The sequence below is a fragment of the Amblyomma maculatum genome, chromosome 1 (genome assembly GCF_055883805.1).
Source record: "Amblyomma maculatum isolate TAMU_Amacu chromosome 1, ASM5588380v1, whole genome shotgun sequence".
NCBI lineage: Eukaryota > Metazoa > Arthropoda > Arachnida > Ixodida > Ixodidae > Amblyomma > Amblyomma maculatum.
The window spans coordinates 167354286-167498464 of record NC_139344.1 but is presented as its reverse complement, the minus strand read 5'-3'; the positions used below and the strand labels follow the sequence as shown (position 1 = coordinate 167498464).

The window sequence follows — 144179 nt, the reverse complement described above, 5'->3', positions numbered from 1 at the left end:
CAAAAATAAATTAAAAATAAAAATTACAAAAAAATGTTTAAGCAGTGCTAATATGAGCTTTTGCATTCTCCCAATGCAGTTTCTGCTGTGCTCTGATTTTTGAAATTTTCTGAGTTGTGTTTGCTAATCTTAATAGGTTGTTAACCACACGCTTTCCAGATTGTTTTTGTACTTGTCTTTTCTTTTGTGTGAGCAGCATCTTATAATGAATTTGTGTCAATTTGTTCCAGCTGTTGTTTTTGTACTTGTCTTTTCTTTTGTGTGAGCAGCATCTTATAATGAATTTGTGTCAACTTGTTCCAGCTGTATGATAAACTGATTCAGCAAGCAAAAGAGGAGCTGGAGAAGGAGCTTGACGTGGCTCAGCATGAAAAGGCAGCATTTGTGAAACCGCAGATCAAGAAGCCCCGTGCTGCAGAACAGCGCAAGCATAGACTTGTACATCCCACTGTGCATCTTGGTGCTTCTGAGAGTGCACCGCAGTCAGCCTTGGCAAGTTACCAATACTTTTGAAGAATACTTGGCTTGCTGCAAACAATGTAATATGTTTCCGCATTATGTATAGGGTGTAAAGTAGACCGCACTAATCAGAATTTAAATATGAGGTCCTAGCAATGCACCTGCATCAACATTGTGTAGCTTAACACACAAGGTCTTTGCAGTAAGATGTTGTGATAATGCACCAAGAATAGATAAAGAATTGGAAATTAGCAATATTTTGATGTGCTTAGCATTACACATCAGTGATAGGGAAAAAGCATTTTTAGCCTACTGGGGCATAACAATATCTGGCTGATACTGTTTTGCATGTCTAGTGTACAGTATATTGCGTTTTTTTATCGTGAACACTTTAAAAAAAATTGCCCGCTTCAACCGCTGGCTTGTTCGCGGTGAAACTGTGCGCAGAGCTTGCGTACATCGGTAACTTTTGTATCATGGCAAGTTTTACAATGATACTTACTCGGTTGAGCCTTGAATGATACAAAACCGTAATAACCTACGTAGAAATCGGCGCACCAAAACCTGCAAAAGCCATCTTCTCGCTGGAGAGCTTTGGTGGCGCCATCTATTCACTGCAGTTGAAAACGTCACGACAAGGCGCCGATGGGGGCATTGCAAGGTATGCGGGCCGCTTGAATACGCCGTTGTGTCATTTGCAAATAAAATTGCTGCACTAGCATAGGAAATAAGCGAGGAAACTCAAAGAATTAGCGATGTTGTCCTCAGCTGCTCAGGACTGCGCGATTTCTTCCACTAAAGCAGACTAATCAGCTGAATTCGATACAATCACCTGACAAAGAAAAAGACTTGAAACAATGCCTTTTCTATTGATAACACCGCATTAAATCGGATGTATCTAATATCTCTTCGCTAAGTTGGATGCAGTGTTCAAAACACTTCAGTTGAAGCAGACGAAACGCTTGAAACGGCATATTCAAATGGCCCGCGTACCTTGCAACGCCCCCATCGGCGCCTTTTCATGACGCTTTCAACTGCAGTAAAGAGATGGCGCCACCAACGCTCTCCAGCGAGAAGATGGCTTTTGCAGGTTTTGGTGTGTGGATTACTGCGTAGGTGATAACCTGCCACTCTAAAACTTGCCACGATACAAAAGTTATCATTATATGCAAGCTCTGTGCGCAGTTTCACCGCAGATGAGCCAGCAATTGAAGCGGGAAAATTTTTTAAAGTGTTCATGATAAAAACGCAAAATACTGTACATTTACCATGCAGGAGACATAACTGATGACTGAGACATAACTGAGACATAACTCGGCGGCCGCTTTTCGATGGAGGCGAAAAGCAAAAGCGCCCGTGTGCTGTGCGATGTCAGTGCACGTTAAAGAACCCCAGGTGGTCGAAATTTCCGGAGTCCTCCACTACGGTGTCTCTCATAGCCTGAGTTGCTTTGGGACGTTAAACCCCACAAACCAACCAACCAACCATAACTGATGATGATAATGCTAATTATGGTTTCTTTACAGCCTATATACCCTGTTGTAAATTTTTTTCTTGCACTTGTATGCTGGACATGTGGTGGAATGATCGTCCCTGATATGTGTACCTTAGCCGCACAAAATGTGGGCCAAGGCTTTAGGAAGAACCAATGCCTTTTGTTCGCTGTAGCCCTGCACAACTCCAGAAGAAAAGCAGTCTTTGGCAATTCAGTTAATGTGTGGTAAACTTCCTTTCATTTACCACACGCTCTGTTGTCCTGCTAGCAGTTATTATCCCCTTGAACCTGTTGGCGTTGACCAATCAATGAACCGGCATTGGCTGGGGCGGGGCCTTTTGAGGGGCAAAAGCTCCTTTATTTTTTTTATTTGTATCTAATTATAGCAACATCGTAAACGGCTAAGCTTCCGAAGTGCACAGAAGTATATGTCTTCTTGATTTTTTTAATTGGCTAGATTGACTTGTATCATGCTAAAGACGGGCAAAAGTTTCAATTAAAAAGTTGTTGAGCATCCAAAGAAAATGCAAGTGGCACAAGTTGACTGAATTTGCTATATAACCTGGTGTAGCGACTGTACATCAACTAGATAAAGCGACTATAATAGAGTAGAATCTCTGTGATATGAATCTCGAATATCACGAGGTTATGAAAAAATTAATATCAATCTAAAGTTTTGTATCATCAGAATGAACAAAAATCAGTGTGCAGAGTCATGGGAAAGCTATTCACACAGATATTTTTACAGCTGAGAAGATTTATTTACGGCCACATGGCCACAGCTCGCCACTCATGGTGCGTACAGTGTGACAGACAATCACAGCATCGGCGATGTGTGGGTTGTGCACTGCCGCAGACTTCTCACGGCGCGTACAGACCGACAGGAGATTGTGATGTTGGCAATGTGTGGGTTGCGCGCTGCCACAAACTGCTTCCTGTGCGTATCACGCAACTAGCGCTTGTGGAATCAGTGATGTACTGGCCATGCACCCCTGCTGTGTGCCCTGCCGCCAACTGTTCACGGCGGGTACTGTCGCTGACAGTCATAATGTCGGCTGTTTGTGGGTCACATGCTTATGCAGACTTCTCGCAGTGCATACAATGCGACAGGCAATCATGACGTCAGCGATCCTTGCTGGCACAATATTGTGATGACTCGAGTTACTTAAAATGGTCCTGGGTCCACACTGGGCATGAGGAGATGGAGGCACAGACTCGGGATAGAGTAAACATATTTAATTAGAACAACTGGCTTAGTTTTGTTTATGGCTCGCCGTCACTGGGCTGCATCGGCATGGTGCAGCACGGGCTCTGAAGAAGGGCTGGAATGCCGAATGCTGTGGCGCGTCGTCACTGGGCTGCGTCACTGCGTCGGCGTGGTACTGCACGGGCTCCGAAGAAGGGCTGGCTGTTCGCCACGGCCAGGTGGTGCAATGCCAAGGGCTGCTGCTGCTTCCTTAGTTTCCAGCTGGCGGGTGGGATGAGCTGCCAGGCGTGGAGGCAGGATGACTGGGGCCGAACTTGAACGGCGGCTAGGCCCTGGGCTTCCAGGTCTTGGCGCAGCCTCAGTCTTCTGCCCCGTTTGTCTTCTGTTCAACCGTCTCGTCCGCTGCCTGCAATCGCTCTCCCCCGCTCTCCTGTTCGCCTCCTCTTTTAAAGGGACACTAAAGAGAAAATTGAAGTGGGCTTGCATCGATAGAATGCCAATTCCTGATTACAAAAAATCCACTCTTACTGAAAACAGAGCTGTTATAAGGTAGTAAAGAGGAAGAACAGAAATACATGTATCGCCGCCACAGCCGAAACGCGCAACTACAAATCACGTGACGCGCTAGGGATCACGGAGGCTGACAAATGCGAATTACGTTGCCCATTTGAATGCGGTCGTAGGTTTTGTCTCGAATATAATAACACGCTTTTATCATACGTAAACGACGGCGAAAAGACAACGTAAACGTTGCAAGGCAAATACAAAAATATACTTGGAGGCGCCACAGGCACCCACTTCAGTTTTGGTTATGTTTCGGCTCAGGCATTTTGTGCGCACTCGGATAGTTTGCTTGGACCTGCAGCGCCTGAATTATGAGCTTGGAGCAGCAGATGTGCCTTGATGGTTCCCATTTGAGCATTCGGAGGCACGAGCGAGCGAAATCCGCTGCCGCCGACACGCTTCTTCGTTCACACTTCTGCGCCAACATATCGCCGCCGTCGCCGCTTCGACTGCGACCTGACCGCTTGACTGCAGCTGCGTAAGCCACGAAAGCATACATATGCTAAGTACCGAAGGAAACACGCATTATCATTCAATTGTTCACTAAATCATGGCACATCTGACCAACACACTGCATCAACAAGACCTTCAACATGCTATTTGCAGGCGTCATAAAGAAAAGGGGCGTACTTGCCGCTCATACCAAAGAGAGCGTCGATCATATTGCGCTCGTCGCCCGGTGAAAAAAAAGGGCCTCGGGTAAAAAGTAAAAACTAAAAATAACGAAGCACCAGAAATACATTACAAAAGGTAAAAAAAAAATCGATTTGTAGGAAAAAAGAAACCGCCAGTAGCGGTAAGATTCGAACTCGCTACTGCTTGTTCCGTATTATCGGCGCTAACCGCTCGACTACGCCACTTTTTTTTTTTCTTTATTACCAATTTTTTAAGCACATAGCATACACTCTGAATACACAACAACAAAGCAAAACAAAAGGAATGCTAAAAGCACTAGGCACGCTCTGCCTAAAGTGCTAGATTTACTGGACCAGCTGGCTTCAGTAAAGCCCGACTACGCCGCGCCACAGGAACCTTGGAAATATTTCTGGTTTTTATGTCATGGCCCCATTTACAATAAAGTGTTTCTGCTGCCGGTCTAAAAATTACAACTTCTTGACCATCAGCGCATGCTGCCTGCTCTCACATCTTGCAGTTAATGTTCTGGATGCCTATGCGCACTATATTGTGCACTGGATCCATTTTAACATGTGGAATTTCACAGCACTGGCAAATTTAGTGGCGCCGGCACTTCGGTCATGCTCTGCTACCGTGGACGTAATTTTCGCTGAACATGGAGCTGTAGCACAAACCTTGAAGGAAAAATGTGCGACGAAGCTTCAAAACTGACAAGCGCAGCAGTGAGGACTCTGTTTTGCTGGTAACTAAATCTTATTTGTATGTCTGGAAGCGTTGCAATGACCGAGGGCTCGGTTTGTTTATACACAGTGCAAGAAGGAGCGCAAAAGCTTGAGAAACATGTAAAGTATTGTGCATTACAAGCGCTCTGTTTTTTTTTCTTCCTTTATGGGCCCATCGCTTGGTAAATATCTCTCTTCATCGTTTTATTTATTTTGGCTGTGGCCGTCATTGCGAGTACGCTGTTGCCATGTTGGCCCTTGAGGGATGCGACATGGTAGAAGAACAAATGGTAGCGTAACTCCCATAGAAGCCTGCGTGTCGACTCTGAGCGAGGCTTTGGTTTCACGGCGCCCCCTGCGAACTGTGAGGCAAAACAAACACGTGACGTTGCTTGTGATGTCACAGTGACATACTTTTGGCGGGGAATTTGATTGTCTTTTTACTTATGAACGAAAAACAAGGCCAACAACGACGGAGGCAGAATGATGCTCGGTTAAGGCAGAAAAATGGACACCGTAACTGTTCAGCCAACTTTACTTGACATGGATTTCTACTGTCAAGTTTTACGTTAACTGAAATGTTACGGCATCGTTCTGCCTCCGTCGTCGTTAGCCTAGTCTTTCGTCGCGCGTCATGTAAGCGCATTCTGTGGCTTATTTCTTCGGGCACGTTTGTGAACAAGGGCCTTCAAGTGAATTCGGCAAGCACATGGATAGAATCACATGGCTTGAGGCATTTCACTAAGGGCATAAATGAGTGAAGCTGTGCTGCATTGAAAGCCAGGCTTTATTAATTCACGATTACTTACATAGACGCTTCACGACAATGAAATCTGTAAGTGTAGGAAAGCGACCACCGCTCATTCGTCACGGTCTTCATGAAATCCTCGTGATAACAAAATGATCTGAGCGTAGATCTCCAAACGAGACGCGGTGAGATTATAAAAGGGTAAAAGATCTTGCTAACAAACAAAGTACATATCAGTGTCAAAGAACAAAAAACAAACGAACGGAATAACGCTAGCGCTTGCCTGTAAGAGCTTAGGCAAGCAATTCAAATTGGGATTGCTAGTATTTAGAAGTTAATGCATCTGAGAAGTGAAAATATCTACGATATAGCTTCGCTCCAATAAATCTCGCCCTGTTCACGATTCCATTATTTTACTCTCGTTTCATTTGCCATTGAGAGGAGCCAATGTGAGGTTACAAATTTACAACTTAAGCATTTAACATGTTCATGAGAAAGATCCCATTGACAATAGGAACATCACTGTAATAACAGCTAAAGCACGTTCAGCGAACGTTGGTGCGGTAATACGACGCAGTAAGCAAAACACGCAGCAAAGGGAGCGGAACGGAAGGCTTTGAGCAATGCGACACGCGTCTTGGGGGCAATAAAATCTCACCTTCACCGTTCAATTAAAACATGCAGCGATACGCCGCTCATGCAGACGTGTATCCGTAAAACAAGCCACCACTTTTGCGACGTGCCTGGGAGGCCGAGCCGAGCCGCCGAGCTGTGACGCAGCATTGTCCCATCGTCCGGAAATGCGCACATGCAGCGGCAATCAGTTTCTCATCTAGCACACAGTCTTCGCCTTGCTGTAAAGCTGTACCACAACCAGCAGAATGAAATACTGACTGTTTGGTACAGATAACCCACTCTGTACGCAGCACGCAACGATGAACGTTGAACCGGGGCCGATGACGCACCCATTCCGCGGATGAAAAAAGCTTTGGTCTGAGCCATTTCTGAGCTTTGGGCAACTACGCAGCTGATAATAAATGGCCGAGAGAGGCCATTAGTAACAAGTTAAAATATTACTATAAATGTAACACGTTTTTTCGTACGCAAGAAACAAAACTGCATTCATTCCTGAGCGCGGATATTATGTTTACTTTCTAGTTCCTTGGAGTTCTGGCAGATCTTATTTTCTGTGCACTAGTAATTTGCCTCACAGTTCGCAGGAGCCCTCATCATCGAGTTGATGCCGCTGGCAGTAGGCAGCTGCATGCGTTTTCTTCCAAGTTGCGCGACCAGTTGTACATAGATCTTGGATGCGACCCTGCGGGCCGCGCTGGCTCGCTAGCTATCACGGAGTCTCCGCTTAAGTCATAGTGTGCGTCACTCAACTCCGACTACGTAGTCGGAGGGCACAGTTTGAATTCGACCGGCGGGAACAAGAAAAAACCTCAACTTCTTATCGCAATATCTCAGCAATTATTCGATTTTTTGCTGCCGGATACGCGGCGACAGTGTCACCAATTGTAGTTTATTAGATTTTCGTACCATCTTTGGATGTCTTTAGTGTCCCTTTAAGCCCTTGCGCTCCATTGTTGTGCCTCCTTTTCACAGATTGACCGGTTTTCGCGGCTGCCGGCTGCCATTGTTAGCTCCCCCGCAGCTTTCGCCCTTTCGCAGCTCCGTCCCAAGGGAGTAGTCGATGGCTGTCCATACATAGGCAGATTTTCATGTCACGATACCAAATATGGGCATGCCTAGAGTTTGGCCACTCGACACTGGCATGGCGCGGTCAGTAGTGTCCATGAATCACTGACTGGCATCCGCAGCCTCATGCACGCGCATGAGCCTTGGCAGTGTTACTGGTTGTTACGGAGTCGATGATGTGCAGGCAGTGCGTAGTGCTCAAAGTAGTGGTTTGCACATCCAGATGACTTGTAGTGGCACTGAAGAATGTTCAGCACCTCCGAGACTCTGCACTTTGTAACCAATACATTCTGGCCAGGGAATTTTATGAATTCATATCTCGAAATTCTTATCATCGAGATTCTACCATGTTTTATAATAAAAGTTTAAAAGCAGCAATAGAATGTTTTCTTCACATCGGGAAAGAAGTGCATAAATCTATGGAAGAGGATGTGATTATGGCCACTTGCATGTGCTAATAGCAGTTTTGGATGCTTGAGCTTGGGTGCATCATGTCGGTGACCATTGAAAGAGTACTGCTCAGCATGGAATGCTTAGAAACACTCTCTTGCCACAGGTTAAAATAGTTGTCATGATATGTTCATAGTCAGCAAAACTTTCAAAATAAGCCTTTTGCAAAAATTTGACCTTTTTTTTTCTTTCTGAAATTACTCTGCACATTCAGGGACATTGTTTTGTGTTTCTAGGTGTAAAAGTTAAATTACTGACACTACCTAATCAGCAAAATTGGCTTAGCTTGAAGAGTAATTCTTTTTGCTCTAGGTACTTGGCAGCCATTCTTGTTTTTTTTTTTTTCTGTTTTTATGTCTGCATTTTGCAACTTCTTTCTTTCTTTCAAACCTTTGGCTAACATAACTGAAGCAGCCTTTGTATCTGTGTGCTTGCCTCTGTTCACAGATTTGTTGGTTTATTAATGTCGGTTGCTCTTTGATAGCATATAGAGTGAATGATTTCTGGTGGGAAGGGCTTAACAGACTAAGCAATGATTCCTTTTACTGCACTCTTGAAGTACTGTGTGGGCTCACAAGCTGTAGACGTTCATTCCATTGCAGCTGAATTTGTAGTGTTTAACCGTATGAGTGTTGAAAATGTTCGAAAAAAGTCTACCCCCAGTGTCAAATTTTTTTATTCCTGATTTTAAATGAAATTGTGAAAGGCCAGATAAATAGGCAAAAAATATATAGGGAAAGTATTAGTCATAGCATCAATGAAACTAACTAAATGGGAGAGCAATGACACCCCGTGAGTGTCGATATAGACAATTTATAGACAATAGTATAGACAATTTTTGTACATTCTAGAGGATGGCAGCACCTCCCAGTAAGTGTGTGTCTTCTGAAGGGTGCGAAGCAGCACAGTACGCATACGGCAAAAACCCGCAGGACGTAATTTGGCCGCAGTACCCGTATGGCAAAAACACATGAAGGGTTAAAAATAATGTTGTGCTTCACCCATGTATACCAGAACCTTGGTAATTTGAAGAAAAGAACCAATATTTTTTTTATATCAGATATTTACTCCACTTCAGATTCCAAAGCATTCATTTATTGCTAGAATTATTTTTCTAACTGCTGACTTTTGAGCTGTTGTACTATCAGGATTGGAAGCGCTGCTCCATTTGCTCCATTCTGCTCCAAAATGCAATATTGCTCCAAAACTGCTCCAAACTGGCTGTTTTGATGTTCTGCCATCAAATTTAGCAGAGCATGGGAACAATGTCTTTGCACCAGAGGCAAAGATATAATGCATCTTGCTCTGGGCCTAATACAAATGAAAGGGAAGGAAGCATGGGGCATAATAAATATTTGTTCGCAAGTAAATTTAGTATGAGCCACTGGCGATTGGAGATAATTGCGAAAAAAAAAAAAATGCACTGCGCATGTGACGTAGCACCTCCTCTCAGCCTTTTGATTCGCCGGTGGAGAGAGAAGCGAGAGCAGCAAGCGAAGCAGATAGGCTCAAACTACTGTGAGCCGTTCGGAAGGAAACTTGTCCATCCGGAAAAACCGCACAAGTTATTCTAATAGTTTTGCTCTATGAACAAGCAGGCACTCATCGAGCCTCTTTATCAGCAACAAGCTTGTTGGGCCTACGGCAGACACAATCATACTTGAATTGCTATGGGTTTGTACTCCAAAGATGTCACTCACTAGGAAGCTTCTCAAGAGCGTTGGAAAGTCATACAGGGCCTATTGCCAAGATTTTAAAGATGAGCCCCAGCATTGTTCAAGCAAAGAATGATAGAACTATTGGCAGGTGGTAGTGAAGTAAAAATTCTTAAAGATGAAAAGGCTACCCTTCAGTGCCATCTATATTTCCTGAAGGCACTACTGACCACTGCACAAAAATTTATCACACAGCCATAGGATCAAAAAGGATATGCACAAGATAGAGAGCAGAAATGTCATGACCATTAATCTGAGCTCCAAATTGTCAGAATAGGCCAACTAGGTGTTCAGTTATGAAGTGCACAAGCAAGCGTTTCATTTGCTGCTACTAGTCTGTTCCAAGTTGTTGGCCGCTTGTCTTGTCAGAAATGAGTGGGAAGTTGGAGAGGCATTGAACTTGCATAAAAAGGAATCAGATTGGAGAGTTCATATTTTTCTGTCAGAAAAAGAAAACTACAATTACTACAATTATCAGAGGCATTTGACCTTATAAACCTGCTCTAAAACACAATTCAAATGCTCCAAAACTCGTTTTATTGCTCCAAAGCTGCTCCAAAATATCTTTACTACTGCTCCCAAAGCTGCTCTAAAATGCTTGAGCCTGCTTCCACCACTGTTCTATGTAAGATACTAGGCAACTGCATGATTATGTATGGTAAAGTTCCAAACATTCGACATCCACTTCAAAATCACATTTCACATCACGCACAGTGGCTCTCTTATTGCAGTGTGCAAGAATCTTGTTTTCGTGACGAATTGCAATGTAGTTGGGTTGAATCTGAAAATGACATCTAAAGAGGCATGAGTGGTGGACCTTTCTAACACACAGGACTCAATACACACCATGCAACTCTTGCACAGCAAAAGTTTAGGACCTCTTGAACCTATGCTAGTGAGTGCAAGTTTTCAGACAATGATTTTTTGCTATCCGAATTAAATGATGCATTTTCCTTGAGTGTGTTCTCTGGTTTATTGTAAATAGTATTTCAATTTCTTGCAATGCCCCGTTTTTTTTTTTTCTTTTTTGTTTTTTTTTTTTTTTTAATAGGTGCTGCAGAAAAAAGACCAAAAACCGTGTCCAGAATCTCCAGTGGCTGCATTGAGTGCATCTCCAAAAAAATATGGTAAATGTGATTATCTATATTTAGAGAGCAGTGTTATATGACTTGGCAGTCTCTGAGAGCTTTCATAGTTTCTTTGTTCTCGCTTTTCTTTCTCTACTGTCTTAGAATCTGACTTTGGGACAGAGGAAGAGCACACCAATGAAGGCACATCATTTGCCTCATCTAGTGCTGAGGATTTGACGCCGCAATCAGCCACTCCATCTGCCAGTCATAAGAATACTGAGAAGTCAAGCTCAAGGGCATCTGCATCGTCCACTAGTTCTGACATTGTGGAAGAGCTGAGCAGAAAAGAAGTTGTGGAACCTTCTTGTACTGAAAGCACCGACGTTCCGAAACCAGGGGTGCCCACTTTGTCTGACTGTCCCAGAAGTGCAGAACAGTCATGCTTAAAAGTGGTTGATGCCAAGTTTAACCTTGAAGGCTCTCAGCTCATTAATACAGAAGCCCCTGATGCAGTAACATCCCAAGATAACACTTCTGACTTAGCTGGGATTGTTAGTGAACCTGCTTCTGATGTAACTGCTGGTGCTGCTGCTTTAGCAAAGAGCACCACTGATCGTTCACCTGATGCTACCATAGAGAATGCAGCATCTAGTGGGGAGGACGTCAGTGAGCACATCATTGTAGCAGCATCAGAATATGACTCACTTGAAGAAAGTGCAAAAGGGAAAGCAAACACCTGTGAACAGCCTGTAGAGGAGCCTTGTATACCTACCAGTGACAGGTCTGAATGCCAAAATGACACAACCTCTGATGGTATACTTTCTTCACTTGGTGACATTGAGGCATCTTTGGGTCATGAAGCAAGAGAACTGTCTAATCGAAGCCCAGACAAGGGGCTTCCTGTTGATGAGGTGCAAGTACTGGCGAAGGTCTGTAGTGACAGAGAGTCAGGTCCTACAGAAAATCTGGATGAGGCATCTGTGCTCAAGGGAGCTTCAAGTCCAGCAGGCAGCAGATCTACTGACAGCTCAGGATGCTCATCCAGCTTGGAAGATGAATCAGCAGCCGCAGAGGAGGTAGCTGAGTACACTGAGGAAATTGTGCATAGAGTAGTCATAACCGCAGGCCGATCTTGCGAAGAAAAAACTGAGGAGCGCAGAGTTAATGAGGCAGTTGACAGCATACTTCGTTACCTTCTGGAAGACACCATTCGGAGCCTGGTCAGCGGTAAGGGTTCTAGTGTGCAGCATGTGGAAAAAGTCATGACAGGTCAAGAAGCAACATCTACTGAGCCTGCCAGAATACTACAAAATGAATGTGCGCCTCCTGCCGATGTGGTGTCTTGTAACGAGCACTTAACTGTGCCCTTAAAGGAAGCTGTTACAACTGCTGCAGACAGCAGCACAAAGAATGAACTTCTTGTTGAGGTCTGTAGTAATGGAACATCACCAGCTGATGTTACCCAAATCGAGAGACCTGAGGCAGCGGAATTTTTAAATTCCAGCGATCGGGCCTGGGACGCTGAGCAGATTAATGCAATTGCTGACAAGTTGGTTTCAGAAGCAGTCGATTCGGTGTTGGCCATTGCAAAAGAGGAAAGACTGCTCACTGCAGTGTCTGTTGAGAGTGACAGTCAAATGTCCAACGTAAGCCAAAAGGTGAATGCGATCCTCGCAAGCATTGAAGAAACAAGGAATAACCGTGAATTTCAAAGGCCACAAGATTTGATGGTGCTCTCAACAGATCTGGACGATGAGGAGTTTTCCTGGAAGGATGCTACAGCAGCTCCAGTTCTTGCGCTGACTGAGGATGCGCCTTCAGAGGCAGGTGCTAAGGTGAGTGTTCGTGCTGTACGCATCAGGCAATGTTCCACTTTCTTTAGACTTAGTTTCTTTGAATTTTTCTTCTGAAAATGTTATTTCTGGATTATTGTTTGTTTTATTTTTGTAAATATAAATATAGCAAGCACCAGTTGCATATTATAGTACTAGTTATAGTTTATTTTAGGATCATTAAATATGAAAGGCATGAGAGTACAAGGTGCTGTTTGCCCAAAAATTTGTAGGGGGTAGTGCCCCGAGTTTTTTCAAATCTGATGCTTGCATTTGAGGATTGAAACCTTCAGCCTTTGCATATGAGTGCGATCACTGCCACCATTTTTCTAGCTTCAAATATAAGTCACAGAGCTGATCAACTTGTAATATAAGCTATTTATTCTTTTTGCTTGGAAGGCTCCAGGAGTTGCCTAATGTGAAATTGCTGTTATCGTCATAATCATTTGTCATCCTTGAAGGCCCCCTGTCTGGATATTACATTGTGAGGGGGGATACAAAAGATATACTACAGAAACAAAAGGTCGGCATAAAAGCGGCAAGATAAACACATAGTGGAGCAAAGAAATGTGCCATTCGGGAGCAGGATTTACCCACATTGGCTAGTTCCTAACACCATCATGCTCGTGGATGAGTATTCTGACAGCACAGCAAATACACAAGGGTGAATGACAAAAGGGTCAGTATGGGAAGGCCAGAATTAATATAAACATGAAACGGAGCAAAGAGCATGTCAGTCAAGAAGGTGGTTTAGCAATGTTGCCTTAAATCTAGATGCGTTACGCTCATTAGCAATTGGCACAGACAGCAAGTTCTGTTCTTTAGTCATGATTGGGAAGAATGACTTAATAAAAGTGTTAGTTGTTATTGAACCTTAAAATAATTTGTTCGACACTGTTGAATCAAGCAGATGGCATTATGCACAAATTGAAGTAGTTATAAAAGAGCCATGTACAGTAAAACCTCGTTGATGTGTTCTAGAAAAAATGCGGGGAAAATGCATGATGATGAATGCGGGAAAACGCATGATCTGAACTGCATGATTTTTTAAAAATTTGTAACTGCTGTATCAAAGGCATTTAGAATTGAGGCTTTCACTGCATAAAAGTGTAGATTAGCATTTATAGACAAAATATGCACTGCTATTTTTTTAGCTTTCGCAGAATTCAGTCCGTATTTATGTTGTCCTGAGCAGGGAATAGGTTGAGTAACAAATCTAGTTCATAGATGTCAATGACGAGCTGGGAGCACTTCCTTGGGTGTTTCCGGGTGCCTTGTGCCCTTACACCAGTGACTTGCGGGGAAGCCATTGTGATGGCTTACATTCATAGCGTTTTTGCTCATGCGTGTGTCCCGCATACTCGATCAGTTTGTATGTAAGCGCTTCTCAGATGGTTCACTCCTATGCCCCTAAGGCACCACAAAGAAGCCACCGTGTTTCTCCTCAGGCAATCATGTTTCCGTGGGAACTGTCGCCTCGTATGTTGACTCGTTGGCATTTTCGATGCTTTGTCCCTTTGCACCTAGGCACTGCAGGAAAGCAACTGTGGCTGATTAGCACTGCTGATCACTTTTTCATGTCGTGAGTGCATCTTTAGCACATGTCCGGTTGATCGCAAAACGTCGCAAACTTATACGACCACAATTTGTGTAAATTTCTTTTGTAGTAACCAGGAAATAGTGTTTTCCAGGAACATATCACTAGGAGAAAAATAGTGTAACTCTATGGGAGATGCGTTACTGCCCACTATTTTGAGCGTATGAAACGGGAACGTATCAGTGAGGTTCTACTGTATATAGTGGAAATTGATGTATATAGCTTATGAAAATAAAACACGGGCACAACACTTTGCGTCTAACAGCTAAGACGATTTGAGTGATGATTTTATTGAGCTTGTACTGCAATGGTAGTCTTTATGTTGATTATATGAAGCATGGTGGATGGTTCTGAATGGATTCAGGCATGTTAAGTAGGACTGATGACAACTGATCCCGGATTCACATTTGAACTTACCGTAAACAAGTTTCATATGCCAGTTTTCTCATGTTGGAAGGGAACTTTGAATGTATGTGAAAAATGGCCTTCATTTTTGTCTGCCCAAGTTACCGAATATTAAAGAGTTGAGTTGCAGTGATTCCATGAAACTTGCATAAAACTGCACTATAAGTATTATGTTTTATCACCCTGAGTGTCCGTCAGTTTTGATTTTAACATCTTTCCGATGGGTAGCCTTATTACTGTGGGTATTTATATGTTGTTTAAATGCATTCATCGGCAAAGATGTGGATGTATTATCAGAGGGAAGGTCATTAATAAAAATTATGTGGTACACCAGAAGTTACGCAAGTTGTTTGAAAGGAAGGCTGTCAATTACAGTAAACCGAGAGTGCGACGGGAGGAAGGGGTGAATCTAGTCCAAAACAAGTGTACGGGGATGAAGGTTTGAAAATTAGGACACGATATGTTGATGAGGGTTGATGAGACATCGATGTAATTTTGGTCAAATGCTTTAGAAAAATCCAGATAGATCGCATCGGTTTGGAGCAAAAAATCAAGTTTCAGGTGAAGGTCCATGGTGAACTGAAACAATTGTGACAGAATAATAATAACAGAAGCCATGCTAATTTTTGAAGGAGGAGGAGGTAGAATTCAGATGGGATGCGATATGCGAATATATAATGTGTTCAAGGAATTTACAGGGAACGCAGGTTAATGAAATACGTCGATAATTGGACGGATTTGTACAATTGCCCGCCTTGAACACGGGGACCACTTTGTATATTTTTCATTCGTTAGATATTGAATCATTATCAAGGAATTGATCACAGATCGCTCTTCAGACATGACAAGATATGTTTTTTATAGCCTTTGTTGTCTGAGCAGTAATTTTATCTGGTCCTGTGTCACTGGAAATGTTTAGTTTGTCTATCAGAGCAGAGATGCCTTCACTCATAATGCTGGCAAGAACAATCTCTGGGAAGGTAAAGCTTTGTAAGCTTGGTGTATTCAAGGCAGGCTAATGTGTGAAAACTGGAAATATCTTTGAGTTGTTATTTAAGACTCCATAGTGATCATTGGGAAAAACCTTTTCTTTTTTTTTGGGGGGGGGGGGGGGGAGGGGGGGGGCACACCTTAGATGTTTGTATTCCTCGAAGCATGCAAATTTTTCTTGAAAGCTAATGTACTAACTTTAGCTTTACGGTAAAGCTTTTTTTTTTTTCCAAGAAAATTTCCTCAAGGAGTTCAAGCGCCAGGGTTTGTTTGAATCACTGCTAGTGCATGTCGGTGGAATGTACGTTTCAGACAGCTCTAAAATTGCCTTCTTGAAAATTGGCCAGTTTTGTCCGAGCGTCCTATTATAGGCAGATTGCTGACAGTCATGCAGAAAGAACTCAAGCCCCAAGGTAATATGGCTCACGTCTTCTTTTTTGTAATCGCAAATATGCCTAGTAGAGTGCTGCCATGTGTAGAGAGAAGTGAACGGCTGAATACAATAATGTTGGGGTCACTGAAGCTGTCTATGCATGATAGTGACTATAGATGAGCTCTGGGTTGGTCGTAGAGACCAAATAAAGTGTCACTGTCGTGGGTAAGAATTTTCACTGCTTCGCTGAAGTTGAAAATCATGGCAGTGTTAAGGAAATCTTTGGCAAGAGAATGTGCAAAAGTTTTCTCAGACGATGTCTGGGAAATAAGACTCCACTGAGGATGAAATTGGCACGAGAAAAAATAAGCATAAAGATAGAGCAGAACGGAGCATAATTCAGCAGTAAAAGAACTGTCGCTTGCAGTTATTATAGTTTTGGTTGTGGAAAAGGTGAGTTTGACACAAAGAACTTCATGGCAGGGATGGACAATAAGGAGGGAAGAATTCGGGCTGCGTTTAATAAACACTAGAACACCACCATCCCTGTATGAAGCCCTATCAAGTCTGCAGACGGTAAACAGCATGTTATCAAGAAGCTGTTTCAGATATTATTTGAGAGCCACAGTTTTGTGAAAATAGCAATTTCAGTGCTCTTATCCTAGAGAAAAGCTTTCTCTGTTGGTGTGCAAATCACACAGTGCACCATTCAGTTTCGATCTATGCACCCTGGACTCAAAGAAATGAAATATTTCCAAAGTTATGTTCTCCAAGAATTTATGATTGAAGCAGTACATTTTATTGCCGAGATGTTCATTCAGTTGTGATAGGTCCTAAAAATGTCTTTTCAATGCCTTCTGTTTCAATAGGTAGTTTTTGTGATAGGGCAAGCTTATCATGTGCTGTACAGGTTCTGAACATGGAATAAAAGCTGGGGAAAAGTTGAGAGCACTAGCCTAAAAAAAAATATCTTGTTAGCTCCTTATGGTGTGTTGTAGAAACAACTCCTTACTAAGCATTAACCACGTTTTTCAGGAGTGTTGTATACACGCATGATAAAAGCTGCCATGCATCTCATGCATTTGTATATGCCTTTAATCCTCGTAGTGTTTGTTTTTTGATCTTCTGTTCCTGTTACATGTGATAAGGCGCACCTATTCATGTTTCATGCAGTTAAATATTACTGCAGTTTCTCGCGTCAGCAGTGGTCATTTAGAGCTCAAGTGTGTTCTACCTAATTGCTTTGATCCCAAGCTTGATAATGCACCCAAGTTTGATAATGCACTTATACTTGCATTGAAATGGACCATTCAAGTGGAGCTTATATTCAAAGAACTGGGAAAGACTGTGCTTGCATCTTTTTTTTTTTTTTTCTTCTTTCCTGTTTTGACTTCAGTATGCCAGTAAAGCTTGAATATTGCAAAGTTTCAGTTCTCAAAACTTTGTGAAAAGAAGTCAACTGCTCCCAAATTTGTTTCTTTTATTGTTGTCCCTGTAGCTTTCTCGATGAGCAGCTTGTCTCCCTTCTCGAAATATTTCTCTGACATTGTTTTTTCCAGGAACTGTGTTCACGTGCAGTCCAGGCTGAAGACTTTTTATCAACGACTACTGAGCAGGACTGGTTTGACGATGACTTTGGACTTGGTTCTGATGAAAGTGCCTTGGCCTACCAACGGCGCATTCCCAACAAGCCACCTCCTCCGTACAGTCCACCCAAGGGCGGCTTCATGTCCAGGTTGTTTCCTGAGGCTCCCTGGAAAGTTCCAAACACGGAGGCTGAAGTCTTAGCCTTGGTACGGAAGGCAGCTAACACCGTTTACAGTGCCGTTAGACAAGGAAGAAATCTTTCCGAGCTGGCATTTGACCAAGAGCATGTGGATGAGACGGCTCCTGCTAAGAAAACATCCGTTGTTGACGAAGACAGCCATCATGCCTACTGTGAATTCGTGTTTGATTTGGTGAGGGAAACAGCACAGGAGCTTTTCTGGTGAGTGGCATTGTTTTCTATCAACATATTGCCGCGAACCAGTCTCCCTGCATTTACTGCACACAAGGCATCATATTGAGCACTATATATTGCTTAAAAAGAAAAGAAACTGTTCTGAAGTCGGAAAGAACTCCAGAACAAAGCAGCCTCTCATAGGAGGGCCTCCAACCAGTAGTGTTGGCTGGCCTTTTGTCAAGATGTTGCTTTCAAACGCCTTGCCACTGCTGGCCATCTGCAATGCGCCACGCTAGAAGGTGCGAGGTAGTTGACCGCGATGTTGTGACAGTGAGTCAACACTATTACTAACAGTGCCTCCTTGAAGATGTGTTTCCAGCTTCATTCTTCAGTTGTATCCAACTATAATAATAGTGCTGCTTAACTAGCTGCCACATTTTATGATTTTGTACACTGTCGGGGCTCTATTATAAATGCAGAAACAGCAGCATCTTTCAAAGCATCTTCCAAACAGGAGAGAAATTGAAGTCTACCTACATTGGTGCATTACCTTATTTTAATGATAAAGATGCTACCATGATTTTCCATACAGTAAGATTAAGTTAAGTTGGCCATCAAAGGAACAGTAAAAATGTTCAAATTATTGTAAAGTTTGAACTATCGAAAAAGTGTTTGAATCGCATTAATTTTATCCAAGTGAATGCCCGGAATGTGGCTGTCTGTGCATGAGACAAAAAGTAAGTGATGACTACGATATTTTGCGGTTTCTTCAAGTGCATTGCTTTGCGCACACTGTCGGCAAATCGCAAGTGCCTCCATGGCTTTTTTCGCAGTGCGACGCAGTAGCAGTGGTGCTTCTTGACAAACGACCCCGTCGCATATTGAGACTGGGTATGCGCCGAAGCATCCTAAGAACACAATGGGTCAAGATACTCGCACGGAGAAAACATGGGGATTCAAGAGAGAAGTACATGTATGCGTTAGAACGGCATGAAGTGTAAGCAGTGTCCAAAACGTTACAACTGGCTGATGCGCGCACCCTATGGCAGCAGCGGGATGGCGTGAGAAGCGAAATGAAACTATTTTGCTGGGTTACATTTCAGCAATGGAAAACTTCCAATCCTCATCGCGCCAACCATAGTGCATGTGTCTGAGGGGCACTGGCATAACTATTTTATGCAATTCTTGTTCAAAAAGGTCTGTTTGAACAATCGCTGGCTACATGGGTCGTACCTCGATGTGACCCCCCTCCCTTTCTTTGAATTCACCAGTGTGAGCCCACCCATGTCCGAATTAGCGGGCATCCAACACCCTAGACTTACAGGGGCGTCTGCCAGGTCCGCGCTTATAGTGCGAGTAATCCAAGTTCTTCAATTAACGGGGCTCGGATTAACAAGATGTTACTGTACAGTACAAGCTGGTCAATTAAAACTTCCAAGAGACCAGAGAGAACGTTCGGAACACTCAAAAAATAAATTATTGAATGTCCTCCAAGAAACTCAGAAACTGCTTGCATGGTGGTGAATTTATTTGATAAAAGTCTGAGCGATAGTTGCTTGATTTTGAGATCGGAGCAGCACAGCAATGACTGTTTACTTCCATCAATGCTTAATTTTGTACATGCTATTGGGGGCATTGAAAGGGAAATCCTCCAATATCGTGAGCACCTGCTGCATCCTTTGCTGTGCAAAGCAGCAAAGAGCTTCACTGCTATCGTATAACACCCATTATAAACAGCACCTTTGCGTTTTTGTGTAAGAGGAGATTTCACTGCACAAACAGCAACGGCATTTAACAAGTGTGCAGTCCACTGCACAGCAAAGTCAGAAGGTGAGCCTCACCACCTCTCCAAATTAATAAAGTGCTACCAAAGTCATCTGAATTAGTTTTATGCCATAGAACTGTATATAGTTTGACTGGACTGGGCGAGGTGTTTCAAGTTATCCAGCATTCTGAGTTAACAATGGCCAAAATAATAAGACTTTATTGTCATTTTTGTTAAAAATGTTCCTGCTAAATGTTGGCAGGATTGTGCAGCGAGGATGACTCTTTATTTATTACTTGTGAAGTGAGTTGACGCTTCCTTTCCCTTTCTATTAATCTTCTGGTGGAATCCTTTTCTTCCACAAGGAAGCAGGATCTTCAACTTACGTCCCCAGGCGTATCATCCCCCACGTTAGTGCTGCTACAACCTTTGCTTATTCCAAGATTAGTATGTGTTGATAAGTCAGGGGATTTCGTCAAACACTGTTTGCAGTGTTTAAAAATTGGCATTGAGTTAAAAGTATTTTTTTTTTCTTTGCATAGGATAGTAATAGCCATGATGTCTTGCTGAGTAAATTGGAAGGAATAGCTAAGCATGATGAATGACCTAGACAAGAAAACTGGATTGGTGCAGTCTAAAAAATTATTAAACAGAAATCTGCAGTAATGGTAGACAGTCCTGGAAGGGAATTACAGTTTATGATAGCAAAGTGCCAGGAGTGGTAAAGGGATATTTCGATATCGGGCAGGGACCTTAAACTCTCATTTGAATGCAGGGCACATTGAGAAAATGCAATTCCTCACAGGCCATGAGCCGGAAATAAAAAAAAAACACACAATAAAAACAGCTAAGAGTTTTAAACAAAAAAGGAAAATATAAACGGATTACATAAAATAAATGTCAGCAAAAAGGTCTTGTTCCCAGACCACACTCGCATTTGAAGGCAGCTGCCATCTGTCCAAACTCAACATTAATCAGAGAGACAAAGCCTCTTTTCATTTTTACAAAGAGCACGCACCTTCTTGGGACGAGGTCATTTAATCGAGTTTAGTTGGAAAACTAGTCTGGTGGTTAAAGCCAACTTGTGAGGCTGGCACATGCTTTGGAAAAAAAGGCAGAAATTTTTGAAGCCACCAGGCTGCAACGCAGCTCTGTGGGTGTGTGTGGCATCGCGTGTTTGAAACCTTGATATAGGGCTAGTAGTCAGCAGATCCAGGCCACGAACGTGAAATATCTATAGGAATATGAAGGGTGGGGTGAATTTGAAGGCACTCTTGGATCATGAATGGCAGTTGTTTATCAGTATTCCTGAAGAGAAAAGTATTTATCAACATTATCCTATTTGTACTCATATATGAGGTAGAAACATGGAGGCCAACGAAAAGGGTTCAATTTAATTTGAGGATGACCAGAGCAAGCTATAGGAACGAAAACAACCGGTGTAACATTTAGAGACAGGAAGCAAGCAGAGCATGTCAGGGAACAAACATAAAGACATTCGAAGGAGAATCCAGAAGAATAAATGGGCATGAGCGTGACATTTAAAAGATTACCGATGGTCATTAAGGGCATTGACTAGGTTCCAAGAAAATCCAAATGTAACGCAGGGGGCAGCAGAAAGACAGGTGGGCGGATGAAATTAAGTTTGTAGCGGTAATGTGGCCGCAGTTGGCGCAGGACAGGGTTATAAATGGAGAAGTGCAGGAGAGGCCTTTGTCTTGCGGTGGGCGTAGTTGGGCTGATGATGATGATGATGGTATTAATAGCCATAACACTTTTAGATTTAGTGGTTCTTACAGTATTTTAGAGCAAGGAGTTTTGGCCCTGCACAACTGGTGCACTGAAATGGCATCGCTGAGGAGGGCACACTATTACACACACAATTGTTCACCATCCAGCGATGCATATGCCACATGCTCTTTTTTTTTTGCAGCACTTGTAGTAATTGGGGAAAGAGTATGTGACATATACATTGCTGAGTTGGTAGTATATGCTTGCAGGCATGGCTACGTATGCTCTTGAACTTTGCGGATTTGTTGTGGCTGATGTGCAGGGAAATTTCCTTTCCAACATCTGATGAAATTTCTATATTTAAAATTCTAAAAAATGATTAGGTCATTACTATTGGTGAGCATTTCAGCTAAAGAAAGGTTACTTTTAAATGTTATTACAATAACATTTAAATGTTTTAAATGTGTTAATAGCTTTTAGGGAAACACTCTGTATGCTTTTCATCTTGCTTTTCAAGATTGCGACTGTGCTAGACAGAAGTGAGCATTGACATTTCTCATAGTGAAGCATGGTCTGAATTTTGTTTTTTTTTCACCAGGTCAACTGCTTGCTTTGTTAGATAATACTAGTCAGGGTGTCTAGCGAACAGGAAAACTGGGAATTGTCAGGGAAATTTTATGCACCGGGAAAAATCAGTGAAATGTCAGGGTAACCATCAAAAATTTAGTCAAGTCAGGGAAAATGTCACAATATATTCTGCAGTGCATTTTTATTTTAAGCTGGCACACAGCAAATATGTTTTCTTTTTTTGCTGTGGCCACGCCGCAAGGCGAGGCGCGATATATTACTTTAACGCCAACGCATGGCTTAGCTGCCACAATAGAAGAACCAATACGCACTTATGGTAAGCACTCAATAAAATGCGCAGAAGCGCTGCATGAGAGTAGTATGTGACAAAAGGCAGGAATAACCACGTCTGCAGCGGCCAGCACGAAAGCGATCGGTAAGCTGTGCTATAGCTGGCTGCCACGTGTATGCGCGTAGCCATGTTGGATTAGATTGGTTTGGCTCTTTGCAGGGTGGGCAGCTAGCATGCTCTGAGGCTGGCATCGGTGCGCTTTTAATTTTCAGTAAACTTTTGATGTTCCTTTTTACTACTGTAAATTGCAGAATATGAATTTAAACAGCTTCGTGCTGGCAATTATCTGTCTATGCTCGTTATCATCAGCAGCTACATTTTTGAGCCTCTTCACTGCCGATGCAGCAGGCGTGCGTGCTGCTGGGAAGTATGCGACCCACTCAAGGCGGTCACCGCATGTACTGTGGTGCCTCACTAAAGCGATCGTTTTAAGCTGTAACTACTACAACGCTCCATATAGAACATATCAGCCAGTCATGCTTTCTTCATGTCCATGCCACTTCATTATATATTGTGATACAACTGCAGGTCATGCTCATGCTGGGAACGAATGCGCACACACCGCACGAAGCAATAACATTCAGTTTCCATGGTTGACAGTGGTAGTGATAAGAGCAAGTTGGAATTCACGGGGAAAAAAACTAGCGGAATGAGAGTCTTTGTAAATGCACCGACTCTCTGGCGGCGTCTGAGCAACCTGCGACAGATGGCGCTCGCGCTGCATTGTCAGTCCAATTGCATTCTTTTTGTAAGCTACCGCGAAGAAGACAATGAGCAGTCCCTTTTTGCAACTGCTTGAAATGGCAACGATGAACAGAGAGCCAAGCTAGTCCGTCTGAATGACTCAGCTTCACCTTGCTTTCATGGCCGTGCAAAACCGATTGTTTGCGATAAATATGCCTGCTCTTGTCTATATCATGTCAAAACGAGCCTTTGGCCGAAAAAAAAAAAACAATCTCCACAGTATTGCTGGTGTCAAATTTGGTCCAAAAAGTTGAACTTTTGGACACCGCAGAGTATGAAATATTGGATGTGAAAATGTACACGTTCCTTTGGGAGTTCCTGAATAGTAAGTCAAAGCATTAGTAAATACAGTTCAACTTCATTCCTAAGTAAAATTTTGGGAATATAGTAGTTTCAATGCTAAGGCATTATATTATTTTCGTCCGTACTTTTGGAAACCGTATTAATTAGGTTGTGCTTATATTTTCGCGCACAATGCCACAAACCAAGTGCAGCTGCATTGCCTTATTCACCCACTTCTTTATGGTACTTCCATCTCAGTAAGCATGCAAAGCTTCATCATGGACTTGCCTGTCCTGGTGGCTCAGTGGCTCTAGCATTCACTTGCTTGACCCCTAGGTTGTGAGTTTAATCCCAATCATGAGGGCCACATTTAAATGGAGGCAAAATTTAAAAAGGCGCCCATGTGCTATGCAATGCCAGTGGGTCAAAATAAGTCATAGCCCATATACCAAATCTGGATGTTAAACCCCACAATTGAAAAAATAATTGCAAACTTATTATGTGTGTACACAAGAAAAGAAAAACAGCCAGTCAGCACTTGGTTTATCACTCTGAGGTTACTGTGAAAGGTCAAAGCTAACAGGGTGGCACTTCTATTTTCAGCACTGAAGCGACAGACATGCCTCCACCACCATGGCAACGAAGTGTGCGTCTTAGAAGAAAGCAGCCTTTGCCCTCCACACTTGAATCATTTGTGCAAATTGTCGAGCACAAAGTAATGTCTGTGCCTGGACTCCATGAAAATTCAGAACTTGCGTTCCGGAATTTCGATAACCGAGGACTGAGTTTTGTGGACATTTTTCTACACTCAGAAGCCCGGAGTGAGGAGCCTGAGTGGGTGGACTACAGCCGTGAAGAGGTAGTTGTGAAAGACCAGGTTGCTTCTGCTATTTTTGAGCTCTTAGTGGATGACACCCTTGAAGTTTTGAAGTCACTGTGGCCACTGAGGTGGCACACATCATAAGTCACATACTGTATTATTTCTTGCACATATATTTTTTTCAAAACTAGCATAGTATTGTAGTAAACAATGTTGTTTCAAAGGCAGTTTCCGAAGTTATTTTCTGGTGGCTTGTGAACAAGACCCTGGAATCCTGACTGATTGTGGCAGGCCGTAGAAGGTGATTTTAGCGTTTTTGTTGAATATCAAACTAACCAAGGGAAAAATAAAAGATGTTTGCCAGTCACAGAAACTGCCATTTATTCCTTGGGTAACAGATCTGCAGCTGGCAAAAATAAAGGCTAGTGAGTGCACTAGGTAGGATGAAATAAAAACAGGAAGGATAGTAAGAAAGGATAGCAGAGAGAACTTACTGTTTGCAGCTGCATAAAAGGATCACATTCATTCTAAAACGTGCACAGAAAGATAGAACTGGAAGCAACGTGCACATTGGTGCCCGGTCATACTTTCAATTTGGACATGGCGATTCATTGCAGGGAGGTCATTCATTAGGATTCGTGATGACTTGTCTGGTAAATGACATTTCATGGGGGTTTCATTTTTTACCTTTATGGTTGATGATTTGTCATCATTTTGGAGTGATGAGATAAAAGTGCTTGGGTACGTTGAAACTGTTCACTGCTAGTCAACTTTTGCAAAAAAGGTATGCTGTAACATGGCTGAATTTGACAGGAGGTGCATTCACCTTAGAACCTATTCATAAGCACCTTTGTACAGTGTTGGTATGCCTAATGACTGATGATCCAAAATGTGCTCAACTTTATGCCAACAAACGATGATGCTGTGCTAATTTTTCTAAGGATATTAGCATTGCCTTGACCTGATGCTCAGTTTTCTGGAGTAAACGTTTTGGAAACAAAGGTCTTGACCCCCATAGAGTTTCTTACTCTTATCTAGAGAGAAAGCTGGTGCCGCCACCTATGGGAGTTTGCATAAAGCGTGCATAGTGCCACCATTGGCACTTTAAGCATCATGAGGTGGAGAGCTACTGGGTGCTGAACTACAACTTTTGGCCAAATAATGCAAAAATAGACATTCTACAATAAGTTATATCTCAACATTCAATATTGCGACTATAAATTGCAAAAAGCAAGTGAAACTGGACGTAAGTGCAAAATTTGTTCAAAATAAGCGATGGCTCTATCTCCTATTGGCTAAGAATTGAGCAGCACGGAAACCAATATTTCACACCTAATAGGCACACCTAAAAAAAAAAAAAAAATATGTATGGTTTGTCAATCGCTTTAAGTAGTCTTTTTTTTTTTTTTTTTTTTTAATGGCATTTCCGAAAGCAAACCTTTTATTGGCGTCGCCTGGTTTTGCATCTTCACTACTACTGCTTTTGCGCTCTATGTTCGCACCTCAAGATGTTGATGATGATGGTATTATTGGCAGATATTTCTCAGTGTAGGCTAGTTTAGCAATCATTTCTTTGTTTTAAGCAAATCTAGCATCATTTCCCATGCAAATTAGGCACTTTTCACAGCAAAATATATTTCACATAATTAGTTGTTGCATATTGCCATTTCCTTGCAGAGTAATGTTGCTACCAATCAATATGTAAATATGTATTTTTTTCCTGAATTGTTTGTGCCATGTAAATCTTACAAACACCAAATGGTTCTGCAATTGTTATTTGGTTTCATAAATCTTGGACCCTGCCATGATGGTGCTGCAGTGGTTTGGGTGTTCCGACTGTTGCACCTAAGGAGCGGTATCGAGTCCCGGCCGTGGTGGCCGCTTTTTGATGGAGGTGAAAAACAAGGCACCCGAGTGCTGTGCAATGTCAGTGCACGCCAAAGAACCCCAGATGGTCGAAATTTCCGAAGCCCTCCCTCATAGCCGGTGTTGCTTTGGGACGTTAGACCTCATAAACCAAACCGTAAATCTTGGTGATATAAGATCCCACACTCATTTCGCCTCAGCTATACTACATCAAAGACGCCGTCGCCATTTAAAACAAGCGGAAGGCTGAAAGATGAGGAAGCTGCAATGCAGTACTGTTGGTGGCCATCCACTAAATCGTTTTTAACCGCCCCTGCAGGCTGTCGTTCATATATGATCAATGGTTTTTGACGCACCACCTAACGCAAATTTGTGTGTGTTGAAACACATAGCCCAATCTAAGCAGATAGTATGACAACTGTAGTTTTGCCTTCCGTGTGGTGGTAGTTCTTTTTTTTTTCCGTTAGGTGGCGACATAGAAAAAATAATCATTGAAGTAATAATTATTCATAGCGGGATTGCTTGAAATGTCAACAAAAATGACGTCAAGCACGATTTAGGAAGTACTATGAATTCGTTACCGTTTGCATGATTCCGTGATTTATATGGTCGAATTTTTTTATTTTTTTTTTAACAGCAGCAGCAAAGAGTCTGAAGACAACTTCACAAGCTCTGACTTAAACTCTGATGATGAATCAAATATTGGCCTGGAATTTCAACCAGTGGCCTAAGGAAAATGTAGCGTCAATTTCAGCTCATTCTTGAGCAGTTACATCTGCTCACTTTGCATTCGTGCTGTTTTATTACCATTAACTAGTGCTTTAGCAACAAGGAAATTTTCAGCATGTGGGACACCTCTTCAGAACTTGCAGAAGTTCTTCAGAACTGCAGAGCTCGTTCAGTCACAGCGAGTGGGGTTTGAGCATCTAGATTCAGAGAACAGTTCTTAGCGCAGATTGTCAATTCTGAGGGCAGACTCCACCTCTTCACAACATGCCACAAAAACTGTAAGCTGTGCTATGAGTGGATGAAGCCCTGAGCTGGAAAAGAATTTTCTTTTAGCAATTTTTAGCAGTGCTATGAAAATGGCACGCCTTCAGTATGAACTTCAGCACAAGTGCGTTTCCACGTAAGATCGAACAAAGCATGGTCAGGCGACCTTTTATATTAAAAATTATATATGCCTGATGACTGTAAGGAAGACATCTGCAATTTGTTTTGCTGCCAAGAATTTTTTCGAGGCACGGGGAATTAATAACGAAGAGAAATAGCTTCTTTGCTGTTTTGGCCAACTTTGGTTATGAATTGCACAAAATACATTAATGTTATGTAGCTGAACATTTTCTGACTAAATATGTGCATGTTTTTATTTCTATTCAGTTAATTTTCACTTTTCTGGGTAGTCTAGATGTTTTTATAAGATTTCTCACAATAGACTTCTTGCAAAAATCGTGAAGTAGGCTTTCCCACGCTGTTTCCTGCCCCAAACATGGCGTCACTCCGCCAGAAAAATGGCGATAGAGAGCTAAAATTGCATGTTTCTGCTACATAGATTCATATAGTGGTGATAGGGGGATTATGTGAATATGTTCTGATGGATAAATCATACGAATTATGGCCATCAAAACGTTACTGCTCTGCCATTAGTGGGGAACGCAGCATAGAGATTAAGCAGACAACATTTATGAAAGGGGTCTATCGGCCCAGGAAACGAAATTTTACCTAGTCTCTAGACCTTTATCTCAAAAAAGGTTTATGGTAGAGCTGCAGTAATTCCACACTGTTTTCAGCATGCTTCTCAAACTGCCAAATCTCATATTGACATAGCATTTCAACACAGAGATTGTGCCAATTTCAAGAAAATGGCGAACAAAGAAAATTTCTGAGGACACAGAGGTTGTTTAATGTACCTCTCACCAGAGGTATGCCCATGAATCTTTGCTCACAATGCTGTTGCCAAATTTTGGGGGGAATGGGGCTTTCTTACTCTAAAAATTAGTTTTCATAACTAAAATAAGATGTGGGTTCCTGAAATAAGTAAATGTGGTGAATACTTACATTTGATTGCAATATGACCATGTGTGGCTATTGTGAGAGCGATGCCAATCACAGAGCAGTACTTAAGTTTTTCACACTTTTCGTCAGTTTCATTGTGAAACCAACAAATCGTACATCAAAGGAGATCTGTGTGTTTACTTGCTACAATTGGCTAGAATTTTTAACTAGTTAGCACAAGACTAAGTTCAATGTGCTGTGACTGCAGGAAAATTGGGGGACACTTTAGTTTTACTTTTAAGGGTGCGACAGAATAGTGTTAGCGGTTCCCGTTTGTGGATCCTCTTGTAGATCCTCATTCAAGTACATGCACTTTTTTATTTGCATAATCACTCTCCTCAAATTGTGCCACTGTTATTTCGCACATATTCATTAGCATTCAATTGTGATTTGTCCAATTGTGTGAAAACCCACTGCGGTGGGGCAGGGGTTAGGGTGCTCGATTACTGTGCCCAAGGATGCGGAATCGAATCCCGGCCATGGTGGCTGCTCTTCGATGGAGGTGAAAAGCTGGGCAGTTGTATGCTGTGCAATGTCAGTGCACGTTAAAAAACTCCAGTAGGTCGAAATTTCCGGAGTCCTCCACAACGGTGTCTATCATAGCCCGAGTCGCTTTGAAATTTTAACCTCACAAACCAAACCAAACCAATTATGTGAAATACCACCAGACATATTTACCTCTGTAGTTCCTGCTTTAACCAAGACGGGTGGATGTGTCTGTGTAACCTAGGAGTTGCGTGCTTTACTCGTCACCTGATACTTTTGGAAGGTTCGATTCCTAGCTCACTTTTCACACCTCAGGACATAAAACGTGATATATGGCCTCCCAGACTGGGCTTCAAGGCAAGATTGCTAAACTAGTCTAAATCTTTGTGTCGGAAAATCTTTGAAGTCATGTACAAGCATTATGAATGCTGCTACACCAATGGACCACGTAGCAGCACTAAACCCTTCATTCTGCGCATACTGATCACTGCAGGACTGTATGCCGGCACGGGCACTGTTTTAGTGAGTTAACACTTAGACCCCCACTTCCACATTTTGCCGATGTTTTTCTAGTCATTATCATGAGCGTGCAGGCGGCATGGCTAGGCACCGATTGGTCAGTGGCTTGTGTCATATCGTGAGACTACATGCCGTGGCCAAATTGACAGGAGCTGCCAAATCGGTCAGCTCTTTTGAGATGGGAATTGGACCCATGGATCCCAAATCAGACATGCTATTCTTAGGCCGTCCAGGCATATTCATAGAGCTTTATATCTATGTCTGGTAGTCTTTCACATGATGTAGATTATGCCTGTATGCCAAGTATGTGCAACCCGAAACCAAAGTGCTAGGCAGACCACTTGGCAGTCATCATTTTAATGATCTCGAAGAAAAATTCTGCTGTGAGCTTTATTCAAACCTTGTGCTATTCATAACATAATCAATTGGGTGAAAATGCTTTTTTCTAGAATGTATTCCTTGTATGTTTTCAGGCTTGCATACAATTCATTGTGCAGCTTTTTATCTGTAATGTCCAATAGTGCTGCATGCAGTGCTGCTCGGGTGCATGCCTAGGTAGAATAAAAAGGGGCCATTGGAATATGTCTTTATTCGTTTCCATTTCTATGAGTCTTCATGCTAATCTGGTCCAAGAACCTTATCAAAAGCTATACCTGGCTAGTCTGTTTCTGGAACATGGTGTTAGCATCTTGTTTCTCACAGCTGAACAGTGCATGCAGTTGGTTTCAAATAATGGCAGTTAAGCCCCTGTATAAAAGCAAGATTGGCAGGCTACCTTTTAGGCATGTCAAATATGCAGACATTTTTAAAGAATGCAGCTTTGCTAAATATGAAAATTTCATAAACGTCTCATGTCGGTGGTGACTTGCCATCATACGCTTTTTGCACTGTAAATGAAGCAAGCTCATTTGCCACTGATCAGATAGCTTTCTGTTCAGAGTTAAGAGAATAACAGAAGAATTGCAACAGGCCATGTTATTCATCTGCTGCAGTTTAAATTCAGTCAGACTTAAAAGGAAATGGCTGTTAGTTGTGACGGAAACATCAAAATGGTGGTCGTTTGAAACGTTGTGCCATTAATACCAAAATGGATTTTTTTTTTTTATTTCAAGAAATGGTATTTCTTAGCGTAAAGCATAAACCCTATAAAATGTTTCTTTCATATAGCGATCTTTATTATGCTTATTTGTGTTGTGTGGAAATGCGGCTATTTTAAGGTGTGTCAGAGCATAAAGAAACAGCTCCAAAATAGTAACTATATATATAGCAAAATGTCACACTCACAAAATCACTCAAAATCTATTTTCATCCCTTCATCATCTGTATCTCATCCCTTCTGTATCTGTGCTGCTATCCAACAATCCCAAAAAATGCCTTATACAAGGTTGGCTTAAACTGCAACCGAAGCGCTAAACACCAGCTGTACTTGTCATGAGCCAAAAATTAATACTATCTGCTTATCGCGAGCCTGGTTCATTTGAGTCCACTGAGGGGTTAATGCACTTATCGAAAATATAACCGCTATTTCAAAGTGTGTTTGTGTTGCGAATGAGTTGCAGTATTGCTTTTTTAGTTAGCAATGAGCAGCAAAACTTAAACTGACGATGTGATCTCGTGAATTATGCCACTACCTGCTTTGCGGGTATGGGAAATACAGCTATACCGAACCGAAGTTTTCTCAAGAAAAAGTGTGTCTTGCGGTATCGAACTGAAGTTCTCAAACGATGTGCAAAACGTGTAAAATTGCTTTGGGTTGGAGGTACAGCCTTTGTGAAAATTGGAGTGGTTGTAGCATCTGTAGAAGCTCTAACCTACATGTGGGAAGGTCAATGAGCCACGAAGCAAACCCTCCGAAGGCTTCTGTATAAAGGGTGTGCATTGGAGCATTGCTGGTGCTGCCCCCCTCTTTTTATTTTGCATCTTGCTCAACAGTTAATGGTGCAGTTTCCCCGGAGTATTCCAAAGGCAGGATCCACGGACAAGTTTAATTCGTTCAGCCTAAGCATGCAGCTGGTAGTGGAGAGGTGCACAGTTGTGTGACCTGTATTGTGCATGTCTTCTCCGGGCTGCAAGGAGAGCAAGCTTTTTGTAGTTTCTGCATTCTAAAAACTTTTCTGAGCACCTATAGGCAGGCAGTTTGTATTGGACAACTAGGTGCCCACTCCAATGATATGCTCTCTCTCACTTGAAGTTAGGCATAAGTGACAAGAGCTGCCATCTTCACTATTGCAGATGGTCCTACCCTTTGGTATCGCTCCGAAATTTGTAAAGGTTACTGCTTTAAACTATATATATATAGATAACATGGTGAGGTTGATTATAACAAAACTAAACTGCGCAAAAAAATATTCAAGACATTTTGAATGCTTTCTCAAATGTAGCATTCTTCTGCTTTTGACTCGTTTGTAATCAGTAAGCCTTGTGCTGTGGAGTGCACGGGAACTTGTGCAGCTTGCATTTATTTACTAAGGGCAGTTCCAATTGCACAAGTTAGGGTAATAGTGTGTAGAGCATCTAGCTATTATTAATTTCCTTTTCTTACAGAGTGAAGTGAATTTACACTTCATTCTTGCAGAAAGCCATGGCAATCAAGTGAACAGATTATTTAATAGCAGTCAAACAAGGTAAAAGCAATATGCACACAAGCACTTGTATACACACACACATACACACACACACACATTCGTGTCCAATGAAACTTCATTCCTAACACTTCGCTGTGACATAGCCTTAAAAAATAAATAAACCTGGCACACCAGTGCTTTAGTAGTGCACACATTTCCCACACCCATTGAATTTGCTCCAGTCCAGTTTCTCCCTCGCCTGTTATCTGACTAGACGGGGGTCTTTCCAGGTATCCTCAGGAACTTGATGAGCCCTAGATGATCGTCCTTTTCACAACAACTCTGGCCACTCCACCGTATGCAGTCAGCTGGCCGCAATGTGTTGGTCTTCAATGTTCCATTTTGCCCACTTTTGCTTTCTGTGCCCTTGGGTAGTTTGGAAGCACCCATTCCAATGCCCTTTGCTGCTGCTGCTACCACTGCTGTGTGTGCAGTGGCAGCTTTGGGCACTGGCGACGTGTTTCTTGGTGCACTTTGGCTGCTAAACAGAACGCCGGCGTTGCTCTCCAGAAAGCGAGACTCCTTCATTTGGCTGCCCGAGTCTGCCTTGGAGGAAGGGTAACATGGCAGCGAAGTCTTGCGTCGGGGTCCTTTGTGCTTCTTCTGCTTGTTCGTTTTCTTGGTCTGTAATAATAAACAGGTATGCCTATGTACATGAAGTTTAGACAGCGAGGGGGCCATACCCACTGTGGTCCATCCACACAGAGCACATGAGCAAAAAAAGGCGTCTTGAAGTACATGTACAAATAGTTACATCCATCAACTCATGTTTCTATATTTAAATAGTGGCAGCAACCCAAGCATACAGCCATGAACTGTGCTATGTAGTTCCCTATGAATTCTGCACAATTCAATGCTCGATAATTCGCTGCGCCTCTAACCAGTAAAGAAATCAATGCTTTCTGTGGGCATCTGTACCTCTGAATTATCCACTTTGGTTTAACTGTTTAGTACAGCGAAATTTTTTATGCATGTTAACTTGAATTACTTATCTCAACCCCTTCCTTGTCTTTTTGGCATTTTTTAACACGCATACCCACACTCCTATTTATCCACTTTAGCTCAGGCTTGCTTTCTTTACTGCTTTTACACATGGCAGCCTGCATTTGTTTCATGCTGAGATGCAATTCTTGTAAAAATATGAAGGTAGGTAAAACGAATTCATTTAGAAGTTAGTACTTCGATATCACTTATGCTAATAAGGAGAATTCTCTCCAGCACTACAAAAAAATTCTAGTGCATTTGCAAGAGTGTAAGCTAATATGTGTAGAAAAGAATCCACTAGGGTTGATGCTGGTTTTCAGTTCCACAGGCAAGTAGAACTGAAGATAATGTGTAGCAATAGGACTAAGATGCTTGAAGTCCAGTTCTTGCAGATTATAATGCAAGTACTTTAGCGACCTAAAACATGCATCTATCCATAAAAGGAGAATGCGACTCACTTTCAGGCAAGTGCATATTCTGCCTATCTTTCAAAGTAAGCAACACCCTGAGTTTATAAGAAAATTTTATTAGATATCACAGTTTTTTTTTTTTTTTTTTCGAGCAAAAAATGCAATAAATATGGCAGTTGTAAAAAGGAACATGACTAAGATCTTTAGTTTTTAAAGGCTTCGTGGATGGTGTGTGTGTTTTCAGCTGGTCTTTCATGTATAGTACTTTTGCTTTTTGCCCTTATGTTTCTTTGCCTGAAAAAAGTGTGAGAAAAGCAGAAGGCAGGTGAGGTTTAAGGTGGTCATAGAAGCAAATGAAAATGCACAAGTAGGCTCATTACCTTCTCCTTGGGGGACGGGGCTGCTTCCACAACTATGGGCACAGTGGGCTCCACAATAACCAAGCTCTTCTCTGTCGGGAGAAAGAATAAAGCAGCTTTGATGACAAATGTGTCTTGATCACTAAAGCAAATAAACCATGAAATATGACTACATACAGTACTGAGGTATACGTGTGGAACAAGTGTGAACTGAAACAGTTGCATCTGAAAATTCACAACCTGAAACTGTGCTCAAAGTAACGAAGTTCCAGCATAGATAAATTGCTTAAATGGTAAATGGCCCACAAACCAAAGTGAACACAACCACATTTCTCTGTTCAAACTCATCTTTTCATGGAATGGTGCATGCTAACATATTTCCAGGTCCCTTAGACGGCATCTGCTGATCACGCAACTTCTCCAAAAGCTTTGGCCACAGACTGACACACTACTAGACTCATTGCCACCAATATGAGCGCTATTGTTGGCTGGCTAATCACATTTCTGGCTGTTTGCCACCCATAATGGCAGCACTTTTGAAGTCAGCATTATCTGCTTGGATGCAGCAGTCCAGGAAGAATAAAGCATTAAGCAGCTCAGTATGGACAACAATGGCAGTTCTATACTGCCATATGCAGAGAGCTACTATGTGCTGCAGGCTTCCCATATAGAAGGATGAGTTCTCCATTTAATTCTTGAGGCCAAAAAAGCTGTCCCATAGCATTGAACAGGTTTTGTAACCACATGGCAGATCCTCCAATTTATAATAAAGCGTATCACAAAAAGTGGCAACAGCAGTTCTGTACTGAGTGATTGAACAAAAGCATGTTTATGCTGTAGGCCGAGGTCTCCATGGTGAAGTAATTCAGGTGGCTTGAAACACACTGTTAACCACACAACAACTGATAGTATCGCAAGTGGTTGGATGAAACAGGCAGCCTACAAGACTTGCCATGGTGATTACGTTTTCTGAAGATTTTCTCGTGCTCCAGGGCAGAAGTAAAAAAGGCTTGCTTCATTGTAAATTAATTGAAAGGCTGTTTAATCAAGAGCTACAAATGTGTATCACCAAACTACATAATGAAAACGTATTTAGTAAATTGCAATAAATTGTTTAGCCAATTCACACTTTCACATCTTGCAGCAGTTCATTCCGTTGCTTTTCTTTTTTTTTTTTTTTTTTCCTCAGCTACCCACTCCCATATTCTAAGGAAATATACTTGGTATTGTCTTCTGCAGCAGACAATGAAATAAATAGCACTATGCAAAAATTAAAAAAGAAAGTGGAGCATCATATGTTTTTACATCACCATTTGCAACTGTTGGATATCGAACCCGGACATTTCGAATTTCGGTTATATCGAACTCGCGGAATATCCCCTTGAAAATCCCAAGTGTAGGAAAGCTGCATCGTATATCGAACTCAATTTCACTGGTCGTTCAATATATCGAACTCCGCACCACGCATTGGACGGTGGGCCTCCTCCAAAGACTATCGCATCACCTCGGCCGTTTGCCGCGTGACGTTTTCAAGCCACGCGCGAAGGGAATGAGAGGACACAGCGCGGCGACGGCTGGTCTAGGGCAGCGCCGCGCCCTTCCCCCAAAGGCGTGCGCATCTGCGGTGATCGCTGCCGCGCTAGCACGTGACGTTTGCAAGTCGTGTGTGAAGGAACGATAGGGAACCAATGCAGCCATGGTATTCAGGAGAGGGGAAAATCGTGATAGAGTGAAGCGCAAGGGTCTTCGTCCGCAGCAGCACGCACTGCGCATGCGCGGACAAGCCAGCTCAGCCCGTGGCAGACGCTTCTCCAGTGTGTGTTGTGAATGCTCTGTGCACGGCGGCTGGCGTGCGATGAGCGTCTCGTGTCGTCGTGCTGAACGCGTGCAAGCTACAGCGGCCGCGGACGCTATATAACGGCAGATTTCTTTTTTTTTTTTGAGAGTTGTTTATTCCTACTGTCAAACGTATGCTATGGTGGCTGCGGAGGTTAAGAAGTGGCAATTTTTTTTTTTTTCTTTTGCGAGAGTTCTTGTCGGGCTGAACGTGCGGCGCAGCGTAAGCTATGGTGGCTGCAGACGTTAAGAAACGGCGGTTTTTTTTTTAAATTTTTTGCGAGAGTCTTCATTCTTGCATCTATGAATCAACGAAAGCACGCGGTCGACTGCGGTCATGCCACCGGCTTTTAGCATTGTTCGCTCCAAACGGCATTTGCAGCTATCATGCTTGCCAATGATTTTGTAGCAGTGGACTACGCCCGCCCCACCCCACCCCAAGCGCAGCACGATAAATCGAATCAGGCTTGTGCAATCAAGCCATCACGCGGACACTCTGCCAAGTTCGCTCCCTGCCACCGCAGGATCTATAAAAGGTGTAGCTAAAAGATAAACATGTCTTGGCGTTATCGCTGGGCAGCATCTTGGTGCGCTGCCAATAAATGAGCTGTGGATGCGACGGTCGAAGGTCGAAACAGGGAAGCGCGCTACCGAACGCTTTTTTTTTTTATTCTCTGGGGCAAAAATGGGGAGTGGGTTCATTATGCGAGTGGGTTGACTACGCGACAAATACCGTATCATTTTTCACCATTGCAAGTGGCGTTTCAAGCCGATTTCTGTATTTCGAATTATATATCGATATATCGAACTATTTCGCGATCCCTTTAGAGTTCGATATACCCGGGTTCAACTGTAGTACATCTATGCTAGACCCAACGTTGCAAGCCAATTCTTGCAACGAAGTAAGTAAGAATGCCCCTAGAATTATGGTTCAGAAGTATACTGAAAGCAAACGAATGGGAATTTTTCGAGTGAAACCTTTGTCTTGTCTGCCAGCCCCTGGATATCTCTACTGACATTTCCCGACACCTTGTGCAGACTAAGCATCTTCAGCATGCATTCTGTATCACATGGAATACAGTATCAATCACTTTTAACTGCACACAGCACAAGGAAATATAGTTGCCATTGTACACCTTAATAGTTTACAATTTGACCATGCAGTTATCACTTCCCTTCCCATGCTAATTTTCAACACGTTATATGACGAATTGATCGGTAAGCAAACTGCATAAGCAATGTAACCAGGCATTTGTCTTTCTATCCATTATGTTCCCACTGCACTAAGTACCTTATCCACATCAAATTGTAGAAAAGGAATTTCTTGCACAAATATGCCTACAGCCACTTTTGCAACATATTCTGTCAAGCTTCTTGCCTTTTGCAGTTTGAGAGAGCCATGAAATATGATGACGATGCATTCACCAGTCATGTTCTCAGCAGCTACAAGTTCCTCACACTAGTTCATTAAACAAGCATTGTACCGATGTTGCACTGCATTAGGCCGGCTAGCTTTTATCAACTTCAGTTTATACCGATTAGTTTATTTTTCAGGCTTAGTCCACCGTATCAAAGCTCCAATAACAAGCTGAAGATTGAAAGATCAGTATTCCATTCCTTACCCTGAAAAATGTGCAGCTCCTAATGAGCAGACATTTCAAAGAAGAAAAAAAAAAACACAATTAGGGACAGTCACCAAAAAAAGAGCACATGTGTTCCATGTGCCCTGGTGAATGCACCTTGCATAATTAGCATGTGCCTAACAACTGCGCTAGTATTCTATAAAAGTGTCCCATACTACAGAGCTCTTGCATGGTCAAATGCTGCCACAGGGAAGTTGCAAAAAGCCATTTCTTAAACCATTCATGTAAATACTGACGCATGCCAACAAAGAGGACAGGGTGGCTCACGCAACTTAGCCAAGGGGTGGACTAGGTCAAGGCAGAAATGGAAGCGGAACTGTAACTGGGGCCACATATGTATGAACTACATGGTGTAGTAAACACTGTGAGTGAGGAAAGCTCTGCCCTCATAGTATTGGCTGCATAGCTATAGAAAGCAGTCCCAAAGTATAAGGTCCAATTCTGTAACCTTCAAAAATTAGTTGTTTTTTTTCCCCTCTGTTCAAAAGAAAGTCCATGACATGTTAAAAAAGAAGAAAAGATTACATGATGCTGCACACACTAGTGCACCACATTGCCAGTGTCTTCAGCTTAGCAGGTCATAATGCGATCCTGCTCTTGACCCAGCCCACTGCTCACAGAAAAATAATGGGCAGCAACGCATCGACAGTAGCAAAGTTTGCATACACCACCAGTTTTGAAAACACCATATAAAGCAAGCCCAGGTAGAAATTTTAGTTAGTCAAGCTGGTTTATGAAGCAATTCCCAGTTGGTTCCAGCTGGAACCTACAAAGATTGTTCTATAAACCAGCTTGACTGGTTAGGATTTTCACGTGAGAGTGGCATGGCAATTCTTGGTAGTGATAGGCAGTCTGAGGATACTGAAATGCTGCAAAGTGAGTAGAAATGAGTGCACTGCTGCCCTCTCACATTTTTAGTCACAGTGCCTCGTGTACTGTGACTAAGCAAGCAGATGTTCAAGTGGTTCTTTTTATTTCACACACTTTTTTTTTTTTCATGCTTTTTAGATTTTGTTTTGAACATGATGGAGCTGACCCATACTAGGCAGCAAAACAAAAATGCTGCCATTAGATGTCTCCTTAGACTTAATACAGCTTCCGAATTAGATGGCATTTTCCAGATTTAGCACTTGAAAAATTAGTTATTAGTGCGAAAACACTCGTTATGCTCACCATCACTGACCGAGAATCTTATCTGATCTTATTTGTGCCATCGCGCTGAGTGGCTATACTGTTTTGTGAGGTTTCAACCATGCGGCCCCACATGAGTAATTCAAACTAAGTCCGGCATAGCGGCTGCAATGCAAGAGTCTCCCTGACAAGTTCTTGAAGTTCGCCACCAGCCAGTAAAGAGTGACGAAGCCTAAGACTGAAAATTGACTGACTATGACCTTTTGTAGTGTTTTCACGTTAAAAACAAAAGAGCCATCGGAGTAGACTGGGACCAGTTGGGTTCGAACCCAGGTTCAGCATCCAAGTGAGCCACCATGATGCATGCTCTCACTCATTATAACCACGTTTAAGTGAGCACCTTCGACGAGGTGCTCCTGGGCTGAACTACAAGTAGGGTTGAACTTCTGGCCTCCGAAATTAAGCATGCCTGTGAACCGCAGCTGATTGCGAAGGCTGTGGCTAAGCCACTACCATTTCACGTGGCAGCTCCCAGATGGCACCTCTAAGCCACTGATCACGCTTTGAAATTCTCCTCTGAGTTATTCAGCAAGGAAACGTGATCAGCGAATCGCAGGTTACTAAGGTACAGTAAAACTTCGTTAATTCGGACTTGGAGAGAAAAAAAATGTTATCCAAATTTTGAATTGCCGAATCGCCCCTCCACACTGCTAAAAACCAATCATGTCTGAATCAATGGTCACTTGTTGCCCTGGAAGAAAACCTGGGCATGATGATTTCCTTTTAAACAAAAGCTCTAAGACTGCACTTTTTAGAGCACAGCTCTAATGTGTCTGTTCGGCAGTTGAGCTAAGTCACCGTTACTGCCGTTTCCAGTGTTACCAAGCAAAACAAACTTCTCAAAAGACGACAAAGAAGGGCCACAAGCTCTGCACCGCTCACCCATGGCTCTTTTTCCGCTTCTTCTGAGAAATTATTTCACTCATGAGAAAAATACAGAGCTAATTGTAACTGCACACACATACATGCCAGCATCTCTCAAGTTCTTTGCCTCAATGTATCGTAAAAACGCTTGAATAGCTGCGCTCAAATTTCACATTACGGAGTATCATAATCATTATTAAAATTTTTTGCAGTTTCATCAAATGCTTTTGTCTGTACACGCTTTCAGGAACATCAATAAAGGGACTGCTTCATATTGGCAAAGTATTAGCGATGACTTTCGGTGCGCGATGCGAAAGGGCTGTAGCTTTTTTACATGTTGTGTCACACATGAGGAGGCTTCACTGCACAAATCACAAGCAGCATGTAAGCAGAGTTTTGGCATGCTGGAAGAATGGAAATGCCAGGCGGACGGAAGCAAAGGAGGTATTTATTGGTGCCACAAGCATTGTGTTTCCCTTGTTTCAATAACTTGCATGAGTAGACGGCCAGAAAATAGACAATTTTTTAGTGATCATAAGCTTGTGGACAGGAGGAGGAGGAAACAACTTTATTAAACGCATTACTCAGCATCAAGAATGTCCTGGGCCAGGGTCACCAAGGCCAACTGATCATTCAGCTGGTCAGATGCTAACCAAGTTGGGGGAGGAGGGTGTGGAAAGTGGGGTGATTGAATTGTGACAGGGCACAAAAGCATGCAATGTTCCAAGTTTGCATAGTGTTCGGAACAATTTGGGCATGCGGGGGAATGTCTGAATCGGTATAGAAAATATCTGGCAGGAGTAAGCAGTGTCTTTAGCTGTATGCGTCTAAGAATGCGTATGTGGCACTTGTATGGTAAATATCCTGATTTCGAATATTTTTTTTGGAAAAGTGTTCTGATCTGAAAGTATGAATAAAATGTCCAAGCTGAGCCAAACTGAGTCTGCATTATCAAGTCTCCTTGCTTACAACAGACTGAAGCTAGAAATCTATATTGCAGTCACACTTGGAGTTTGCACATGGATGCAAAGGCAGGAGGCAACAGTTTAAAAAAAGTGAACAGAATACTGGGAATCTGTGTCCAGCAAATGAAAGGTAAGTGGGAGGCATGAGAGTAAAAAGGGCATTTGGCACTTCAGTTCAACACAATAGAACTCTCAGCCAAACTCTATTGTCACAAGAAGCACAGCTTCTGTAGGTAAAAGAAGCCCCATTGTTTTTCAAGAACAGTCATAGAACTGTAGAAAGACACTTGTGTAATTGTGATTGTTCGGGATGAAGCAGACATCATTGCCAAAACAAATGAACAGATAAACTACCCAGGTGTGGCAACCTATAAGGATTCATTGACCGTTCTACATTTTCAATCCATTCATTGCTCTGGCAAAGGTCTGAGTAGTTTAATGATGCAGCCACGGTTCTCAAGAATCCTCTCCCTTCCCCCCCCCCCCCCCAAAAAAAAAGAAAAGGAAAAATTCGAACACTGCCTCATCACCTTCGCAGCCAAAGGCAAGACTGTGCTCGAGTAAAAAGTGGCAAAAGCTATCGTCCACATGTGTATTCGCTACTTTCTCATATGTGGTTGGTCATTTTCTGCCGTCCCCTTATGCTTCCGTCACGCTATAGACACACCTAAGAGAATAGAATATAAATAATGGATTCCTTTAAAATACAGCCCCAGGTGCAGCTACTTCAACGGCAATGCACAGGGCAAAGCGATTCAAGCGATGATTTCTGCAATAATTTCAAAGTGCAATTTTCGAATAAGCCACACAAAGTATGAGAGGAGGTCTCATTTACGCCATCTTTCAGGAGGTTACTGAAACAGTCTGAAAGGTGTGACCCACTGGTAGGTCGTCTGTTGTTACCCTCGGGTGCTGCGTACAGGGATCAGAACTTTGAAATGGGGCAACGCAGCAAACATATTAACCTATGCTGCCTTTTTGTACAGTCCTAAGAGGGGCAGGGCAGGAAACGATGACATGACAGTAAATGCTAAGAGTGTCCCCAAAATTTTATCTTGGTTGGTACAAGCCATGAGAGAGCAACGAAAATAATGTGGGAAGATGAGGAATTGAAAGCAAAAATGACAAGTCACTGTGCCATTACTCATGCACCCATAAAGCACTGCATATATCCTTTTTTACCTATTAAAAGGCTGCCACACTATCCGTAATGAACAGTCATTAATTTCAGTGTCTGCATCAGGTGCTTGCAAAGTGCTAGGGTACATTTAGCATATTATGGAGCATAGACACCTAATTTTTGGATGCATGTTTTATTCTCACGGATCACCAAGGGTGGAAGCAGGCTCGAGCATTTTAGAGCAGCTTTGGAGCAATAGAATGAGAGTTCCAGAGCACTCAAATTACGTTCCGGAGTATGTTTCTAATAATGGCAATTTTCACTTCCTAACATACAAAAAAATCCAATTTGATTGATTCCTATTCAAAGTTCAATGCTTTGCTGACTATGCACGCATCTCTGACAAAGACTTGAAAAAAAAAACCCAAAACATGTACAGATCATTAAATCAATACAACTGACCTGAGCAACAATATGGAACAGACTGCATGCAGCAAACGGAATGCTTGCTTCTACACTTTATAACTAACATCAACTTTAACTAAAAGCTTTTCACCATTTTGGCTTGACATATTCAAAGGCAGAGTCTACCACTCTAATGCGCTCAAGCACTGCCACTAGACTGAAGTTCACATCGATGAACAGCACACTTCTGTTCTCTATCTTGTGCATATCCTTCCTGATCCTAGGCCTGTATTGATAAATCTCTGGGCTCAGTAATGCCGTCAGGGAGGATAGATGGCACTGATAAGTAGCCTCTTCCTCCTATTATTACTATTATATTACACAGGGGTGGAAGCAGGCTCGATCATTTTGGAGAAGCTCAGGAAACAGTAGTAAAGTCATTATGGTACAGCTCATCATCATCATCTCCTTCTTCCTCCACCAGATTCTTTACTTCACAGCCTTCTGCCAATGGCTGCTCACATTACTGCTTGAGCTATGCTGGAGCTTCCTTAATTTCAACATGCTGGCAATAGGCACTGTATGGCTTTCTAACACTCTTGAGAACACAGTGATTGCCACCTAAGTGGTGCCACACCCACTGCAGTTCAAGTGTGCTTTTGTCCGGCGTAGGCATGGAAGGCTCAATACGCAAAGTACTTGCTTGCTTTCACAGCAGAACCATTACAACAATTTGTGTAGTTCGTTGCAGCTGGACATGTTTATGAGCGGCTCGTGGTGGTTTGCGAATGTCTGCTTTGCTCACTGCTCTCACTTCTCTGACCACCAATGAGTCAAAAGGCTGGAAGAAAGTGCTATGTTACTTTTACAGAGCATACCGACAAAGATGCCAATAACAATATAACTTGGTAGCATTTCCGAAAGTCATTGTATAGGATAACTTTTGGATTTTTATAAACCAAGGCAACAGCTCGCTGCGCTCCAAAACATGCCATAGTGAAGGGCTCTGGATTAATATCGACCACCTGCATGGGACTTCCTAACAGGCACTAAAATCTCAATACAGATATATCGAACCTGGATACATACAATCATTACTCATATAAAATTGTCAGGATATTCCAAGCAAATGCATAGCAGCGGTTGTGTTTATTGTACCCCAATTCAATTGAACGTTCAATATATCAAAACTGCAAGTGCGGCTTTTTCCCAACGACACTCCTGCAACCACTTTTCACACATGAAGCCAAGTCAGCTGTGCAGTCTATGGCACCTGGTGGGAGCGCTGCCATTGTAAACCTCATGGCAAGGTAAACGTGGGGTGTGTGCTTGAGGGTTGCCATCAGTATAGCATGCTTATTTTCAAAGTGACACTGCTATCATGCATGAAAGCAGGTGTTCGGTGTATTGGATGTCCTAAATTGAGGCAGCTAGCTCTCATGAGACCTTCTCTGTTGCTGGAGGCAACGCAGACATCAACTGTGCTACAAGCTTAATTGAGATATAATGGCATTTATAGTGTACCGGTAACAAAATTAGGCCTGTTATGATCGGTGGTGGCTTCTCCTAAGGCACCATCTACTACAACTTCAATAAAAAGTGAGTTAGGCCTAGTGACACTCAGCTAGTAGTGTCTGTATACAGCTAGTAGTAGCTGTATACTAGCAAGCAGCACGTTGCTACAAAAAGTACACCACTAGCATAGGTAAACCATTTCACACTTCTGCAGTAGAGATAACGTATCAAATTATCGGCATATATATATCTAGTTCATGGTGCCCTTCTAGTTCGATATATCCAAGTTTGGATATCATCATCATCATCAGCCTGACTATACCCACTGCAGGGCAAAGGCCTCTCCAACATCCAAACACATACATCCAAACTCAAGTGGTCAAGGGGTCAAGTGGATGCAGCTAGCACAGGACCGGATTAATTGGAGAAATATGTTCTCCAATTAACCCGGTCCTGTGCTAGCTGCATCCACTTGAGTTTGGATGCATGTGGGCGAAATGCAGCTGCTACAGCGAGGGTAAAATCCACTCTTTGAGACTGGCAACCAAACCTATCACCATTATAGCACTTCACCACAGAGAAAACTTATTAGGATACATTGCATGTTTGATATATTTAGGCCAAAAGTAAACTTCTACTTTGCTGTAATAAATACTGTTCCTAACCTGTTGGCATGAAATATAGAGCAGTCCATTCCAAGAAAAAAAACTTCCTTGAAATCCTTCTCTTTTTTTGAAAACCAGTCCCAGAAAGAATGGGGCTGCATGAGTAAGGCCCCAGGCAATTTTGCCACTTAACCTAGCGATGTATGCATAAATAAATCTAACACAATCATATATATACACGCACATACGACGGTATGTTGGGAAACTTTATGTCACTAAGAGTATGAGATCTGCCATGAGCAAATAACTGTTGCCTTCAGACTTCCAATGAAGGAATGCCATCTGTAAATGGGACTAGCACCCTTCCCTGCTCCACTTCCTCATCAAAAGAGTTGCCCTAGACCTGCCTCTGAAAAAAACAAGATCAGCCCGGAACAATTAAACCTTTTCTCCTGTAATTCTGAACAACCTGGTTCTGTGAATTTAGGCCACAAGTTGTGCAAAACCAACTGCCTTTACATATCACACAGACAATATGCTTTTTGCACAGGTATGCAGACTAGGGGCAAAAGTAGCACATACTTGTGTCTGTGCCTTCGTTGCTTGACTTCTGCTTCTTCTCGGCCACAGTGAGAAGCTCTTCAATGCGCTCCTCATGGCCCACAGAGGCAGTTCGCCGCTTGAGCACTAGGCGGCCAGGGATGAGGGGCCGTGGTGCACTCTCCTGCTGCACCAGCGGGGCATGTGGTGCATTCACACGACGAAGGCACAGCGAGAATACCGTTGCCAGGATGATGGCCTCAATCAAGATTAGGCACACATGGTTTTCAAACACCTGCATGGATGAGCAGATATTACCACAATTGATTCATTAATGACTCTGGTGTTCTTCAGTTCATACTGAAATTTCAGTACAAAATATGAGCACTGAAGAAAAAAATACAAGGTAAAGACAGAGCAAAATTTCTAATGGGATACTGTCAAACCTCATTATAATGAACACAGGTATAGCGAGTCATTGGATAAAATGAATTAAAAGCAAGGTATGGTTGGTCCAGGCTTTATTTCTATGGGAGTTATACCTGTACAGCAAAACGAAAATTTCAATTAATTCTCGATCAGAGTTGTAACAAAACAATTTTTTGTATTCACAAGGCTCAAAATGTATAACCAAGGTAAAAAGAAGAAAATAATATCTTGATCGTCTGAATCCCCCATAGCAGAAGTGTGCTTGAATTGCCCACACACTCTCAAGCTGCGCAGTCTAGATAGAGGCAGTGATGTTAATTAGCATCAAAGGTAGGCAGGTATAGAATGGCGTGTGACTGAACCCTCACTTTGCCATGCCATGAACCCCTGCCACCACTTCAGCCTACCCACAAGCTGCACTTCCAAACTTTGTTCACTTCATCAACTCTGTCGCGTTGAATGGCAACGCATAATTGCAAAGCAGTTTTGCTTGAGATGAAACTCAAGACTGTAGGGTGGCCAGGGAGTCAGCTGGTGCAGAAAAAGGACTTTGCTGAAGACTTCGTTGTTGCACCTTGCATTCTATGAGCAACCTTGAACATAAGGCAGAAGATTGAAGGCGCCCACTCTATAGGTGCCGTATGTGTCGTTAAAAATAATTGTAACGTGCTAAGCCATGTCAACATGTCAGCTGACACTTCTGAATGTTACATTTAAGGACTTCGTATCTGCTGATGGCAAGAGAAGATGACGATCAGGTGATTCCGCAAGACAATGTAAGTACAGTCGAACCTCGATATATCGAACAGCGCAGTGATTGCAAAATAGTTCGATATAGCCGGAATTCGATATACAAAATCACGTAGAAAACGCGTCAAAAACTAGTACAAATCAATCAATGAACCAATCGCGGCACAGTGGCGCAATAAATACTCACTTGAAGTACTCAAACAAAGTATTTATTCCTTTGGCTTAAAGTACTGCAGCAGCGTAGCTTGCTTCAAATTGGCAACCGCGTGCTTAACCACGGCGTCCTCAACGTAGTCTAAACGGTCCACAAGCGATAGTCCAGCGCCTTCTATTGCGCCGCAGTAGCGGCGTACAAGGTCCAAAGCAGCTACAGCCTCAGTTGCAGTCGGGAGCGGGGCAGCGCTTACGGGATCAACCTCAGCAGCGTCTTCGTTTGGCCGCTCAGCAGTAACTTCCGCCGCAATCTCTACATCTGTCAACTCCGCCACTGTTCCAGTGCTGTCATCACCGCCAACGAAGTCATCAATGCACATGCTGTGTGGCTCAGCACCGACAAAGCGCTCCAACTGGCTCCAGGTTTCTTCGAGCTGGCATTCTTCCTCTGTGCCGTCGTCCAACGCTGATTCTTCAGTTGCTTGCTCGGAAGCTTCTTCAATGCGGCTTACAAAACCCGCATGCCGAAAGCACTGAACTACTGTCGACTGCTTGACGCTCTCCCACGAGGCTTTCAGCATTTGAATGGCACCCAAAAGGTCTATCTTTAGCTCTTGGCCCATCCGCAGCTTGAGAAGCAAAATGTCGATCAGCCGACGTTTATAAATGGATTTGAAAGCGCGAATAATGCCCTGGTCCAATGGTTGCAGCTTCGATGTCGTGTTCGGCGGCAAAAACTTAATTTCAGTGTTGCTCAGCTGGACATCAGTGTGGTGTGCTGTGCAATTGTCAACGATGAGGCAAACCGTCCGGCCTTGACGCGCCAGCGCAGAGTCCCATGCCTTCAATCATTTTTGGAATATCTCCCGAGTCATCCACTATTTCTTGTTCCATGCGTATGTCACCGAAACACTGGGGCAGTTGCGCATGCATCTCGGGATTTGGAACTTGCCTATGACAAGTGGCCGCAGCTTCGTGCTGCCGTCCATATTCACAGCCAACAGAACTGTAATACGAGCCTTGCCTTGCTTGCCGCCGTGGCACTTGTCTCCGCGCGTGTCGAGCGTTTGTCGCGGAAGCATTTGCCAGAACAGGCCCGTCTCGTCAGCATTGACTATCTGATTGGGCTCATACTTGATGAGAATCTTAGGCCACTCTTCTTCAAGCCACTTCTTGATCTCGCCTTCATTGGCGTCCTCACTTTCCCCCCGAGACTGTCTTCCCGACAATGTTAAAGCGGGCCTTAAAACGTTGCAGCCAACCGCTGCTGGCATTGAAGTTCTCGGCACCGAGAATGAACGCAAAGTTCTTGGCCTTCTGTTGTATCATCGGTCCCGATACAGGAATATTCCGGGCCCTTGCGTCGATGAACCATTTGTGCAGCGCCTTCTCAACGTCTTCAAAGGCAGCTTTGCGCACCCGCCGCGCGCCTGAGTGCTGGTTTTAACGCGGTAGCGTTAAGGAGCTCGTGTCGCAGAAAAGCCGGTGCCGTCTGCGTCGTTGGCCGTGAGCGATAAATCCCGGCATGCACTTCATAAATATAAAGCAACTTCCAAGATAGGCTGGGTTGGAATCGAACCAGGGTCTCCGGAGTGTGAGACGGAGACGCTACCACTTAGCCACGAGTTCGATGCTTGAAAGCGGTACAAAGGCGCTTCTAGTGAATGTGGTGTTGCCTTAGAAACGTGCCGTAGAACGTTATACTGTGGTGTATATCGGTAATTATGAGCATGTTACTTACAGAAGTCGCAGTTACATGAGTAGCGAAGTATGTTTCTGCTACATTTCTTCTGCGCTCTGAGCACATGCAGAGCCATCTTGCGGCAAACACAGAAGAACCCCTCCTCGCAATGTGTGGCGCTGCCCCGACACGTGGCACGCCACTCGCCCCTGACGTACCCTGACGTTTCGCCGTGCACCCTCACGGGTTGTAGACTCAAGCGTCTTTCCTTTCTTTAGATCACTATCTTCGCTCACCCCCTTGGGGCCGCGCGGGTACCGGTGCGAGGATGCCCCAATACCCTTGCGTTTAATAAGTTTTCTCGCTCTCTCCCCTTCCAACATCCAGTGTGCGTCACTCGAACAGTGGTGTTTAGGCGACGCGGCTCCTCTTTCCGCTCACAGCGCGATTGCTAGGTGCAGCGTCTGATGCCGGACGCCTCTGACGTGATCGCTGCGCCGTAGCGCTTCTGCTGGGAAAGCGTCCCCTGCGATGTGTACAGAGCTGCTTCCGAGGAATCATGCTTCTGCGTGGTGCTCCCAAGTGAGATAGAGGACGATCCCATCAAGGCGTCAGCTTCATGATCGCGTCTGCCTTCATGGCGCGTCGCTGCCCGGCTTTCTCCTTCCGAGACTCCGAGTTCTTTGGTTCGTTCCGCTAGCTCAGGCGCACGTTTCGTTGCCGCGCCGAACGCTGCGTTGCTCGGCGCTCACCGCGTGATTCGTGAATGCAAAGTCCGACGCGGGGCGCCTCATCAGTGACTGCTGCGCCATAGCGCATTGTCTTACACTCCTTGGCAGGTCAACGGGTGTTGTATTGCAGGGCCTTGCGCGCTCGCTCTTGAGACTCGTGTGATGGAAGCGGCGCCGTCTACCAGTGCCGGTAGCGCTGGGCGGTGCGAACGAGGTGCAATAACGCTATCGCGTTCCACTCTTGAAGGCGAAGCTTAAGCGTCCTCCAAATTTTTGTTCCGCCTTGGCCTTTATGTCACTCTTGTTTTTCAGCAGAGTGCTCAAAGTGCTCCTCGGTATGCTGAAAGCTTCGGCGACGGTTGACTTTTTTTCACCATTTTCAACGCGGCGGATCACTTCCAATTTCGCAGCAAATGTCAGGGTCGTCCGCTTCTTCGCGTTTGCAGCCATCGCAACACCGACCACGCCGTGACAGGCCTAGGCCACCTAGGCTGCCTAGGCCACACACGATAACGACTGGCGCAGCACAAGTGGCGGCGCCGAGACGCAGTTAGTCGTTGACAAACTAAATCAGGCTAGCCACCCTAGCCCGGCCAAGCCGCCGCGTGCATACGCCGCTACGTTCAAATGGCGCCCTCGGCGCGACCGATGTATGCAGCGATCGTGCGCAGCAGTCAGGAACGCCCATCGCGCCGCCGCTATCTTCGAGGGAGTTGAGGGAAAGCTCGCCTCCTGTCAACAGAGTGCACATGGTTTGGGGTGGCGGAGTTCGATTTATCCATTTGGCAACCGACGCCGTTCGAAATAAAAAATTAAAAATGCATGCGATTTTCCGCGTGATATAGAAAGTGTTCGATATAATCAATAATTCGATATATCCGTGTTCGATATATCGAGGTTCGACTGTAGTGATGATGATGGTAACCGGAAAGTGAACTGGCCAGGAAATTGAAGGGGTTGCCTAGAAAAGGTGCCTGTGGCCTGACATCAAGAAAGCACTGTGTTTTATTGATTTTGTCAAGAATTTTGTCCTCTCAAATACTGTCATGTGTCATCAAATGAAGATCACGTAATTGTTTAAGTTAACCAGTTTGTGTCCAGGGCCAGCTTCCCTATTTGTATGTTCATTTTTGCTCTCCAAGAGAGAATGAAATGTGAGATTTGGCATGTTTATACTAAGCTTTGAACTCAAACCTTGTGTGTTCTCCCATCTTTGCGTTCCCCATCTTAGAGGCACCCTTTGCTTAGGTTTATCAGCAGACTTGTTTGCAGGAATTTGTGTGCATACATTTAAGATGATCATTGAATATAATGAATGTTAATTCAAAATCAAACTTGATTACAATGAGGTTTGGCTGCACAATAAAGCCTCGACAATTCAATGGCAGTTAGCTTAAAATTCAAGGTAACCTCATATATTCAATCCTGGTCACCGCACTCACGTGCACCGAGCTTTGAGTCACCGAATTTTATCGAGATGAGCAATCATGTTCTGCAAATGTCAAAACCTTGCTGGTTACGATGCGGCAACCATAACAAGTCCAAACAAGCTCCTGCTGTAGGAGGAGTAAGCCATTAAACCCTGACCACAGCTATGCCGAGTACCATCGTAACTACTCCAAAGTGCTGTATGCGGTCGGACAACATTTTGCGCTTGCATTTTTCATTTTGCTTCATTTTTAGAAGGTTCAAAAATCGTGTTTTTAATTCTAACATTTCATGAGACCTGACAGGTTTTCAGCAAACAGGGTTCGACTGTACTGACTAGTTCCCATTTCACAATACTGGAGAATGAAAGCAAAAGTGAAAGCATAGAGACACATAACATCCTTCAAAGAATATAACGCCATTTATGAGTTTAGTGGATGGAAAGCCATAAGCAGGAAAATGCACAAGTGAATAAGTGAATAGCCACAACCAACCAATGGTAATAACATCACAAACAATGGCACACAAGCAGAAGCAAACAGGAAAACTTTTTACAACCGTGGATGCAACAAATATAATGCAGCATCTGAGTACGTAGTCACAGGTGGCTATCTGAAGATACTAGTACAATATATCAAGCTGTAGGATCAAATAAAAATTTGATACAATGGAATATTGTTAATTCAAATTTGCTTAATTCAAACTTCCAGTTTATTCCTATCAATGCTTGACCCTCATCAACATCATGTGTATTAAGCAAAGTCAGATTAGGCTCCTCTTCATTCAAGCTCTGCATAATTCAAACAATCTATAGTCCCACCGAATTGAAATTGCTGAGATTTGACTACAACAAGAAATATTTTATACACATTCATAATCTCAAACACTCATGTAGAGCAAGTTTTTCCACATTACCTAATTATTTTTGTCAGGACCTGGAATAAATAACCTCACATACAGTAATACAGTACAGAAATTTGGATAATTTGAACTAGAAGTGTGGTCCTGGCTGACGCTAACGCAAGTCTACGGCGCTGGACGTTCGTTAATTCAGACACAGGACAGGCTTGCTCCAATTAATTCGACCAGAAGAAGCCAGTGATCACTGAACTAGATCTCCCAGAACCTAAAATGCACAGAACAGTGATGCATGCACGCATACTTCCTTTACGTCATGACAAGCGCAGAGGCGATCAGAACTTTCCCATTTCCTAAATAAAGCTTTGTTGCATAGTTTTATTTTCAGTTCCTGAACTTTATGTCATCCTGTGGCTGCGACCGGTGCACACATCGGCCAGTCACGCTGTTTCAAATGCTACTTGATGCGTCTTATTCTTATTCTGGGATGGCTCCAAGCTGTTCTAACACCTACACATGTATCACTCGCGCCCATCCATATGCCAGCTCCAGTATGCTGAACCTGCTTGTTGGTCACGCAGTTTCACCACACTGCACGCTTCACCGCAATGCTTCACTGCGTGGACAGTGCGGTGAAGCATCCTCAAAACGCAACCGAGCCATTACTGCTACTGAGTCACATTGCGAGAAGGGCAGCGAAGGCCTTTCAATTTTGAAGCAATTCTTCAATATTCCAGACAGTGTGCGCAAAGCGAACTACATGACGAAATCGGGAAAAACAGTCGGTCTCACTTGGGGGAAAAGCAGTCGTTCTCACCTCAAATGCAGCCAACTGCCATGCAAGTGTTATCAGATAAAATTACTGTGATGCAAATGGTTTTCGGCACCTTTTTTTAGGCCCATTCAATAATTCGAGCTCTCTGTTAATTTGGACATTTCTTTTTTTTTGGTCCCTCAAAGGCTGAATTTATAAGATTTTACTGTTAGTTACAAAAGCAGTCTCAGTTGCATAAACTGTTTGTTCAGTTCCTTAGCTTTTTGTTATGAAACAAGTAGCATAACACCAATGAATATTATCTGTAATGTGAGAATGTGGAAGAATCCATACCTGCTTGCTCATCATCTGGCGCTCTGCAAGCAAAGTGTTCACTACTTCAGTCAGGTTGTCCAGTTGCTGCTGGAGCTGCACCAGAGTCTCCTGTTGACGGAGGTCCTGAATACACCAGGCGAAAAGAAAAATGGAGGTAAGAGATGCACACTGCTCGTTTTCCTGTTTCATGATGCAGGTGACAAACAGCTGCCCTATGCAGCATTATCTTAACTTCTCTGGCCAAAATCAGAACAATCGCTGCTCAAAGGGTGGGGTTTAGCACATGTTTACTCTGAGTTGCCGGACCAAATGTCTCGCCAAAAGCCTGGAAGAACCACAGGGGGAGGAGGACAGCTTTGAACATCCCATACGCAAAAGCCAGGAGAGCTGTTAAGAACTTCCTTCACACATTTGCAATGTGTCACCTCTAGCACAAAATCACAAAACAAAGTCCTTTTTGGCAAGTGTAATTTAAATTTACCACTGCCTCATATAAATACAGCAAAACCTCACTGATACGCTTTTAAAATATGAGGGAAAAAACGTATTATCCAGGAAAACATATAATTCACACTGTCTGACCTTGAAAATTTTAACTGCATAAAAGTGTAGATTAGCATTAATAGACATCAAAGTATGCACAGCTCCTTTTTCATCTCTCACAGAATTCAGTCTGCGTTTGCTTTATCCTAAGTGCAAAAGAGATTTAGTAACAAATCTGGTTTGTAGAAGGCAATGACGAGCAGAGACCACTTCCTTGGCCGATTCCGGATGCTTCAGCTCCTTACACAAGCAGTATGTGGAGAAGACATCACTGGCTTACAGTCACCGTGTTTTTGCTCATGGTGTGTCCCCCAGACCTGGCCCGCTCGTATGCAAGCACATAGTTTTAGTTATTGAATGGTTCACCCCTATGCCCCTAAGGCACCACAAAAAAGCCACAGTGTTTCTCCTCATGAACTCATGTTTCTGCAAGAACGGGCACCTTGTATGTTGGCTCATTGGATTTCTATGATGCTTTGCCCCCTTTGCATCTAGTCACTGCAGGAAAGCAACTGTGGCGAGTGAGCATTGCTGATCAGTTTTTCATGTCGGTAGCGCTCGTTATCACATGTCCAGTTGATCGCAAACCATATTATACGATCACAATTTGTCAAAATTTTGAACTTAGTAACCACGAAAATCGTGTTATCCGAGAATGTATAAAACAGGAGAAAAATAGTGTAACTCTAGGGGAGACTTTTTACTGCCCGCGATTTTGAGCGTATGAGATGGGAAATTGTATGAACTGGAAATGTAGCAATGAGGTTCTACTCACGTTTAAGCAACTGAAACAGGCACCTGCAAATTTGCACATGTATGGCTGGGTGTATGTGTACAATCAAAATACTACCTGCCATGCCGTGACTTTTGCATCCTTTTTTTTTTAAAGTGTAGGTGCTTCATTCAAAGTCATTCATCTGTGCATGCGCCTGTTTCACCTGCACCTTGCCACAGCTGCACCGCATGCACACTCCTTTGGCTCGCCGCAGGCCAAACCGCAAATGACATCAGCCTCGCAATCACGCGACCACAACCTGTGTTGTGTGCTCTTCTGCCTCATCACTAGTTTAAATCGTTGCTTTCGCCACCACGTGACAGTTGTTTAAAGAGGATATATAAGCTGCTTAACTGCAGCTCATTTCCTCAGTCTAGCATTGAATGATGCAGTGCCTGAGCCGTCAATAGCCAAGAGCTTACGCTAGTTAGCTAGATTCAGCCAGGTTGAAGCCCACCAATATTTTAATCTAGCACCACCACCTTGCACACTCATTGAAATGTCATATTGAAGTGTGCACTTAGTAATCACACACACTATGTGACCTATAAAAAGTATTCTTTTGCAAAACAAGGCAGCTACACCTTGCACATCAAACATGGTCCGCACAACGCTTTAACCGCTTGACTTACATTGAATTACATGCTCCGAACCAGACATGGCAGTAATTGAATTACAGTAATGAAATTACTGTAATTTAATTACTTTTTCAGTAATTTGTAATGAATTACTTTTTCGGTTCGGTAATGTAGTAATGTAATGAATTACTTTTTGGTAGTAATTTTGCAGCAAAAGTAATTAATTCCTTTCGAAATTACTTTTACAAAAGTAATTTTAGTGAAGTAAAATGAAGAATGTCGTGAAAGCAGGAACGATATGTGGCAAGCCGAAGTCATTGTAACAGATCGGCAAAATGAGACAGAATTGAGCAGAACAGTGCATCTGAGACCTCGTGTGTAGAAGGGTGGCGGCTATCCCAAGGTAACAATTCTTCAAGCAGTAGAATACAAGGCGCCAAGAAAATGCCGAAGGGACAGATGGTGCAAGAAGGCCGGAGTTGAGAACTAGTTGGGAGCGTGGTGCATTGGCACTTCCTGTTGCACCGGCTAGGACACAGTAGTGCTTGGTTACACTCGTCATCACGGGGCGAGGGAGGTTTGAGGTTTTGGGAGATAGGTGGAAGAGTCCATGTCGTGAGCCACCATGGTTTGAGCAGTACTGAGCAGTGAGCACAAGGTGCCGATGTCGATTCTTAGGACTGCGGAAGCAATAAATAACATAGCTTCTTCGGGCCTTCAAATGGCAGAGACAGCTCCGGGCAAGCAAGACGCTGGGTTCGCCAGTCATTTCACGATTGCTTGACCATGCTTCTGCTTTTGTTGTTATTGTATTATTTTTTGCTGTTATCTCGTTTTAGTAATGGCAAGTGCTGTAGGAAAGAAGAAAGGAATAGCTCTCTGGGATGGAATTTGGCGGGAAAACAAAAGAATGTGTGTGCTTCACATCTTGAGAACAAGTTGCTGTTTTGTTTACTAGCTTTACTTAGTTTTTGCATGGGCGGAAATTAGAAAGTAATTTAAAAGTAATTGAATTACTCAGTCGCAGTAATAGTAATGTAATTTAATTACTTTTTGTGCTTTTCAGCAAAGTAATTAGTAATGTCATTTAATTTATTTTCAGAAGTAATTTTGCCATGTATGCTCCGAACTACACTGATCTCTGCAACCTGTACCAACCATGCCAATAAAATGACGATCAATCAGCAAAAGACTTTGACAAGTTGGATACAGTCCTTTAAAGAGTGAACAGCACGGGACACAAAGGCATTTAAGTAGAAGAAATAAGTACTGTACCCGCAAATGAAGGTTCTGCTGTGATTACGAAATATATGGAAAAAAAAAAAAAGACAAAATGTGATGAAAAACAGAAGGCCAGAAGGTAAACACAATGAGAGACAAAGTGAACAAATACACTTTGATAGCACCTAAGCCAACACAAGGTAGGGGCATGTTACTTTCAATGCACTCAGTGCTCAGCAGCACATCAGAGGAGGAACGAAAGAGAGACACAGACAAGTGCTACTGTTTTGTCCCGTCTTTGTTGCACTCTTAAACAATATGAACACATACCAACTCACCCAAATTCTAGCTTTTCTTCAATATATAGTGTACATTCCCACAGCATGTGACTAGAGGCTTGCTGCCACAACAATGATGTCCTTCCAATTTAAAAGCCCTCTAAATCCTCTTGTGTGTTCAACATGTTGTTCAAAAATATACGAATACCAAATATAGAATGTAATTTAAAAGTATAAAAATAGAAACAGGAATTTAATTTTTCTTTCAATGCTTTACTACTTTCTAAGTGGCACCAAAGTATTCAAGGCAAATACTAACTGGATGTCTGATTAGCATCAAATAATTAAGCAGACCAACAAAAAAAAAGTCACTAAGATCAATAAAAAAAGGAGTCATTTTTCATTAGGCAATATTTTTTTACTTCTATATTCTCGAATGCTATTGTAATAGGTCTGCTCAATTTAGTTGCACTAGTTCAAGTATTGTGACACTGTCGATCCATTCTGCCAGAGCAGAAAAAAAAGGCCAAAGCAGGCATAATTGGGAACAAAGTAAAAATATACTGCCTTCTTCAAAAGAATGTATTCTGTAGAGACACCACAAGTAACATTGAACCTGTACTAACAGGTAATATACTAACCACTGATTATTCTTTATAGACTTCTGTAAAATCATTTTCTATTTTCTTCTGTTATTATTACAGAGGCACAATGGACCCGTGGCCATGACTACGTTCTATCGTTACGGCAGACCTGACTTTCCTTCTCATCTTTCTCTCATTCAGTTCCTTTATATGCTTCCCCATGTGTATACAGTAGCCAACTAAGCTCTCACAACCCCCTTCTGTCTCTCTCTCTCTCTCTCCCTGCATTTTTTTGCTTTACATGCGAGCTGCAGAACGAAAATTGCTTGTTTCTGTGAGTGTAAAATAAAGATTACATTCAAAACTTCAAGAAACATTAAATATCAGTTCTTCATAGCAACGTGCCTCCTGCCGTAACACCCCATCACCTGCAATTGAGTTCTTGGGCCCTATAAATGCCATGCAAGTCGACCTAACCTTTCTCTCCAAACCTTTTTATGCAGTCATTGATGAATGAAAGCTAATGCATCAAGTTTTAAGCATGAAAGGTTCTTGCGCTCGTGCATCAACTAAGTGCACCAGACTTCGTTCATCAACGATGCCATCCTTTTCCCTTCATGGTAGCGATGAAGTGCCCAACTTTCATCGGCACAGCTAGAAACCCAGCTAGCCCTAACCAAACGGGTGCAGGATATGAACACAGACTGCTAAATGCATCTCTCTGTCCCTGTTCCCTTTTTCGCACTACTAGGCCTTTGCACCTATCTATGACCACTCGCTCACTAACTCAGCTGTTCAAATAAATCTTCACTCTTGCTCTCTCTCGCTATTCGTCTATTCATTGTGCCACAACCCACGAGCTGTTTGCTAAACGAATGCTTGATAAGTGTCGACTGCACTTCTGTACTTGTTTTACAGAAGTGCCTGCTTAACACAGCATGAGTCCTTGAAAAGTGGATTGCACTCTGAAGAGCAATTGCAGCTGTTCAGTATTTCAGTAAGATGGCGGTCCCCATGCATAGAAGATATGACCATAGTCTTAGCAAAGTGGTGGTAGTTCTTGCTTAAATATGGAGGTGGATGGCTATTCATAGATGCAGGATTGTACACATGAAAGGCAAAGTTGAGCCTCATGGGCAGTATTTCATTGCATATTCATAAATCGTGTGTGCAATACTTGCAAAGACCCTTTTAGGAAAACGGTTTCCAGAAACTGGTTCATGGCAATTATGTCATTACGATTTGCTGCTTGAAAATTCTTAATGTGGTTTAGGACGTTTGCAGCCATAGATGCCGATAGCATGGAGCTGGCTGCAATTTCTAGGCAAGGCCGGGACTGGCGGACAACCAGACCTGCATTCGAGCATTCGTTTCTGAAGCAGTTATTTCCAAGCTGCACTCGAACTGTGTGAACTTATGAAACTTTATGAAACTGGTGCAGCGAGTGTTAGCCAAACTGAACAGACTTAATATCCAACTTTTTGCCTGTTCAACCAATGAAAGAATTAGAGGTAACATGGACACTAAAATGCACACTAATTTCTGCAGTTAACTAAAGCAAGTCAAGCAAAACAAAAATCAATTTGATCACAACTAAGAAACAAAATATAGAAGCTTTTACCACTATGATTACGACATCCTCTAACATATGTTGTCACCAATGCTCTGGAGGACGAGATTCAAACCACTGTTTCTATATATAAACTGACTAATATTTGCTTATGTTTGCATGGATACGCAAACTGGAATGCAAGCAAAGCCAAAAAAATGCCCTCATCAAGTAAGTGACCCTTTCTGAAAGCTGCAGAACACTGCAAAGCTGAAGCTATGACAGCGAATAAGGCAACATGGGCTCACCTTCTCGGCTGCTTTCTGAGCAGTCTTATTGAGAGCATTAACAGTGCGATTGAAGGCCCGCTGCATTTCATCCATCTGATGTCGGTAGCGGCGACTCAGTTCTTCCAAGTACTGGCCACTAAGGGACATATTCAGCTCAAGTGCCTTAATGCGGTTGTTAATGCGCATAAACACAGACTCCCTCTGGTTGGTCAGTGCTAGGGCCCCGGCCTCAGGTGGTGGTGGCCGGATGACTCCTTCCCTCAGGTGCAACTGCATCAGACAAATGGCGATACTAAATGCAGTGAAAAGAACAGCACATAATGCACTGCAACAGAAGCTAGGATGTGGCAGTATCCCTGATGCCAAGTATGCAACTTGATTTCTATCTCTATTCTATCTATCAGGACTGACCGATGCTCACATTGCTTTTAATATTAATTCCAAATTTTTTCACCTCCAATAGTTCAAGAGAAGTAATATTATTTGCCACACGCAAATAGCCAAGCTTCCTCATTCGTCCACTCCTCAGCTGCCGATAAGCATGAGCCGACCTCCTTTTGTAGCATGAAATCATTACAGCCTGTTAATTACAATCTAATTCTACAACTCACTAACCTTTAAACTCCCCATAAAACCAGGAGGGTACTAAAGATTATTCACAGGCCAGCCTGCTTTACTAAACAGCCTTCTATAGAAAGGCTGTAAAACTTGTGTGATTCTACTAGCCTACATGTCTTTCTTATTTCTATGCCTTCAATCTGCAGGGAACAGCTCCTTATTTTCCTTTTATTCCTTTTTTCTTCTGACATTCTCATGAACATCAATTTTTCTTGCATTATATGCATCAATGCCGGTTTGGTATGCAGAGTCCTTTACTATATATATATTTTTTTATCTTTAGTATGCCAGCTTTTCAGGCCTTTTCTTTCTTTTTTTTTTAAGCGTTACCTTTAAACAAGCGCTATTGTGAAATTTTCCATTGTGTAGTCTAATCTTTCTCAGAAGAATTTACTCTGCTAAACTTGATGCTGCCTTAATGTTATGCATTTCCTATTAGCTGCTTTCCGTTATTTCTATGTTGCCTCTGTCTTCTAGCACTACATGGGTGCATACAAGCATATAAGGTAAAAATAAAGTACAATATGTACACATACAGTATCAAGGTCTAAACCATAACCAGCACCTTCTTTATTCTTACAATTCCTGCTGAATATGGCTGACCCAACTGTCCATGGCCCTCTCCTGTACTTCTTTCTTACTCTCTCACATTGGCTAGCTTTCACACTTGTTTTACCTTTGTGGGGAAGAGATAAGAACTGAGCTGCACCACATGACAAAAAGAGGAAAAAGCAATTTTTGATAACTTTCTTTGTGGGGCTGTGCTCCACATCCCTTATGGTCATCAGGCTGCCTGTCGAGTATAGGCACGTCATAGAGCACGCCGTTCGTGACCCTAGTTATCGCTGAGTTGCTGCAAGTTTTAAAAGGAGGCGCAGATCATGGGGTGCACAACGGCGTTGGTTCTGAAAGGCTGTGGAGGCTTGATTTATGTCCTTTAGCTACAACCTGGAACATTTCAGCAGAGGCATTGAAACTGCTGGGCAGAAATATGAAATCAGAGAGTAAAAGTAGTTAGTATAATAAGTTTAGATACTTTGGTTTTCGATGCAAGCAAATTTAGTACCAAAAACAGAAGAATAAAATATCTTCTCTGGGAAGGCATTTTTTGAAACTACCAGGTATCAATAGCTTTCAAATCGCAGCTTTACTTTTGCCAGAATTGGCTGTTATCGTTACAGTGACAAAGATTTTTCTCTGTCCGCGGTAGACTACCACAACAATGTTTCAAGAAGCAGAAAGTGAATTCCATTCTCAGATGCATGGTGCTGCAGTTCATGCTAAAGCCCCTGTTGGCTGCCAATTAAGTTATCAACTTGGCACCTCTTTTGTGACTGCTGCACTGAGAGGATTCATTTATGGTCAGGTCAGGCTAGTTGGTTCGCAATAGATGAAAAGGAAGAACTGCGCGAGTAAAACGAATGAATGTAACAACTTACAACTCTTTATTCGTCTCGAAAGGAAGAGCAATAAGCGATAAAAACAACTGAAACAACGCCTCAAGTATATCAGCGGCGATGCTGAAGTGATAAGCGGAGCGAACGCCACAGTCGCCTCTGGCAAGCAAAGCTGCCACCGCAGATTGGCGTTTGAGAATGCGCCACGCCATGGATGAAGAAAGAGCTACTACACCAGAAGCGATATGAAGCAAGAATCTGACAGACGCATGGTGTATGAGTGGCAGCGAGCAAGTCAGAATGCCAGCCCCGTGCGTCTGGACGCAGGTATGATGCAAGCAGTCCTACTCTAATGGTAGCGCCACATGTGGCAACTCATTGAAGTCAGGCGTACCGACGGCTCCCATTGCAAAGCTGACTATTCGGCTGGCATTGTAAAAACAGAGGAGGCGCTGCCATAACAAAATTTATCTGCAGGCACTTATCAACATCATGAATTTCATTAAGTTTTAATTATTCAGGACGCAGGCATGAGGACACAGTTATTCAAGCATGTCGCATTTTTCCATGTCTAAACACCGGCATCGACAGCTAGTCTTACTACTGTTTAGAAAAGGCAGCACTGCGATACCTGAAATTCTGCTACAACATTTTTCATATGTTGCTAAACAATTCACATGGCTTCGTGTCTCAAAACATTATGAACAAATGTTATTGCTAAATCAACAATAGCAAAAAAAAATAGCTGCCTTGTAGTAACTTCAATTTCATTGTCAACACCAGTCTGACTACACCCATTGCAGGACGAATGCCTCTCTCATATATCTCCAATTAACTTGGTCCTGTGCCAGCTGTATCTAAATAATCCCCATGAACTTCCTATTCTCACCTGCCCGCCTAACCTTCTGCCACCCCTTGCTGAGCTTGCCTTCCCTTGGAATCCATCTGTTACATTACATGCCCTGACAGCCTATACCCATTTCTTCTTGATTTTGGCTAGAATGCTGTTAGCTCGCATTTGTTCCCTGACCAACTCTGCACATGTTTCTTGTTCTACAGCATTACACCTACCGTTTTACATTTCATAACTCTCTGCTTTAACCTCAATTTAAGTTGAAATGTTTCTGCCGTATGGGTGAGTACAGGTAGAATACACCTGTTGCATACTTTTCTTTTAAAGGATACTGGTAAACTACCATTCATGACCCGAGAGCACTTGCCAAATGTACTCCATCTCAATTTGATGTTTCTAGTTATTTCCATTTGTGGTCCAGATCTGCGGCTACTAACCCTATGCAGACGACTTCCCTTACCACTTCAGGCACCTCACTACATATATTTGTTTGTTTGTTGGGTTTAACGTCCCAAAGCGATTCAGGCTATGAGAGACGCCGTAGTGGAGGACTCTGGAATTTTCGACCACCTGAGGTTCTTTAGCGTGCACTGAAATCGCAAAGCATACGGGCACTTTGCCTTTTGCCTCCATCGAAAAGCGGCCGCCGAGGCAGAGATTCGATCCCGCATCCTTGGAAACCGTAGTCGAGCATCGTAACCACTGCACCACCCTGGCGGGGCATCCTCGCTACATGTAGTAAACTGCTCTTTTTTTGCAGAGGCTTCAACGAATTACCTCAGTCTTCTGTACATTAATTTTTAGGCTTACCACTCTGCTTTGCTACCTATGCCATTAATCCTCTTTTGCAATTCATTCAGAAAGGCAATGTCATTAGCGAACTGCAAATTATTGAGGCATTCTCCATTAACACTTATATCTAACTGTTGCCAATTGAGATCTCTGAATGCTTCCTCTAAGCAAGCAGTGAATAACACTGGAGTGGTCTTGTCTCCTTGCCTAACACCATTCCTTGAGAATTTTATTACTTTCTTGACGAAAGGACTATGGTTGCTATGCAGCTACTATAGATATCTTCTAGTAATTTCATATATGGCTCATCTACACCCCGATTCCGTAATGCCTGCATGACTGCTGAAGGTTGGTTATAATTGAGCATTTTTTTTTCACCCAATTAACAGCGTGAATATCAGCTACTGTACTGCAGCATTTACAAAAGCCTGCCTGACCCTTTGGTTGACCGAAGTCCAAAGCTGCTGTCAGTATTCTTGACACAGTGTAATTATTTCTTTCATAAGGTGGTGGCCACATAATGAAGTACAGTTTCACGAAGCTCAAACTGAACAAGAGTTGGTGTATATGACGTTCCAATTTAAAAGAAAACAAGGTATATATTCTGGAAATTACTTGTCAAGACACTTCATAAAACTAATGTTCTGACATCCAACAATAAGCAAGAATATCATATGTGGATATGAACAACAAATCAAATCAGTCACTATAGTTGGATACGACTTAAAAAAACAGCAGTAGCTAACTATGGGCAGTTGTCCGCGGTGTGTAAACAGGTACAGTTTTTAATATTTCATTTACAAAACTAGCTGCAAGCATTGAAATTTTTGAGCTTTTATTTGGTGTGATGATTAGTTTTTTATTTACGCAACCAGAAAAGTTTTGACAGCACACTACTTTCTGAGACCGACGAAATGTGTGTGGCAATGACTGCAGAGTTAAGTGGTATCCAACTATAAGCAAGTAATAGTCCTTGTAAATATCATAATTGGTAACAAATTGCTCGCACTAAAATGGTAGCAGAATGAAAAACTTACATCCGCATCAGGGACAAGCTCATCCAGAGGCAGAGGTACTGTTGCAACCACGCTACCACCTTCACCTTCTGGTCCTATGATCAACACACCACTGTCGACGTCTGTGGGTGGCACCGCAGAAATCGTTGTAACACCATTTGGCAATGCAGAAGAGTCTGCCACCGGAGATGCAACCTCCATGCCAACAACTAATGTACTAGAAGGACTTGTCTTCACTGATGTAGGCACATCCACTATCACTGGAGTCGCTGTTGCTGAATCTGCTGTGGAATCAGACACCTGTGAACTACTCTGGAGAGTCATTGAGTCTGTAGAAGTATCCGATGCAGTGCTGTCTTTCTGGACCAATTCAGAAGTACTGCCAAAGTCTTCTAGTATTGTTTCATTGTCCCAATCGTTTAGGTCACCACTAACATTTGTCTCAGAGCTGGACACTGTTGTTACACTTGAGTGACTAGAGAAAACTTTCGTGCTTTCCGGCTGGGCAATCTCACTGCTGGGCATAGCCACAGATTTCGATGCTTCACCTTCAGAAGTAGCATTCACAACAGATGCTGAAGGCATTACTTTGACCTGGGTTGATGGTGACATAGTCACTTCAACACTGGAACTTGTTACTGTAAACTCATAACTGCTGTTTGCTATAGGGAACTTGCTGCTGGAGCTTTCAGTGCTCTCGTTCAGTTCTGGAGCTTTATCAGGCTTGTCTACAGTGCAGCTGTCCTCCAGAGACAGTGCAGCCCGGAGAAACCGGCACGCAGGTGTTTCACTCAAAGTCTGTGTATTTGCTGCTTCCCGATCGTGGGCTGTAGGACACATAGAGCACGGTTGGAAAGCTGAATCAAAAAAGTGACGACTTCTGTTGCGCTGGCAGCCTGATGTGGCATTGTGTGCTTGGTGGGACACATTCACAATGCTGCAGTTCGAATTTAAGCTGCACAGAAAAAGAGAAATGCAGGTACAGGTGAATTCCAATTTTAACGCGATTCCCAATTTTCCATAAAAGATTTGAGCAATACAAAATATGATGAAGTTAAAGCCATTGGCTAACAGTACAAAATAGAAAACATACTGCCGTTGAAGAGATGCAAAGATGAGACAATTAAAAATCTCACAAGTTTCTGAGCTCAAACACTTGCTCACCCTCAAACCAAAAACATTAGTGTGTCCAGTAATAATATACTGTTGCTGATAATGCACAAAACCAAACATATGGCCCAGTGACATCACACATAGTAAAGCAGTTCAAAGATGCCTGACTGCCACTTGGCAATGCCCACAGATTGCAGCACCAGCACAGAGAAAACAGCAGTTTTTACTTCAAGCATGACATCATGCCGAACTTATCAATGAAAATACACCATGGCAAGCCAGCATTGGCTGGACGGACCCTGTGCACACTCTTTTCTTCCTTTTCAACTGGAAGCAGCCCTTCTGTGCATGCACCTTGCAGCTGAGCCACAGCCCTAACTCAACATAAACAACCTTGGCCATCAACCTTGTGTGCACCAAGAACATTGGAGTATAAATGCACCAATAAATGGTGAAAAGCCCTGTCAATAACCAAACTGCAATATTTTACCTCATTAATGTGCAGGGGGGTTCCAGGGCAAGGGTGCTGTGGCATTTTGAGCATCGGCATCGCTTAGCAGTTTGCGGTACCAAGCGGCTGTCACTCCACTGATTTCTGGCCAATTTTTGATCGGGAATTCCCACATAGCACCCCAGATCTTTGAATTAACTGGGCTGGTGCAGGCAGTCACTTTAAATTATACGGTCGAATTTACAAGAGCACAAAAGTTCTTAAAGATTTCAAATAAACGAAGTTCGAATCATCGAGGTTTTGCTGTATGTACAAGATGTTAAATATTAAAATACATCCTGATCCAGTCAAAGAAAGCAAAAACAAAGAACTTACTCTGAGCACGAAGCACCCATGGAATCCACACCTTCTTCATGCAAGCATGAGGAGGAAAAAAAGGCAATGCCAACATGACTTACTCAAAAATACTGTAAAAATGCAATTGAATCATATTTTGAAGAACAAGAATTATAACCACATCCCCTGCAAAAAAAGGTGAGCAGAACTTCTACGTATTTCTATAGACATGTAAGATGAAACTAGTACAATCTCATTACAAGGGAATTTATAAGAGACACTCAGTTATAAAAGACATTTTAAAGTGGTTTGGTTGGTTTTGATATGTTGGCCATGGTAACAACATCGCATATGAGAGGCACGTCTACAAGAGACACTCTGTTACTAAGGGCAACTTTTCTTAGTCCCCTAGAGTAAATTCTTCACTATTTAAAAAATACACAACCAGATAGGCTAGCAAAATGCGGCTGACATCGCACTAACTCATATGCACTGCCCTTTTCGTTCCCTTAGCTTAATCCTGTTCCGTTTCTCGGCTGAATGCCCCACATTGCATGGCTGCGATTACTGTCTAAATGCCCCGAAATTTCTCTTGTTCTGCTTTTTTCCTAGCAGTCGAGCTTCCACACCAATTCTGTGACAGAGTACAATTGAGATGGTTTCCACTGGAGCGTTCGTGGGGCCGGTCTCATTTGATACGCCAGTTGCTGGAATCCAGAGCTATCGCCATGTTTCCGTGAGGCAGTTCTGCTCGAGTCATCCGCTACAGTTTCCAATTATTATGCTCACATAATGTGGCCAACGTCACGCCAACCTGTATCCACTGCACTTATCATTGCCTTTGCTTGATTACGTTTTGTTCCGCAGGTGGATGTCACATCTTACATGGTTGCAACTACCGTCTCACTGCACCGAAATTTCCATCATTCAGCTTCTATAATTGCAGCCTCACTCGTACACAGACTGTTGAGTTGAATTTACACTGCATTGGATTTACGTCCCAGCTTTCATGGCGCCGGTCACTTTGTATGCCAGTAGTCGAACCAGCCGGACTCTGGAACTGTTGCCATGTTTGCATGGAACAGTTTTCCTCAACGATTCACCAGACATAGTTTCGCATCAGACACAAAATGAACTGTCTAAAGGTCATGTTGAAGTGAGCACAATATACATAATTGTGTTTATGTTGTGCTTATACACATTCATATGCTCATGTGCATAGATCTAGTTCGACTCCTCAATGTTTTTAAAATTTTTGGTCACAATAGACGTTGGTTAACAGATCTTTCTGGGGTACTTCAAGTGTCTCTTGTAATAATGTTTTATACTGTACTGTTAAACGGTAAAATTACTGGAAGACAAAACTGAAAATTCTGTAACAAAATGCACCAAAAACATTAATAAATTTCTTTCGCCCAGTCTTAGTATATTTAATGAAATGCTTTACAGAACTGTCACAATGAAGCAGCAAGGTAACAGCAAGGACAACAGAACTGTAACTCCCAATTGCGCTTGTCCTGCCTTGAATATATAGCAGAAGAAAAACGCACCCAATATTTTTAAAATCTGCATTTTAAGAATGACTACTTTGCAATGGTGTGCCTAGAGAAACTACTGTAAGCAAATAACCCTCTCAGATGTAACTTATGATCAAGTGAGAGAAAATTTTAATAATTTCAGGCTTTTATAGAAAACATGCCAAAATTACACAGAAAATAGTAACCATCTCCAATGGCTAAATAAGCAATTTCTGTCGAGTCTTCCTATATCCGTATTGTGATACAATACACTTTTAATGCGATAGCGTTTAAGGCCTCATTCTCCAGAAAATCCTGCACAGCAGGCACTGTCGGCATAGTGAACAAAAAATTGCGAGCAAGCATGCCTCTCACAAGAGGTAGTTGGCAGATAACATGGTCGGGCACTAACTGGTCGGCGGGTTGTGTGATACTGTGCAGCGGACATTGTAGACAAGCTGCCAAATCGGGCTTCTCGTTTGAGATGGCAGGGCAAGATAGGAATCGTACCCCCTGGGACCCTTTATTAAGGGATTAGCAATTACGCGAGGAGCAAAGTGCATGTACGCAAGCGAGGATCCACAAAGAGAGCGGCAGACGGGAGCCACAAAAGGTAGCCATTAACTTTGCCACGTAACATCTTTAAAGGTGGTGCTCAGTGTCCCCAAAATTTAGAAAGTTGTTACGCAAGCAAATCAACACATTTTAGGTACTTTAATGTGTTTACGTTTACAAAACAATTAAAAAAATTATTGAAACACAGAGCCAGTCATTTAAATAAAAATGACTCCTGCATTCAGTTCTCATGTCTGATCAACACCTTTCAGCACAAGGTATTTCAGATTTATCGCATTTTATTGCATGCACATTTGCAAAAAATTGTGCCTTGTTTAAAGCGAGATTTGACAGTGTTCATGTTGTGCAACCATATGTGACCACAATGTCTGAAGGGGATACAGCGTTCAAAACATGAACGAGGGGCATCATTACTTTGATCATTTTAAACACAAAAACAAGCAACTTGCTAGGTCAATAATGCAAGAAAACGAATGTAGAAAGTAAATGTGACTACAAAGCCAATAAAAATGACAGTTTACCTCCTTCCTGGTCTCTCCTAAGCACTTTGAAGAGGCTGATCACAACATCTTTTGCCCTGTCCACAACATTCTTCGCGGCAGACCTCTCCGTGGAAGCTATCAGTAAGGCAAAGAAGGAAATGGTTTAGTTTTTCAGCACACAAAAAGAGAGTACTGTTACCTTGGGTGAGAAAGTGAGGCGGATGTTTTGTACCACGGACTATGTAAAATTAACTAGACGCTGGTTCAGAACACAAGCTTTCAAGCTAAAATCTGTTGGAATGCCAAAGAGATTTTTAGTTTCCCTATACCAGCCCCCCCCCCCCAAACAAACAAAACCGCACCAATGTTCAGCCATAGCTTTACAGCCACATTCCTCAACTATGGCAATGTTCTGAAGACTTCCATAATCATACCCTGCTTCCTACTCTTGATAAACACCATTACACAAGATTATTATACAATGCTAAAGCAAGGTTACATGTTCCTCACTTCATAAGACGGTCGGTGGGATCACTGCAAGAGGAGAGAGACTGACGGAGCACTTTAATAAGCACACTTCAGGTCCCCTCAAGGCATTCTGAATCGGAAATGAAGTAAGACTTGACTGAATAACCATGCGAAGCGACACATGACTGTATGCAAAGACGGTTTCGGCCACTATACGTGCAGCCCACGTGTGACGAGTCCGTTGCCTAGCCTGTTTTCTCGCTCTTGTTGTTGACAAAAACGTTGTAGAAACCATTTCATTTCAGCATTATAGTGCTGGCAGTAACTGGCAACACGATTAGCTCTTTCCTGATCAGTGGAAGCAATTTCGAATGAGCTTTCCAGTGTGCTTCCCTAGCAGCACCGAGCAAGTGCACCGCTACTGCAGGAAATATGTTGCTGGCGCCGCATTAATGCTGTGATCCCGCATTAATGCTGTGATTGCATTTTTTATTATTGGACCCTGCATATATCAAACTTGAAGGGTATTGCAGGATAGTTTGATATGTCGATAATTAAATATATAAAACATTCAACAAATGAACCTCTCTGCAGCCCAGAAGTGTGAATACAATGCAGCAGCAGTAGCGGTGCGCTTCCTGCCACAATATGCTGTCCACCAGCATACCAGTAGCACAACACTCATCGCCCGTGTGGGGACCTGCGCAAACGCAAGCGCACCCAAGTGCCGAACGTCGATCACCTACTGCCAGGCACACCTTCACAAGCCACTCCGTGGGTGCGTGTCAAATATGTAGCAAGGACAGACCTTAGCGCCGGAGTTGACGCTGCTTGCATCTGGCGGTACAAGTAACAGAGTTGGAACTCTCATCAAAGCGGCAGCAGACTGAACCTGCTTCGCTGAGTTCTGCAGTCGAACACTCTAAACAATGAGCCACCGTGACACAGGCATGTTGCAAAAAGTTGTCGAAAGTAAGTCAAAAACTTTCCAGTACTTTCATAAACATTTAAGGGTTCCCAAGACCTTGAACATGGCATTTTAGAAATCAATGGTTTAAGCGTTTCAAGGACCGCTATGAAACCTGCAATGTGTGCGCAACTACAGTCGACGACCGATTTTTCGGACACCCAATTTTTCGGACACCCAATTTTTCGGACATGCTTGATTATTCGGACCTTTTCCCGGCCCCAGGACATACCCTATAAAGTCAATGTATTATGTGGCTGAAAATTTTGGACACTCTAGGGAGGGCTATTCAATTTTTCGAACATTCCAAGCGTCAGCTGGGTCAACTGCCGCACATTTTTAGCAGTGTCGCCGCCATCTTGTTTACTTTTTCCTTCGATAGCCTCAAAACCGGTGCCGGCCTTGCATACCACTCCTCAACTAAACTGATGCTGGATAGTGGCTATATTATTTGCCTAACAGCTTCCACTTTCGGAACAACGTCACTGCTCGCTGCAGGAGTGCTTTTTATTTATTTTTTTTTTTTCACATGCGTTGCCAAGCATAGCGAGTAGGCCTAGCCGTGGTCGTGCTGATGTGAGAACTACGTTCTGTAGCTACTGTGACACATTTAATTGAATCGGCTTCAGCTCTTCAAGAAGCTGTTTCCAAACTTTATAAAGAGCTCTTTTTTTTTCTTTTTTCTTTTTTTTGCGCGCGCAACGCGGCATTGAGAAGGCACTCAACGCAGTCGGTGTTGTGAACTTGTGATCCAGTGGTTGATGGTGGCAGTGTGCCTCGACAGCAGGAAAACCTACTCTGTCCGATTTGCTTGGACCACGATGTGTAGAAGTCCGTGGCACCCACAACGCTGCGCAATTGTTACCGCCATGCGGGATTTGTGCTGAATGACGAGTCAGCTACCTTGGACGAGGAGAGCATCGTCAAGCAGCTGCCAGGCAGTGAGCAGCTCATCGACGACCTTCGCATTGCAGGTGTCGAAATTCCATCGACCGTCTCGTTTTCAGAGTTCACAGGCATGGACCATGAGTTGGAACAGTGCGCTGGGCTCACAGATGCAGAAATTATTCACCAAGTGCTTGCGGAGTCTGATAGAGACGACGATGATGACTCACCAGCAGCAGCGCAGCCGACGCAAACTGAGCTCATGCAAGCAGTCAGAACCATTTCGTCGGCTTACGGCGACACTACGACCAGAGTCCCTCAATACTTTATTGAGGGACTCTGCTAAGACTCTTGCCGAAATTAACACGGTAACACGGAAGCGGAGCATGGTGCAGAAAAGCATTCATGACTTTTTCCGGCCTCAAAGTCAGTAATAGGCAATAAATGAACTTTTTTTTTGGTGCATATTTGTTTTTTCGGACTGCCCGATTTTTTGGACATTTTCATGGTCCGTTGAGAGTCCGAAAAATCTGTCATCGACTGTAAACGTGGAATATCAGTTCCAAAATTTGTACATGATCAGAATTCATGTAACTGGCTCCAGCAAATAGTTTGTGCGCATGAGCTTGTTTTAGCAGTTGCATTTTTTAGCATAAAAAATTTCTCACCCTCTTCTTCATCGTCATCCTGTGCACTGGGGTCCAGGGGCTTCTCAACAAGCTGCTCATAGTCGTCAATCATAGAGGTGCCAAAAACGCGCAGCAAACTAAGGGGGCAGTAATGCTCTGATCCATAACGACTCAAGAGCTCCACCTGCACGACAGAACAAAGCATTTATTCAGAATAGCTGCACAAACCATATATAGCTGCTCTCTGCGCAACACGGAACTAACAATTTTGCTGTAAAAACAAGAAAAGAATGGAAAAGCCTCGTAGAACCATCCCTGTTCCGGCATTCTAAATGTCAGCACAATGGTAGTGCTGCTTTTTTGTAAATTTCTTTGCTCCGCAGCACACTTTGAATAGAGTGCAAACGATAATAAAAAAATGTTCAAAAAGAAGAGCTTTTAAAATAATTTGCAGGTTATGAATAGTGAGAAATCATAAATGGTCGCAAGGAAGGATAAACTGGTATTACCCAAATTGCGCTACAGAATGCCGCTTCCCAAGTTCCAAATTAATAGAAGACATTCATTTAAGTAATAATATTATGCCCAATTCTATAAATTTTGAAGTAAAACTTAAATTCTTCTGATTAATTATACATCCCAAAAACACTGCTGCAAATGGATAAAGAATCATAAAACAGTCTGATAAAGCCAAAAGCCAGCAGCACCGTTGAGCCACGGGATGTTACTAAGGCAATCATCATATGAGAAATGAACTCTTCCTGAATTTTCAGTGCCATTTTGAAGATGCCCATGACAATTCTGTAGAGTGCAACAAAAGAAAAGAAAAAAAGAAAGAAACATCAGTGCTAATTAGGATGCAGCACCACCAGCACACAATGGCAATAAGTATAATGCCAGCTAGGTTGGCTTCTCTGCATTACAGCCATGTAGCTTGAAAAATGGTACATCAGAGCAAAAGCTAACCCTGTTTGATGACTCATAAGTCAAGGCAGGACCTTACAAAGGAAAAAAAACACACACTCCATGTATGCCAAGTTAGTCATGCATTCTTGCTCTGCGTACAAGATGCCTGCAGCAGTGCTACCAAACCTGCACTATCAAGGCTGTTTATCGCGGCCACTTCTTGGAATGATTCTGCAAGTTTAGCGGCACGGCTGCGGTTATTTCCCATGTGGAGCGAATTCATGGCCTGAAAATGCTCCAGAGAAAGCCAGATACCGGTGCTGCATGTACTGCCTATGACACATAAAAAGGTGCCACAGATAAAGGAGACTACAATGAGAAAGGTGAAGTGGCAAAAGAAAATAAAAAATAGATCAGTATGATAAGTGAGCTGGTTTCATACAAACCTAACTGTATATATACACACAGTATATACAGTAAGTATATATTGTAAATACATACAGTATATACAGGATATTTAACTGTATATACAGTGAAGCCTCGTTAATTTGACCCACGTTAAGTAAAAAATTCCAATAATTCGGCCTGCTGATCCACTCCCAGCTAACACCCCATAAGTCCGTGGCGTCTGGTGCTCATTAATAGCCCCGCAATTGGCCTCACTTTGGCTAATTCAGACCGCCTCCCAGCTGAAGAGGCCGTATCAAGGTATGACCAGCCACGGCCGGTCTCGAGGGAGAGAGCGCTTCTCTTCTCTTACGGCCTCTCCAATGGGGTCTGCTTCCACCGCCCGCCGCGCCTCGGTGGGGTCACCACCGCCCCACTGCTGCTCCTCTGCTACAGCCGTTAACGCGCAAGGGAAACGCGCGCTCGCTTTTAGCTTCGCCCGCACCAGTTGCAACCGGCAGGTCCTGACATTTCGCCCCTTATGGTTTATACAAAGTCCGTCATCAACACTGAACATTTATCAAGTACGAGGAATAAAATACAGTCAACAATCCGCTCAAGCGCGCGCTCCTTCGTCAGTCCGGTCGTGCACGGTCGAATGAAGCTTCGGATACACTTTTTTACCGGATAACATTTCGGATAACATTTTTTACCCCTAAGTTTTGTACAAAAATAAATTTACCAGGCTATGCAATCTGCCTTTGAATGTTTTAAGCAGGTGTAGCGCGACCTAACATGAGTGCATGGTGAACTGTTGGGTGGAGATTCTGTCAACTGCTACCGTTTTCGTTTAGATCAGAAGAGGCACCGGTAAAAATTCATGGCGCGTCTCAGATTCAGAGTAAAGAACAAAAATTTACTCATATAATAAAAATTTCACTTGTCTAGTGGAGTAGGCTGTTCTAGCTTCGTTCAAAACATATCAGTCGGTTGAAACACCGAAGATGTATATGTAGTCTCACGACTACTTTTAATCAAGGGAATGAGCATAAACAGTCAAGCAGAATCGAAAAGAGCGGCAAACAATAAATAAATTATCCTTCAAAGTTACACACTGCACTATATATTCATAAATTTGTCAAAATGCGACCTGCGTCTAGAAAATTCGAGCTCAAAATCCTCCTGCACGGCTTGTGCACATAAGGAGTTGGCCTCTCGGTCTTCTCTGTCACTTTCCTGGTATAATTAATTGAGAAGAAGAATTCTGAGAAATTTTTCAAATATCAAAGAAGCGGACCTGATAACATAGCTGTTGTCAATTCCTTTCGGGCAACTCAGTGTTGAGTTCTGAAATGCTGACTGAATCAGGATCTTCAGTACTTCGAGAACATTTGTGCGTAGTATGTGCAGGCAGCTTTTTCAAAAAAAAAAAAAAAAAGCTTGTCCAATAGGGCAACAAGCTCTGGTTTCGGATAATGCAGTCCACTAGAACATTGTCCTCGTAGAAGAGCGTACTACATGGGGCTGCTTCTTTCACTAGTTTCAAGAAGAATAGCGCAAGCGTCACACCCGAAGTTGATTAACTAAACGATATATCCAGCGACGTAAGGTGAACCGGAATATGTGACAGTGGGAAATGGGATGGTAGGAGCTAGATATGCCATCACTTCCTTCAGTGCCTTGATTTTGCTCTCAGATGAAACGTCCGTCTTGACAATGTAGTCATGTGCCGCTAGCTGTTACGGCCCTCGCATCTAGCATATGTCATTCCCTTCCGCACATTAACCTTACTTTCCCGAAGAGAGCCCCAATGGGTCGCTATATAAGGCTTGAAATGAGTCTTCAGTGAGTGTCCTTCTTTAACGCTTTAGAAGTTTCTTGCATACTTTCGATATAGCAGGTGAACTCATTTGTAAGTCACTGCATCGAGTATCACCTTCATCATTTATTGGCCTCTTTTTACCACTTCGAGCACTAGTGGTGTCATGAATATCAAACCATTTTTTGTTTTCATAATAAGCATAATATCATGTAAAAATTTCATTAAAACATTGTTTATTTTCAAAATTAAAATAATGTTTATAATACCACACATTGCGTTATATATGAATTGTAATAACATTTAAAACTCAACCCTACAACGTTTACTTTGACTGCTATACTTAATACTTTATATCATGCAAGCATTTTGCAATTTACATTACATTTTTATGAAATTATTTTCATCTTCAGTGCTACATGAATGGTTTCGCATCTAGCACTGAAAGACGGTTTTGCTGTTGCAGACGAGTTACTGTCATGTTAGCCTTGAAGAAGCTTCGATGTGATCACTGCTCATTCAGCTTTCTTTTTGTTCCTATTCTTGTACAGGCTTGGGGAAAATTCGGATTAAAATGGACAAAAGTAGCTACCGTGCCGCAATGTACACCATTCTTGTCGAACGTTTGCTGAACGACAGTGTTTTTTATATCCGTTCACGTGTGGTACGTTGACGACATGCCGCTGCAGCATCTACCTTCTGTGCTCTTTAATTTCGGGGCTGCACTCACCACGAAACTCGCGAGCGACAGCGCGAAACCAGGCAAAAGCCACCCGCCGCTGCTGAAGCAGACGCGGAGCGAACAGTGAGTGAACAGTGAGCAGGGTTTTTCCATTCTTTCTGTGCACCGAAACTGACACACTCGTTGCGCCCTGTTCACAGTCACAGAACAGGCTCTACCTGTTCACAGGTAGAGCCTCTGCACATGCAGTGCCGCTGCTTGTATGGAGACCCCACTGCTAGCATATCTCACTTTGAATGACGCCGTGCAGGCCTTTACCAAATTATGCAGCAGTTTTGCGTTCACATTCTGAACAGTGCACAAGCAGTACAGCATTTGACGAGACTGCCAAAAATTGTTACTGTAGTGCAGTTTTCATTTAAAGAAGTAAAACAGAACACTACCTAGATTTTCCCCAAATAAACTGAATATGATGCAAACAGTTGCTGACAGTTATCTTAGGGCCATTCCTTAATTCAGACCTTCAGCAGAACTTCAGAAGATTCAGACATTTTTCCCGCTCCCTTGAAGTCCAAATACCGAGGTTTACTGTATTTATGAATGTATGTTTGAATACATCTGTATTTAGCACATAAATACTATGAAGGCATCACAACTTGCTTTTCAAAAAAGAACTGCACAATGCACCATAAATTTTCCAACACTTCACGATACTTTTGATGCATATGGCCTCAGTAACAAAGCTGGAACAACCTTCAAAGCCGCTTTTACATCTACTGTGGCCCCCGACATAATTGAAAATGGTCACTGCCTTTGAGCTCATTCAAACAAAGACATCAAAATGCTTTAACTATTCCATTTAGAAAATCTCTGCCCAAACTTTCTTAATTTATATTTAATATACAATAAAAGTGATGTGTGCACTTGTGCAGGATTACATTTTAAAAGTTGCTTTACATGTAGCCCACGCTATAGTTCCGTCATTACCATACAATAAATTCTTTACAGCAGACGCAGGCCATTACAGCACCATGTTTCATTAAGCACCACATACACACACTTCAAATCATGCTTTCACGCTCAAATCAAAGAATTATAACTTAGGAAATAGTATTTCTGCTCCAAGTTAGTCCCGTCAGTGCTGCTGCCAAGCTTCTTAAAAAAACTTTCAATGAAGACACCTCAAACATAGCAATGCAGAGCTAGAAAGAAGACGTGGGACTACCTTGATGTATTTTCCATACGCTTCAGAGTGGAGCTCGAAACTCTGGACCACTTTCTGGTCAAGTGCTGTGAAGGTGCCAAGCGGTGTCCACTCTCTTGTTGGATATCTGTCGCTCATCAGCACAGCAAAATCTTTAGGCATAGAAGAGAACAGCTCAAAATTGGCTATATCAACCTGTTTAAGAAGGATGGAAGAACACAGTGCAAAAAGATTACTTTTTCTGCACCTTTCAACTTTATCCACACATGTTTAAAGAAACTATGTTTACAAGCAGCCCAGTACAAATATTAAAAAAAAAACTTCGCAAAAGTGACTTAAAGCTCATCGCCATGATAACAAATATACAAAAGGCTTGCGCACATTTTTCACGAGTTCACCGCTACCAGTCATTGACAGAGCAAATGTAGCATTTAATACACACAGGCATTATCAAACTGCGAAAGCCCTACGATTTTGCTCAATAGAGGAACTTATATTATGTAAATGTTGAAACACCCGGGTTACACAAAGAAAATGAGTACAGTGAAATCTCATGGATATGATACCGCTTAATACGTTTTTCGGCATAATTTTTTTTTTTTCACTTCCTAGCTGACGCCCTATAGAGGCAATGTATTTTCGTACGGCTAATGTGGTCATATTTTCATGTGGGCTTGGATAATGTGATCTGGAGAATATACGGAAAGCTCACGTGGCTTTGGATTTCCCTCCAAGAGAGAGTGAGAAAGTGCCACTGGGGGGTGATGGTCGTCGCAATAACAGCAATGCTCTGGCTGATGTACTGAATGTTTCAGCACTGCTCGTTCTGGTAACGAATCTGCCCCTCCCACTTGTGTTCTTGAGATTTAAATTTTTTCAAATGTTCATATGAGGTCCCTCCCTCAGTTTTGTGCCCTTGCTATGGCTGTACGCAGTGCTAACCTTGGCAGCCATCCATGATGCTGCGTGCCAATTAACATCAATAACACCTCCATGTGTTTATCTTTTGACCAGATCTCCTGCAGGGGGTGAACCTCTTGGCGAATAAAGTTGGCCGAGCACCAATTCTTAGATGCTCTGTTGCGAAGCGGAGCTAAGTGATGAAAGTGCAACACATTTCTGTGAGCTTCAGAAAAGATTGCTTCTGAACACTGAGAAACAGGAAGTCCAGAGCCAAATGACCGGTTATTCAAAGCACCGTAATAAAAGCAAGTTTTGTGCCAGGCCAGGTGTGTTTCATTTACGGCTGTTTGGGGGTCCTGTTTTGGATAACACAATTTTCTTTTCGGATAATACGTCTTAATTTTCAATTCCTATGAGAATCTTATCAATGAGATTCCACTGTATCAACAGAAGACTGTTTACAAACAGGACCACATTTTCATCCTTTCAGCACTTACTGCTGACATCTGCGAATAAAACTACTCGCCGGACAACATTGCACTAAATCAAAAATACCAGCACAAGTAAATATAACACATTTGCACTAACCTCAGCTTCTATCTTGAATATAATTCAATTATCAGAAGCTCTCAATAAAAGCATCACCCAGTTTATTCATGTTTCATGTGGCATGGCTTGGATGGCTCGCTGGGCAGTAGAAGGAAAACTCTACATGCATTTCAGGCAAAGGGAGCTTAACAAATTCTTGCTGAATATGACCTTGAGAGACAGCGTGCAGCAATATTTTGACCCAGAGCATCATCTTTTTATTTGTACGCTGGCTCTAGGAGCACTTTGATAAGCTGCTGCTCATTTGTAAATGTGCATTTTGGCTTTTCTGCTCACCCTCCTTTAAAACATTCAAAATTAATGCAGAAATTTTGTCGAAAAGACGAGAGGAAAAGTGGCTTCCCACCTGAGAAACTTGGATCATTTCACAGAGCTCTACAACGAACCAAATCTTGGCTTTGCATGGGTTGAGCATGTACTCATCCATCTGCTCATTGAGGACACGCCCAGCACCATCAGCTTCTGCATTGGTGGCCAGCACCTTGGCGCCACATTCATAAGAGGCATAATTGCGCCGGCTCTTGCTCCCGGTCGGCTTTTTTTTGGGCGGGCTGCTTCCTACCTCAGGAGGCTGTTCCCCTTGACATGGAAGAATAAACAGCATGCAGAAGGAGATATAGAGGGAGTAAACAGGAGGCTTTAAATCAACACTGCACACTTGCATAAATAAAGGCCAAAAACATCCGACAGACATTTCAGATATTCTGCATATGTGTTGCTTGTGACACTAAACTTTATAATAGCAGGGCTAAATAACATTAAAAAAGAAGGTCGGTTGAAATATACAACCGTCCAAATCAAACTACAGTCAGTGCAGGTAAGCAAGGACGTAGTGCCTCAAGTATAAATAGTAGTAGTATTTGAAAAGTGGGAGTCATTTTCTGCAACAAGATAACAGGCAGCTTTGGGGCAAGGAGAGTGCAGAGAAATGGGGAGGAAAGCAATAGGATGAAGTATAGTGGCCACCAGCAGTAGATCTCATAATTAGGAGAGACATGACAAGTAACTGCAAGAAAAAATTATTGTCCTACATTCTCGGACTGCAGAAGGAATGAAGCAGAGTTATTCTAAAGCTGTAAATGAATTACCATAATCCAGAGCCTGCACCAAAAAAGAATATTTTAATTCTGAAGGCATCTGATGCTTTACAAAATGAGAACATTGCACAACACTAAGTATTAAAGAGGATGTGATAAAGGTTAAATAGTATAGTCCCTGATCTGTTTTTCAAACTTAAAAGCAGTTGCTCAAATGTCAGAACAATAAAGCAGTTTGGTTAAACAAATCAAGGAAAAGAAAAGAGGTTGTGATAAAGGTTGAATAGTATAGTTCCTGATCTGTTTTTCAAACTCAAAAGCAGTTGCTCAAATGTCAGAAAAATAATGCAGTTTGGTTAAACAAATCAAGGAAAGGAACTTACTTTTAGCACTTAATTTCAAAGCAGCCTAAAAAAGTGGATGATAACGTTTTGCACGTTCTGAAGCTTCCAAACAATAGCAACTCTGTGGGAGCAGTGCTACCACTGCACACAGACTGCAGTACAGCAAAAGTTATATATAAGGCTCTAGAAGGCTGCACTGTTGCAAGAACATTGTCATGCATGTGTGAAAGATGGTTGCGAAAAGAAAATTCAATGCCCCTACTAGAACTGTCTATACTGCTGACAGCTAGACTTCGGGTAGCTTTGGGGCAAGGGGAGAGCAGAGTAGAGGGGAGAAAAGCTACAGGATGAAGAGTATAGCTGCCATTAGCGGTGAACTAAAGAGATCACGGGAAATAAATTAGCAAATTTACTCAAAATTTTCTATTTCCCTGCTAGTTTTTATAGTTATCATTGGATCTTCGTCTGTCTTGTGACAAAACATTATAGTAGCGAAATATGCAGTATAGCGTAAGAAAACATTTTTTTCAGAGTGCTCATAAAACAATTATGAGTAAATTATGGTTCCGATAGTGCGATTACACCTCAGATTTAACACTGCTGATACCAGCTCTGCATATCACAAAACAACCCCCCCCCACCTTGTTCAAGCTCAATGCCACAAGTGTACTATCAGTACCATAGGGTTAACACAACAGAATGAACTGGCTTTAAATCAGGTATTAAAAACTTGGCGGAAGAAATAGGCCATGAAAAGAAATATTAAAGCAATGCAAGCAGAGCAATAGGTCAATAAGACTGTCAGCGGAACTAGACTCTCATGCAAAGAACAATACTTCTGTTCTACAAAGTTTTGGCAAAGCCCTTTGAACCCTATCTTTACTTACCCCCCTTCTCATGTTCTGCGAGCATCTTCTGCTTCCACTCTACAAAAGTAGGCATTTTCTCAGCTGAATCCTTGCGATCATGATCAGTGCCTTCATCACCTTCTTTCTTCAGTGCACTTTCAGGCACCTCACTAGACTCCACTTTATCTCCTGTAGGTGAGCTGAGAACAAAACTGTCTTCTTTCCCACCTACAGGCTCCTTTATACTTGTATCATCAGAGCCCCCTGGCTCCTGATCAGGCTTGGTTCCTGGCAATACTGATTCTTCAGTGGTTCTTCTGTAATAAATGAAGAATTTATAGTGGAAACATCGCTCCTTAAGATTACATATGTGCGACTATTCGCACTAGCAATGTGAGCTGCTAGGTATCTAATTTAACGAGCCAATTTTCCTCTGAAAATCTGGTTTCAATTAGCATCAAGCTTTTATGCCAGCTTGATCTCAGACCATTTTGATCAGGTTATTCTGGTAATCTCCACAGCTACAACGCTTGTTTTCATGCTCATTTTCCCAAGCATGAGCCACATTGAACGTGTTCCTTCGATCTACATACTTGTGCAGTCCGAACTAATTGGGCCATACTATGTACAGTCGTGAGCACAAGTGGAGAGATCACACGCTTTCAGAAAACTGCCTGCCAGCTTTTTTTCATAGTGATGCCATTATTTTTTTATATATGGATAAAGTAGCCTCCAAAATATATTTGCCATCTTGCCCAAGCAATTTTGTCTGGCACGTCTTCTTATAGAGAAAAAAAAGCAATCATAGAAGTTTGCATGGTCTTTGCTCACGGATGTACACAGTGTTAAAAAAGCTTCTGAAAAAATAAATATATATTTATCCTTCTAGGCTGGTGTAGCTGCACACATGTAAGGCTTGGGCTGTCAAGCATATGATAACTTTCTTTTTATAAAACAACAAAATAAGAAAGCTCCAAACACAGACATGCCACACACTGTCAATGTTTTCCTTTAAATGAAGCTTGTAGTAAGGCTAAACTTTGGCACCGTTTCGCACATAAGGTGCAGAAATTGCACCATTGCTACAAGAATAAATGCACATTGTTTTAATGCAATTAGTTTTGTGTCAATAACAAAGTGTCTGGAACTGCATATCTATCTTTGCACTCTTCCATGCTTTGCATTCCTATATTCTACACTCCTCCATTTGAATTCAGATTCCAGCAGAAAAATCACAATTCACACACCTACACATAAACTTCATATCCACTTGCATCACAGATTTAGTATGGAACATGCAGTTGACGAAATTAATCTGAAATATTCAGCCTGCAAAACTAGCCCCAGTAGCCAATTCAGCTTTAACTGCTTCTGCCTCAGATGGAAAAGCCTGCCTTCATTACATTGATTGCATTACAAAAAAAAAAAAAAATAATAATAAAAAAGCGTGTGCTTCCACAGGGTGTTTTCTTAGCTGCCAAGCTTCTTTAAGGCACCAAATCAAAGTACAACAGCTTTAGTCATATTAGGTGGGTAGCTCTGGAATTTTCCGGAAGCTAACAGTAATAGGAACACAAAACTTGACATGCTAAAACTTTGTTGCAGTACTCTGTGAGCACTGAAGAAAAAATGGCTATGTTTTGCTGCAAGGCATTTTCACTTGGTTTAAAAAATTACATTAAATGTTCCACAAACTTTGTCACTGCTTGAGACTCATTGCCAGCCTGCATAAACCTGTGATACAGTAGTGGTGTGGGAGGAGTCTGACTCTGGACTCCAATCTACTCCAATGCAGCCTGCATAAGGAATAATAAGTTATGTATATTTATATTTATATTCATTTATATTTATATTAATTTATATATTTATATTTATATTGATATTTATATTAATTAATTTATTTATTTATATTTATTATTTATATGGAGTTTTATGGCACATAAACCATAGTTGCTTATGTGCCATAAAACTCCACAAACTAACATTTTGCTTATTATTCCTTACGCAGACTGCAATGAGAGTCTCAAGCAGTGACAAAGTTTGTGGAACATTGTATGTAGTAAGCAAAATGAGTAAGCTGCCTACTTTTAATGGCATATGTGAATATACAACAGATAGGAGAATTAGGTGGACGATTTAATGACGCTTTAAAAAGAAGAAAAAAGAAAACATGGTACACACTTACTACGCCCAGCATATAATATACATTTACAAAGTGTGATCACCAAGCATCTCCAACTAAATGAATACTTTCGGCAGTGGAAAGGCATATACGAGTACTAGACTGCATGAAAGCATTATCAGGGACAAAGTTACAAATAAGTGCAAACAGAGCTTTAGACACATAGGTATTACATCTGCTAATGACTGCCTGATTTTACTTCCACACGTGAGGGTATGTAAGTTCAACTTCTTAATTCACAACTGCGCTCTTGATCCATCGTCTAGCAACAGAACTATGAGCTATGGTTGCTGGTCACATGTCCGGGAAGTTTTGTCGCCAACAGTATAAATAAAAGGGGCAACAGGAAAACTGCTGGCAGAAACACAGGGTTGCAAGGTTAGAGATGCCTAATCTGCAATTAACAATCACCCCCCCTGTCCTACTTTTTGATTTTCACAGAGACAGTGATACACTTCTTAAGACTGCAAAAAAATTCTGTAGTAAGCCCGCCTTTCAGTATCAATGACACCATCCTATTTCATAGTTTGCAGAGACAATAATAGACTTTTTTCGGAAGTATGACAGGAAGTTTTTGCGGCGAACTCACCTTTGAGCCTCAGTGATTGACTCAAGTGTCACTGCCTCCACATGCTCAGTATCATTGGTCTGATCAGGAGCTTGGTTTGCACTAACTGCTATTGATGCTTGGTCATTTTCCAAAGTCTCTGTTGCTTCCCTGAAAACATAAAGCACGAAACATGGACATGTTTCTTCATATCTGCATTTTGCATTTGCATGCTGTAAAAATGCATCAGGAGACTCTGCACCAGCTACCAGATACACAAGCAAGCCTTCAGAATACCTTTGAGCAATTTTAACCTTAGCAGGCACACGTTACTTAGCATCTACTAATCTTTAAAAAATTATGTCAGAACAGCAGAACAATCTGTTTTGCAAAAAAACTGCTGTTTTTTTTCAAATAAGGTTAATTGCACCCCATGACGAGAGACCAAGTAAAGCTAACTTCAGTTCGTATACCAGTAATCATCACTGCACTGAATTACTGAAAGAAGACTAACCTTGGTTTGTCATCAAGAGCCGGAACCATGTTTGAAGCGGATAGGGAACTTTCCAACTTCTCATTTAAAGATACAGAACCTAAACCTACATCCTGGCAAAAAGAAAACAAAAAGCCACGGTGGTACACTGCATCAGTTCATAATCAATCGAATCAGGGCAAAATGAAATCACAGGTTTTTCCACTGCAATTAATTTGGCAGTACTTTAATCCATGTTGCTATGGTAGACAGCTGGAGAATATTTTGCCTATTTAAGGAAGTGAACAACCAAAACCATAGTAACAGCTATGGTTCCTCTTCTTCAGGCCAGCAAAAATAAGCATCAATTTTTTTTTTTTCTTTTCAAAATGAGAAAGTTTCAGTAGTTTCAAAATGCTGCCTCTTGCTTCCAGGCCAGTGTTGGCAAGAGGCTGCATTGTGTTTTTTGAAGCCATGAAGAGAGCCTACAAACTGCAATGCAGTTTTGAATGGAGACACAGTGTACTTAAAGAATTTTTTCCACTGTTATGTGCAGCTGGCCAAGTGTAAGTGGCCAGTGTTGAGATCAAGAAACTAAAGAATAATATTCTTTATATGGCTTACCTGTGTTATAATCTCCACGGCCGGTGGTACATGTAATTCATCTGAGTGGTGTGGACTAACAGAATGAAAGTGCTTGGAATGCTCAGAAAACTCCTGCCAAGAAAACATGAAAACAACTTGAAACAGCTTTTATTATTTTTTTTTTCATCTGAAATAGTGCTACTGTTAGAATGCGCTGAAGAACATGGGCATAAGAAAAAAAAGAAACAACACAAGTGCTGCAGCTCTAATGCTACACTCATTTTGTAATGCTCTTTCTATGCCTTTCTGTCCTTTCGCCTTCTGCACTGAAGCTTTTTCTTTGTCTGTGTTCCTTAGCACTGCTCAACAACGACAACATACCAACGTGCCCAATTTCTTTTTAAAAGTAAACTGGTCATATATTTGTAACCTCTCAAAGATGAAATGACAAGCTCAAAGTAACAAATATTTCATTGAGACTTCCTCATAAGTATTAGTAGTAGTAGTAGTAGTTGTAGTAGTAGTAGTAGTAGTAGTAGTAGTAGTATGCGGTTCTTTATCAAAAATAAAAAAAATACAGAAGTAGAAAGGCAAAAAGATGTTTGCCAGCCCTGGTATCTGCTGTCTGGATACCTGAAGTACCTGAACTGAGGTGGCAGAAAAAAAAGATAGCGAGGGACAAGTAGAAAGGACAGGGTAAGTTAAAATAAAATAAAAGTATGATGCACTATAGTACAGGACACCAGATTTTTGTAACCACACGAGTGGTGCATGGCACAATGCAAGGCTGCTTCCATTCCACCAACCGCCTACCAGGAAATGATCATGGTTGCATATATACTCTCTGCCAAAGATTTCCTCAAGCATTCCTTTTAAATGCCTCACTGAATGCATACCAGCAATTTTTTTTACATAAACTACATAAGCAAGCATGAAAAATAATACAGGACACAGTGGGAGCTATAAACACTGAAGACCGGAATAATTAACTTTCAAAACCAATGAGAACAGCTGCAAGACGATACCAGCATAGCGCTGACCCTACCTGAAACATCATGTCAATGCTTTGATGCACCTCCAGTAATATTAATCCGATTTTCTACATCCCTCATAATTCAGACAGCCTCTACGTGAAGTTCACAGGGATGAAGCTAGCATAGTATTTCCGTTCAATAGTGTGTGACATATTGTTGGCAAAGTTGTTTGAACAGTAAAAGCTTGTTAATTCAACCCCTGTTAATTTGGAATTTCGGATTATGCGAACTAGAAGTGCGGCCCCAGCCAACGCCATAACAACTGATAACAACTGATAACTGCTGGCAACAATGCTGGCAAAAGTATATAGCCCAAGAGGTTTGCTTCTAAGCACCGTAACGCAGTTGCTGGCAACAATACTGGAATATGAATGTAAGCTAGAGAAGAATGAGGGCGAGATTTGTCATCTATGAGATTTCGAACGTTAGAGTTGCCAAGTTACTGGGCTTGTAACAAAAATCCTTGGGCTGTATACTTTTGACAAAGACTGTACATATAAGGTGTCGTTAATTTGGACATGAGTGAGCTTGCTCCGGTTAACTCAGACAGGGGATTGCGTCGGAGTACAACCCGCACAGCCAGTTATCACTGGAACAGACTTCCCTGAACCTGAATTGCATGTAACAGTGGTGCTCAACATACTTCATGCGTGCTATGACAGACACACTGACAATAAAAAGTTCTTCGTTTCTAAAACATAGTTCAGTTGCATAGTATCGGTTTCACTTTCCTTGATTGGGCTGTGATTGGGTGCACGCATTGGCCAGTCACGCCATTTCAGACGATGCTTGATGTATGCTTCATCGCATGAACCATACGGTGAAGCACCTGTCAGTCAATATCTCAGCAGCCCCAATGCATGCCTGTTCGAGTCTTTACACTGTAATTCATTTCTCCCCTCGCCCCTTCCTCCCTCTCACTGCCCAGTTGCACCCCCCCGAGTGCTGCACCCCCCTCGCGACGCCACTGCTTAATCAATCGTTTAAAGATCAGCTCGTTTGGCCGATGCAAGCTTTCCCGCAGGTCAGAAGGATTTCATACACTGCCTCATCGAACAATTGATAACTGTCACTGAGCTCAATGAAATGCTGAAACGTAAGGTTTTTGAACAACCAAATGTAAACAAATTTTTACACATTCAGGTAACTACAAAACTAACTTTGTAACTGTTTAAGTTAGCAGATTAAACTCTAGGTTCTGAAAATTTATCCGCATATTCAAAATCGTATGATATATCAAGCATGTGCACGGCACATCTCCTGATTAGCTAAACCTTTAAATAATGTTGAAGAAACGTATATGTTAGCATTCGACGCCAACCATTAGCTTTGTTTCGAAAACGTAAGTTTGAAATGGTGCATTTCAAACACTTGAACCACATAACACTACCATACCACACACATGACCACATAACACTACAGTGGAAGTAAGTATCACTTTCCTCTGTATGCATACTCAAAAAATTCTATTATTGCTCCAGGATTTCAAATTAAACATTAAATTAGCAAAGAATCCTAATGTATATATTTTTGTTCAACATATCAGTGTCTGTGTGACAATTCCCTTTCCCTCACAGATTTATCTTTTCTTATTTTTGTCCCTTTTGCTAGTCAACTCAAAGATGGAAGCAGCCTTCACCTGAGTTGTAACCTCTGGTTCTGAGTTGGCCACCACAGTTTGACTGGCTTGTTTAACTCCATTGGTCCTGGCAATGTCAGCAGCATCATTCTCAACATCTTCCTTGCAGCAACAGGTGCATCTGGAATTGGCAGGGTTACGGAAAATATAAAGCTTGCACCACTCTGTTTCATCTCTTCAATCACGCAAAAAAGTTCGAATAATACGCTTCGTTAGTTTCATTCAAAGAACGCCTGCAACACCCAGCTCCTGAAATTTCATTCAAGACCATCAACCCTCAATCATCAGTCAAAAGAAGGCAAAATGGTTAAGGTCACCTGGTTACAATAAAGAGCTGCAGGGCTACAGGTGAGACTTATGGATGAGACCTACATTACACATTTTTGATGCCACTCAGCGATAAACTGGCCACTGTAATGCATAGGGAAGGAACTGGTGCTGTTTTCAAACAGCAAACAGATCAGAAACATGCATTGCATTGCATACCATTCTCAGGGGCTTCTGAAGCTTGAAAATGTAAAACAAACTATGTTATCGCAGAAAGAAAGTCATACATTCATGACCACTAGCTCAGTCATGGATATGATTGGAGCATAGGACAAATATGGTTCATCCGAGAAATCTATTCGCCTTGCCATCAATCATAGAATTTCATACATCAGGATTCTTTCTCATAAAACAATACACTGCAGGTGCCTACAATTCATAGTGACAGAGCATCAGTGCAGCTAGCAAGCCATGAAAGTTCCCTTCCAATCATGGAACAGGACACTATAGCCAACAATAAACAGTTTCTCAATCACAATCAGACTCATCAATTGTTCACAACATTGGGATTTCCTCAGTGCAAAAGCATAAATAAGTAAGTAAACCAATCAATAGTAACATCGCTCAAGAGAAAAAAAAAAAACATCACAGTCCAAACTTATTCCTAAAGCCATCTAGGCATATCAGGCATTACATGAGGCCACCCAACACACCCTTCATTCTTCATATCAGTTAGTTCCTAGTTGGACAACAATGGCTCCCCGAATGGAATTCAACTGGGATCAACTGGGAATTTGTTCTTCAAACCACTTAGACCAGTGTGGATTTTCATTTGCCACTATGCCAGCATTCATTGAAGAACTGGGACCTCAAAACTGTGGATACATGAAAAGGTCTTTGCTTACCACTGGAATAAGAACACTCCTGAAGAAAAAAAAAAAGTGTGTGTGTGCGTGTGTGTGTGTGGGGGGGGGGGGGTGCTGATGAGGCTGTGCTCTACAAAGTGCTCTATGAAGCGGTGCTTTTAAGAGCCGCATCTAAATATTTTGTCATTGTACCTAAGCGCATAAGCTTTACGATGCGAAGGTTGTAAGCGCTCGCTTTATCACGTTTCATCCATCTCTGACTGTATACGCTATGAAACGTGTCATTGCCACGATCCAATTCATCCTTATGACTAAGCCCGTTGGGGATGCTTTAAACATCGGGACTTATTTATGCATCGCCTATTAAGATCAGAACGTGACTGCATTGTTGGGCCCCGTTCGCATCGCGAATTCAGTACATCTACCCTTAAGCAGCCTGAACCAGCGAGCCTTTGCGACCTATCTCGCAGCAAGGAAGTCCTGGGTTTGACTTCCACCCCCACTCAAAGTTGACCCAGTTTTAATTTCCATAAATCATCTTCCTTTAGTTACTAAACTTCACTGAGAAATTTAGCATCACTCTGAACATTTCAAACTCCTCCTGAATTTTTTATCGAGAGTTTCCGTTCACGACCAACGCCAACGACGACGACACCGAACTTTCTGCAACACGGGACCCTTAGAAACATGGCATTAAAGTCTTGTGAATTCGGCCGATGAAGCAATATGCATATAAGAAAACGGCACACTGGTACGATGCAACGGCGGGTGGCGCAGAATGTATCATATATTCGATTGAGGCGAGTCACCATGAGCACTTATTAAAAGAGCTTGCAAACCAAAGGCAGTGTACATAAAAAGGATTAAAACAGTGATTATTCTGTTAAAGTAATCTATCAGTCGATACAGCATACCCACAGTAAATCAGGGCTCAAAAATGCAGCTGTTCATTTAGCGCTTGTTTGTACATCGTTTTCACTTCTACACACAGGCCAACCTTAACTTTATGCTTCAGGCCGCCGTAGAAAAAATTGGTAGGAGAAATCACTGCCACAAACATCGCCAATTATCACAGCGACACATGCGCAGCCGCAACTCGTGTCCTGGAAGTACTTTTGAAAACAACCGCTAGATGGCTTACAGTGGCGCCCCTATAAGCGATGCAAGAGGTTTATAAGTAGTGCCCTGGCTGCCAAAATCCATTTCATAAAAGAATTTTTTTTTTTATTGCTATGCATTACGGGAGGCATGTGGAACTTTTCCGAATAGCATTGCAATGACTGTGGGCGTGCTATAGCAACAAAACTTCGTGAATGTGAAAGCCACAGCTGCAAGAAAGAAATATTTTCATCAAAGATTTATTGTTTCATTGAACTGTCAACCTTATGTCTGAAAGGTTCACATGCCACTGAACAAATATGCGGCTCTGCTCCACATGTTCGAAACAGTGGCTTATTTTTCAAGGTGCACTTGGAAACTCCATATATTTCCTTTTCAAACTAAAAAAATTTGCATGTTGTGAGCACATCACTGCTGTATTTATAGCTCACAGTACAATCACAAATAGTAAAGCAAAATTTTGTCACTGGCTCTGTTATAGTGCTCTATAGCTCTGTTGAGCAACAACTATTCATGCGGTTGCCACACACAGACAGCTTATCAGATCCTCACACTAACATGATCTATAACTGCAGCACTGAATCCTGTCGTCAAGAAAACTGTAGACACCTTCTTAAAAATTAGGGGACACTTAAAAGTACATAACTTGCGAGTACGCTTTTGGAGGCTAGTTGGTGCCTAAGCATTGTTTTTTTTTTTGCGCAAAAAAACCAGAACTTAAAAATTGGGGGACACCTAAAAGTACATAACTTGCGAGTACGCTTTTGGAGGCTAGTTGGTGCCCAAGCATTGTTTTTTTTTTTGCGCAAAAAAGCCAGAATGCTTAAAAGTACATCAAAGAGAGTTCTAAAAAACGAAGTTTTCACTTTTATCTTGTTCTCGTTTCTTTCTTTTTTTTTTCAATTTTCAAATTCCATGATTAAACAGTCTTAGCCACAGACAACACAACCACAAATTAAGCCTATGTAAAAATAAAGATATGCGAGCATGGTTTGCTTTCATGAGACAACATCATCAGTGGTGGCCAGTAAAAATTCTGTAATCTGTAAAGACACCCAAAGTAACATTTATTAATTACTGCTTTTGGACATGATGTGAATAACATTTTGATAAAACCCCTACCTATTTGTGGTTCAGAGAACATACAACTGAAGCAATAAGCCTGATGCAAGCAGACTGTGTTTATAAGATCCCACTGGGTTTATTCCACCGACGACAGAGTGGCAAGCCACCACGCAATTGCACGAAACGCACTTGGCACATTAGCTGAGCCCTCCTCCCTCTGAGGCGAGTCACCCACCCAGTGCAATAATTCAGTCTATAGGAATGCTCAGAGCGTGTAGATCGAGTTCCTGCAATTAAAAGACAACCTCAAAATCCTCTTTATTGAACCTTTAAGTTATACCGTCAAGGATATGACGAGACAGCGTTAATAACCCCTTCCTAGAGCTCCCCTTGCAAACCCTCATTTGCATACATGCACTCTACTACCCACTTATTCACTAATCCCTTTATTTGTGCCTCCCTTATCTCACACACAATCAGTAACATGCAGCCATAAGCTACCACATTATGCAAAAAAACACTTCACATAGATATGAAGGCCCGCTTTAACGAAGCCATTCAAGCGTGCCTGCGTGGTCTAGGAGTAGCATGCCTGACTCTGGATCCCAGGTACCCAGAGGGTATCCCCTTCTAAGGAGCCCCTCCCGCCAACTCAACCATGCCATGTAGTACGGAGACATCACACAACCCTTAGCCTTAGTAAAGGTCCCAAAACACAGGAGGGAAAACATTTATCTGTGTCTGAGTGCCAGCTGTATCATGATGACAAGGGTATGATCGGTGCTCCCCTAAAGCTCTCAATATTGAGGCCACACTCCCCTCATGCCACACACAACTGATAACTGTAATAAATAAAATGGGGACAAGGCGATACTTGTTAAGCTCAATATTTTTTTTTTATCATTTCTAAAAAGCTATTGCCCCAAAAAAGTGAAACTGCATGAAACACAGGTATATAAGCTACAGAGCATTCCTTTTCCACCTTTGAAGAACCCCATGATGCAAATTCATGAGTGAATGAGGCCCCCAAAACAAAGTATTCCACTGTGAATTTCAAGGGGAGAGACCAAAACTATAAAACAGCAGTAGTCCATCATGATTTAAAAGTGCCTGCACAGTTACGTAAAATTTAGAAACACTTAAAAGAGCAGAAAAAACGAGAAAGGGCAAGACTCCAAGTGCAATTACGTTTTTTTTTTTTTTTTGCAACTCCCAGCAGTAAAAGGATGAATTAAAAATATGGTTTGCATATGTATCGAATCACCATAATGTAAATTTTATGTACTATAAATTTATAACTTTAGTACTATATGCTTCTAATTATCACTGTGCAGTTTGTTTAGCCAAGTCACACTGCACGTCTGACAATGCTTTTCCCAATATTCTACACAGGTAAATTTAAGTTGCAATCTAAAGATCTTGCTTGCAATAATAAGCTGCCATTTATTCATTAAATACAAGCCATATCAAGGTACTTATGCACATGCTAAACATTGCATCTACCTGGAAATTAAACACTGGCGCGTTACAGTGGTGTGAGTAAGTAACAGCAAATTAGTTTCAAGAACGAAAAGGAAAGAAATGAAGACAGGAAGGACGCACGCAGATAGAGAATAACCCGCTACGTTGGCCCGCGGAACTCGTCACCTCTGCGTAGTCCGGTAGGCGTCGTCGACGCGCAGCATGAGAAGCCTGAACGCGCACAGCACCCAGCAGACGCCGATCACGTTGACGCTCTTCATCTAACGGCGCCTACACCGCGCAGAGAGCCCTCTTCCTCCCCTTGGTCTCCTCGACGGCCGGCCGGCTAGCCACTCCGCCAGCCGGTGCGTACGCTACGACCTGCGCTAATGCGCGACCGCCGGCCAGGCAAGTCAGCCCCGCCTCGCTCGCCTAACGGGAACCCCGTTTTCGCCTGTGTATGGACAGCAACTCCTCGCGCGCCCTCCCCCACACTCCCGAGAGCTGCGCCCATCGCCAGCAGCACGTTTACGCCGCACACGACCCGGCGTGATGTTCATAAGAGGGTGTGAGGCCGTTCCTCATCAGGTGGGAAGTGGTCAAACAATCAGGCGTCCTGCCTAAGACAACAGGTGCGAGCAACGGCGACCTGGCTGCTGGCTGACAGATGGCAACGGTATGTGTTGCGCACACCTGCAAGTTTCATGCGGCCATCCTGGGTAAAATAAAAAAAAAAAAAAAAGACGTTTTTTTCTGTTTTCTTTTCTTTTTTTTTTTTTTCCGGAAGGAACGTTTGCTTGGGAAAAAGAAGCGCGGCTCTTACGTCGGCTCAGATAGCTTGTCACAACAGTCACTGCGTACCTTTCTCTTTTTTTTTTTTTCAGTCAAAGTTCGAGGGACAGCCAATGTCGCAAAGAAGTGAACAAAAAAGGGGGATACACACGAGCTACATGACAGCGTTAAAAGCTCTCGTCAGCAGGCTCTCCCTGCGGATCCTCGTTCACGTACGTGCCCTTCGCTACTTTTTCCGTTTCTCCGTATTTCCATTCTTGCCATTTGTGCGTCTATTGTCCAGGACATGCTAATTAACGTGCGGTCGTAATGCCACCATATATACACCCGACATGCGCATTAGATCCTCGCTTTAACCACGCCGCACGAAAGTGCCTGCGTGATATGGGGTCAGTCATTCGGAATCCAAAGGTTCTCCTTCCCAACTCAAAAACGGAGCCCGAGTTGGCAGCGCCCGCCAACTCGGCTATGGCATGCGGACTCGTGACGTCACGCAACCAATAAGTGCCTGGTCACGCCACCTGCCCAAAAACACGCTCGCGATCTCTCGCTCCCAACACCGGCGCCGGATTTTGTAAAGAACGGGGCCAACGCTGTCGCGTTAGCATAGTAGCTTAGCCTCTCGATACCGTGAGGAGGGTGGCTGTTCCTGGCCCTACGGGGCTGGGACGCTTAGCATCTCGATACCGTGAGGAGGGTGGCTGTTCCTGGCCCTACGGGGCTGGGACGGCAAGTCAACGCCGCTTGCAGCGGAGGCTAGCCGGCCACCAATTTTTATCTTTTGTAGGCCGTCATTGCACCCGCCACCGCTTAGGTGGTGGACGACGGCTGTTGCGGAGCGCGTCTTTCTCTCTCTTTTTCTTTATTTTCTCTTCTGTCCGCACGAGGCAGCGGAGGTGGCTCAGCTACAGAGCCAGTAGCAGGCCTGTGCATTTTCTTTTCCTTTTTCCTACAGCCACAACAATAACAACAACCACTATTTCCACTAGGACATAGCGCTACATGTTCTACACCGTATTCGCCCCATTTCGTCCGTTCGTTCCGCGCTCCCAAATGTTCGGCGCCAGTAGCGCTGCCACCACATGGCCGTTCAATGGGAGCGCATCACTCAAATCATTGAAAAGCTCGCTTATTTCGTAAACGCCAGCTTTGATGCAACCGCACACGAACGTGAGATGGCGGCCAGGCGCGCCGGGGAAAATGAAGAGCGAGTGAGCGCTATGCATGGCACGCAAAACAACGAAAGCAGCGATGGAACCTGAGTGCACTTCCAGTATTCAGTGTAAACGAGAAGCGGATGAACGCGGCGGAGCCAGCGGAGCGGCTAGGCAAGCGGAAGCGCGGGAAGCAAACGCATGTGTTCAGCAGCCAAATGCACTGCACTATAGCTTGATTTGAGGGCCTCAGTCCGCTGCTAGTCACCGTTTCGACAAGTGGACTTCTCTGTAGGGTTGGCTACGAACTGAGGCTCCCACTCAACCCTTTCTTCGGTGTCCTTTGATTTGAAGTGCCTATCTTCTTCACCTCGTTACACCCTGGATCCTGTAGTACCTGTAGGACGCGGCTAACACCATCTATGGACCGCCAGAAAGCACTCCGCCCTTCTCCTGCGAGGGAAATGTGGGAAACGAGAAGGCGAACAGATGTGTCCGAGCTCTAGCAAACCGGGAAGGACCGGTTTCTTCAAGTCCTCTGTAAACGAAACTTACACGAGTGACTCTACTTCACCTGGACGTTACCAGAAAACAGGCCAGAAACTTACATGGAGCCCAAATTGGGACAGTTATGACCCCCATTCTTCGGTAGAAAATTACTAAACAGCCCATCAAACTCAACTGCTTATATGTATACATTGCGATCGCAAAGCAACAGAACACTTCCTATGGGGCTGTAAGGAAAATCCACCACCAAAAGACCTCCTACCAGCACCCTCACAGGGGGGGGGGGGGTCCTCTGTTAGAGGGCCACTGATCCTATCCTACTGACCTTCTGGATCAATAATGTTTCTCTCTAATCCAATCCAATACCTTTCGTGTTTGTACCTTCAAGACCAGCAGCAATTTTGTTTGCTCTTGTAAATAAACATGTGTCATGTGCGGTTTGGCATTGTCTCTCTCTTTTAGAAATATTTTGGAAAAAAGCACACCACGCATGACTGTCATGTACTGTTCTTCCGCTACAAGTAAACTAGTCCGCCATTGCAGCTTTTCTTATTCTCTGAAGAATACAAGATTAAATTACAAGCGCAAGGTTTTCGATGCCTCTGGCCCGTTCAATAGAAATGAACATTAAATTGTCGATTTCGTTCCGTGCCGTTCTTTGTTAGCGGACCAGTTGGCGGACTGGCTATGCCAACTGCTGTTCTCTCATTTGACGCAGATTTCTTTTATGCCGGCATCGATGCCTCGGTGCAGCACAGGAACAGGTGTTTAGGTAAGCATGAGGACTACGTTGAGAAATATACTGTGTGCGCAGTGACAACAGCGAAGCGGTATATCTGCTTGTGGAATAAAATTTGTCCGCGCGAGCTGTTGTTACCTCTCTTTTTGAATCACCCCCGTGAGCCAGAGTTACTGTCACGCTCCTCGCCTCCTAACAACTCGTTCCCATACGGAAAAGCTGCGTTTTAAATGTAAGGGCTCTGCCTAGTTTATGAACGCGCAGCTCAGTACAAGTTCATTTAGATGAGACGCAAACGAAGAAAGTATTTCTGGAGCTTCGCTTACGGCCTTTACGCGGAAGTGAAGAAAATGAGCAAGATCTGATATGACTACAGCAAGAACGCTGTATGGCGTTCACGTGCGAATTACCGAAGTCTCCGCCGCCTGATCGCCGAAAACGAAGCGACCAGCCAACAACCTACTGCTCCACCGATTGCCGCACGTCGATAGGCAGCGGTGGGCCTATTTCGGAGCACAAGTGTAGCGTCTGTCATTTGTGCAGAGCTTGCTTAGTCGCCTGACCCGACCGACGTCACGACCAACCTGCAACTTTCTTTTCTGCAGTTTCTCGCGGCACGTTCTCATATCCTTACGTCTAAATGCTTTCGACGCACACACAACCCGAAGCACACAAGCGGCGAACAAAAAGACGCCGCCTCGATTCTGTGTATCGCGTTGGCTATCGCACGGGAGGCCGGCGCGTGTATATAAAAACGCCACTCAACCCTAATCCAAGACGACAGCGACCGCACTTGAGCCGGCCCGAACGGACTGCAGCACGCGTTCGTCTATCTATAGAAGCGGATCAAGTGCACACACCACGCGGCGTCTAGACACCAACGACTGTGCCCCCACACTTGCACACACACATACGCGCGTCTATGGTGTTTTCGCACGCCGATCGCTACGGGAACGAGCGGCGCACACCCGGTCAAGCACGTCTCTCTCGGCGCGACTTGTAATTAGCCCAGGCCGCGATAGCACGTGGCGGTGTATTTATACGGGTCGGGCTCGCCTAGCGCGCGCATCGGAGGAGCCTGGGGGCGAGGGCGTGCGCCACGTTCTAATGAACAGAGCCGCCACCCCCGACAGTCGCGGCGTGCGACGGGAAAGCGGTCAATACACGCCACGAGGGCAGACGCCTCGCAGACGTCGCTGCACCCCGGCAGTCCAGAAAAGGCCACTCCAGCTATTCAACGACCTTAATTAATCACATTGGCTGCCCCTGGACGCATATAGTCGCTTTCCAATGGTGTATATACACAACACGGTTACAGCTCGTTGCCTTTCTCACTCTGGTGATCCTGGCGCGCATGTGCAAGACAGTAATACTTTACCCTGCTTAAGCAGAGGCTAAGATGTCGAAATGTACAGAACCCCCTCCCCCACCCCTTCTTCCTTTGCCGTGTTCTCCTTCCGCAGCTCTGAAACGATGACGCAGGCCATTGCCAAGCCACCTGGACCGAATCCGCCGGAAAATTAGAGTATGCACAAGTTCCAGGGCGAAAAAATGCGGTGAAGAGCAAACAGAGATGCCAATCAAGTCAGAAACAAAAGTCAGGAGCAATATAGCAATATAGCACTGTAGCCTCGATAGGAATTAAACATACTTAGTGCATTGTGAAGGCTCGCGGGTGATACCCGTCCCGCCAGTTTCGCGCCGTTTCTGGAAGTGCGAGCGACACGCCGCGACAACGCCCTGCCCTGTCCGGGCTGCATATCACAGCGAAAATAACGTCAAACACCGACGAGACTGCCGATCGAAAGCGGGTAAACTTCGCTTTCATCAAGCGCGGCGCAGGACGGAGACCAAGTAGTTGCACGCCCTTGCGTGCAAAGGACACGCACGAGGCAATGCGGCACTTTTCTTTCGCCTCAAGCCCGAGAGTGGAAGGAGGCGGCAGTCGATGCGCAGAAAAAAAGAAAAGAAAGAAAAAAGCGGTCGATCAAAGGAGTATGTGCCAGCCGCGGAGGGAAGAAAAATAAACAGAAAAAAAAAAAAAGCAAGACAGAAGAAGGTTACTAGAGTCAGGCACACAATGGACCCAAATCACGACGCTGACCAAGGAGACTTCAACCGTCTCCGCGAGGCCACATGGCAAAAAAATATGACGCAAGCAGAGAATTAAACACGTCGGCAACCACGTAGTCGATCAATTTTTACTTAAACAGCCACCTGCTCCGATATGCCACAGCCACTGCGCATGCGTGGGGTGCATATATGTGGAACCGCGCCGGTACCGGCGCAGTGAGCCATGTGAGCCATGAAGCAGTTGAGCAGAGTTGAGGCATCGCCTTAGGCGAGCAAATCTTCGTATTCGTTGCTTCCGCAATTCTACTCGGGATGGCCATTGGTCAAACCACAGCCATTTTTTTTTTCCCCGGCAGCATCTTGTCTTTCATTGATAGCTTCTTCCTAGTTAGTAGGCCTCGCGCATTTCCGTGATTTATTTTGTGAAATGCGATTTAACTTTTTGATTTGGTGAATTACTGAAATATTCAAGGCGGGAAATTAGGCGGCATTTGTACCTTACAATACTGGGGTTCATCGGCTTAGTACTGTGAGCAAAGCATGGCGTGGCACAGCATCCCTCAAGATGATGCATGTGGAGAAGCGCGATGAGACAGGGACGCGCCCCCAACGGAACACAAAGCACTTCGGTGTTAAAGGGAGTATGAGGCAGTGGGCGGCGTGTGAACAATGGGCACGGTGCCCGCCTCTATGTTTGGGACTTAAAAACGCAATCCTGACCACGTTTAAAGCAAGGAAGGGAAACGCGGTTGGAAAGACGATCGTCACTAGGCGTGCATGGTAAAATTACAGAGGCACACGGGCTAGCCATCTTCGCAAACGAGAAAACGAAGAGCGAAATCTGCTTCAAAGAACACCCAAGAATAGAAAATAAATGTACATCTATAAGGATTCTTAGGTACCTGAATACAAAAAGAACACGATTCACATCATATAAAAACTGGAAAGAAATAAGATTGCCATGACAAGCAGTGTAAAAAATAAATTGGGGGAAGGGGGGGGGGGGGGGGTAAACTGAGAGTAAAAAAATACAGAAAGCCGTTTACTAGAATAATGACCAGGAAGTCTGAATGAACCTGCACCGAAGGAAGACTAAAACCAGGAAGGAAACGTGTTAAGAAACCTCAAAGAGGCATTCAGCGGCCGCTTTGAAGATATATCTAGCCATTTCTTAACGCACAGTTGCAAGAAATATTTCCCAAGAGAAGGACTCGTGTACTATCGCGCTCAGCGGTGCAGCTCGCGTACTGAGCGCGACAGTGCAGCACGAACCAGTGTCAATGGAACCACTGCTTATCTTTTCCAGAATGTCGGAGCTAGTATACATTCACGTTTGCCGCCTCGCTTATATTTCCTCCCTCGACAAATTCCCGAAACTTGAACCCCAAATATTCACACACATGAATGATGGATGGGTGCTGTAAGTAGGAAAAAAGGCGCAATAAATTGTGGGTTAGATGTCATGTCAAGTGTGACATATTATTTTCAAGTGCAGCGCAGCAGCAAGCTGGTGAGAACCAAAGCCTTCTTAACAAGGACCAATTTCGGATGAAAACGGAAAGACGAGCTCACTACCCTGCTTCATTATCAAAATAACTTGACCATCCACCCATCCATCGATCCTTACGCCGTATGCTGCCGGTGTCGCGCATCAATGGGAATTGCATGCTTCCTTGAAAAACAACCGTCAACGATTCCGTCTGACCTGGATACACAGGCACCATGCTCACGCGGCCGAGTCCAGAGATATGCTGCGTCATTAGCCCCTGAAAGCTGTTCATGGGGTAATGACTGTGTACGCTAAAATGAGACATCATGAGACACCGTTGCCCATGCGTATTTCGCACTTTATAGCAGTCACCCATGCCTCATCCCCTGCGGCCTCGAGTCATACCTCTAGTAAACGGTCCTAGACGAACTGAACCGGTGGCCATGCCGGCTGCCATGTTGCCTACACCATTTTCGATAGCACGCGGCTGGCTGGAGCCCGTCTTTGCAAGGCTGAATGATTTGCTTTCCACCGTGATCAGTTATGCCACCTTGGCAGCACAACCTCGATAAGCCAATAAGAACCGTCGTCGTCACCTGTTGCCATAAGGGACACTAGTGAGAAGCAGACTCAGCAGTGTGTAGCTAGGCCAGTTGCAACGCAACGCACGAGATGCGCTCACTTAAAGCGCGGTAGGGGGTCCAGAGGCGCTCTTCGGTGTTCACTCATTTGTGGTGCTACCTATCGCAGTCCACTATAATTTCACACACGCAACGCACATAACGGCTCCTACTGTGAGGTCGCATTAAGAGCAGCTGTGCCTGGATGTGCGAACAGAGCCAACGGTGATCTAGCGAACGGGGGAATATTTGGAAGATGCGGCCATAAAAACCAGCCACGGCTTAGTACAAGCTACAAAGCATCGCGACCGAATGTTATCGACTAAAGCCCGTCTGATCACGATGGTACATGATGAAAATTAGATGACGCCGACCAAAAGGATGGAATGACGTTCCGGCTCCCCCACGGGAGCCACAATGACGCGCAACGTAGCTGCGTATCGTTCATTCACGGCGCATGAATGAACCCAGGCACCTGAGATAGATTGGGCGAAGATCACGTGATCACTACAGTGACGTCACAAACCGGCGCGTAGATCAAAATGCGCTTGCCGAACACTCCGTGACCGCCGCTCACAACATAAACTGGGCAGAGGCACGTGTAATAGCAAAAGAAAGGGACAAGAAGTCACGGCTCTATCTGGTCTGGAATCTCTATCTGGAAGTGTGCCGATCTTCTTTTCTCGGCCGATCTACACGCTGCTGCATTACAACGAAATGTGAAACGGTAAGTGGGGTCAAAGCCTCGCACAGGCTAGGAGAGACTGCTCCGGATTAGTTTTCGATCACCTGGGGGTGCTTTAACGTGCACTGAAATCGCACAACACACGGGCGCTTTTCTTTCTTTTTTTTTTTTTCTTTTTGCACTTTGCTCCTATAAAAACGAGACTACCGCGGCTGGAATTCGACCCCGCGACCTTGGGCTGAGCAGTTGAACGCCATAGCCAGAAAGTCACCGCTGCAGGCGCGGAAAACGGAATGTTGTAAATATCCTGCACGGTGCACGCAAGGAACCTCGATACAACGCTTGCGATACACTCCCCACTATAATCTTAACGTCAAACTGCACACATTCGATCCCTCTACTTATAAGCACTAATAAAACAAACCCGCCTCATAACCATTTCCTGCGCAGAATTCCTCATAATGCTTTTCGATGGAGGCGAAAAGCAAGGCGCCCGTGTGCTGTGAGATTTCAGTGCACGTTAAAGAACCTCAGGTGGTCGAAATTTCCGGAGTCCTCCACTACCGCGTCTCTCATAGCCCGAGTCGCTTTGGTACGTTAAACCCCACAAACCAAACAAACCAAAGTGTTTTTTTTTTTTTTTTTGATTTCCACAAAACATTCTACCTTCCCTTTGTGGCAGACACTGCATCCTCTATTTGCACACCCGCTCGCATCGGCTCCTGTGGCCTAATGGATAAGGCGCTGGTCTCCGGAACCAGAGATTGTGGGTTCGAGTCCCATCAGGTGCAAAGTTTTTTTTAACTTATGGACAATTCACGAACGAGGAAACGAACACGCAAAGAGAGTTCTCTTTCTTCACACAAATAAAATTATAACATAAAAGTTGCAGCGGTGTGGCACCCATTCCGCAAGTCATTTCGAAAGACTGCAAAAAAAAAAAAAAACGGGAGATTCGCTACACGGGCAATGCCACCGCGTCAATAGTCTGTCGAACAAGGAGGTTTAACGTCCTTGCTGTCGAATCATGGAGGCAGTGCGGAGCCCGACCGAGGTTTCGAGGGCTTTCAATCGGAGGCTTCGGGTACTCACGTATGTGAAGCGCTCGCCGCAACAAGCTGGGAAATAAAATCAGCACCAGCATTATCTCTCAATATACAACTTATTTTGCAGAACAAAAATACAAAAAACAGGCCGGACGACAAAACAATGCAGTGCGCTGTGCACTGTAAAACACTGCACAAGAAATGCCGCTGTTGCGAGCGTTAACAAAAAGAATCAACGCCAGGTTCTCAAAAGTGCATGGACACTGCTGCAGCTTGTCCAAGACAACGGTGTTCATTTTAAGGGCGTGTTTGAAGATTGTTCTCGCACGCTGATTGCTAGCATGCCCGAAAATTACTGGCGGCGACGGCAGCGCTACAACACCTTGGTGTGAGATGTAGTCTCCAGCCGGCAATTGAGTTCGCTGTGTACCAACGGCACAACTCCTTCGAGCTCAATAGCCATTAATATTTCGAAGACTATGGACTCAACAGGTCTTTAAAGTGGATATAACCTTAATCTATCCTGTCAGCCACCTCACTGGCCTCTATGCCTTCGTGGGCTTACAATCCTCGTCGCCGTCCACCTCCGTACCTTCATCTCCACTAGCATACGGCAAAATCAAACTACCATCGATTTAGTGGCATGAAATACGCTACGAAAATAACGACGGTGTGTAAAAACAATAGCGCGCGCGGAAGATAACCACGCTGAATCACGCTTCACGATTGCGAATTCAGGCACAATGGCTGGAAGAAAAAGAAAACGAAGTGCCGACGAGGCGTCAAGATACACTGTTTGTACACGCAGTCGTCGCCAGTAAACTGGTCAGAATACGGAGCGATAGGAGGGAAGGGGGGTAGTGATACATTTATTGGCCGCCTAGGCCCTCGTCAAAAAATTTGTCCAGGTGCTTGTCGCAGACGGCGGTGCTCAAAAGCCCAGAAAAACTAGCGCACCATTCCATGCAAAACGCAGATAGGTCAGCCTTCGTTGGAAACAAGTCTCGCTGCAAGCGAGCCTGCATGCCTGCACCAGGTACATGTAGAGCACCTATCATATATACGACATACGCGCAGAGCTTTCTGAACCAGCTGCACACACGCAGAGCTTTCTGAACCAGCTGCACGGAGTGGACAGCACTATTTCCCCTACTGGATGTGCTTTGATGAATGTGCAGCGACAAAATTCAGTTTAACGTCCCAAAGCGACTCAGGCTACGAGAGACTGCGCAGTGGAGGGCTTCAGAAATTTCGACCACCTGGGGTGCCTTAACGTGCAAACGAAGCGTTAAGAAAGCCCCTAGCCGCCTTGATTTTATTACTCGCCTCATTTCTGCTGTAGTAGGGGCTTTCGCTGAGTTACGTACTTGAGCGGGATCTCCCACACCCAGTGGTTTAGGCCAAGCGTATGGTCAGTGCTTACACAAGTCGGCATCTGCTGGTCAAGGTTCTGATCGCGGAGGCGTTGTTCGAACCGCAGGTTTCACACCGCCGCGCGGCCGAACGCATGCCAGAAGCTGGTCTTGCAGGAAGACCAGGGAGGCCGGTCGGCCGCAGGATTGTGGAACCACACATTTTCCAGGCTTGGTGGCATCGTCCTAACTACCGATCGTCGACATCGTGGTCGGCAACGGCGCGGTGCCCGCCGAAACAGAGGGTGGTAGACGAAAGGATGGGGCAGCAGTCTTAGCTGTTGGCACTGCGCACCTCGGCTCCAATGTGGGAGGAGGAAAGGTGCAGCACCCCACCAACAAAAAGAGGTTGTTTTATGCGGAATTTGCGACGCCCAAGCGGTCCAGGCTAAACGTTCGGTCTGAAAGCGCGCGCACACGCACGCACGCACGAACGAACGAACTAAAAAAAAAAAAAAAAAAAGAACGCGCAAGCGGACTGTAACCGGGCCAAATGGAAGAGGGAGCGTCGTATTCCGGTCGGTATTTGCGCGAGCCCTTTTTGAAACGCCAAACCGGCAGCGACCAGCGCGGCTTGTGTTAGAGTAAGAAACGAAATCCAAGGTTCATGTGCACTGAAAAGCAACCGCTGTCCTTGCTGGCGAAAATTCTCTGCGAACCACCTTTTCGTAAAGCCTGTGAGGTCGCTTTTCTAAAATGGGAGCTGCTACGTACAACAACACCGGTGCTTTGCTGGACAGACATTCCAATGAATAACACAACAGAACCAAGTGCTAAATAAAAATGTTGATGACAATGTCGTAACTGCGAGACAGAGCTGCACAGTTCTAGCATTTATTAACGCCAAAAAAGCACACTTTCTTAACGCAAGACAGAGGAGCTTCGATTTGTCACGTTACAGCGAACCGACTGCGTTTTAGGTTTAATCTGGTTGGTGCAGACGGTTTAACGTCCTAAAGCGACTCAGGCTGAGGGACGCGCCGTACAGGAGGCCTCCGGAAATTTCGACCACCTGGGGTTCTTTAACGTGCATTCCATCGAAAAGCGGCCGCCGCGGCCGGCATTTGATCCCGCGTCCTTGTGTTCAGCAGCGGGGCCCAATTAACTGCATTTTAAGCGTGAAGCACGGTAACACCAAGCGTGGAGATATACATGCACCCGGTAACGGCAGTTCTAACTCCTGAAAGTACCAAAATTAAAACAGGGTCACACAAATCAGTTAGCCACGTCCTGCTGAAAAACAACACAGAATCGAATCAGGTCAAGTGGTGTGTATGAGAGGAAGTAAGTGATTACGGTAGCAGAAATAAGCGCGAAGAGTCGACAAGGAAAAAAAAAAAAAAAAAAGACATGCAGCACATCACGGAACACAGCCCTGGTCTGAGCTAGGCGTTAAAAAGTTCACCACATATGAATACTTATCGCTGTTCGCTTACTCTGATAACGTAGTCAGACGCTTCAATACCCTTTTTAAACACCCATATAAGCTTGGAAGTATGGCAAATATAACTCCATTTACAGTAGCGTCAATGAAGTTATACTTAAAGACTATTCGGTGTAGCTGTGCAATGTGGCTATGTGGAAGTCAAGTGCAGGCCCAATTGTAACATTTATTATCGAAATTACTAGCCTTTAAGACCGCAAACCTGAAGGCAGTCGTCATAAGGCTTCCTTTAAAATGTTACAGTCATTGTCAGTGTTGTCATGCAAATAACCAACGGCGGAGTAAACCCAGATTTCGCCCACCGTCCTCGATTTGCTGGGAGCACGGGCCAGCTCCAGCCCATTACCGATATCACGTGCCAAGTACCATGATATGAACGGCGCGCATCATTTCTCGACGCCACATCGTCGGCCGGCCCGCAAGCGGCTGGTCGAGAAAGCAGGTGAGCGAAAATTGAATGGACCGCTCACACTCAAGAGATTTTGCAGCACAAGTCGGTACGATAAATTCACAAACTAGTCCTTTGAATGAAAATTGGCAACACTGAGAACTATATAGTTAGTCCAGCCTATTCAAGTAGCCAAGCAAACATAAATATTTATCTGAAGTACGTATGCGTAACTGAGTCATCCTCCTGCACAAATAGTAGTCGTCTCAAGCGACCACGAGTTTATTCCTTGCCTGTACTGAGCACAAAAACGAACACTATGCAAAATGAATCGACATTGTCTATTAGCTCACGAGATATTAGGTGCCGCGAAAGATATCGAGAAACGAATCGGCGGCTGAACGCGCCCCAAATGCGAAAAAAAAAAAAAAGACGGCAGATTTAAAGGAATTACTCGGTAACTCCTGCTCAGAGTAGGATGACAGAAGCGGAATGAGCTCGTGATGTGCTATGCAATTTAACGTGAGTGGAGCTGCGCTAAATTTACTACGCTGCGAGAGCAGGACCGAAGCGATTGAAGAACGAGTCATTTGGAAAACATTTAAGCGATGCGGTGAGAGAGAGACCAACCGGCACTAAGTGCGCAAGCGACTGTGGCATCTGCAGCAGAGAAAGGATTTGACGTGAATTTCCCTCCCAATGAGAGTGGAATGGAAAGGGCGGTTCCCGCAGCAGCCCCAGTGATAATTACGCGAGCCAGAGACCGCGGTCACAAGCTCAAGTTATGTACGCCGCCTGCAAGCTTTGCAACACACGCTCACGGCGGCTTTCGTCACAAAACGTGAGGCAAGTCGCAAAGATTGAGCGCCAGCAACGATTGCGACTAAATGGCATCCATTGTGTGTGACGGAAAAGGACAATTTAAAGTAAGCTCTCCGTCCAAACGCGCACAGTGCCATAACGATGCGGGCGCTGTAAAGGTCGTATGTGAGCACAACCGTCCCTGAAAGTGCACTTAGAAAGACCGGATGTGAGAAGCAGCTACAGCTCGCAGAACCGGAAGGAGGGGTGGGAGAGCCAGAAAAGTGGAAGAGAGAAAACGACGAGATGGGGAGCCTCGGTATCGACGTGCACGACGATTACTCTACGAAAAGAAAATGTCGAAGTTAGATCCAGGAAAATGCCCATTTGTCGGGCTGCACGCGGCAAACTGCCGCTGCGATGCGACTGTGCGCGGTACGCGCTGAAATCACAACTTTGGGTTAAGGTAAAGCAAAACAAAGAAAATCCCAGGACCGAGGGTGAAGGTGTAGACAAAGACAATTAAGACCAGAAGACAAGAAAAAGAACAGTGCCAACTGTTTTGCACAAACGAGAGAAAGAAAAAGAACTCCCACGTCAAAGAAATAAAGGATATGCGCCTTAGTGGCGCTGGCTGGTGCCGACGCCACTGGCGGTGAACGATCCGGATAAAAAGAGACGCGTCACCGAAACACAGGCGCCCGCTGGTACGGGGAGGTTGGCGACCGCTGGGTGCAGAGGGGAAAGCTTACAGCCGAGTTTCGAAATACCGCTAAAATTAATGACAGACGGGTTATGTTTCCCCTGCCACTGATCAGGGTACACCTGGGTGCCTGCGTAAGCTGATCCCGGTAACGAAACCCTCATGGAGTTATGCTAAAGCTCTAGCAGCCATAAGGCTCGAGTCAGCTGGCCAGGCGAATGCCCCGTTCAAAAATATTTAACTATAGTTCTAGTTTCTGGGGTTTAACTATACCTAAGCGACACAGGCTGTGAGAGACGCCATAGTGGAGGGTTCCGAAAATTTCGACCACCGATTCTTTAGCGTACACTGCCATCATAAAGCACACGGGGACCTTGCTTTTCGCCTCCATGGAAAAAAGACCGCCGCGGCTGGGATTCGATCCCGCACCTTGGGCGCAGCAGTCGAGCGCCGTAACCACTGAGCCACCACGGCGGCGTAACATTAACTACAGTTAACTTACATGTTCTGACTGAGTAACGCATTGCGAGTAAGCTGTGATTAAAGAGAGATGCCGAGTTTATTCAAATTTACCAGAAAGGCGGTACAGCAGTGTTCCCAGCGAGCACTGCATTGACTTACTTTCCAGTGACTCTACATGCACTCAGTCAGGACGCAATTTCCCTTTTTGTCGACCTTCAAAGGCAAGACTTGCTGCTTTTTCCCGAATAAAGAAAATAAACAGAAGTTAAGAATCGATTCGCGATTAGGTTATCAGACAAGAATTCTCCCTCCTCGTTATACTTTTTTTTTTTCGAGCCGCAGTGCACAACGGCGTATATAAGAGACATCGTATACGGTTAAAGCAAGATACGAGCTTCAACAAGGATTCAGTTCTAGGTCTGCATCGACGAGATGCTGGACTACGATGGAAGGACGACTGAGTCACCTACACGGCACGGAGAAGCTGCAAACGCAGCAAGGCGTCCTAATGGCTCACCAGCGTCAGAAAAAGCAAACCCAGCTTCATTGCAACCGAAGCACTGCGGTGTCTTCTTCACTGACACACTGTCCATTACTCGAAAGAACATTAAGAGGTTTATTTCACGAACATGATCGGTTGAGGTATATACACTCATCCGAATCACCCACTGACAAGTAAAGACAGGCGCTGCCCAAATCGGAAGTTATATCGATGCATTTTCTCCCAGCTTCGCCGAAAAGGAAGGGTGTAGCGGACTCAGCAGCAAATAAAAACCCTGTGAAACCAAAAAAGCCCTGAGGATACCATAAGCCCCGAAAGAGACACAAAAAATGGCAGACCGCACAAGCCATTCGAGGTTCTAAGGGTTCACCGGCGCTTGTGTCCAGGTACCCAGACTTCTGTCCTCGACAAAAACGGAAGTCGCCGATACTACTGTACTTCTCGAACCGTGAAACACGATTTTACGAATTCTCGTCTTGGATCTTGATTAGTCGTGAGCAGGCTTGTCTAGAGCGCTTAAGCCGTCTGCTGCGGAGTAGACAAAATGCGTACGCAGCTACTTTGTTTCGGATACGCGACATGTGTCTGTGCCGTCTGTACGTACTACGCCTTCTTTTGCTCCGCAGATCACCACAGGATCGATGTAGGCAAGCTACAAGAACACTGGCCTATTCATGGCACAAGCTTGTTTCAAAATAACGTCCCGAAAGAAGAAGCGGGTCAGGAAGCGCTTCTACACGGTCAGAAACACGAAGTAGCACACCACGAGTAATCGACCGATTACCAGTGGGTCAAAGTTGCGGCCATCTAGACGCCGCATGTTCGTGCTAAGCACACGGACGCCCAGCACGGAAAATGCACGAGTGCTGGAAGGAGCAAGAGACTCGGCCAACCGTTGCACTGCCGAGGCAATTATCTCTCCAGCCGCGTCGGCTGTGACCAACAGCATTTTTCTGCCCCGGCATACGATAGCCGCAAGCAAGTACACAGGCAGCGAGATGGGGGGGAAGGGCGAGCGCACTGGGGAAGGTCGGCGACCGAATCTCAACGCACCGCCTGCGGCGCCGACCATAGAGTCACTCGTGACTATAGCCGACCACTGCCGCAGAAACAAACAGCACAGGCCTCCTCGCGTCAACAAGCTTCGTTCCCGGACAGAATCCACAGACCGCGCCGCCAAGCCGCCAAGCCGACGCTTGACGTAATTTGCACGGGGGAGAACGGGTTACGCAACGGCGAGAACACGGTGATATATGTCGGCGTCACTGACGTTTTTTTTTTTTTTTTTTTTTTTTGCCCGCTGTGTTTTAATGGTGTTTTTCAGAGATGAGAAGCACACAGAAACGAGGAGGCCAAACCCATCTTTGTTTTTCCTGTGTCAATAATGCGATAAGTCGCATTAGCTCGAAGCGGTTCGGTTCTATCGATCCAAATTGAAGTCAATACGTTTACCGCCAACAAGACTAATATGGAGGGAATGTATACACATGTTAATCAGAGGCCCTGCAACACATTTTTCACATCGCATTCAATACGGCACAACGATAAAAATAAAGCATCGTGCTGCAATACGCTGGAAGTCTCTTGGCGTTAGTATTAAGCAACGGTGACACAGGTTGCTCTAACAGTAAATGTACATTTTCCTTTATTTTTTTTTTCGTTCTGAGTCGCTGTGGAATTAATAGTGACGAAAATTGGTTTCGGTTCACCTTGAAAGCTTCACTTTGAACCTCTAGATCACCGCAGCGGCTGCATTTTATTTTAACGAACTTACGATAAAATAAACAAATTCGTATCGAAATAACAGCTGGAAGCAGCCATCCTCAAAAGCAAATGTATCGCTATCTCCGTGCTCGCAGTATTTGCCACGTAGCTTTTTCCCGGGTCGCTGCTTCTACGGCTACACGCGACATCGAAGCGCTCGTGCATGACGGGTTGCTGACAGGAGCGCGTGCCGCACCACGCAGCGTCCCGAGCTGGGCTGTGCGGATGTCCGGGGGCCCCTTGACGTGATCAGACTTTCTTCGATTGCCGGCCTTTGGCAGTAATCGCACTAAGCGCTCGCACGACCAGCAATTCCCGAGGGAAAAGAAACGCACATTTCGCAGTTTCACAATGCAACAGGGACGTCACGTGGCATATTCGATTTCGCCACACGCGTGTTGTTCCCGCCGCGGCTAAGTGCGCGTCGAGCCGTTTCCTCGAGTCTGGTTTTCTGACATCGCCGCCACGCAGGCGAAGTCCTAATGCAGCGATGAGAAAGCGGCGGCGGGCTAGGTATCCACGGCTACGTTTTCATCGCTTCGATGCCGTACAGCGCTACAAGGTAGTGAATAGTTCTAAAGCGGGAATGACAGGAACACCGGTTTTTCTCGTTTTCCTCCTCGCGCAAGTGTATATTCACTTCATATTCATATTCGCATATTCACAAGCCACCTGTCACATCGGACGCCACAACGTCTAATCAAACATTGATCTAAAGACGTCTCTTCGGCTCTTTGTTCACTGCATGCTAAATTAATCCCCAATTATTGATAGTTTTTCCGTAAAACACAGTTTGGTACAGATCAGAAAACAGAGCAAAAAGCGGCTGGGTAATTAAAGCTGCGATCGTATTCGCGGTCAAATATACGATCTTAACTTGTGCAGTAGTTAAAAACTGAGCAAAACAAAAATAAAGAAAGCAAATGCTAATTTGACACGTCGCACGAAGCGAGTCCTCGTCCATTTTTTTTTTTTTTTTTTTTCTTCTCATCGGACCCACTTGGCATCAAACAGCTCCACTTAGGAACACTATCTCCCTTCTTCCGAGGTGCAGCGAAAGCTGGACAGGGCTCCCGGCATGGTTGCCACGAGAGCGAGCGGCATTTGGAGGATGAGGAAGAAGCCAAAGCCACCGAAGCGCGCAGCACAAGCTTTGTTTCTTTAATTTTTTTTTTTTCGCCCCTCCAGACAAACAGCGCGCGTAGACATCGCGGAAAAGGATACGCGCAGAGTCCGGCGTGTCGCCCGGACAAGCAGCGACGCCGGCGGACAACTGGCGAGGCAAACAACCGCCTGGGAAATGCGGGCGGTCGGTATGCAGATAAAACGAGCACGCGAAAGCTTGCGTGGCAGAGCAAGGCGTACGCCGGGCTCGCGGCCTTCCAGCGCGGCGGTCGGCGCGCAAGAGCAAGGTGCGCAACTTGCAGCGTTCGCTCCAGCGCGACGACGCGGCGTCATTCCCCGCAACCTTCACGTGCAAGGAACGCAAGCCATAGAGAAAGGGATTGGGTATGCGCAAGCGGTGTTGCCTCTCTCCAATGCAGATACCAGAAGCGGCAGCGAGTGCTTTACAGAAACACTAATGGCGCGCAACGGGAATATGGATCTCCTCGCTCTCGAGCCAGCGTATGTAACGACGAAGCGCTCGCGACGACGACGAGCTGTTGGTGCCAGAGTCGAGCGCGGTCTGAAAGCGTGCAACAACGCAGTACTCGGCAAAAACTAATTTTCGTGGAGCTGAAGGCTGCGCCCCCCCCCCCTCCACCCATCGTTACTAAAATAAAACTAGTAACAAAATAGCGTGCCTAAATTGCTTTTAATGTGTCTGGCTTGGTTTGGTCTCATTTGAAGGGTTTAATGTCCCGAAGCGACAAGTGTCCTAAACATTCCTACACTAGTATATCGAGCAGAGGGACCTGCTTAGTCAAGAGCCCCCTGCGTTTCTTTTTTTTTTTTTCTTGCACATAAGTTAAACTCTTCGCGAATACATTGCCCTTCGAGCGACGTGGATGACGGATTGGAGTACTAAGAAATTATGCGTGACCTATGAAATAAGTGGCACTACGACGGATGGCGATCACGCAAATCGAGACGCCGAGGAACGATGTTTTACACTCAACGTTTTCGGATACTAATGTGTAATTAAAAAGTATGCGAAGACGACAAGGCTGAAAATGCGGGCGGCGAACAAGCGCGGACCACTACAAAAGCGATATGACCATTTTGCGCTACACAGCGCTCCGGGAAGGTCTTCATAACTTTGAGATGCACTATTTCATTTGGTCGGACAAGAGGATAATCCATTCATCATTCACTATTTTCCAATACTCGCGCAGCCTTAATATCACGCATACTTATACCTGGGCAATGCCCGCTACCGTTACATACAGAAATAAAAAAGCGATAAATAGAGGTCATAACGAAAGTAAAACAAAAAGCACTCGGTCCACAGATGGCTCAGTACAGAAATGCATACAGATTTTTATTCAGGACATCAAAATGGCGGCCATTTAAAAATGAGGTGAATGAAATAAACGCCGTTTCCCATCACCGCTTAAGCGACCACGACCACTAGCACATTACCAATGAAGGCTAGCGCCAACGTCCGATCCGCTTCGAATTAAGATAGCTTGTCAAGTTGCAGACAGGTTCTAGCGCCTATGAACAAGGACGAGAGAGATGTAGACAACACGAGCGCTCGTGTTGTCTACATCTCTCTCGTCCTTGTTCATATGCGCTAGAACGTGTCTGCAATGCACCAACTCGCCCAACAATCTGTGCTCTTGAGCTTGTCAAGTGGCCGCTAGCGCTAAATACAGTAGCGAGGCGCGGCAAGCGCCGGGGAATCGAGAAACGTCCGCTGGGCACTCTGAAAAGCGCACATTCGGCCGCGTAAACCACTGAAAGCCGCGGGTGAATGGCCCCGCCCGACGTGCTCCCCTTGTGTCCGCTAGTCTTGGAAGCCGAGGGCGCAGCACCATCAATTGCAAACGCCGCCATTCGGCTATAACCCAGTTCGGATGCCACCCAACGCCCATGGCGGATAGGAAACACCGGACAAACCACAGCAGTCCACGGAAATAAAGAACCAAATACCCATCACGAAAGGGAGAGAATGGGGTACGAAGAGCGGGGAAGCCGCGAGCTCAGAATCGCGTAAACGGCGGAAGGCATTCCGACGCCCACAGCGGCGGGGGCCGGCCCCCTGATCGAAAAGCCTACAACGCTCCCGGCCACGCGAGCAGCGAAAGCAGACGCGCAGGGTCAGTGCGCGCCACTCTCACCGCCGAGAAAGAGCGGCGCTCCCTCGCCGCCACCGTCTGGGTCAACGGAACGGAGTGCACTGCCGCTGCTGCTGGCGGCGGACCAGCCTCGTCCGGCGGGGTGCTTTCTTCGCTTTACGCCCCACAAGAAGCTCGTTTCACTCGTTGCCTCCTTTTCGGGCCTCGAGCCGCACAGAGCGCCGTCAGTAGTTAACTGCACACGCGGAGGACGTCGCCGGCATTGAGGCCTTGAGAAATCAATCAAAACTGACGCGCGCCCTCCGTGCCCGCACCGCTAACGCTCCATCGTCTCCGCTTGTGCATTTTGGGAGGCTCTAAAACTACAGCTACGACGGCAAGTATTCACGTAGGGAATTAGGGGGCGAGCGAGCGGGCACTCGGTGCTGCTAGTTTCCTTGCCCTATCGCTCTCGAAATCTCAACAGCCTCCCTTTATGTTCTCTGCTCTGAGCGGTCGGCCCACTTAAGGCGAATAGTACCGATGAAGCATGCACGTCGGGCTTGTCCCTAACGCGCCTTAATTTAAAATCAACGCGGGGCGCAATTAAAAAGAGCCACAGCTTCGAGGCCGAAAAAAAAAAGGAAAATCTCATTTAAAAGACAGCCTCTGTTTAAGTTTTGGTGCCACGGGACGCTCAAGCTGTCCATTACTTAGCCAGAGATAACGATTCTGGAGGTTGTGCCCCATCAAGTGAACAGTAAAAAGAAAAGCGCCTTCGCTTCAGGAGGACCTCGGATGAGGCTAGTGGTGACTTCTCCGTCAATGTTGGAGAAGGTAATTTTCAGCCCGCTGCTTTTTCTAGCTTCAGTTAGGGTCCCTAGAAATATTGCTAGTCTGTCGTCCGCCGGCCGCGGCGGGGACTGCCGCTGAATGATCGCCGCGGTGGCGCTGCGGTGAACCGGAGTGCGCCACTACTGCCGGAGCAGACGACGCGCGCGCCCGTGCGCTTCGAAATGCATTCGCTGCATGCTCATTGTCAGGTGCCTTGTACATGCGATGCCGCTCTTTTGTCTTTGATTTCAGTTTAGCCGTAATATTGAATTCGAAGCCGAGTTGTTGGCATAACCACTGATGCGACTTTTTTTTTTTTTCGTGAGCGAAGTTTTGCGCGCATGGCCCTGAGCCCGATGTAGAAACGAAGCTGCATTTTATACCCTATTATCCTGCTGAAGCTACCGCCGTACCGTATTGTAATTAAGACTTCTGAGGATTTTGTGCAAACAATTGCGCTTGCATGGAGAACTATACTAGATGCACATTCTAGGCTCCAAGGACCATGTGTGCAAGCAATAGAGCGCTGTCGCCGGCGTTTTCATTCACGCTATAGTTTCATCTTAACTTCTTCGGACGTTTAGCTAAGTTATAACACGTATGTAGAACTAGAAACTTTCGGATGCTTGCACAATTAAAGCACGCAAGATGGGAACCCGAGCCCTTCAAATCGCACCGCGCTTCAGGCAAACTGCTGATAGGCATTCTTTGGTATTTAGGAAGCCTAGTAGCCACTCATCAGAATATGCCATCACTTTTGTTGACTTCCGTTTTGCAACCTCTAAAACATATTTTAACAGCCAGCTGTTAGTTGAGAGGAAGGGCACTAACACTTCTTTCAAACTCTGTCCTTGAAGGTGTTCATTTTCATTTTTAATTTCACCGAGAGCTTTTACCAGCTTTGCCACCTTGTCCTTCGTACGACAAACTGCTCGAGACATATAAGTCTGTTTCTTAATTTTTTCTTCTTCTTGACAGGGTGTTCTGAGTTAACTTTCGCAAGCATTTGCAGGCTATATGCATGTTGCATCAGAAATAATGGTACAGGTCGTCGCAAATTAAGTAACGCCCATTTTAGGAGGGAAAGGTCTTGGTAATAGCTAGCTTCAATCCGCTGCCAGGACACAAGCTGAGTTTCGCAATCTCCTGAAGATTAATTACCTCTTCTGTCGACTTTACAGCTATCTCCTTGACTTTGTTTCCTCGAATGCACACAGCAGCATTCATGGCAGCTTCACCAGTATCACTGCGATGGAACTGAACTCGCCGATTTGCGTAGATTGCCTCCAGAGATTCGTCCTCGCTTGAGTGGCACTATGCGAATGTTCATTGTTCAACATCAGAAAGATCGACATTTGTCCCCAGTGGCGGTGGCATGCAGCTTTCTGCATTCCTGGAGCAGGCTCACGTCACACGATCCACCACCGCTGTATTCTTCAACTGGCTTTACTGATGCTTCAGGATCAGTGCGCTTTTTTTTCTTTCTCTGCAGGTCTCCCTGCTGACTGTTCTTGCTCGTACAAGTTGCGCTCCTTTCTCTTGAGAGGCAGGAAACCGTTGAGATGGCATCCTTCGTGAGTTGCGTAACATCCCGTGGAAGCTCAATTACCTTTACCTATCTTAAAACTTCGCTCAATAAAGCAGGGTTTGAAGTGTCGCTCACAAACGTCGACACTAGCTTAATTATTTCGTGTTACAGTAATGTGAGGGCAACCCCGATCTGGATCATCCGATATTTATATATACCGATATTTATATCAACGTCCAGGATTTCCTGTCTGCAACTCACAAAATAATGAGGAAGATATTCACCACTTGTGGGTTTGCCCGCCACGGAGACAATATCGGCACCGGCAGTGGGCCTTTCACCGAGCAACCCATCTTCGTTCATTGCTTGCACGCAAGGGCCTAGTTATCATCGTTCTCTCTTGAATTTTATTAGAACACAGCCAGTCTATTTTCTTTCATTTATTACGCCTTTTAATTTTCGTTTTGCATATTCCTTTATGCCCTAGCTGAGACAATAAACAATGTTATTGCCTTTGCAGCCCCGCTTGATGTTGCGCTCCCACTCTTGCCTCTTCCCTGCGTCTTTCGGTGTCCTGAAGAGAGAACATTTCACCTTGCACGAGCGCTACTCGGTCTTGCACCCGGGCAAGAAACACGTGCTATCACGCTTACCCCGTTTTCTGGACATGACGCGATCACATATCCACAAAAAAGGCACACTTGCACACATGCTAGCTAATTTGCGCGCATTCCGGCTCGCGAGCGAAAAAAAGTGCACGTGGTGCACGAGCATTGTCACGGCACCAACGGATCAGCGCGGCGCAGATTCGAGAGCACGGCACAACCGCCACAGCACCACGTACACAACGCGACCACGCTCCGAATGCGTACAGCGCCCCCTGCGCTTTCATCCGGGAAGCGGCCAACCGGTTCCATAGGGAACCCCGCTCGGACGGCAGACTAGCAAATACTTCTAGGGACTCTACTTCAGTCAACGCAAACATGCGCGAAATTACGAGTTCGCGGGAAAACGCGAGAAGATACCCGTACAGCCAGTTTACTGCACACTTTTCAGCGAAGGTAATGCTTCTCGGCGGGACTCGCATTCCATGCGAGCCAAGCTGGCGGAACTTGCGAAGGTGCACAGCGCGTTTGCTGCGCCACCGCAGTAGCAGGTGTTGGTAGGGAATAGTAGAGGCCCAGTATGCGCCGTAACAATTAACGTAAAGAAAAAAAAAAACACGGGCGGGAGCACCGCAAATGTTCGCAACTCATTTACATCCACGGCTACACTCCAAAGTTCATGGAAACGAAGTGAAAAATTAGCATCCCAAATCGCCCATGAATGTAAAAGGCCACGATCATCAATCAGAATACATCCTATAATGCACTGCGCAGGTGTACACAACGTGCTAGTCCGTGAATTAAGTGGGCGTTGTCTTGCAAGCATTTTTTTCTCGTCCTTTTAGCAGCAGACCAAAATTTCCCCGATTGACTTTCATGCCTGCCTTCTTTTTTCTCTGATATTTGAAAGAGCAAGCCAAAGCAGGCCCCTTATCCAGGAAGCGAGTTTACCCGAAAAGCCTCCTGAAGAACTCGTGAAGCTACGATGAAGCTGATATTTTCTCTAGTATATACCCCTGAATGTTTGCGGATGTTACTATGCTACTGACGCAAGTGTCCGCAGACCGCACATTCATACAGGCGAAACAGCTATAACACGCGCACAAGGGAACTACAGCCGAGATAAAACGCCCCATAGCAAAGGACACACACACCAGGCTGAGAATTTGACTCAAGCCAACAGGAACATATATAGTGCTTGAACATGCGATAGGGTTTCTATATACGTATACAAGCACTATGGTGTGAGGCATACTGCGATCTCTCTTCTTCAACATAGGGCTCGTTTTTTTTTTCTCGTCGTGGGACGGCTATACTTCGTCTCAAAATATTTGCAGCACTGCGAAAGGCAAAGGCACCCCGTCCAATCTGGATCCCGCGCACTACAATAGGCAATTGTGCTCCTACGCCCCTCTCACCATACCCCCCCCCCCCCCCCCCCTCAATTGGCGGGGATGACAGTAGGAGCAATAATGCTCCGAAGTGCTTCGGAGCATTATTGCAAGGGCTCCTCTGCCTTTCGCAGTGCTGCAGATATTTTGTGAGATGAAGTATAGGAGCGTCCTTCGCGACGCTCTGCCTGCCTCAAAAATAAAGGTCACATTCGGAAGACCGATTAAGGACATCGCGATAACATCAAGCTGCTGCGATAACGCTAACAGATAAATAGTCAACATGCGCCACTGGTTCACATTAAGTGTAAGCCCTCAAGAAATAAGCAAGAAAGCGGGTGATAGACATTTAGCGTGCAATTTTTTTTCTGTCTTCTTCGCCGCAAGACCCCATAAGAGAGACATAAGTCTTTTTATTCATAAAGTGGTGTGGGACGCGGCGTCAGTGTAAAAACGGGTGCTTGACGGATCACTAAAGGCCGTATATACTGGCGAGAAAAGCAGTGGGAGCACACCAAATGAAAAAGAGGTAAACTATAAATAGACTGATACTGCACAAAATCTGAGCGCGTTTACCTTTTCCCATGAGAAGCGGAAAACGTGAATTTCAGAACTGCGAGCTATGTGGAAAAGAAGAGCTGCGAGATAAAAGGTGATTCCAGTCGCGGTATATATCAACCGTCAGCGACTCGTTCTATAAACAACAAGCTATGAGGATAGGTTGGGAAGGCGTGCGCAACAAGAATGGCTGACGCGGTCTTCCAAGAAGGGTCAACGAAGCATGAGCGCCCATTGTTACAACTGAGCCGCCGGCCGGCGTCACGTGAAACTGACGTCAAAGACAATGAACAGACGGCAGCGAGCACAGAGCGTCCGTTTGGCACAGACGCAGGCACGGCCCCGTTTACGTCGCCACCAACCTCGTCTTCCAACACGACCGGCCGCCTTTTAGCACCCGGCCAAGTGTCGAGATGAGGACTCTATAACGGGGAGAGCCACGCGACTCGCCATGATTGATTTGCAATGTGCGAGGATGGAACTTTAGAAAAAGAGGACATTACGCGGCCACACCGAGCTTGCGGGTCTAAGCACAACAAGCAGTTCGCGGCACACTGAGATCTTGCGCTTTGTCAACACAGGCCTGATATATCTCTCTCTCTATCTCACCGCGGGGCTCTAGAGAGGAAATCAGTTATCAACGATCGCATCTGACAGGAGAGCGTCCTTCGCCATCATTATGGCGACGCGCCACAGACCGCGCTACCCGCCCAAAAAATAAAGGTCACGCTCGGAGGACCGATTGAGAACATCGCGATAACGACAGGCAGCTGGAATAATGCTAACAGTGCGACTAACACTCTGCGTTTATAGGTCTACCCACAAAGAGGGGAAGAAAGCGGGCATAGTCTAGTTTCGGAGACACGCCACACTTGGTAATTTCACGCTGGAGTTGCACCAGAATTTATGACCTTCCTGAGTCGAACTTGTCTCACGACGCTGTACTAGAAAGAAGTTAGGTCTCAAATATACGCGCAGACCTGAAACTAAAGCAACTAAGTGAGCATAATTTTAACGTTTTCGACTGGTTACTGCGACCTTCCTAGATACTGCGTACGTATATTTATATATTGCTATTTATCTTATATATTTAACTTGATATATATTATCAATTGTTAAGTTTATGTCCACGGCTTGGGTAGAACGAGCGCAGCAGAAAAGGCCATGTCGGAATGAATTCGGAACAAATGAAACAGGCTGTGTTTACCCTGCGGTGATATAACCGGAAAAATTACATTAGTGTAATTGCTCAGTGGCTGTTCAATTGCTATTTTAGTTATTACATTGTCTGTACTGAGTACATAGCTAGTTTCAACCTTCTATGGTAGTTGCCTGTGGAACACATATCTCAGCAAGTGGGCGCTCTAATTTGAAGAAAAGCTTTGGGCTTCTGCAAGCGAATAAATTAGCACTTATCGCCTCAAAACAGCAGACATCCAGTCGATCAAGGGCAGCGTAGTATTTTAGCTGAGATAATACGTTCAGTACTTCCGTACGTGACTTTCCTACCACACATGCATTCCCGTTGACTGACTACATTTAATGCAAAATAATTATACGTCTAATCGCCAGAAAAGTGTGGTGTCATCGTCCAAGAAAACAGTGTCCAGAAGCGTCAGACTAGTCCCAGAACACTGATGTCACCCCAAGGACCTATCAGGAGCCTCCGCCAAATTTCAAAGAATCCCTTGGTCCACGAAAAAAAAAGAAAGAACAAAAAAAAAAAAAAAAAAAAGAAACAACAACCTGGGGGTGCTGCCATGCCACAGTCGGTGGTTTGACCCAGAGTTTCTAGGTCCAAAACCCAAAATTTCAGACTGACCCAAGACAACCCCCCCCCCCTTCCCCCTATATTGGAGGTCCACACGAAAAGTTGAAGTCAGCCCTGACCCACATGCAATATTTTCGAGAGCCACCATCGAAATTGCTGATCGGAACAAGAAATAAAGGACCTTAAATCTCCTAGTATGTATGTATGTATGTATGTATGTATGTATGTATGTATGTATGTATGTATGTATGTATGTATGTATGTATGTATGTATGTATGTATGTATGTATGTATGTATGTATGTGTGTATGTATGTGTGTATGTATGTGTGTATGTGTGTGTATGTATGTGTGTATGTGTGTGTATGTATGTATGTATGTATGTATGTATGTATGTATGTATGTATGTATGTATGTATGTATGTATGTATGTGTGTGTGTGTATGTGTGTGTATGTATGTATGTATGTATGCGTGTGTGTGTGTGTGTGTGTGTGTGTGTGTGTGTATGCGTGTGTGTGCGTGTGCGTGTGTGTGTTTTTCAACAAGCTTCTGCCCTCTCACGGCGTCGCCACTTCAACAGCAGCACTTACACGCTGCTACCTCCATTATCGTACCCGCATTATCACTGCGAATAAACGCGTCCTATATGTTCACAGTACCCTTGGCACAGAAGTTATACATTGTACTATGCTCGCCCCTCAATTTTCAGCGATCATGAACAGCGTAGTCTCCACGCCGGAGTTCCGTCACCACGCTACCGAAAGAATTCCGCTCCTCAAATCCTTTGAAACACTGCACGCGTGGAACATATTTTCGCACTGATTTATGTAGCCGGACGTGGCTAAATTAACGTCAAGTGCCTACCTACTGTGACACCGTTTACTGTTCGGCTTTAGGGATTTTTTTTTTTTGCGTATCATTCCGTGAAGAGAGAGAGCATCATGAAGAACAGAATGCTTCATGCCCACGCCAATCAAACAGTCGCTTCATAAGAGTCTGCCTGCCACGCCCTTTTCAATATATCGCATTTTGAGTCAATTTTGTTTCTTTATGCTTGCCTTCGTTTGTTCCTTGGAAGCGTATAGTCCTTGCTTCCCAACGAACTGCCCAATTTATTGCCTTAACCTTCCGTCACTTTTACACAGACGCTTCGTCGAAACTTCGAAGCTACAATACAGGCAGTTTTTAAAACGCGATTTGTAAACTGCGTTTGGAAGCTTTACCTGAACTGTGGCACACTTCGACGTCGTTTTTTTTTTTCTCCCCCCCCCCCCTCCCTCGTGTTCTCTGAATGCGAGCTCTTGAACACATCGAAAAGGAGAGCTCCTCTGCAACTTAGCCAACAGTCCATGACCTTCCGATCGGACCCTTGTGTATTCCGCTTCCAAAGGTATATCACGCGCCAAACACGAATTTATATAATGCCGTGATGCAGTCAACCTCATGCTGTTTCCACGCTCGTCAAGATTAGCTCGCCGACTGATTGGTAAAATGAAAATATCGACTGACTGACCAACATTATGGTTAACTGGTTGAGTGACTATGCAAAAGCAATAATTTTGCATTAAATTTCGGTGACGTGGACACATCCCGTAGAGAAGGCGAAACGCTCACCCCGAGGGGGCTCGCAGGCCGTCGCACGCGCGGCAGCTGATCGGAGAGGGAGGCAGCAGACGCCCACCGGGCAGCGTCCCACCGCGCGAGCGGCTCCAGAACGGCCCGCGGCAGCGCAAGCAGGCATGCGACACATAGCAGCAGGGAGCATTGCAGCTGGAACACACTGCCCGCGGAGGACATGTATACGCGCGCTCTGCGGATAGCAGCAGCTGCCGGCATCCTGGACTGAGGAGGCCGCCTGAAGTGGACACGACCACCTAATCACCAGTGCCTAGTTATTGGGTTTAAATAAATGTTTTTTCCTCCTCCTTCTGCGCGTGCGGACCCCGTACAAGGCACAGCTGCCCGCGCGGCAGCAATCGCCGCAGGAAACCACAAGGATAGCCACGCTCGCGGCGCACACACAGGCCCGGCCTGCTCGTCGCAACTCGACTGGGTCCTCGCGCGATGACGCCGTCGGCGTTACTATTACTGCCCAGCTCCTTCCTGTACCTTTCCCGCCCGCGCGAAAGAGAACACCTCTTTTGCTCGCTTTATCGGCGCGCCACGCAGCTCGGGCATGCGACGTCACAACAGGTTGCCCCTCACCGTTTCCTAACCACCCTCGACGCCAACCTTTGTTTCGAGATATTCGTGGCGCGCGAATTCTGCCTGCCTTCGCGTTCCTCGCTGTTCAGCCGCCTCCGGCGGACAACCACCGACAGTCGTTATCGCAGCCCGCAAGCGCGGGCCACAGAAAGTCACGCAGGCGTGGAGTTTCTCACTCGGCGCCAACGCGAGGGATGGCAGCAGAGCGCGCCACGAAACGAGCGAAATGAAAAATAATGCGCGGCTAAATACGGTATATAAGGTATATTTCTTCCGCCACACCGCTACCTCGTTTTCGGGTGCCAATAAGGAAACCACCTTGGTTGTTGGGTGCCACTAAGCTGCACTTTTAGAGAAAACGAGAGTGAAAGCTTATGCATTAGAACAATACTTGGTTACGGATTCAATATAAATTGGAAAATGAGAGTAAGCACATATAACAACACTAGGACTGCCCACAAACGGCCGTTTGTCATGGCACACCACGCAATGTACAGGGTTGGTTAAAAGTTCTTTAACCTACAAGGTCTGCTGTATGGGGATGGATGAACTCTCCGCAGCTCAACATGTCTGGCTCACGGATGTCATGGTAGCCTCATAGCCGCCGGAAATTCCCAGTTATACCGCTCGAGAGCAGATCATGTGGCCCGGTAACTTTTGACCGATCCTGCAGTACATCCTATAGCGTGCAACTTGATGCTGCCGTTATTGCCACGAGCTAAATGTAACACGCCAATAAAAAAAAAAAAAAAAAAAAAAAAAAAAAAAAAAAAAAAAAAAGCTACAGCGTGTCACAGACACCGGTTTCAAGTATCAACAACGCTTGATACAGGAAATTGGTTCCCCTTTCGAGGCAAAAATGCGAAAGTCCCAAATTATATCTGCAAGCGCGCGGAACTGGAAAGGTCACAGTATTACAATAACGATACCAGTTTAAATTTGGTTAACTCCGTTTAATATTATGCATATTCAGCAAAAAAGAAAAAAAAAGATGACAGTTGCGACATTGCGATGTCTTCCAGCATAATGCAGTACTGAAAATTATTTTCGGCTCGAAAATTAAGATCCCAGTCTTGTACCGCGCCTATATGAGAGCAGACGCTTCCAAATTAAGCTGGGACACCAAATCTCAGTATATCGCAACAATGAAAGCTGAATCACTGCGAAAGCAACACTAAAGCTGAGATGGATCTGTCCTGTCTTGAAATGTAATAGAAACGCACTGTTCAGATTCTACAAGAAAAAAAAAAAACAAACGTCGAGTATGAAGTCTGATTTATTGCCTGGTGAAGGGTGCCTGGAACGAAAGGCGCATAAGACGCGACAAAGGTCCCAGCCAACCCCCTCACGCAGTTAGAACAGCGTATTTGACCTACAAGCATACATATAGAGAGTCTTTTACATCACGAACACACTTAGAACAGAACTGTAACAACAGAAACGGGCACAATTTTTTTTTTCGTTGGGATGAAAAAAACACGTCACTGAACACACTCGAATTTACGCAAAACAAGACTATCGCAAAAGCTAAAAAAAAAAAAAAGAAAGAAACGCGCTTTGCTACTCCGTCACTGATCCCATAATATGTGCCTCTGTTATCAAACACACTCACTACCAAGCAGTCGTAGTCTATCACGTTATGTGAACAGCCACCCAACATAGATATATGAAGCCGTGCGAACATGCCCGCGTGGCCTATGGGCAACGTGTCTAACTCGGGCCCCATTGCAAGGGTCACGGAGGCTGCGATTCCACACCTCGCCCTCCCATCTCAAAGGTACCAGAACTCGGTCACTGTTATGTGGTCTAGTGACGTCACACAACACACAGAATAATCAGTACCCTGCCATGCCACCTATTAACTACCACCAGCCAATGACATGCTCATTATTAATTCGCCCACAACGTCGAAAGCCGATGCCGGATTTTCTAGAGAATGGCCCCCTCAAAGCTGTTACGTTAAAACCCGCCAGTGGGTTAACGACAAACAACTCGGTACCTTCTAGCCCTACGTGCAACTAATGGGCACACGGCCCTGAAATCAGTGGCAATAGGAGGAGGGACAGGAGGCAATGCTCCAGCTCAGCGATAACCGAGATAGCACGAAGTTCATTGTCCAGCTCTGAAAAGAGGGGATTTCTTTCCCGCAGCCTGATGTCACCTTCGCATGTTTGGCTGCTGAACTCGCGTAGGCGTGTGCGCGCACTAATCTGCAGCGCGCTAGAAAATAAAGAAGTAAAAATACCCACGGTGGCTCTAGTTCGCATGGAGTGCGTGGATGACTACTGAGCAGAACTACCGCAAGTAAGCATTCAATACGAACTCTAGTTCAGAAACTCCTCCAATGACTCTCAAGCCTTATAAAATGAGGACTGACGTGGTTTTCTTTTTTTCGCCCGAGTGAGTGAAATACCTTTGTTCAATCTGACGTTCCTTTTACAGCAACACTTCCACGGAATAGGCAAAATGTGATTTATTTATTTTTACAAAAATAAGCAGCTTTTCGTGACACTAGGCGTCATAGCTCGAATCACAAAGCAGCTAGTCTGCACTATGTTTAGTTTCTGGGGTTGTCTACGAGATCGACGCCGCCTGAGAGCAAGATTTCCAAATGACTTTGATGCGACGGTAGGCGAGCGGTGTGTATCGCAATAGAAAGCCGAAAGTGCGCAAATTCCTCGCGCTACTGGCCAAAGCTTATACCCCCCCCCCCCCACACACACACACACAAACAAAAATTTGAATGTCGCTACGCTTACTGAAGCAGAGTGGCAACCAGTACAGGACTAATTACAATATGCAGTGGCCACTTCAATGGAAAGAAGAAAAAATAGCTAAAATGAATAAGTTGTCAAGCCGTTCAAGGCGAAAAAAAGATGTCACGCCAACGTAATTGGACCATGTACTAGGCCCTTGAAGTTACGTTGCGATTCACAGCAGACCATCGCGCTATTTTCAGTTGGTCGTTTTCCGAACTCGGCCAACCATTCTTTTTTTTTTGTCTTTTTGTAGTATCCTTGAAAGTTCCTCCATTTTTCTAAATTCACCACGCAATTCCAGGCTTTCCAGGTCGCTAAACGCCCAACGCAGTCCCATCCACGCAGACAAGGCAGGTCACTTCCTAGCGCGCTGCGGAACCGCGAGCGTGCAGTCGCGCAGTCCGAGGCGCCACGCGACGATGCGCCCCAGTCCCGACCGCGTTTGACCGCCAACGGCGCGCACGCCGTAACTAACGCGCCGGCGGCCGCCGCTAGGCAAGGTCGCCGCCGCCAGAGACGACTACGCGCCGAACAAGTAGCCAACGAGGCGCCAAAGGCTTCGCCCCACTAAAGACCACACACTGCGGCGCATGTGCGGCTTTAGCCTTCGACCACCGGGAGGCTTCCGAGAGGCGGCCGTCGGCCCGCAACGTTGCTGGCTTCAGAGCAACGCCCCAAAACACAGCAGCAGGCTAGCGGCAAAGAAAAACGACTTACACTTGTGTACCTAGAACGGTGCACTTGTACTGGTTTACAACGCAAAATTCTCAAATCAGTGTTTTGACCACACGGAAGCAGGAAAAATAACCGAAATAGGTTTATGCTAAAAATTCCAAAAGAACCTCGCGTCTGCTGCTCGCCTGCTAGCGGTATGACACGGGACGATAGGCGCATTACTGAACAAGCTGCACATTTTTAAGATTCGTCAGAAGAGCGCTTTGAATAGCACAGAAAAGTGGCAGACCATCGCGTTACCTAAATAATAAAGCTGATGCTCCTAAGCCTATTACTTTTATTTTTTTTTTACGGCTACGTTTTTAAGCTAGTGGAGCTGAAACAGCAGCGCATGACAATATTGCAAAACAGCTCGTGAGACTCAATTTCAGTGTGTCAGAAAGAAGTAAGCAAGGAACGAGGAAAAAAAGCATGACATAAGGCAAGCCAGAGCCCCGTACACGTATACCATGCAGGCAGAGGAAAAACAGCGCAAGTCGTGCATAATAAATTGAAATTAAGCTTAACAGCCCCTGAAATTCTCTCTAAGACGAAATCTCAGCACGAGAACAGAGATGGGGAAGGGAAGGAAGCTGGCAATAACGACGGAGGTGACGTTTTCTATCCTTTTGTGTGCAGGGTGCCGCGCTCTCAAACGAACCCGTCTGGCCGAGGGTCTCGACGCGGAAGAAAAGGAGTGGGGGGGACACGCTCCACGGCGACGCCGCCGCGACGCGTCGGCGGCGCGAAGGTCGCCCGCATCCCAGAAGACGTTGCGATGCCACGCTGGCTCGAACAACGTGGCTGGCCGGGGCGCGCACAACTATGACCGAAAATAGCGACCCGAGGGGCGGCAGTACAACTGACGCCTGCGGCCCTCCTGCTAATCCCGGAACGCGGCTTCGGGGAAGGCGCAACCGCGGCGACGCTAGGCGCGCTTCTGCTGGCCCGCGACGCGTAATCCATGGTTGCATAAACAGGGCAGGAAAAAGCAGGGTACCCAGGCCAAGCAGTAGACTATACAGGGTGCTTGGTCGGCGCGTGCTCAGTTTACACAGGCATAACACCACTCCCCCGCGAAAAAGCGAAAATCAATCCGCGGCTCGGTGGAGGACCACAGGGCGAGCTTAGAAGGAACCTTAAACAGCAGGTAATTTATTGACGCCAAACATCGGCGGTGAGTGTCCTGAAAGCTCTGGTAAAATCAGGGGTAATTTTGATCATCGATATGCGATCCTCGCATGTGCAATGCTGCCGCGGGAATAAATGCCCAGTAGACGAATGCCGGTAAGAAATTCCCTTGGCGACAGCGCGGGAAACAAGTATCGGAGCGAGTACGCACCAATGTCCCCGCGCGACACATTTCTGCTATTCATGACCAGAGCCGCCAAGATAGCGTCCACAGTCGAGGATGCTGTGCCGCTGTCTTGGCGGCTGAACGACTGTGTGACCGTCCTTGAAAAAAAAAAAAAAAAAAAGTTTTTGAGAGCAGGTTTTACTCTTCGCACTGCAACTCCACTCCAAGGTGATTCACTTGTGCGTTTGGACTTGAGCCGAGAGACACTGTAGTGGAGGGCTACGAAAATTTCGACCAATTGCGGTTCTTCAACGCGCATTGAACGCGTGACTAGACGGGGGATTTAACAACTGATCAGTCATGGATGAGGTGCGCGCCAGTCCGAGAGCATCAACGCATCGGCACAGGTGTCAGGTAGATTTAACCGAGATAAACCTCAGAATTTATTTTTTATTAGCGCTCTCACGAGAAATGTTTTGCTGGTTGTAAAACGGTGCGTGAAAACAGGGGACCCGTCAAAATTGCACAGAACATACCGCGGACGGTATAACGTTTAAATTTAAAGCCCACACGTTGCAACCATATTGCGACACACACAAACACACAAAAAGAAGCCATTCACGCCCGCTAAAATTACACCAATGACAAAATGACACCAATAAAATGACACACTACGCGGCCATCCGGCTGCAGGTGAATCATTCACAGGCACGCGCCCAGCAGCGGATACTGCCGTATGAGGACCCAGGAGTTGTGCTGGAAACGCCCGTCGAGTAGCACGGCTCCTGACACTCATCGGTCTCAGCGTGCGCTGAAAGCTAACGTGAGTAGCTGAAGTCAAAACGCAACGGAAGATACAACTGCGCGGTCACGCAATTATGAGGCTGCGTTGCAGCGACCACAATGTCTCGTGCCGCCAGGACGCTGTCCGTGGCGGTGTCACGCTTTTGTCACGCTTATCGCAGCCCCATCGCAACATTCGATACCGGCGGCATGCGCCACCCTTATCACGGCGAACTGGCGAACGATTTGCGTCATGAGAGCGGGAGGGTCGGCCATGTCTGTACACTGGCCGCTAGATCTCACTTTAATCGAACGTGAATTTAGAGGTCACTTATTAAACCGACGTACTCTCAAAATTATTCGAGGCTGAAAGATATGTTAAATTTGCCCTGACTCGTTTGGCGTTGTTAACAATGTCGACATACTTGGGTGTAATGGGTACGCAACTGCTAACTTGACAACAGAAAAAATGGCCAGGATGAGTAAGTTATCAGCAGTGTTTAAGCGAGTCACGAATGACACAGCGTCAGTGTTGCGTTTAACCTAGCAACATGCTGCCAAGCCAAGCGGAGAAACTAGGAAGACATCCAGGACCCTGCAACGGCAGTGGCGCGTGTCTAAGACGTTGTGCCACTGCGCCCTGGGACGCCGCGGTTCTATTCTCGGCAGCCGTGAACACATATCAGCGGCACAAACTACAAAAGCAAAGACGTACACATTGGTCCCTCAGTTCAGTGAACACTAATGGAACGAGAGGCTATGTCTCCATTTCAAAGCGCGCGCCACCATGCGACGCCTCTTAGCTAAATTACCATTATTGTCGCAGCATACAACACACTTCTTCAACCGTATACTATTCGCTAACCACGGTTGTACGATGTACATTAACTTACTTAGCACGCAAATAGGGCCCTACGTTCATAAAACGACGTGGCAGAAAACGCGGCTTAGAAGCACTCGTTATCTCAACGAACCAGCCCGAGCATTGCTTGACACTTGCCCCTTCATCGCTCTCTATGCGAGGCAGCGTTATCTTGAGGGCCCGACCACACATTCCGAACCTTTAGCTTGCTATATGCTTACGGGAAAGGCTAAAAGCGAGAACTTCAAGGCGCATGGGGTTCGAAATGCCATCTACGGCTCTTTAGTTGAGAGTCACACTACGAACCGCAAGGCAACATCCTAAAATGTAAGAAAGGCAGCATTTGGTGAAGACATGCGCAGATCAGAGGTATGCATACGTATACTCGGGCACGGCGCACTCTCTCCGAAACCAAGAAGTACTAGAAGTGCACGGCAAAGAACCCCAGGTGGTCGAAATTACCCGGAGTCCTCCACTACAAGTTCATCACAGCCTGAGTTGCTTTGGGACATTAAACCCCATAAACCAAACTAAACATATATAAATTAAAGTTGAGTCGCAGCAGACTTTCAGAACTAGTAAGTAATTTCACAGTGCGGCGCTTCCAAATTCTGGAAAACAGATCCCCCGCGCTGCAAAAACGACGAGACACACAATTCGCACGCACACACGCAGATACGAAAAAAGTTACCGCGCTGCAAAAACGATGGCATAAACAATTTGTGCGCATACACGCATAATGTGCCCAAGAAAAAGTTACCGCGCTGCAATAACGACGACCTAAACAATTTGTGCACACACACGCATATATGCACACAAAGAAAATTAAAAGTGCAGGATGTTTTTGTATCCTGAAGTCGGCGTCTATCACACACCTGCATGTGCGCTAGACTTCTGCGCCGACCTGGGCTGCAAAACGAAAAAAGAAACACTCAAGAGGACAGATGGTCAAATAACAGGCGCGCTCGAGAGTAAAAGACAAAAACGAAAGAGGAGATGCGCAGCTTGAAGCCCAACAACAACTGGCCTAGCAAGCAGAGGCCACACATCCTGCCCACAGCGTCAAGGCAATGCCCCCGACGTTTACAAGGACGCCGCGCGACAGGATCAGTGCACCGTACTGCGGGTGCATCGTGCACCCACATCACGACGGCGGGCCCCGTCCGCGCGTTACCATCAATGCGTCGCAACCTGGCTGACGACGTGCTCCTGGCACAGATCCCACACATTGGGGAATCGGCAGAATACCATCACGCGCTGCCAGCGTGCACGGACTCCGGTACCATCACTTAGACTGGCCGCTTTTCGTTTCCCGGCGCAAAATCGCTTCAGGTAGAGCGCCAAGCGGTAAACGTTTACGAACCAACGAAAAAAAAAAATAACAATATAACAGGCATCACATGAAAATGAAGCCCTTCCAGCGTGTAGACGTCGTTTGCCGCTACTACCGACCGTGTCATCCAACGGCAAATTTATTATATCTACCCGGTCACTAAACAAGGTGCCCAAAATGGCAACGCGATGTCAACTACTCCAACGGTTGTCGGTTACGCTTCTTTTGTAATCCCCGCACGTTAACTGATACTTCCCTAGGAGCGTAACTTTCGCGAGCTCCCGGAGGACGAGTGTATGCTCGCGCAGTATTACCTTTCTTGACTTTTCAGACGAAAGTTCGCAATGACGCGGATACATGGCTCGGCGCGCGCGTTTTGCGAGATTCCGCAATCACATAGCTCCGTATAGCAAAGAGATAGCGTCGGAAACAAAAATACTCCTGTTACCGCCCTCTCCCTGCGCAAATGAGGGCTGTGCCGATCCCCACCACGGATTTTAAAACTACATCGAGCGCACGTGGGCCACATGTAAACACGGGTGGCAGATTATTCTTGTGGCTGAGGCCCACCTGGGCAATGCTTTCCTGGGGCAGTAGGCGAGCACAGAAGCCTTCGGTTTCGGCCACGGAGGCGAAAGTCCATCAAAAAGCAAGTCCTTCTCAGAGTTGTCGATTTCAAACATACAATTTCACCCCCCTTCAAATTCATTAATAAGGAGGACAGTTCAATACAGTCTCCGACAGCACACCCTGTCCGAAATTATCGCCTTGAGCACTAAAACTGACAGTGCTTGTTGACCCAGGACGCAAGCCCAGACGAATGCCGGGCACAACTAATGCTAACCGCAAACCGTACAGACGCGGCGAATGTATTTTCTAGCAGCCGCAATCGCGCCGAGAAGCGTTGATACTCGCAGAGAGAAAGAACGAAGCGAAGAAGACAATGTCAGACTAAAAGCAGTTCAAGGTGTTTAGTGTCGGTTCCTTCCACTCCGTTCTTTCGCGATGCACACTCGCTTCGAGGAGGCGTGCACGGCACTACCGCGCGAATAAATGCAGGAGTCAAAACTGCCGCTGGAATCGGTTGAAAATTCCTTAGCGCGCAAAATGACCTGGCGCCCGGCGTGTAAGCGTCGTATACTGCGTCTACTAGTGTTTGGCACTTGCCTTGACCGTCTTCACTAACAACGCTGCATGATTTGCTGTCCTATTCTTTTTTTACCACGCCTCAGCGGCGTATATTATGCTTTCTCGGGATAATCTACGCCGCCAGTGAAATATTTCCAACCTTAGCCAATACTTCTGGTTTTGTATAACCTCCAACCTTTGTCCAGGGGCGGTATTTCGAGTTTTACCAGTTTCGCCCTCATGATTGGTGGAAACGCCGGAACCGGAAGTGGTGGAAACCGAACTCACATCCGGTTCCGGTGTTTTCACCAGACTCGGAAGTGAGGGCGAGAATGACACTTGTGAAAACGACGCAAACTCAGAATATGGGCCCCGGAACACAATTAAAAATCTGGCACCCTTCAAACATGCATGCATCATTTCCAATAACACCAAACTGTTTCCTAACATGGTGAAAGGCAAAGCAAACTAAAATAAAGAACCGCGCTGCTTAAAATTACAATTAACCCAATCGCAAGCACTTCTTGAAACTACTGTTAGTTTCTCAACAGTTACTTTAGTTATGCACTTAAACTTGCCCATAGGCCCATAAGTATTTCAGAAAGCGCACAGGACGAAAACAATACCGCAGCTTTCCTGCAAGCAGAAAATACTTCGTATGTGTACCAGGTCCCGCTAAACTATATATTCCAGAACATTTCGAGCAGAAGAAAACGCCACCTTTAGACCTCGAGACGCCCGTTACCTGAAGTACCTGTGGAAATGTAATACTGGAAATTAAGAGGCAAGCCAATCAAGTTTTCCGCTCACAGAAAAGACTAAACACAGTCTTTTATGAGTGAACGAAAAGGGGACTTAAAAAATGCCTCGAGTCCTCAAGGTGAACGCACATCCATGGCTTGGTACACGCGACCCTGGCTAGAGAAGCCAGCCGTCGCAAACGGCACGGTGGTCGCTTGAAATAATAAAAACGACGAACCCTACACTTTTTTCTCTTGATAAACAGTGCCCTGAACAGCGAAATGCGCGGTCGCTCACCCCCACATTTCACGCAAAACGGAGCTGCGCGGCGGCGAGGCTGCGCGTAGGAAGCGAAGAGGGGAAAAAGGACAATGGAGGCGGCGCATCTGGTTAACGGGGTTGCGGGGTCGGCGGTTGTTATGCACAAGGCACCCTACACACAGGCGCGCCTGTACCGCGCCGGGTGACACGGAGGGGTCCACCTCACGTATGGCGGCGAAAAAAAAAAAAAAAAAAACGCCAAGGCGCGAGGGCAACCCAGACTCGGACAGAAAGGCGCCAGAGAGGTGAGCTCGGAAGGGCCGCGGTGCTGAATACCAACCAAATTTCTCGCTGCTGGCCTCCTTCAGCAATATGGCATTAATTTTGAAAGAAGCACGTTATTAAGCGCATAACAAGTCATGACGAAATTATTAAAAAAAAGTTAAAAGCTAAGGCTCGCGCTTGCACACGCTGGTGGCAAAAAAAAAAAAAAGATGCGGGGGTTGGGGGAAGAGGGAGTGGCAACAAATGGGCTGATCTCAACTCATAGAATTCAAGAGATTTGGCCGGCCGGGACATCTATACCTTACTCGTTTTGGGCTCGCAGTGCACTAACTAAACAAAAAGAGGGGAACAACTCATGCAAAAATCGCTAAAAGCGTCCACATGCGCAAGAGCCCTAAGTGCTGATGTGTACAGGACGAAAAGCGGGAGAACTCGATTCCGGCGTTGATAAATACCGCGACGGAGGACCGAAATAGAATACAGGTGCGCGCGTGGGCCGCCCATCCAGGCGGTGCGTGCTGCGCGATGACGTCGCCCGGAGACACGCTGAAAGAATAGACTTGCAGAGACGCTGCTCGACTGAGACAATGCATTGAGGTGCTGTCTCAGCACATCGCAATGCCGCGGACAACTTGGCAACCTCAAGTCGGCGCTACGTGCAGACAGCCGACCAACTACGTCCACATAGGGCAGAAACACAACGTCGCATCGGTCCCATTCAATAAAAGCCAGAAAAGGAACTAAGGAAAGAAAAAGAAAACTTACAATCGTGCACAGCCTATCAGCGCAGATGTGCAAGATAGCCGAGAGCACAGGTTTAGACAGAGGCATTAGCAATTTATAGACGGTACGACCGTCCGTCGTGCGGCCCTAAAAGGGACATGGATTCAGGATCGGCTCAGGGCGTTCATTCTCCGGGAAAAGAGACATGGAAACAAACACTCCTCACAACCTCAGCAGGTAAAGTCATTTGCGCGCCCACGCAGTAAAGCCCCTACCAACCACAGCACGGGACCTCCACTTCCAGGAGCCGCGAGGGTGAAACGAAACCTGAGCGGAAGCCGGTCGCACAGCATTTTATGTTCTCATGTGTGAGCAGGTGTTCACATCAAGAAGCAGAAGCAGAGTCCCAAGAATGGAATGCGACTCTCCGTTGTCAACAGATTCCCCCAGCCAGCACACGATGGTGAGGAGAAGCATCGCAGCCGCGCCGACCAACGCGGCGCCCTGATCCACGCGAAGCGCAGGACTGATGGCTCGCGTCTGTCACGTCACACACCGCCCGCAACGACCTTCACAAAAAATGGCTGTGCCTACTATACAGCGAATTTAATTATAATGCTTCGTTCACACTTGAGCATTTGGTGGAGCGAGCGAGCGAAATTCGCTGACGCCGACACGCTCCTTCGTTCACACTTCTGAGCAAACATATCGCCTCCGTCGCCGCTTCGACTGCGAGCTCCCGTTAACCCTGACCTGATCGCTCGACTGCAGCTACGAATGCCATGCAAGCATACAGCTATTCTAAGTGCCGAAGGAAAAAATGCATTATGTTATGCACGTAGAACACATTATGCATGTAGACCACATTATTCAATTCCAGATTTAGTTGTACGTCAATCACCAGTGTGTTACGAGACAGAGTCGCACCGACCATCGACTCTCTCGAAACGACGTAACGAAACGTGGAAACTCTCGAAAAAAAGATACACAACATAGCTTCACGGCGTCACGGCATAGAAAGCATTTCGGCTGTGGCCGTCACAATTATCGTTAGCCGATGGTCGATTGCGAGTACGCTGTTGCCATGTTGGCCCCTGAGGGACCGATCGACGCCGCGGGCCGCGTCAGCTCAACTTCCTCGCCTTCCTATTGGCTGATGAATTCGGCGGAAAAACATTCGGCAGCGAGCATCGGTCCCGGACCGATCTGGCTTTCCGCCGAGATTTCCGGCGTATTCTGTCTCGCGGCGGCGGAATTCGCTTGCTCTCGCCGCCGAATGCTCAAGTGTGAACGAGCCATAAGAGTGCACGGGCAGCCTCGTCGTGGTCGAGTGTTAACGGAGTACGGCGTTCGCAGCTGCGCTTACCTATCACCCATCTCCCTGCGCGTATCATCGCTTCTTATCAGCAAACTTTGCGGAGAGTTTGCAGTGTGGCATTTCGTGCTTACGAATCCTTTCTAACGTCTATACCTTTCGATTAATTCACTCGCTGCTGACCTAACACTCCAGCAGATAATTAAAAAGAAACTTAAAAACCCTTAGGAAACTTAAACTTCCCACAGTAACAGTTACAACGAAGAAAATGGCACGAATAAGTTAAGAATACGGTGAAGCTACACATTATATCATTGCAAAACCCACGTACTTCAATGCCATTTTAATAACGCTCTGGCAATTCAAGAACGTGGACATCGTCACGACAGCACTTCTTCGTTATCTTCAAGCAGATTCAAGGTAAAAGATATTACCAAGGTCACAATAACTGGAGATATTACAGGCGGCAGACGTGAATCACATGAGATCAGATGTATTCATGTACCCATTGTGCCTCCTCAACCTGTCAATACCGAAAGAATTCCCAGTTTTCTGCCCCTGTCATTTCTCTGTAGTTCCGTACTCGTACGGGCCCCGGCATTTTGCTACCACGGCTATCTGGGCGGGTTGGGGGGATAATGCTCTACGCAGACTACTTTCTGTATTTCCTAACAATAGTCCGGCGAAGTGCCAGAAAAGCTGGTATAGCGTTACGCCAGCCAGCGTTTACAGATCGAGTTTGTGCAGAGCCGGCTCATCACATTTCCGAACTCAGCGGTTTAATTTTTGCGTCGATCAGGCCAGGCGCAGCCGATCTGAAGCATAATAGGGGCTTCAGATATTTGATTACCACACTTCGAAGAACTGCAGGGTAAGGCTGCCATAATCCTGCAAGGAAGTGACGTGAACATTGTGGCACATGCATGCAGAATATGGGGCATGTTTCAAAAAGGCCAGGAAGTGTGGTGGTTCCGAAGTGTTCCCAAGATGATGAGTATAATGTGCACAGCTCAGGAGCTGAATGGAGGTTCTGCCTCATTATACCGCTGGACCTTCTCACGCTTGTTGCCCAACGGAAACGCAATCGTGCGCCTCAGCAGCTAACTTACAACCGTGCTGTTTCGCAAGGCCGGTTTCGTCTTTCAGAGTTCCAACCTAATCAGTCAATGGACGTAAACGTAAACGATAATGAACCTGGACACTTCGCGACAGTGATTCACGTACAAGTTTTATCAGCGGCCATTGTTCCACGTTGCACTACCTCTGCGCGCAATCCGCATGATGCAATACCCTCATAACGCTCTCCGCGTAACCTGTTTGACTAACCGAGGCACGGTTCACCGGAGGATGCCTGCAGTTAACAGCGGCCGCTCACTTGAAAGCTTTAGAGCAGGCAGCACTTTCGTCTTATGCAAGGGCTCGAAGGTATAGCCTAGCTCTAATCTACTGCAGCCAAGGCAACCGATTATGAAGAATGCAAACGACAGAACGAACGCTCGATTACATATTGTATATACTGAGGCCACTCAAAAATAAAAAAATAATGTGCATCTACCCGTGCCACTACGTATAACGGGCTTAACACTCGTGTACAGCAGACACAGGATGCATGCGTTCGACGCTCAGTACGAATGACTCGGCTAGGCACCACGGGAGAAGAGAAACCGCCAAAAATATATCCGCTTCCTCTTCCGAAAGAGGCGCAAAGGCCCACCTGCAGCGTTCTATATAAGACATAAGAAAAGGCCCCGAGGTAAACGACGTGATTGTTGGACATAAAACACAACCGACTAGGCGCCACCGGGCGACCCTTATTAGGGGGGCTGACTGATGCGGGGGCGTTCAATAAATCAGGCTAAAGTGGTCGCGTCCTAGTGGGCTCCCGACAAGAGGCGACCAGGCTCGGCAGCCGCCTGCAGAAGCAGCATCTGGGACACGAACTGCGTGCAGGCCCCACACGAGCAAACCGCAACTCCCAGCTACACCGAAGGAACAGCCGACACGATGAGCTTATACGCCACGGAAAGCGCTCGACCGCGTTTCCTCGAGCGCTGCGCACCGCCGGCGGCGCACAGGTGCGCACACGACTCCCGCCCCGATCCTCACTCGGACGCCGGCAGAACAGCAGCAGCAGACCGACGGAGTACTACGTGACCGACATCACGTTTCTCTCGTATACAGCGCTTCCAAATGCCCTCCCCCGCTAACTGGCGAAAGGCCGAAGCGCTGCTGGGCCATTCAGACAGCAACGCCTGGACCCACCGAACGGTGCTGACGAAGTTTCTGCAGCAGCTACTACTACTACTACTACTACTAGTCAATGGCATGTGGTTATAATTCATATTCCAGGGTACTACTACTGGCCGTTTTCAAGCGCGTTTTCGGCCATCGTTGATCCTAACGCTTTGGAGTAGGCCCTTCGGCGGCTGTTCCATTCTGCTATACACATGCACGAGTGGCGAACATGAAATTCAAAAACGGCAACGTCCTCAGTTATCGATCCCCGTCGAATAGCACCAGGTAGATCGACGCTGACCCGCTGCCCTCCATCATTACGGCGCCCGTGGGATTAATAGCCGCTCCTCTCACCAAATAGGCGATTCTAATCGAACAGCACAATATTTGTAGTGGTCACAAATTGTAATTTCTGCAACCTTTACTCCTCGCTCCCTCACCCCATTAGTAGAATACGCTCAGTCGAGACCAGTGAAACGCATCACACTCGCGCAGATGAATGAACACAGAGCACCAGCGGCCGAACATAAATATGGCAAGCACTTCGACAACTAAACTGATAAATCTGACCCGGCCTTCGATGTGTGACATGTGTGCTGAAGTGCACGCAGTCAACTCCTGGCATTGACAGTTGCGAGCGGGAAAAGGAACTCGGGGTTTGAGGTCGGGAATCCCGTCACTCCTTTCCCATTTTGTTTCACAACTTGTTGCCGCGTCCCAGCACGCAATATCTACTCGAAACACATTACTTAATTTCTTTTTTTCTTTCTTTTTTGCTAGCTAACCAAGTCTGCCAACCCGCCGTGCCTGCCAATGATGGGGCTGGCGGACGCCACCGCCAAGTGGACATCGCGCATTTCATTGCCTACCACTGGGACGAGACGCAACCCGCTTCAGAATGAGGCTGACACACGCAACTTCTGGATCTGAACCTCTTTAATATTCAGTCGTGCAGTTCCTAACGCATACTTCGCAAGAGAACCTCATCGCGGAAAAGTGCGAAAACAACATGTTTTCATCGATGCACGGTGTGCACAAAAAGGGAACGCTGCGACTCCGAGCCAGCCCCGTATAACACGAGTGCTTTCATTATGAAAAGGGCCAGCCCTCCGGTTTGAATGGTGCGAACATGAAGGTCCTATGGCATCAGCGAGAGAAGTGTTCAGATCAAACGCACCTACACTGCACCAAAGCATTTTTTGCAGCACAACGTACAAGTTTAAAGGACACCGTTCCGCTGAAATGCGACAGTTAATAGCAACGGACAACGCCAAATTTAGGTTCGAGCACAACATACATATATTTTTAGTGCGTAGCACTACTAGCCGCAATCACGGATTTCGCCGATATCTGTCCGAAGCTACTCAATCTCTCTTTGTGAACTCGAAGTGGAGAAACAGAAGTTGGCGACGCGCGCGACGCGCGGCTCAGCATTGTTTTACCTAAGTCTCTCTGCATTCCTCTTGAATTTTTCACATTACGGTCCTTCAGAAGCAGCAACGCAATGCAATACAAGCCGCCAATCAGGCTGCTTATTCCATGGTGTTAAAAAGTGAAATCAGTGCCGATTTCTCGCAGATTTTCAAGCAGCAATGCCGACCATTTAGTAAGCCGTGCTTATCAGAGCCGGTTGCGTGCGCTTCACAGCATTTCCGAAACTGCATTGCGAGAACACGTTACTGCCTACAGCACTAGGTTCTGCAGTTGAGCAAACCGAAACCAAGCTGAGAAAAGAAAAAAAAAAATTACAACCGAGCTGATATTCCTTTACGGTTCATTATGAGCGACTCAGAGGTAAATAGTACGTAAGTACGTAAGAGGCCTTTGTTTTCACTTCCCACGGCCTGGTGAAACACGGACAGCAGTTGGCCGGATTCTTGACAGCAGTTTATGTGCTGCTAATAATTGTAAAGCGGTGAAATATTTTTTTTTTTTTTTTAACGCGATTCGGAGCACACAGAAGAACGAGCGTAGATCCGCTGCGACCTAGAAGTCGTCTAGCTCGCCAAACGGCGCCAGCCGTTTGAAATAATTCGGTGACGCAAGATCCCGTTTCGATTTAAGCCCAGAACACACGGTTCTACACGACGGCTGTGTTGCCTTCGGCTTCTCCAAAGGATGCGCTAAGCCGATCTCGAAAAGGTACTCCCTGTCCTCAGCGACCAACCAACGTATACTATGGTGAGGCTGCCCAAAAGTAATAAAAAATAATATGCCTCTGTCCGTGCCACGACCAACCAACAGGGTAAATCTTTCTACCTATTCTGGAATGGGTATAATATTACTCGACGCGAGGAAACGAATGCCAGCGACGGACAAGGAACAATGGCCGTTTTCCCGGACGCGAGTTACGGCACGCCGGCGGCGAAGCAGAGAAGGAGCGTGCCCGCATTCCTTGGCGCACGCACGTACATACGTCTCTGTTCTCGGCGCTCTTGAAAAGGGGTTGCGACAATTGGTCACGCAGTTCCGCGCACGCAGTGATGGCGGGCGCCCTCCGGGAGGCTGGAGGACGCTCCGTAGTCGCTACCAGTCGGTGCCGACGACGACGCATCACCGTCTTCGCGTTCATTAGCGCATACTACAGGCGCATCAGCTGCCCCCTGATAACGCCAGCTGCATTCCTAGAGGCCACAGGAGTTGCACACGAGATAGATGCATAAGCACGGTCGGCTGCGCGCGCAACCAGAAGGCGTGAGCACGAACTAGGTGCACACCCCCCGTAAAGCAGCACGCAAGTGGTACGTTGTAAGCGCTCGACAGCAATTCCACCTAAACCACACGACAGGTGGCAAACACCCGTTGAGACCACGGCCCACATGGTCGCATAGCAGTGCGGTTGATTTTGTCGTGGCATACTACGACGACTCCATGACCGCCAGAGAAAACATTTCATAGTTATATCGTAGCAGAAAAGAAAAAAAAAAGAAGAAAAAGATAATTAAATCGCTTGAGTTTCGTGCATGTGTGAGCAACGCCTCTTTCATGTAAGGAATTCCTGATAGGGTAGGCACACACCGCATATAGTGTCGGACTTCATCACGAATCAGCAATCTCTGCACGAACAACAACCGTGTTCTAGTGGCGTAGGTGCGGCCAAGGTAATACGTAGCATGTTTTGGCGTTTTAACTTTTTTTTTTTCGCACGTGCCGTAAATAAAGTATGAAGGTTTATTCGGTTTGCATGCGAGCGCACTGGCGAAGTGTAAGAGGAGTAAGAGGAGTTTAATCCCCGAAGCATGCTATTACGTATATGAGCGCAAATGTATACAGGGCTGCCCACCTTTAGTTTGCACACGGTCGCTGCCTTCAAAGCATCATTGCGCCCGACGCCACACTATATCGAAGCAAAGTGACGAAAGCACAGAGGGACCTGAACGCGGTTCTCCGCAGAACCTGCTGCGTAGCTCCATTGCGCTGTCGGCCCGTAGGCAACGGCGCTTTAAAGAGAGCGACCGCGTTCGAAGTAAGAGTGGACAAAACAATACAAGTGCCCCCGAAATGATTCGCGGCGCCGTTTGCGTTCACAAAGGTCAAAAATTCCCGAACTGGGAACGTTAATTAAAGTTAAACTCGGTAAACTATATTCCCTCTCTCGAAGAAGGACGAGATACAAGCATCGTAAGGAAACCCAGAAACGGCGGAAATGCTCCACAGTGTTCACAGTACGCGCCAGAGTCCGCAAACTTCGACCCGTTGTGCCTGGCGGCATCCCATCCCGCAAGGACAACGTTTCTTGCGGAGGGCATTTGCAACGCATCGTTTGGAGGGTCGTGACCGCTGAGCGCGCCGATCTGTATGTCCCCGGAAGTGCTCGCGATAGCGCACCTTGAGCTTGAGCATAACCGCCGCCGGCATACTCGCGCGTGGCAGCGCGAGGCTCTCCTGGCGTAAATTCCGCGCGGAAATGTCGGCAGCTAGCCAACAGCCACGTTGGTCAGACTCCAAGGAACATAGGCCCGCGCATGCGCTTCGCAGCTCGCTGCACGCGTTTAGCGACGTGATTTTGCATCCTCAACGGACGCTGGGATAAGAGACCTCGAAACCATCGCACTGCACACGAAGCATGACACCGAAGAATATGGTGCATATTCAAATACAACATGCTGCCGAACAAGGTGCGCCCGGGTAGCTCGTACGACCTTGTTGCCGATGACGTAAGAGTTTCGCTTCGACAGCATAAAAAGTGTCATTGGCTGGCGCATGGTGGCCATACAAGGAAAGATCTACAGCAACAGTCAATACAACAACACAGCTCACGACCGAATCGATGTTCCGTCCAGACTGCAACCGAACAACATGTTTTCTTGTCCTTCCTGTTATGCATCGATGGCATAGTTGCGTATTTATGCTTCCTACTATTCATGCAGGTACCGAGGATGCAAAGCGACGTCAGTCTTACTCCGCCGGTAACAAAGTAGCCATAAAAGTGAAAACATGCAGAAGTCACGTGTGAAGACATGGTGCGCGCGTGCTAAACAGCAGCGTAGTAAGGTCGCACTTGAACGCAGCACGGCTTTGAACTCCTGTTACGGTTAGCGTGGCTATGTGAAACTGCAGTGCATGCTCTGCGAGCATCTTTCTGCAGCTGGAAACAGTACAGCGAAAAAATTCGGTGTCGCGCTCGATGCTGCCATCAAACCGCCAGAACAGACAGATATTCCACACTAATACTACTATACCTAAAGTTTTCACGCCATCGCGAGTGCGTATGCAACACCTACTCGCCAAACCAACACTATGGAAATAAACGATTTCGATGCGACTTGGCCGTCAATGCTGCGACTTGCGATATATCAGTTCCTACAACGTCGACGCTTAAACCTGCCCCAGATAACTGTATATTTTACTAATGAAATGAACCTAAAGTGTTGCGTCATAAACCGCGACAGTAATCGTCGGGCGTTAAGTCCCGTCCAGACGCACGAACGTCGCCTTACTTTCACAAAAACCGAAGTAGCGCAAACGAGTCGCAGCGGCGCAACAAACGATTGGTAAATAAAGCTCCGCCACGCAAAACCGAGTGCGGGACAGAATGATAGCGGTCCCTGCGTGCAAGGAACGACTGCACCTCGTCTCCCCGTTCTTCGGTACGCACGCAGAAGCGTTATCGCATCCAAGGGCCGTGGCGTTTAAACACTCATCGGCAAACACTGCACGCGCAGTAGAAAGTGGTATCAGGTACTGCCGGATGCCTCGCGGACAACGGTGCGTGGAAGGGAGATATGCCAAAGAGCAGTCTGCCTACATCCGAAAGTAGCCGCAGCTCAAGGAAAGCTGCCAAATATTAACGAGGGCATGGAACACATGGTAGAAGTACAGCAGCTGGCCTCCATCAATGCCCACTATAGCTACAGGGTTTTTTTTTTTTTTTTTCCTGATCACTGCAAACGAGTAAGTAGTATTTCATGGAATGGAATAGGCATATGATCAACGTTTCCCGGCATAGCAACAAAGGTAATTAGTATGCCATGTATTTTGGGAAGCAAGGGGGCAACACTAACGGCTAGCTCGTCGAAACGTTAAAAGAGTGATCATTGGTGTTCTCTGCAAAGCAAACGAGCAAGAATGAATTTTAAGTTTGTACGTCCGATACCAGAAACAGCCAGACATGGCCAAGTGCGTCCAATGCGCCACCAGCAAAGACTTCCGCATAGAAGGGTCATGTGAGCTGCCAAAACGCACGCAGGGATGCTTACAAAATTTAGATGCATGACTGCAGCCAAGTATTCACAAGAATTCTGACGTCACAGACAGGAGCCCATCAGTCGTTTTTGTCGTTATGTTATCAATGTCATGCTTGCCGAGCACCACAGATCATTTATTATGTTGCTTTTCGTTCCCGCTGTTGACGTTCTGCATGTTCGTCACTGTTTTAGAAAGCGAAAGGTGCTTAGCTTCATCCATATGCTGCTTATCTTTATGGCCTAATACACACGTCTTTTTTTTTTTTTTTTTTTTTTTTTTTTTTTTCCTGGAATGTTCGAGGCCACAGATGATGCGCCGCACGCTGTCCAATCCGAGCGGGCGCCAATTAAGCGAACAGCTCGCTTCTTCACCTTATATCCCACAGGTCAATACAATAGAAAACTGCAAAAGCACGTAAAAAGCGCGACCACTGGACACGACAAGCAAAATAAAACAGCACCACATTGCACCTACCGATATATCATCTGCGGCGCTAAGGCAGAGACGATGGTTCGTGCGAAAGAGTTTGTTCTCTCTCTCTCTCTCCCCGCCCCCCTTATTTTTTCTTTGTTTATACAATTCAGAGTTCCCAACACGCGCACAACGCACGCTTGAACAGATCAAGAGATGGAAAGCAAACACGTAGTTTTATGACAACCCGCCTCGCTGCGCACGCGCTCCAGTACGATGCGCAGGAAGTAAAACTGCAGGACCGCATAGAAGCGGAATGCCGCTTCTATGCGCTGCTTGCTGTCATGTCAGTGAGCGTTTTGTGTTGGTTCCCAATAGCCGAGCAAGAGAGCCACCAGCTGCATAGGCTAGCGGGAGAACGCAGCTGTTCGCGTAGGATTCCTTATCTTTCGCTGAGCGCAATCCCGCGCGCCAGCGTCACCGCGTAGTCATCCCCTGGGTTTGATAGCGCCGGGACATGACGCGCATACATGTGTAGTTCGTACAGGTCCCCTTTATACGAAAGGGGAACGACCAGTTTGTAAAAATATTGAAAACGAATCCCTAAATAACATGTGCAAAGAGGAAAACTTGTTAGAAAACAGGAAATCATGCCCTTGTTATGCCAAAACAGCATGCAACATAACTGTGCAGCAATCATTAACTGAATGTCCAGAAATTTGCCCTGTCATATTGCAGGACATGTATATATTTCCATAGGGTTCTTAAGTGTATTTTGTTACTTTCTTAGCATATGAAACTCTATAGCATATGCTTCTTTCTCCAGCTTTCTTCGCTCAAGCACATAAACGTGAAAAATGCGCTCTCAAAAGTAGCACGGAACTAAGGCAAATGAGTCCAAACACCGCAACTTATCAATTTTTTTTTTTTTTTTTTTTTTTTTTTTTTTTTTTTTTTTTTTTTTTTCAGCAGCAGTGAGCAGCTGCATGCTCGTAAACTACTCATTATATAGACCGCGGTAAACACAACGCAACGCCAATGCGAATCGTTTGCGGAATGCGGGAGACCGAAGCTTGTCGGAGAACAAAAATGCCAACCGACGCATACTGTATCGAGCATTTCATTTCCGGCTTTGCTTGCGCAAGCAGAAATCAAATGTCCTCAGTGCCGGTCCACAAACATGCGCAGCGAACGGTACGTGTCTACCTAAAGGCGGAAACGCACGCTAAGAATGCCCCTACAGCCTAGTACACGTCATTGTAGGTGTTAAACGGTCACACGACGAAAGGGAAACCCCCCGCGCCCTTCGTATCACGCAATACGGCAACACCAAGCAACGATGTACTACGTTGCTTCAGTTAAGTTATTAACGAACAGCCACGAAGAAACAGTCGTTTCAAACATCAGTTTTAACGATTTTGGAAGGACAGCGCACTACCGTCCCTATCTATGTTGCCCGTATGACATACGAAGTGGTTTAAGAGAACTTTGCATGGCGAACGTAGTTTTTTATTTCACAAACACGCATCAGAGAACACCGCGATTATAGAAAGGCACACAGTAATTGCTTGGCGACGTTCTGATCAGCTGCGCGATGCTGAAATCTGCGGACAATCCGAATCGATTTTTTTTCGGCATAAATGGCTAAGGCATATAATATGTTCACCGCTCGCGTGTTCAGCCCAAACTAATTTCACGTGGGAGGTGAATCAACAGCAACCAGTATTTGGAAGTTCTGACTTATACCGGACGACGACGCAAACCCAAGGAGCGGAAGTAGAGCGGATACTACTGTAACCACCCCTGGTATGTCCAATAAGCACCACAACTGACTCGGCATGCTACACATTTTGTTACAGGGCGAAACTGCCTTGACACAAATAGCGCGGACATGCCCCGAAAAGCCATTGTAAACACACAACGGTAACGACTGCGACAAACTGCACATACGCTCTGCAAGAATTCGCAAGAAGGTTAGCTAACAGGGCCATCTCGACAACGAGATGTCATAGATATTAGTTAAACCCTACAAACCAACCAACCAACCAACGTTTCGGAAAAGACTCAACACCATGCAAACAACAGTAAGCTGTCAGACAGGTGCGTTAACAGAAACGAAAAGGCAGAACTCACCCTAGAAGCCAGACGACGATGCAGAGAGCGAAAGCCTTTATCGCCATCCCGAATTTTTGGTCATTGCAGCTTTGGTCATGCTGGCGTCAAATCGTTGAGGCACAGTGAATTTTGAAGACCCCTAAGTAGTCATACGTATAGTCGATGTATTACACCAACAGCCGTGGAAGCTATGAAATACAAGACTGACGTGTATTAGGGGCGTCCTTGCGGCGCCTGCGGAGGCTTTGAACATTGGTTCGCGTAGCACGTAGGTTCGTCGCACTGGTAGCTTGGGTAAGAGGGAGGGCTATGACGTCTCCGTACCTCGGCGATGTTCAGTGCAGAGCGTGGTCATAACACCGGTCACCACGATGAAGAATGTGGGCTAAATGGCGATTTTCTGGCCACCTGGAGAATAAACATATTACTCTAGATCCTAATTCAATCTACCAGACGAATTTGCATGCGCTTCCCCAGCGAATTTGACTCTCGAAGCCTACAAACCCCACAAACCAACCAACCATCATCGCCAGTATGACCGTTGCAAGTTGACGCCGCCCAATTTCTTGACAGCTAGCGCCATCTGAGATTGATTCGCCCAACTATCTAAACTTTATGACTTATTTTAATAGTGGGACTTAAAACTCTAGACACAATTATTTCTCACAAAAAAAAATAAAAATGCGTTGTTTAGTAAAGTTAAGTGTAAGTATCACTTTGCACACATATGCATTTATGTATTTAATTAGATGTGCTGTATGACGCTAGGTGGCGCGACTAAGCCATCATCAATACTATCAACAGAAGACCGCTAAATTTGAATAACCGAAATTTCCGAATCTCAACTGCGACTGGTGTCCCGGAATCCAGAACACACAGATCCTTTACGGAGGATTAGCGACGAGGATTCGGCGGCTGGCGGCACCGATGCGTCCGCGAAGATAGTTACGGCAGGCGGTGCGGGAATCTGACATGATGGTAGCTTGTGCATTAGTGGCGGCGGCCAGAGCGATGGCTGCTTCTCCGGCAATACTCGATTCGGTGGTGCGAAGAGAGGCATAGTTGAGGAGAGTGCCTGCTGGAGATGACGGTAATGGCCATGTGTCCGTTAGCAGGGCCAGCAGCATCTACGTACAGAGTATTCGGTTGGTTGTCCCATATTCGAGAGAGGTGAGTGGCTCTTGCCTGTCGGCGGTCTTGGTGATATTCTACATGCACTTGGGGAGAGATGGGAGCTTCCCATCAACACGCTAGCGCGCTTCTTCCCCGAGCCTCCCCTCTCCCGGATCACATGTATGCCTCCCCGATCCTTACATACACAGAACTGCTTGAACGCTACAGACTGTCTCGCCGCACATTACCCCCTTCTCCCACTCAGTCTACTCGAGAAGCAGCAACTTATTACCGCCGCCTGCAAACTAATACCTTTATTACACTTTTTCTCCTAAACCTCTGGTACCCTTCCCTTTATTCCCCTGATTGCCCACATTGTGGTGAGCGGGCAACGCTCTACCACATTGTTTGGGCGTGCCAAGTTACCCCTTCTTTAAGCCCTCTCCCCCACCCCTGCATGGAAGATTGGGAGGCCGCCCTGCAGGACCCCTGCCCGGAACGCCAGCAATGGCTGGCTCGCCACGCTGTTACTGCAGCTACGGCCAACGGGACCCTAGACTGAGAGTCCCCCCCCCCCCCCCCCCCCTTCGCTGACTAAATAAATAAAGATGTTTTGTCCTCCTCAACTGCGATTTCTTCTAGAACAATTTTAGACCGCTTAAACACCTTTCCTTAGTAAAATGCTGTACATGAGACATCTTCTTTCACTATAATGAAGGGATGTATTTAAATACAATTATGACTAATGATTTGCATGAAGTCTTAGCTATAGCCAGTGGCTTCGCTAGGGTCACCCGCACCCGGTGCGGAGTCAGGATGAACAGCACAGATCTGGATGAATAGACAGCCTTTAAGCACAGCCTCAAATTACCGCATGTACTTAATCTGTTTCCTAGCAACAAAGGGGAGTGTGACCGCCTCAAACAAATTGGACTGCGCAGCGCTAATTTCAAAACACTTCAGATATGCACCCCATATCTTTCCCGCCTTCTTATTAACAGTTTCGTGCTGTCTTTGTTGAATCTGTGAACAGAGTCAGGAAAGCTGGCAAAGATAATACTGGTTTGGGTCGCTTTCCTGTGTGGTGCCTTCCGCTTGCGCTTCCCTATTCTAATTTGCAACGCGCGATGTATTTCATATAGGCCCGTGAACTTTTATGAAATTAGAAATAATAGCTCAGTCGCTCTTTTGATTTCCTGTGAGAATAAAGCATTTTAGTACGATATCAAACCAACACAAACGGATTCATCGCTTCATATTCAGCCCACTTAACAATAACTAGAAGAGCGGCTGCGTTGTTCTATGCGTAAAAAATTATCGTAATATATGCCAACACAGTACGCAAAAAAAAAACAACAATAAGCAAGCAATTCGGCAATTCGTTTTTTTATTTATGCACTGAAAAAAGGAGAGATAAGAATGCCTCCCTGAACATACAGTGCCAAGCAGTTGAGGACAACAGCCGATTGAGGAACACAAGAGCTCTGTATAAGACAATCAAATATATCAAAGGAAGCTTCTGTGCTAAGCTGGGCGTGATAAAAGACAAACGAGGCAGGGACCTCACTGAAGCCTCAGAAATAAAGAAGTGGGGGCAGGAATGCACAGAAGAACTGTACAAGGACCCGGATGTGCAAACCCAACATAAGACGGTTGTGATTACTGATCTCGAGCCGGGCATCCTGAAGAGTGAAATTGAATGGGCCTTAGCCAGCCGTGCTAAGAACAAAGCTAGCGGAATTGATGTCATTCCAGCTGAGTTGCTTCAAAACCTCAACCATGACGCTGTTAGCGTTCTGTATACATTATGTCAGCAAATTTGGACAACCCTGCAGTGGCCACAGGATTGGAGGAGGTCAGTTTACATCCCAATTCCATAGAAAGGCAGTGCCAAAGATTGTTCCAACTACCGGACGATCGCGCTTATTTCGCATGCTAGCAAGGTCATGATGTTGAAAATCCTCCAAGGTAGGCTGCAGCAACTTTTTTATGAATCAAGACTTCGAGGAACCATTAACGCAGTAATTTTCGCGGTTTTTTTACCTCCAGTATTCCTCTGTAATTTATTCTCAGCTTTTTTTTTTTTTTTGCTTTTTTTCAAAGCGCAGTTTTTTTTTTTTTTTTTTTTTTTTTTGAACCCGGGCTACTGTTCATAAATGGCAACCTTATCTGCCAACAGTACACGTGAAGCTCATTTAGATTTCGCATGCCCAATCGCATGCCCAACCCGTCCAGTATGTAACCCTGACTCCAGCCCTGGCCTGTTGGAGCACAAGATCGAGCGAGCCCGGCCCGGCCAGCAAAAATCTGCGCCACCCGGCCCACAGGCCTGCCCGGGCTCAGGCTCTGGAATAAGCCCGATCCCTTGCAGTGCTCTAACCCACCCATCCGCTTGGAACAGCCACGCGAACGCAGTGTGCGGATAACAGTCTTGCCTTTTCTTGTTATTTGTACATAGTTATTGTAAGTCCCCTGGGGCACTGCTCTGTTCAGTTTCTTAGCTTTTGATTGATTGTATGTGCGAGTTTGTTTACTGGACACTCATAGCATATG

The 144179-nt window shown here is 45.1% G+C and overlaps 2 protein-coding genes and 1 non-coding gene across 14 annotated transcripts in view; 2 read left to right on the top strand and 1 right to left on the bottom strand.

Annotated features, from left to right (window-relative positions):
* The window catches only part of LOC146204829 (uncharacterized), a 175849-nt gene extending 149863 nt beyond the window's left edge, over positions 1 to 25986 (top strand). For 4 of the 10 annotated variants that reach the window (XM_084589533.1, XM_084589527.1, XM_084589529.1 and 1 more), the window contains 5 exons: positions 304 to 492; positions 10749 to 10824; positions 10930 to 12602; positions 17524 to 17951; positions 23951 to 25985. In XM_084589533.1, the coding sequence (XP_084445659.1) occupies positions 304 to 492; positions 10749 to 10824; positions 10930 to 12602; positions 17524 to 17951; positions 23951 to 24311 (2727 nt within the window). In that variant the 3' untranslated portion in view covers positions 24312 to 25985. Of the gene's footprint in view, positions 1 to 303; positions 493 to 10748; positions 10825 to 10929; positions 12603 to 17523; positions 17952 to 23950 lie in introns of all 10 variants that reach the window. The other 6 variants (XM_084589531.1, XM_084589535.1, XM_084589530.1 and 3 more) reach the window with 3 other exon arrangements.
* Positions 25987 to 31680: 5694 nt separating this feature from the next.
* On the bottom strand, positions 31681 to 141032 carry LOC146204827 (SUN domain-containing ossification factor-like). 3 transcript variants are annotated; one of them, XM_084589537.1, is made up of 17 exons: positions 140532 to 141032; positions 84391 to 84511; positions 81757 to 81849; positions 81175 to 81266; positions 80703 to 80831; positions 77971 to 78248; positions 76049 to 76281; positions 74212 to 74385; positions 69232 to 69376; positions 66283 to 66378; positions 63708 to 63741; positions 61790 to 62723; positions 57111 to 57362; positions 51293 to 51397; positions 44197 to 44449; positions 33492 to 33562; positions 31681 to 32341 (listed from the first exon to the last, which is right to left on the bottom strand). In XM_084589537.1, exons 1-17 carry the CDS (start codon positions 140576 to 140578, stop codon positions 31928 to 31930), a joined length of 3471 nt encoding a protein of 1156 aa, XP_084445663.1. In that variant the 5' UTR covers positions 140579 to 141032; the 3' UTR covers positions 31681 to 31927. The 3 variants fall into 3 exon arrangements, with proteins under 3 accessions (XP_084445663.1, XP_084445664.1, XP_084445665.1); XM_084589538.1 differs by having other exon boundaries at positions 63708 to 63738; positions 140532 to 141031; XM_084589539.1 differs by lacking the exon at positions 31681 to 32341 and adding an exon at positions 33255 to 33405.
* Positions 97946 to 98018, top strand: TRNAR-CCG (transfer RNA arginine (anticodon CCG)). The gene has a single exon. It is a non-coding gene; the product is annotated as a tRNA-Arg (tRNA).
* Positions 141033 to 144179: the final 3147 nt, after the last annotated feature.

What these genes read in the sequence shown, in the direction of transcription:
- LOC146204827 (XM_084589537.1), bottom strand. Translation starts at nt 140,578, where the DNA reads ATGGCGATAAAGGCTTTCGCTCTCTGCATCGTCGTCTGGCTTCTAGG. An exon ending in TAGGAGAGACCAGGAAGGAG is followed by an intron (nt 63,742 to 66,282) that starts GTAAACTGTCAT and finishes GCTTGCATGAAG; the next exon opens with AAGGTGTGGATTCCATGGGT. An exon ending in GCCAGATGATGAGCAAGCAG is followed by an intron (nt 44,450 to 51,292) that starts GTATGGATTCTT and finishes TCATCCATGCAG; the next exon opens with GTGTTTGAAAACCATGTGTG.